This window comes from Kwoniella shivajii, chromosome 1 (genome assembly GCF_035658355.1).
Source record: "Kwoniella shivajii chromosome 1, complete sequence".
Classification (NCBI taxonomy): domain Eukaryota; kingdom Fungi; phylum Basidiomycota; class Tremellomycetes; order Tremellales; family Cryptococcaceae; genus Kwoniella; species Kwoniella shivajii.
The window spans coordinates 1,384,687-1,489,762 of NC_085908.1; the positions used below are offsets into that span (position 1 = coordinate 1,384,687).

Genomic DNA, 105,076 nt, shown 5'->3' on the forward strand with positions numbered 1-105,076 from the left:
TACAATTACTCTAGGGACAAAAAGGTGTTCTACAGCTCCAACTAGTGTCTCCACTACAATGCCCGTTTCCCTCGCCGCACTTAAGCTATTTCGATGACTATCATGCAAGGTCTAGATTCGATGGAGACCAGAAAAGTGGTCAGCGAGCCTAGATGTCTTGGCAGCGTTTTGGTTGTATTAAGCCAGTCACGAAGCCTGTGTGCAATCAGATTCAGACACAATTCGTAGAGGATTGATGTTGCGAAGCCACCTGTTGCCCCGTGTTGCAAGCCTGTCAAGCAACAAGCAAGTAGCGGAAGATCTCATGAGGCGAGAGATTGTTTGAGTCTCACTGGAAAAGTGAAGCACTTATCATAATCTTGCTAGGTAGTACACTGTGAATGGATGGGTATTCCTAGCATGAATCTCAGAGAGGTAGTACTGTAAATGTTTCCCATACAATATGTAGACTTATATTGGGCATTTCGTGATATCCTCGGGGTAATAATATGCCATCCGATGACGACTTGTGACAAGCCCTCTGATCTGGTGACGAGAAGCTATCATGCTTTCAGCGCTGCATTCGCTGCATTCCGATTGGTTTACTATATCAGAATTGCGTGTCTGCTTGTTTGCAGAATCAGTTGAACGAGACATGCGACAATTAGGTACGGGCAGGTGTTCTCACGAGGCAGAGAGGCAGACGGCCGATGAAGCTCATCGAATTATCTGATTCATCGTAGCTGTAATAATGATATCATTTGTTTGTACATCCTTGTCCGCCCGATCATCAATATATCAATGCTGGAGGGTTGTGCGCGAGAATTTGCCGCCGAGCCTTCCTACAGTAACTCTGGACTTTGTCTCGATATATAAAGGAAAAGTCCCTTTCACCTCTCGCTCTGCAAGTGATAAGAGGGCCTTCTGCAATCTTCTATGACAAGGGTGCTCTTCGCGTATCTCTTTTGTAATACAGAAGCCGTTCTTGGCCCCACCTGTCTTCTTACATTCTGGTAACATCTGCTCGAATGAGGTACAAATAGCGTAAATCAATTCAACTCGATTCAACCTTTTTATTCGCACCATTACACCCCACTTCGATTTTCACAACCACTACCACTACAACCTGAAATCACTAGCACAATCATAACAGTTGCACTTTCATTCCCGACACCACAAATAACAATTGTTAAGAGCTAAGTATGTCTGAACTATTACTAGACTCTCAAAAACGATTGGACGATGACGTCCTTCCTTCTTCCGTACCTGAATTACGCGTCTTTGGGAATGTATCAATTCAAATTAACCCTTCTGGTCGCAACAGAAACGTCAGCTATGACGGAAAAACCATTAGCTGGATTGATGACAATGATACACAGTGGGAAATGGAATCAGAAGCGCTCCCTGGTCTGATCGAAAGGCTCAATGCCAGATCCGCGAATCCGAACACTGGCGAAAGACCCGATACTCCCACTAGATCGTCTCATTCTGCAGCGCCTCCCTCATTCAATATAGATGAGGGTCCGAATTTAGCAAATTCATTTCTCGTTCGAGCCCCAGTTCGTTCAACGGTGGTGAGACTGCCATCATCGTGAGTCTACCCCGGGATGTATTGATCGTGAAGCTGTTATACTGACGACGATTACAGGACAATGGTGTCAACAGTGCAGATAAACCTGCCGGAAGTGGACTTGCCACGACTGGCATTATAGATTTCGCTGAGGCTCCTATTGAGAATCAGGAAAACGGCATAGGATCCGTAATCGAGGATAACGGTAGTCTCCAAACGGTCGGCGAAGAATTCGACTTGTCGCACTTTACATGTGGAAACGAAGAAGGGAATTCTATTGATACGACGGGATCGAGATGGATCACAATGACCGATAGTATGGGGAATACGCAGCGATATGAGTTATTCAAGTAATAGGATACATAGTTCACGAAATAGACAATTTTAGAGGGGAGATGTGTAATCTACACAAGGAATTCCGTAACTTCCAAAAAGCCGATTCATAGTAATTGTCTTTTGTCTCAATAGTCAGTAGGGAGTTGGGTATGAATTGGGTTACTGTAAACGATGTCTGCGCCACAGATTCTGAGGCTTTTGGTAGTGATTACTTTCCATTATCCTAGCATTTTCTGCCTGATGTTACACTGAGTAGCGCGAACCTTCTCTTTTGTAAAACTCCCAACAATGTGACTACACTAAGCGTATATTACACTCTCTTTGATGGATCGGAAGGCCAATGCTAGCGATTATAGCGGGGATGTTTACCCCTTGAAGTTCGTAGTATTTGCTCCGGCCGAAAAGCAGATCATCTGGACTCTGCCAATATTGTTCTGGATTTCAGCCTTGGACTTGTCTTCTAAATTACGATTCGTGAAAGGAAAGCTTTCCGATGTATCCTGTTCTAATAGGAGGGCGCCTTCCTAGACCTCTATGACGAGTGAGAATCCTTTGCGTGAAGCTTTCGAAAGGAGCCTTGCTCGCTTCACCTGTCTTCTCAATGGAAAACAGGAGCCTTGAGTTTTTGACAAGGTATAAATAGTCCCCTACTTCATCGTTCTGTTTCTGATCCATCTGCAATTCCACTCATTTTTCCCTATCCTCGCCTTATCACTCACCAATTCAAATACCCTTCCACCTTTCTTACTAAGTCCCCCAGTGAGAACAGGAAAAATGTCGAGAAGATTACAGCTCTCAGAACTTGATGACGCTGATTTACCTTCTACCGTACCGGCTGTGCATGTCGGTTCACGCGGGTCAGTTTCTATCGGGTCTTCCCAGCTCAGAACCGGGGGTATCCCGGAACAATGTAATGGGCTTTCCATCGATGACTTTACGGTCAGCTGGAAAGACGATACTGGCAAATCTTGGACAGCACAATTGACCGAAATCGAGGAATTGCGAAACAGGGTCGGAGCCAAAGCTGCAAAGTAAGCCGAGCGAGATTCTGACGTCGCCACTGGGTCTTCTAACACTGTGCCCTGCATTAGTGGCGACTCTGCTACCAGATCTACGCCTTTGGATTCCTCAATCCCAGCGGTTCCATCTTCACCATCACTGTCTCGCACATTGCAACCAAGTTCACCAAGGGAGTCAAGGGAGCCAATGGTATCAATGGAGTCGAGAGAATCACGAGTGCAGAGACCGCTAAGAGAGCAAATATCAGCAATTGAAACAAGTCGACCAGCCAGTCCAGCTCACTCGCAGCGAAGCAGTCGGCCGGCCCAGACATTTACGGAAGCTCAAGCTGCGATGTTTTTCAACCTTGGGCCCTGGCCTCCAACCTCTGTGAGTGATTTTGCTGGCTCCGATCGATGGTAACGCCCCTCGTACTGATGCCGAATCGCAGAGTCGAGCCGATATCGTTATTGAGGGCGCTGTCTCTAAGGGCAATGAACGGCAAATTAACGATGGTAGCACTGTAAATCAAACCAAGGATACGCTTTCAGAGATTGTACCCGGGAATAACAGTGTTGGACCTGATTCTCAAATGGATGGTTTCGTTTTCGTTAAGGGGCATAAGGAAGAATCAGAAGATGAAGCTTGGGACATAGTTTAGCAGCAGCAAGAACCTGCTTGAAAGTACGTAGACACTGTGAACTCGATAGTCTTTGGTCAGAGCGGCGATCTATCACTATTTCATAAGAAGTTTTTCACGCGGGAGAATTCCACGGCGAATGTAACGACGTCTTGAGCTTATCCAATGTTTGCATTTGCTCTTTCCTGAGATGTGATGTATAGTTTTGTTCAAATTGTTTGTCGTGCTCAGTGTCGCCGAGAATGGGTGGAATGGTAATCACAGCATCTACAGGGATGCATCTTCCATCGATTCTTGAATATATGTACAACTCTCTACTTCGTGATATCATCATATCTTGTTTGACACATCTTTCTATTACTTCTTCTGATCGTTCAATTTACTCCATCTGTTCACTTGGCTTACTTGGCTTCGGAAGCTCCTGCGGCAGCATTACCACCTTGGACGATGACACTGGTGGCTTTCATGCCTGATAAAGCTGTTGAACCGATATTGGCCCCTGTTTGACCAACATCTGGAATTTAAGCAACAATTAGCCAGTATTCGCGTTATTTTCGTGAGAAGTGGCCTGAGGTTTGGTAACTCACCTTGTGCAACGCCTTCTGCTTCTTTACCGAAGTTGTGTTCGACAGCTCGATGACTTGATTGACTAAGAGCTGTTCCAACTGTAGTAGCAGCACCTGCGATACCTTTTGCGGCGATGGTGATTTGTTCCCAACCATCTTCAGCCAATTTTCTGAACTCTGTCTTATCTTCCTCTTTTACAGGTTCAGACTTCTTAGCGATACTATCTGGTAAAGAAGCTCCGATTGATTTGGCCGTATCATGTACGTATGATCCGACTGTATTAGCTCCTGATTCGGCAGATTCGGAAAGTCGGTGTGTAGCATCTGTTAATGCACTAGCTCGCTCTTTGGTAAGGTCTGATGGGGGGGCAGGATGTTCAGGATCGGTTTTGGCGATATGTCTGTGTACAGTTTCATTAACCATAGTCAGCTAACATGCGCTTTCGGAACAATTGTAGCCAGATGCTTGTCCTTTCAATGTGATGCCAATTGCCAGATAAATATATGACTCACCGATCGGTGTAAGCTCCTAATCTCTCGGCTAGAGCTTGACCAGCGGAAGTGACTGCTCCAGCAATAGTTTCACCCCATCTTTGAGTGTGTTTGGCTACTCCTCCGGTCTCAAACTCGTCATCTACAAACAAGGTAGTTTCGTTCCACACTTTGTGTTCTTTGAGAGCCGCTTCGAATCTGTGGGTGAGAGCTTCAGAGGCATCCCATTCACCTTGATTGGCGCTAATGGAAGAATGATCAGCTGGCTGCGAGAACATGGCATTGGAGGTATGCGTTGAATTGAAATACCGTTTATATTGCGAAGATGACGCGATCACGATGTTATATGGTCTGATGTATACAGGATGATGCAGAGATGATGAATGAATATAATCACTCACCTATCCTTCAATCGAAGCTTCACCTGCCCAACAGGTTCACCTCCATCCGCAGCAACCGGAGAGAAGATATAACTTGGATGTTGCTCCTTCGCCTGAACTTTTTGCAAAGGGCTGTTTGGAAGTAAGGGGAATGATGATCCACCAACTGTCAATGTCAAAGTGGAAGATGGATGGGTAGGAGGATTGGCGGGGATGACAGTGAGGTTGAGTTCTCCGGTTGAAAGAGGTAAAGGATCGGAAGTTGGGGTAGGGAGATGATACGCAGTGACGTTGGGAATGGTTACTAGGGTGGTCATAATGGAAGGAGTATCGCGCAGTGAATCGTCAACTTGAATCTGTTGGTCTAGATCATGAAGAAGCAGAAGGATCTTGCTGGATTGATTCAACTGTATCCTCGATCCTCACGTTCACCTTAGTTAGTCACGACACGCGGTTTTTGTCCAATTAACCTTGGTGTGGAGGTGGAGTAGTGGGTGATGACGACGTCATTATAAATAAACAGGTCGTCCCCATTGCTAAATTTGGATTGTAATCAACCATTAGGAATAATTTGTAATCGCGCCCGTCCAGTTCACATCTAGGCACGGTTTATTCAGCATTCCCACTGATTGGCGATTCCCGGAAGATCCGGCGGTAGTTTGGGAAATGAAGTCATTCGAACATCTGAAAAGACGATTGACGACGAATAAAAGAGCCCAGCTCAAATCTCTGAACAGGACTTTATCCCTTTTCAATCCACCTTGATCACATGTCTATTCTCACAAGAACGATAAGAAGAACAACTGAACATATCCGTGCACCATCCTCATTTTATACAAACCGTCTTTTAGCATTAAACTCAACACTTCCCTCCATTCAAATTCGTAGTATGTCAGAGGAAAAGCAAGAAATCACTTCTTGGGCTAGCAAGAGTGGAGATTTCAAACGACAAGTCAGTTCTTTCAGAGATGTCATTGAACCCAATGGTAAATTCCCTCCTGAGAAAGGTAAGTAAACCTGATCAATCTCACAATAATCGATCGGTATGCTAAGTTCTTGTCTCGCAGGGAGATATCACCTCTACGTCAGTTTGGCGTGTCCTTGGGCACATCGAGCGCTGATCGTGAGGCAGCTGAAGGGGTTGGAGGAATTTATTGGTATGTTATTCATGACGGAGGTTGTTTTGATACAAGACATGATCCAATGCTGACCAAACCTTTATTGTCAATATTTCACAGACGTCTCAGTGGTACACCCTCATATGCTTGAAAAAGGTTGGCATTTCGCAACATCATCCGAAAATCCATCACCTCAATCTGAACATTCAGATGATACGTTCCCCAACGCCACGAAAGATAATGTGTTTGGATTCTCACATTTACGTGAACTGTATTTCAAAGTTAATCCGGAATACGATGCAAGATGTACAGTTCCAGTTATATGGGACAAGAAAACTAATTCATTAGTGAACAATGAATCTTCGGAGATCATCAGATTCCTCAACACGGCATTCAATAATGAGATTAAAGGAGAAAAGAAAGAATTAGATTTGTATCCTGAAAATCTGAGAAAAGAAATCGACGAATTGAATGAATGGGTTTACAACGATATTAATAATGGTGTATACAAATCTGGTTTCGCAACTACTCAAGAAGCTTATGAGAAAGCTGTCAAACCTCTATCGGAAGGTTTGACTAGAATCGAAAAGATTTTGAGCGATGGAAGGGAGTTCTTGATCGGAGGTCAATTGACCGAAGCTGATATAAGGCAAGTCTAGGGTTTATCGTCTATATCTCTTTGCATGATTGATGAGTCACTGATATTCGGTCTGAATAGACTTTACACCACTATCATTCGATATGATCCTGTCTATTATGTCCATTTCAAGTGTAACTTTGGCTTGAGTGAGTATTTTTTTCTTCCTGTCTTGCTGTACAGCTATCTCAGAAGCTGATGATGTATATATACGCAGTCCGACGCGATTTCCCTTACCTTCACAAATGGCTTCAAAGATTATACTGGAACAATCCATCGTTCAAAGACACGACCGACTTTGAGCGTAAGTCCAGCTTGATTGCACTAACGAACACAGTGGGTGTGAATTGGCTGACCATTTCTACACGTACGCAGACATCAAGGAACATTATTACTATTCCCACAAACACATCAATCCTTTCAGAATCGTCCCATACGGTCCCAACGTTGATATCGAGCCTCTCAAGTGATGGACGAATATGGTGTAGATTACGAAAGTAATTGAACTTATGCTTCGACGTGCAAACTGTAAATCGGGTGAAAGAAGGTGTTTTGAAGAAACCAGTCTCGTTCATTAAAGAAGAACTGATGTGACAATGTAATGCAAATATCCTCCTACCTTTGGCGTCGATGTACTAAATCTCCTCGGATGGCAATCACTCATCGTGACTAACCTTTGTTCCATATCCTTTGTGTTTGCAATAAAGGCGAAACAGTTGTATGCTCACTTGCCAAATTTACTGAACAACTTTGTTGTTATACAAATGTGTGACCGGTTTTCGACCTGTCTAAGTCATCGCAAGCGAGGTATAGTGGCCTGCTTAGCATTTTTCGGTGCTAGTGCATCTAAAATCAGATATGGTATCTTCACCTCGATCATCAGATTATTCATCTGAGAACCCATTTGAGTATTCAACAGCTAGACCACCAACCGGATTTTCAGCAATAATACCATCTCCTCATCCGAATCCACCTAGAGAACCCTTACCTACTATCCCTCCTACACCTTCGACGACAACGACTGACAACCAGACATCTTCCAAACATTACATTTATCATGACGAGCATGAGTCGAAATATGGACCGGATGAAGCTGAAGTGAAGGCTCTAGATGAATCCTATCATAGATCGGACTGGATGAGTACAGCCCAGACCACAAGTGATTGGTCAAGATCATCTTATATACCAACTTCACGTCCTCCTCAAACTGGAAAATCATTTTTGACCCCTGGATGGACATCAAAGACAACTCCTAAAGTCCAATTCGCAGAAGAACAGGAATTAGCATTTGATAGTCCAAGTGAATTTACACCTTTTCAAACTGCTAAGACTACTGCGTCACACGAGCACAACAGGCTCCCTAGAGGTAAACAAAGTAACAAGAATGAGTGGAATCACACAGAAGATACATTACCCTCTATAATTAGTTTCAGCAATTTGACTAATTCCAAACCAAAGATAAGTAATCCATCTCATTCAATGTCTCCATCGCAACGTTCTTCGCCGTCATCGGTACCAAAACCACCATCAAACCTTGTTCCACCAAGTGTTTCACCAAACATGGTAACTAGAGAAGATCATGATCCATTTTCCGATCCAATGTCATCGAAGAGCGAGATACATCAAAGAGTCGGTTATTCAATCTCCCGGTCTAATACACCTGAAAGCAATATCGATGCTCAACTTCGACTTCAAGACCGAGATGCGAAGAAAAGTCGAAATGAGACTCGCCCTAAAGCCAATACACAGCAGACTACTTTACTTGATCCGACAGACCAAAATAGACTAGGTCGGATGTCAGTTGCTCCTGCAAGATACACTCTACCGCATCCTAGAAGAGATAAACAACTGAAATACGATTCATCCCTTACTCAGCCTCCATCTGCTAATGCAAAGTCAAGTAAAAGAAGACATGCCCTGGATCAAGTTGATAAGAAAGCTCACAAACCCCAATCCAATCATAAAGTCGGCATGGCGGTCAGATCCAAGTTGTTATGGTACCGGATGAAGACATCGAAGGTAGGCAAATCCTACTTGACTTGGAGACCATTCATTTCACCTTGTTTAGCCTTGGTATGCGCTTTGATCTTAACCGTCTCCAACGGGATCAGTACCAACTCGCTTAGCGTTTTCATCAAAATACCGAAAGATGTGTTCAATACGCCACGAACAGGCGCAGGGGATGTACCGATCGGTTTAGGTGCTTGGGGATGGTGTCAATTGAACAACGATGATAACACTATCTGTCAGAGTTATACCAATTCTGATTTCATCAGCAAAAATGGGAATTTCACTATTCCTGCAGAGTAAGCCATTCATTCCTTCATTCGCACTCACTTTCTGGCATTTTTTACGATCTATCCAATCAGTCTCGGATTCGAATTATCCAATATCTAACACAAGCTGACATGTACAAAACGCATAGCTCATCGCTAGATACGTTATCTTCCCTTTTGACAGCTCTAACAAGTCTAACATGGCTTCTAGCCACTTTTCAAATCATGACTGCTTTTTTACATTTCTATTTATTTTTCGCATTATCCATACCATTTAATCATTTAGTAGAATCAACCTTGCCTCGCCTGTCAACCGGTACTACGCATGCCAACCAAAGCGAAAAGAAAGATGATGTAATGCCTTACCACGGTACATCAAGAGCCAAATCAAAGCTGTCCTCTCTTCAACCGAAGATTTCGGGAGAAGGAAAAGACCTCGTTGTAGCGGAAGTCGATTTAAGAGTCAAGTGTGAGAGGATACCTTATGAAGGTTATGAATGGGTTTGGTGGGCTTGGTGGGGTCACAGAAGGTCACCATTACAATCGATTTTTGCACATTTAGTAGGTATTCTGGGGTTAGCAACTGTAAGTGTGCCACTTTCTCAATTTCCAAGAAGCTGTGTTGACCAGGACGAGAGTGGGATCGAGAAATGGCTAGAGAACAAAAAGGAGCTAACGCGAGCCCGTTGTCAGTTCGCCGTCACATGTAAACTTAAGAACGAGATTACGCATTCGACCAATTCTGGTGACATTGAATTTGGGTAAGTAGTCAGAGCGTTTCCTCATTTCCACATCGGTCTACTCTTACTTGATGGGAATAATGTTTCTGACTTGATCACTGTGACAATGCTATAGGAACGGTGCATATATGTCGTTGATGACTGTTCTATTCACTCTGGATACATTCATTCTATCTTTCATATACTTGTTCAACTTTGTAAGTGTTGCAACGGTGATGCTGCTATGGTGTATAGTAATGTTCTAGCTAATGTAACTTTCAACATGTTCATAGAAGTCAAACTTCCATATTTTCCTGAACCCACCATCTCCGTCACCGAGGGTGTTGCTACTTCCACCATCTGAGAAACCAATGCAACATCATCGACGAACAGGCTTAGCATCATTCTTTGCTCCTCATTCCGCTCCATTAGGTGGCAGAAGTTCCAACGGCAAGGCAATTACGAACAGATCTAGCAAAAGTAATGCAGCTACCAGTACGGATGGAAATACAGATACATGGCTTGAAAATACTCTTCCTACCAAGCCTGAACTGGATGAAGAGACAGTCAGATGGTTATCACTATATCCACAAGACATGGAATTAGTTCCACTAATAAGCGGTTTAAGAATGGGTAAACGTACAAACAAATCTGATTTCTTACTGTCCGAAGTTGGTTTATTGTACTTACGACCTGATAATGGTATTCCCGAACAACAAGCGTTATTAGTCCCTCCAAAGGGTGTCATACGGATTGAATTGATTCAAGATGCTCATTTTGATGCACATCCAGACTATCCACCTAGTCTTGCATCTGAATTCCAAGAAGGTCAGATAGCGCATAATAGATTGGAGGTTATGGTCGATATTCTAAGTAGTACTTTCTGGTGGAATGGTATGGCTATAGATTGCAAAGAATTCGTGGAAAACTGTAATACTTGTGTTGAAAGATTGAAAGATAAAGAAGGTAGTATACTGTCTTTTCCTCAACTGAAAAAGAACAACAGACCCTCATACTAAGGGAGAGAATGCGCTTTGGAAGTGAATATCATAGAGAAAAGACACCTTGAACTGGCGTCGCGAGAAGAGTAATCTGCTGTTAATGTCATAATATCTGTACATGTAGTATCTATTTACATAATCATGAATAATCGTGTCAACATACAATGAAAATGCTAAAATGAGACAACTTGAGGAAATGCTTATTGAGGTATGTATCATTGTCAACATTGCCTTGTTGTACTTTGATTGGAAATTCTAAAGACGGCATCCCCAAAACCAATACACCTTCAAGACGTTAGATTATCTAGTTGAATTCTCCTAATACCCTCCTACGCCTTCAACAAGCTCCAAGTATACCATCTTTTTCTCATTCCCCATCAATATCCCTTTATGGTTTCACTAGACGATCCTGACATTCAAGATCTCAACCCCACCTACGTCGCCTCACAACCTCTAATTCACCTAGTAGCCTATTAGTTTCCTCATACCTTCTTTTGATCTCTTTATCCATTCCGCCGGGATCGTCATCTATAACTTCCATATCTTCATCCTCGACCATTCCATCCATGTAAGACGGTGAACGAAGTTGGACAGATGGATGATGGGAATTGAAGGGTGACGAATCAGGATTCGAAGGATGATTCCTATATGCTGGATGAGGTGAAACCAACGTCGAATCTGGAATTAAGGTAGAACCACTATCTGTCGATTGAGTGGACTGGATTTGACAGAAATCCATATGATCTGTAAGATGTTGCGGTTGCAGTTGCGTTTGTGTAGGAACAGGATGGGGCTGAGAATGTAGTTTTGCGACATGCTATGATCATATATCATATCGGTTAGTAATCTTAAAATGACTCAAGATCAAGAAGAATGCCAAGTCAAGAAAGGAAATTCACCAAGCTATGTAGTAACCAATTCTGTTTTTCGTACTCCTGACCCCATTCCTTTCTCATCTCTGCTTCATCCATATCTTCCTCGACTTCGCCTTGTGAATCATCCGCATTCCAATCACCATTTCTATGTTTTTCTTTTTCTTTTTCTTTTTCTTTGAAAGGCGAACTTGACGGTGGTATGTTTCTGATAGGTGAAGAAGACATGACATCGTTTTGTGAATAAGCATTTCTGAAATTTGGTGTGTTATTGGTCGATAATTGTGTATGGGGTGGCGTAGGTTGAGAGAACGAAGTTGACGTTGGATTTGAACAGGAATCCAAATGAGAATGAGAATGAAAAGGGGAATGAGGTGAAGGTAGAGAATGAGGAGCATTCAACTTCTCCCATTGTTTGGTTCTCCTCCTTTCTATCCCAGCCATCGATCTTCTAATCGCACTCGAGCTTGATTCAGCGTGGTTCCGCTCTTGTTGATTGACTTGGCCATTACCATGGCCAGAAGCAGGAATATCGAAGTAATCATGATGTTCTCCATCACCATGAGTTGATTCGAAATTTCCTGCCTCACCTGGAGATGAGAACGACAGATCTTGCCTTCGTCTTCGTTTCAATATCACATCCAATGGAGAAGCGAGATCTGGTTCTAGAGTTGGGGAAGGTGATCTGGGTCGTTTAGGTCTGTGAGGCGGTGCTAGCATTATGATTCGATCGCACCCCTGTTGTTATTCGGTCGATGGATAGAGAGGAAGAAACAAGGAAGATGATTGAGTGACACTGACTAAGCTCGCGCTTGCACTTGTACGGTCAATGTCGGAAATGACCGTGGCTGATGAAAGCGGTTGAGATTTGTTCGTGGATCTGTGATTAGGTCATTTCGCTGTTAATGTATATCTTCCAAATAGGAAGAAAATGATGTCGTAAGAAGGATTAGACAGTAAAGTATGTTTCTGACGATAGGATATGTTCAACGATGACCGTGTATCCCTATATGACTGAGCTGAATTCAGAGTAATAAGAAGAGGAAGGGGGAGGATGTTAGTTATATAGGTTATATCAGTCGCAACAACATCCCAAGCGTAAAAGGATGAAATCACCACGTGGCAGATATGACGTGTGTGAGAGAAGATGGTGTGTGTTACGTAAAATCAGTTTTCATGGAAAGTCGTAGTGGAATTCCTCCACCTGCGATCATCAACAAAAAAAATATAAAATCAGAAAGATAGATGTATATATTTGTTCTCAGAACAAAGCGATCTCCGTCCTATACCCCATCAAATCACAAGGGCTATCGAGCTCATTGGAGAAGATGGCTCAAGCGACAGATTTCTCTGAGGGAGCAGACTTCATTTCTTTTGGATTCTCTCCTCCTCTACCGGAAAACCAAGCTGCTGAAGCTGGACCATCGAGAATACATCCTTCTTTACCTTCGAAACCCAGTACAAGCACCACTTCAGATACGAATACGAACACCGATAGCAATCGAAAGGGTAAGAGAAAAGCATCAGATGCCGAACCATCGACATCGGTAAATTCAGAATCCTCAAAGGAGAAGAAATCAAAGAAACAAAAGAAAGGTAAACGCGATAGAGAGAAGGAGAAGGATAAAGAGAAAGAAAAGGAAAAGGAGAAAGAGAAGAAGAAGGCTAATGGAGTCAATGATACTGGACCTAAAAACCTAAAGGAAGAGAGACAAGCAGCTGAGAGACATGCTCCATGGGCTGATTTGGTAAATTGGGAAGAATGTAAAGATCCTGCTGAAATGTAAGTATACGAAATCAGCTAACTACCGCGCAAGGGAGTATCCTAGATGAGCTGATGTGATGTGATTTGTTGAAATGACTTAGGTTGAACGAAGAGATTAACGCTTTCTACAAATATGTTTCACCGACAAAAGAAGAATTTGAAGTTAGATTGTTCATGATTGAGCTTATCACAAGAAATATCATGCAATTGTGGCCAGATGCAGAGGTTACACCTTTTGGAAGTTGGCAAACTCAACTATATCTTCCTCAAGGGTGAGTCAGCCAAAATAAATCAGCCCAATGCGACTTCTTGTTCCCATTCCGCCAAATAATAAGGATAGTGAAACTGTTTTGCTAATGCTTTGCATTCACCACGATGACAGAGATATCGATTTAGTCGTATCAAATAAACAGTTCTCAGAATCAAACAAAGCTCGACTTTTATCCGATATGGCCAGAGCAATGCGTAAAGCAAGAATTACGGACGAAGTAGCTATCATATCGAGGGCGAGAGTACCAATCATCAAGTTCGTTACCAATGAAGGTAAGTCAAGCTATATGTCCCTGCGGAAAGGAAATCTTGTGGAGAAGGCTGATGTTATTATCTTTTAGGTAAACTCAATGTCGATATTTCCCTAAACCAGGTGAATGGTATTTCAGCTGGAAATATAATCAATCAATATCTTGATTCTCTACCTGGAGCGAGACAATTGATTTTAGTTGTAAAATCATTCCTAAGTCAAAGATCAATGAATGAAGTTTATACTGGAGGTTTAGGATCTTACGCTGTCATATGTCTAGTCATCAGCTTCCTGCAGGTATGTCAGCTACACAATCCCTTTCCAAGGCAAGCTGATCAAGTACTGTCGAATAGGTACATCCTAAATTGCGGCGATCGGAATTAGATCCAGAAGAAAATTTGGGTACTTTGTTAATCGAATTTTTCGAATTATATGGACGGAATTTCAATTATCAAGATGTTGGGTTATCAATTAGGAAAGGTGGATATTATTACCTGAAATCGTCGAGAGGCTGGCTGAGGCCCAACCAAAGTTTCTTACTGAGTATCGAAGATCCACAAGATAGAGGTTAGTTCTTCAAGTAGCTGAATTATACTCTCTGGTTTATAAGCTGATCATCTCTGTTGAACCGCGAAGATAATGATATTTCCAGTGGTTCATTTGGTATAAGACAAGTGAAAAATACCCTTGCCGGAGCGTACGAGTTGCTTCTGATGAGATTATTTGAACGAGCCGATATCTTGAGCGGGAGAAGATCTGGTAGAAACAAGCAGGAATTAGATACCGATCGGTTGAGCATTTTGACCGGTGTTATGGGAATCACGAAAGAAGTGGGTTAGCGATTCGCCCGATCGCCTGGCTATAGCTCACGATCATGTGTACTTTACAGACGCTCAAACAGCGTGAAGCACTTCAGCAATTACATGCTGCAGGAAAACTTCAACGCTTATTGTCTATCCCTCAAGGCGCGAACCCGAAAAGCTATGTCACGAATTATCGACCACCACCAACACTCTTCACTCCTCGATCGAGAGATAGGGCTTCTCGATCAAGCCGAGCTAATGTACCTGCACCTCAAGATCGTCGAGATGGGGGCGTAGGAGCCATCATTGTAGATGATGATGAAGTCTCAGATGAAGATGACGATTCGGACTACGAGTCAGACACATCCGATATCGGCCCAGATGATACCTTCGCCATCCTCAATCGAAATGGAACATCATCGTCATCCTCATCAACGTCTTCTTCTTCCGCTGAAGACGGAGAGGAAGAAGGTGAAATCTTAGAATTACCAGGTCTACGAAATAAAAGCAGAAGTCTAAAAAGTAGAGCAGCAGCTGTAGAAGCTAGCTATGGAGGATTCTCGGATAACATCTCAGAAGATGAGATTGAAGTCCTGAACTCACCACCTAATAAAGAAACTGATGAAAATGAGAATGATGAATCCAGATATGCAATATCTCGCAAGCCAAAACCACGTCAACCTAAACCGAAAACAAAAACTAAGTCATCGAAAAAAGAGGAAGACTTAATGAATGATCTGTATTCTGTTTCGGATTCGGATTCGGATTCGGACTCTGATGACAGCTCAATACAAGCAATTGATCCTCCCTCGAAGAACAAGAATGAACATAAAGATAGGAATGCGATCAAGAGTAAAAAAGAAGAAAGAAGGGCATTTTGGGCTTCGAAAGGCCTAGGTGGAAGTGGTGGAGGTGGAAAAGATGACGATGATTGGGATGGTGGAGCGGATTTTGTTGGTTTAGATTAAGTGTACTAGAAGAAAGGTCACTTGGATGTAAAAGAAGCATTCCTTGATCGCGGAGAGATCTCTGATGTCTTCGAGGGTAATATAATAGTGGTTTTGGTCAGGTCCAGATAGTTTTCATTATTGCATATCGTCATGTCATTGTAGTGCATGTACACATCTTATTTACAATTGCATTTGGACGCACTTACTTAATATTGTCCATGAACATACGGTCTAACGCATCGAGATGATGAAGTGTATCACCATGTCAGGTTGGTGTTGGTATATTACTACATGAAGTGGAGGTTAAAACCCTCTTACGTTTCAGCTTTAAGCGCTTTCAACGACTTTTAAGATCAAATCGTCTTTGGAACAATACATATTTGCTTGAAGATTCTCTACTCGTTGGCCTCAATACCGCACGTTTCGGCTTCAAGATGTTAGCCAGTACGCAATTTTCACCTTCTACGTGCTACTTGGAGAAAGGGGAGTTGATCAAACAAGGTGCAGAAGCTGTACGTTCATTGTATACCTTATACTGTTCGATCGAAGTAACTGAAGTTACCATTATTTTATCGCATGAATAGAAAGTATATGCCCTTGCATCACTTTTCCCCAACCCCACAATATACGACCCATCATTATCATCATCATCATCATCTTCTTCATCCTCCTCAATCTCTCATTCCATTTCTACACGTACTTCGTCCACCAGCCCGAACGATGCCCCAGGGGTAATACTGAAATACCGATTCCCAAAAACGTATCGACATCCAACACTTGACTCGGCATTGACTTCTTCAAGGCTCATATTCGAAGCTAGGGCTTTATCTCGAGCTTCAAGGGCAGGAGTAGTGGTTCCCAAGGTATTATGGGTAGACGAGAAAGGTGGTGTTATTGGATTAGAGAGGATCGAAGGTTGGAGTGTCAGAGAAGTGTTGGGTGGAGGTGCAGAGGGTGAAATGGAATTTCAAGATGATGAAGAAATCGAAATTGAATTCGATGATACTGATGCTGATGCTGATGCTGAATCAGGACAGGAGGGAGCGGATGAAAGGGATGTACAAGGTGAAGGTGAATATGAAGAAATCAACGAAGGTTGGCAGAAATTAAGTGCATTGGGTGTTACTAGAGGTGAGCTCATCACGTTCTCAATTGCTTGACAAAAGAGGATGGAATCAGATAACAGTCAAACTGCCAAGTGAAGGTCGGTTTTACATGGAAATTTCAGTTGCTGATGATTTGACACCTCGTATATAGAACACTTGATGAACTCAATAGGTACTGCATTAGCAAGATTACACTTGACAACTATAATCCATGGTGATCTAACCACGTCAAATATGATGATTAGATTGACACCCAATAGTATACAACCTTATGAGATTGTAAGTTGGCTTTTTTGTGCTTCAGATGAATCAAAACAATCCAACAACACCATGATCATTCACCATACATTATCAACCCAAACATTGTACCATCTCATATCTGATCCAGTTCTACCAATCGAGCAATATACTAATAGAGAGGTGTATAGGTGATGATAGATTTCGGTCTTTCTTCAACTGCTCAATTCCCTGAAAATTACGCTGTAGATTTATACGTATTAGAAAGAGCTTTCGCTTCTACTCATCCCAAATCAGAAAAGCTTTATGCTGGTGTAAGTTACCGTCCCAACGCTCAGCTAACGCATGCCGTACGTACATCGTAGACAGATGGCTGATACTTTGCTCTCTGGGTGGTACAGGTACTGGAAGCTTATGCTAAAGGATTAGGAGAAAAGAAATGGAGACCCATAGAACTCAAGCTGAAATCAGGTCAGTGCCGCAATAACCTTTCTCCAATTTTGCATCTCGAAGGTGGGTCGCTAACTGAATGACTGCCTAGTGCGAAGAAGAGGAAGAAAGAGAGATATGAGTGGCTAAGTCAAGTAATCATCTAATCATAACTATCTGTCAAGCCGAAGATGTATACTATCATGCCCTTCGGGGCACAATGTGATTGTGTTGACTGAGACCGTCAAAATCATGATTCATCAAGTATTTCAGAACAATATACTAACGAGACCTTCTCACAATCTTCTGCTTCAAGATCATACAACTCTGAGCGGGAAATCTATTTGAATGAGAGCAAATGGTGAAATTACCATATATACGAAATGGGTGATAAATTGGGATCGAAATACAACGCAAGATGGAGAAAGGTCAATAAAAGGCCACAGAAAAAAGTTGGAAAGATAAAGTTGAGGGAGCTTTTGGAAGAGATTTGAGTGAAGATATTTGGTCTGTTGAAATTACTTGATGGTCGGGGGAGTGGTGGATGTTGCTTTTAGCGACTCTTGAACAGCAGGTGGTGAGTTCAAGAGGTTGCGAAGAGCTGGAGTAACGATGCGAGTGGGAATGAAACCTCCTGGAGGGGGGATCGGGACGACTGGAGCTGGTTCCTTGTTGAACAGCCACGCTGGTCGACCGTACGAAGGGGAGATTACGAGGGCTCTCGGCGTTGGGGGTGTTACCGGAGATGGAGTTGATGTGGCCAAACTCGATGGTTCCTATATATTTTCAGTTGAGTATCAGTCATGTCTGTCGAGGATTGAGAATTCTGACTTACCCTTGATTCTCTGAATTCGAGCAAGGCAATGGCAGCATCTTTGACTCTACCTTCCTCAACATCATCCCCGCTGCATTCATCTCTTCGTCTGGAATTCTTGGAAGGCACCTTGACCGCTGGTGAAACAGCAGCTTTGGTTCTCCTCTTGGATTTCCTCTCAGATTTGACGGCGGCAGTGGGTCGTGGAGAAGCGGAAGAGGATGAGTGATCGGGCTGAGGAGAAGATGATCCTCGCTTGATCCACCATTCCCGGGGTCGCTGGTTCCCATGCTCGTTCCGCTGGATGAATATTTTAACAAGTCAGTATCATTTCAATGATGAGCGACAAAAAGTTCGACATACCCAGAGCCCACAGGCATTGCAGAGCATATTGTCTTCTGCTACAAGACGTGGAGGGTCTCGATTTGTCCTCCACATATTGGTCTCATCCTGATGAATAAGATGAACTCCAATCAGCGTCCGAGCTGATTCACATGGTATACCGACGATGAACTCACTCGACCACAACCACAATTCTGACACACGGTATCTCGCAGGATACGTTTTTTGGAGCTACGAGGAGAACCAGGAGTATCGTATGGGGAAAGAGGTTGTTCTTGATGACGTTGGGGACGAAAAGGAGAAGTGGAACATGCTCTTGGTTTTTTCTGGAATCGTGGCATTCTATTATGTGTCGTGAGCGTGACACTCTCGTGGCCCTCAGCGTTTGTGTTGATATATCTTACTCACTTCGCAATTGAGAAGCTGGATTATCAGCTATGGTGATGTAGCTCGTAAAGATGGATGACGGGCAGCGAATCAAGGCTGCGGCTTGTGGCTGAGAAAAGTCGACGGTAAGAAACTACTCGAGCTCGCTAATACGTTGGATCAACCTTATGTGGAATCGGCCAGTAGGATTGAGGATCGAAAGCTACGGGGGGGGAGCATTGAGTGGCAACCAATCAGCCATGTTATCTTTATATGACATTGCCATCTATGAAAGTTGACGAGAGGATCAATCATTTTTCTTTCAGGTTCAACCTCAGCTCGACATGGTCTGAGTTTGAAAAGATCGATGAAGAAGTAAAGCGATAGTGGAGCAATATGAGGTGTGTGAGTGCATCATGATCCGTCCGGAGACAGATACGATGAAAGTAAAAAGGTAAGGTCTAGCAGTCATGTTGAATGGGACAGATGAGGTTGAATATATCTAGAGGTGATATATGATACCGGAGTTGGAAATGTAAATGAGATGAGAATGACGTGATAGTGGAGAGATGCGATGGGGGATGAAAGGATAATGGTGATAAAGGATGGTCTTGATACGAAGTTGAATAAGAACTTACTGATTTGGGGGCTTTGAATGAGTGATGACGAAACAAAGACTGTTTTGGTGATGGTCTCACTGATTGTGTTCTGTTTTTGATGTGATATATTTGGTTTCGTGGATTTATAAGAGGAACCCGAAGTCAATACCAGATTAGGGTGTTCAATATGAGTATTATTATCAGAGATGACATATAATTGAAACTGGGGACATGGTCCATTTCATCCGAGAACAAGGGGGGGTTGGATATATATATATAATATATATGCACGAATTAGGTAGAACTGCTTCTCGTTGTTTGTGTATTAGAGTGAGATGAGATTCGCAACATCGGACTTGAGAGCTGCTATTCGGGTTTAGAGTATGTCTTCTGATGGTAAGATTGCATCGTGAAGAACGGCATGTTATGAACCAGCGGGGAGGGTGAGAGGAGAGTAAGACACTGCGAGTCAGAAAGCCACGAGTCGTTCCTCGAGATTGAAGATAGGTTAACAAGGAATGATCAGCGCTGATTTTTAGCTTGAAAAGTACGATAGATTCTAAGATGTAGTGCGGAAAAAGAAGGGGGAAAGGAGGGTGTCGTGTACGGTGATATCATTTTAATCCCCACAGTATTGTGAGTACAAGTCTAAGGCACACCATCAAGACATGTTTTGCTTCGTTTCAACCTTGTCTACCATCCATCAAAAGAGATTCGAGGAGTCTTTCGGATCTGTGGATGTTGGAAAGAAGTGAATTTTGAATTTTAGCTCACTTTCAAGGTTGGAGTAAAAAGAAAGATGTCACGACCCTTTCGGGCGCAAAAACGGCGTTCAAAGCGTTTATGATGAGATTACACGTCGTCCGTGTTTTCAGTTCTGATTTCAGTCGAATTCGTGAGATGTCAGATGGACGACTCTGAGGATACTGTAAGGACATTTATTTCATATCGATGAATTACGCTGTGTTCTCAATTTTTATATTCCTCTACTTACCAACATCGACTTGGCCAAAGTTTGGGTCATTGCTTGTGGTGTATTTGCAGATGCGATGCGATTTGAATCGTATGCACACATGTGAATCATATCATAACCATCCCCAATCAACCCCTCCATCAGTAACGGCTTCAAACGGTCAGTCTCCCACCAGAATATCCATCCCATCATAAGATGTATATCGGATTTAACCATTTTCGGAGATCATGGGGCGATGGAGCGAAAAAGAGAGAAGGGAGCTTGAAACAATCCTTTGAGCTAACGTTCCATCATCATCGTCATCATCACCATAAACTGCTATACAGAGATGGCGATGCGATGAAGTTACTTTAACCGAGAAAAGGAGAGGAGTATCGAATCGATCTATTGGGGAAAGGATACTGGTACACTGAGCGTGTCATCGACTTGATGCAACCGGTGATTTCCGATTTCCCGAATGAGTCTGATGGGAAGAAAAAGTGCCTTGTAACAATTGACATATAGCTAGCTTCCTTTGGACCTTTTTACGAATTCAGTCAGAGAACGATAAACAGTATTCATCGGTATATTCGCAGTCACTTTGTCTGATCGAGTCATGCTCGTCTCGCACGATGAGCTGTGCCAGATCTAGGTGATACTGTACTTTTCATTGAGACATCGCCGTTTGGACCGAAGGTGAAAGTGATGGTAACTATTTTTGCATTGATCGTTGCAGCTAATTTCTAGTATCTTTAGATGTTTAGAAAGATGTATGTCAATATCGTCATAGTGATCTGTGTATGAAATGACTAGATGAGGTCTGTATTTGCATGCTGTCCAGCTCAACGAAGATTGAACTCGCGAGAGTGGAGGTCCAAGCAAAGCTCGAATACCTGTTATGATCTGTGCCGAAAATATCGGCGATTATGCTCTTAAGACCGACAGCTGTTGATATCGCTTTCATGCTCGCGTGGCATATCGCCTCGTTCACCATTCTTTACCCTGATTGGGTATTTTTCATTTTACCTTTGGTTTTATACAGTACTGGCAATTCACTGTTACTGTTACTGCCCTTGGTCCCATCGCTACTGGCTGGTTGTGCACTGTACGTTCGTTTGCTAGGTAACTGTCAAATATCTTACAACACCTGCTTTTAAGTCTTTACAACCTTTCTTCATCCTTCAAGTCTTTTTTAACCCATTTAATAAAAAAAAAGTCGAGATGTCTCACCGAAAATACGAGGAGCCTCGTCACGGTTCGCTTGCTTTCCGTGAGTGAAATCTCATCAATCCCATCGTGAAGGTGATAGAACAAAGAATACTGATGGAAAATTTTTGACTTTGATGTAAATTAGTTCCCAGAAAGCGAGCCGCCCGACACAGAGGAAGATGTAAGGCTTTCCCCAAGGTTAGTTGATATTTCCATCAGAGGAAGGCTAGTCAGGAAGAGGATGTGTGTGGGAAACTCGAGGGAAAAGAATGAAGAAGAAGCACAAGGAATGCGTCTGTTAGATGACGAGTTGTTGTCGAGAAGAGAGGATGAAGATGAAAAGGAGTCAGTGTTAACATTTCATTGATATATAGGACGACGCCAAGAAACCCGTCCACCTTACTGCCACCATGGGTTACAAGGCCGGTATGACCCACATCGTTCGAGACCTTGACCGACCTGGATCTAGTGAGTTGTTGCATACAGTGTAAAGTTTCTCTTACAGTGAACGTAATGCCGATGTCTCTCCTCCTTGACTAGAAATGCACAAGAGAGAAGTTGTTGAGGCCGTCACCGTCCTCGAGACTCCTCCTATCGTCATTGTTGGTGTTGTCGGTTACGTAGAAACCCCTCGAGGTTTGAGATCATTGACCACCGTTTGGGCCGAGCACTTGTCTGATGAAGTCAAGAGACGATTCTACAAGTGAGTGAAGTTCTACTTCCGCTTTTAAGACCAGCAAGTGGCATCGGGATGAATGCTGACGAGTCTGCTTACAATAGGAACTGGTACCGATCAAAGAAGAAGGCTTTCACTCGATACACCAAGAAGCACACCGAGAACAACGGTCAATCCGTTACTCGAGAATTAGAGAGAATCAAGAAGTACTGTACCGTCGTTCGAGTTCTCGCCCACACTCAAATCTCCAAGACTGGTCTTTCCCAAAAGAAAGCTCACCTTATGGAAATTCAAGTCAACGGTGGTGCCGTCGCCGACAAAGTTGACTTTGCCAAATCTCACTTTGAGAAGACCGTTGATGTCACTTCCATCTTCGAGCAAGATGAACCCATTGATGTCATTGGTGTAACCAAGGGTCACGGTTACGAGGGTGTTACCGCTCGATGGGGTACTTCCAAACTTCCCCGAAAAACCCATCGAGGTCTCCGAAAAGTTGCTTGTATCGGTGCTTGGCATCCTTCCAAGGTCATGTTCTCAGTCGCCCGTGCTGGTCAACGAGGATACCACTCCAGAACTTCGATCAACCACAAGATTTACCGAATCGCCAACGGTTCATCAGGTTCATCAGGTTCAACCGATTTCGATCTTACTCAAAAAGATATCACTCCTATGGGTGGTTTCGTTCGATACGGTATCGTAAAGAACGATTTCGTTATGATCAAAGGTTCATGCGCCGGTCCCGTTAAACGAATTCTCACTTTACGAAAAGCCCTTCGAACTCACACTTCAAGAGCTCACACCGAAAAAGTTCAACTCAAATTCATCGACACCTCTTCCAACTTCGGTCACGGTAGATTCCAAGATGCTGCTGAGAAAAACGCTTTCCTCGGTCAACTCAAGATTAAATCTGATGCTTAAATATTGCATTAATCTGGGTTAGACAGTAGAAAACAGGGATGGGATAGAATTTGTTCTTTATAAAGACAAATTTTGTAATATCAGATCATTCAGCGGTATCTATGCATTGCTTGACCGTTTGACTGTTGTCCGTTTATCGATTGCACTCGTCACGCTGGTTCATTGGATTGATCTACTTGCGAAAACAAACCTGCGTTATCCGGTTTCATATCACTTGGTGTGCGCCCATCACGCCTTCGAGATATCGTAACTTCGTCTTTTTTGCAGTTTGAGCAAAATTATGCAGTACATTCGAGCGTATATATTATTCAGATTTGCAATTTATAGTCTACACTATTCGCCGCTTAATCACTTACTGCAATATCCTTTCAGGCTGTACATATTTCATCATCTTCTTTTGCAACATTAAGGTTTCCTGACACATCAGTTTTATCAAATAAATTTGGCAGTTCTAAATCACCTGGCTTTACCTCATCACCTTTCTTCACTTTAATTCCTGCCTTACCATCCGTAGTAATTCCAGAGTGTATTTCAGGCAAACTGGGTAATCTACTTGATGGTCTGTATTCATGGGTTCCACCATAATATGAAGGAATAAGAGTATCACGTGTAGGCATTGATCCTGATCGTTTAGGGAGGATTTGCTGTGACTTTGAGTCTGTTATCATTTGTTTAGTGTTGTGAGGTGAACTGGTAGGCAGATCAGTCTGGGATCTGATCTTACTTAATCTTTGAGAGAATGGTCGATTAGGTATAATATCATCAGGTAATGATGGAATGATTGATCTTCGCGTGTTAGAAGATGAAGAGATGGGCAGAGCGGATATAGTTTTTGCAACATCAGGTATAATCAGACTTTCTTTCCTCAATTGTTCCGCAGGCATAGAGGTATCATTCGGTTGTTTTGTATCAGGCAAAATCAAAGTCGTACGCCTGGACTGAGATGTATTAGGGCCGAACGTACCATTTCTTATTGAATGTGCGGGTCTAAGAGGTGCAGTATTTTCAGTTTTGGGTTTATTGTCTGTATAGGTCACAGCTCGACTTTCCTTGTCCGAGGGAGACGGAGATATTCCTTGATTAGCCTCATGTGATACAGACGGTCGTGATGCTTTGGGAGGAGTCGGTCCTGTCCTGGCAGGTGGAGGAGGTTGTGGTTTCATCGCGAAAGGAGGAGGTGGTGTAGGTGAATTGGAAGTTGATATTCGATTAATCGGTTTTGGCAGACTGGACATGGTGATTCTATTAGTCGATCCTTGTTGATGTATAGGAGCGGGATGAGAAATTGAGGTTCTCCCCTGTCCATGCTCATGTACTTGCTCTTGGGCGTGGGAATGCGAATGGGAGTATAAGAGGGTTTGTCGAGATAAAGGATTAAGATTTGTTATTTCTAATTCCCTGGGGTTTGTTAACGGAACTGGAGAACCTGATCTTGATGAAGCTGCTGACCCCGAATTGGAATCAGGCTGATATTGAGATTGAGGTATGTTTAGTTGATTAGGATTGGGTATATCCTTTGACTTAGGATCAGTGTGACCAGAGAGCCCAGTCTGAGTGTGCCCATGAGAACTTGAAGAAGGTCTTCTGGAATGTGGTTGTGCTTGAAGCTGTTTACCTTGAGCGGACGTGAGAGTGATCGGACGGTTTGTTTTGCCAGATTGAAGTATCGAAGTGGGTGCATGAGTGATTCGGTTGTAGATCTCATCTCTACTTCCTTTCCTAATCATCGTGTTCCTCTTCAAAGTGTCTTCTTGAATTGAGGAAGGATGATTTTCTTGTATAGCCCCCATCTTCGTCAACTCCCCATTGGGGTTTCCTCCTTGTCCAATAGGGATAGTAGGTGGATTCAACATAAATGATACTCTTGATTTATTCTTCTTATCATCCGATTGTTCAAATCCATTGTGCATCTTGCCTGGTGCGTTTGTATCCTTTTCACTGGAAGGAGGATGAACGATACTAAAAAGATTATTCTCCACATCTATATTCTTTTCATCATGGTTCACATTCATATTCATGTTCATGTTCTTACTCGTATTAGTATTAGTTTTGGTGACAAACTTGATTCCATATTTCTTAGCATCTTCTTCAGCTATAACTCTTCTTTTCTTCTTTGCGAACCAGACGCAGATAAATGCCAAGATGAAAATTAATATTGTGACACCTATACCTACTCCGATAAGCATCGGTGTCGATACTTTGTTTTTCGTACATGATAGGTAATCGCTGAATGGCCATTAATGTTAATTGAGCAGTTGAGTACAGCACATTGACAGACAGCATGAACGGAGAACGATCGACCGGATAAAAAGTATCAAAATGATGGACTTGAGAGGTACATATGATGAAGTTAAATCAACTCACGTTAAAGATCCACCATATTCACAATCTGTTTCTTTATCATCACCATCAATATCGTCAATATCATTGTCGTCGCCCGTATCACTCGAAGAGGTGACAGTCGAATTTAGATTAGAATTCGCCTCGGAAGGAGTAGCGGCGATGGTTTGGGCGAAAGCTTTGCGAGATGGAATTGAGAATATGATACTCAGGAGTGTCACGAAGTGAATTCTTTTTTGGATTTTTGGGAACATCTTTTCGTTAATAATCACTGTATATATCAGTATCACGGTTATAGCTTGACAGTTCGGCAGTAGAGAAAGTATTAGTATGCTGTAACTGTCACTTCAGCCTTTTACTCTTTATTTATGTATTTGGAATAGATCCAGCAAGATATGGGAGAGATATGATCATTTCTTGTGAAAGCCTAAATTGCATATTGCGGTGAATTGGACATGTAATGAATCTACATCGTAACTGAATCTAAAACAGTCATCCCAACCTCAAGTCCAAAGGATCTGCTTTATATCTCAAACTGGAATACAGAAAGGATCAGAAGCAACAATACCATCGTAAGATTAAAGGATCCATGAACAATCTAGATTCGTGTCACTCTTGATTGTTTCAACTCGCATCAGTAGTTTCAACTCATTTCGAGGTAAGGCAGAATTACCTCAGTATAGGGTGAGAATCTTTACGTTTCAAATCAGTTTTCAACATATTCTTCAATTCGCTCGAATCAAGCGAGAAGATATAACAGAAGAGAAACAGAAAAGGGTATTTGCATATATGCGGGGTATAGTATAATCGACTTGTTCGTTGTAATCTATCTTTGACTCCACTTTCGCAGATGAGATATTGGCATTTAATTCTTGGTTTTCCTGTATCATAAAACCCAGTCAGCAACATATAATGCAGAATCGTTTTTTCGCTTTTCGAGTTCTCGATGAGCGACTTGTCATGAGTGATGGGCTTCAGTCTTCCCCGTTGTCCATCAGAATCCTTCATCATCCATCCATCCGTCCTTCCTTCCTCCCTCTCCCCAGCTCGCTTCCCAGAGGAACCAGGCTAGACCCCAATACCACTATATGACTCACCTATAACTCCATGCCTTTCTCGTACTAGCAAATTCACCCAATTTATGTCCTACCATCTCCTCTGTAACAGTTATAGGCAAATAGTCTTTCCCATTATGGATCATGAATTTCAATCCAACGAAATTAGGTACTATTGTACATGCCCTTGATTTTGTGAATATAGGTGTGTTCGATTTGAGATGATGGGAAAGTGAAGGGAAAGCAGTAAAGAATGGCCCTATAAAAGATATACTCAATATTTCACCTTTGAGTAAAACCAATGCAGTAAATCGTATACATCTTTTAGGACTCACCTTTCCATGTCGATCGCCTCAATACCAGTGCTGTAGGGTGCATCTTGGGCTGATTCCTTGAGTGTTGAATGATTGTGATAATTAGAAAATCTAAGTGTAAAAGCACCTGATTCCCAGTGGATATCAACAGTCTTGAGTGATGCGAAGGATAATGTGAAAATCGCAATGATGTGGCATTTATTTTCCACTTGATTTCCCCAGTAACTACTAGTTGATTATCACTTTCCCAAACTAATCTTACCAAGTCGCGCTTTCGTGTCCGCTCGAACATTTCATTCACAGTTTCAATTCATTATCAACTTATCAGCATATCGACCATCTAAGCAGATAGTTCCTCACATATTTATCGAGTCTATCTTGCCTTACTAGAACCATAGTATTACTGCCCCTACGCATACATCACGAGCAAGCGACGAAGTTTCCTTCAGAAAAAAGAATAACAGAGGAGAAGATCAAAAGCCAAACCTCCACCCTTCTATATCCTTCTATCAAAGTTAATCAATCAGAAAAAGTAGGACAAAATGGCTGGAAATGTAGTAGTGATGAGTGAGTATCTCGGCTTAGAGTGGTATAACTGCTATATCTTGTACCACATATACATTTGAAATAGCAGATACCAGCATGCTGAAATGTTCCCTATCATAGATACCGGGCCTGAGCGTCAATCAGGTCGAAAAGCTCAGACTGCTAATATCATAGCTGCAAAGGTGAGCTACAGGATCCGTGTATATTTGATCAATCATATCTGACAAGTGGTATCCTTGCTACACCTTAGACTGTGGCCGATGTAATTAGAACGTGTCTTGGTCCCAAAGCCATGTTGAAGATGATTCTTGACCCTATGGGCGGTATTTTGTAAGCTAGCCAAAAAACTCTCTCCTGAGACGTCTAGCTGATACTTGAACGAATCGTTGTCATCGCTTGCAGGCTCACCAACGACGGTCATGCTATTCTCCGAGAGATTGATGTCGCTCATCCTGCTGCAAAATCAATGATTGAGCTTTCAAGAACGCAAGATGAGGAAGTCGGTGATGGTACCACTAGTGTCATCATTCTTGGTATGTACTGTTCCTCGTTCTCACTATAAATGACTAGCTGATTGCGATTGGTCACTCTGATGTTAGCCGGTGAAATCCTTGCATACTCCCTTCCTCTGCTTGAGCGACACATCCACCCTGTAGTCATCATCAGAGCATTCAAAGCAGCACTCAACGATGCCCTCGAAACCATCTCATCCATCTCTATCCCAGTTGATATCTCATCCGAGTCAGAAATGTTAGCATTAATCAAGACCTCCATCGGGACCAAATTCTCTTCAAGATGGTCAGACCTAATGTGTTCATTAGCATTACAAGCTGTAAAAACAGTTGCCGTAACAGCTGAAGCCGAAAATGGTTTGGTCGGATCATCAAACGCAACTTCCACTTCAGCCGAAGGACAAGAAGGCAAATCAGGTCTAAGTGCATTGAATATCAAGACAGTCGATATCAAGAGATATGCAAGAGTCGAAAAAGTTCCAGGAGGTGAAATTGAAGATTCAAGAGTATTAACAGGTGTAATGATAAATAAAGATGTGACTCATCCTAAAATGAGGAGAAAAATCGAAAATCCAAGAATCGTTTTATTGGATTGTCCATTGGAATACAAAAAAGGTGAAAGTCAAACTAATATCGAAATTCAAAAAGAAGAAGATTGGAACAGAATTTTACAGATTGAGGAAGAACAAATTAAATCAATGTGTGAAAAGATCATCGAATTCAAACCTGATTTAGTATTCACTGAAAAAGGTGTTTCAGGTGAGTTTAAACCCTCATTCCGACAGACTTGTCTTACGATCACAGATTGTATATGTGCTAAATCTCTCTTTCGCTTGTAGATCTCGCTCAGCACTACCTCCTCAAAGCAAACATTACTGCCATCCGAAGAGTTCGAAAATCAGATAATAACCGTATCGCTCGAGCTGTTGGAGCAACCATTGTCAACAGAGTAGAAGACTTGAGAGCTGGTGATGTTGGTACTGAATGTGGTTCATTCCATATCGAGAAACTAGGAGACGAGTAAGTCTGGTCAAATCATTCCCCTTGAATGACTCAAGCAGCTAATTATATGTTCAATAGATATTTCACATTCTTAGATAAATGTAAAAACCCTAAAGCTTGTACTATCCTTCTTCGTGGTCCATCAAAAGACATCTTGAACGAAATTGATCGAAACTTGGCGGACGCAATGTCAGTTGCTAGAAATGTCGTTTTCAACCCTATCTTAGCACCAGGTGGAGGAGCCACGGAAATGGCAATCTCAGTAGCTTTGGGTGAAAAAGCAAAATTACTTCCTGGTGTAGCTGGTGCTCCATACAAAGCTATCGCAGATGCTTTAGAAGTTATCCCAAGAACCTTGGTTCAAAATTGCGGTGGGAATGCCATTAGAACTTTGACTGAATTGAGGGTGAGTATGATATCCTCGAGTCTCAAACGGGACTAGATTCCTACTTGATCATCATAAGGAACGTCCTATCGACCAAAGAAAGAACAACTGCTAACACGCTGTTCTTATTCTCGCCTAGGCTAAACACGCTGAAGGTCTTCACATGTTTGGTGTCGATGGTGACACTGGTAAAGTAGTTGACATGAAAGATTATGGATTATTGGAATCTGCTTCAGTCAAGATTCAAACATTGAAGACTGCTATCGAGGTGAGCTTGAGCATCGAAGACGGTTCGGCCATGACGATCTCCACTCTGCTTTCGAGAGAACTCTAGCTGATGTACAAATGATCCTGTAGTCCGCTACCCTCCTTCTCCGAGTTGACGATATCGTTTCTGCACGAAGACCAGGAGAAGAATCTGGTGGTGGCGGTGGTGTACAGACTATGGGTGGAGAAGAAGGACCAGGCGGTGAGATGCCTGAGATGTAAGTTGCAGGAAGTTAAGAACGTGTTATAGCAGGATCCATGCATAGATATAAAATGTATCACTCTTATCGCGTCTATCTGATTTAGTCGATTCGCCAAATAAGCTATACTCTACCACTATTTGCTCCTGACTTGCAAACTAAAACTCGTGAAACACAAGACGAGAACCTTTATAGTGACTTTTCCAAGATTAAGTCTCTTCGTTTCGAATTACCAGCAAAGAAAGTTTTTTCACCGATGACTTGAAAACCTGATTTTTCGTAAAACCTTATTCCTCTTTGATTACCTTCCCAAGCACCCAACCAGATACTCTTCGCACCTAATTCTTTTGCTTTCTCTTGTGATCTCTGCATTAAAGTTTGGCTTAATCCTGATCCATGCATAGAGTGATGAGCGTATAACCTTTGAAGTTCGATTGGTTTGTGTTCGGGATCTGATTGGGGGATGGTAGATGCAGGTGTTTGTGATCCTATGACTAATTGAGATACTCCCACAACTGTCTCTGTAGACCCAAGATTCTCTGAGGCAGTTGAAGAAGAAGAAGTGGTGGTGGTGGTGGTGGTGGTGGTGGTGGTAGTAGCTAGAATGAATATATATTTCGAATCGTTTTCCAGTTCTGATTTGATCTGTTTGGACGATAATGAAGTCGTCAAATAAGTGTCCAAGTCTTCTGGTGTAACTGAATAAGCAAAGAATTTAGACCATGTTTCGCCAATGAGCTTTGAGACCTGATCTGCATCAGAGGGAGTTCCGATTCTTAGCGTATACTCCAATGACGGTGCTTGTGAGGTCGATGATGGCGCTGAGGTCGAAGATGGGGTGATGGCGGAAGAAGATGGATCAGCATGTGTTGGTTCTGTCGGCGGTAAAGATGTCATGTTTGGATTTGCGAAATTTCAAGATTAATATCAAGTTAGCTGTAACGACAGTGATTGTTCCTTTAAGTGATTCGTGATTGCGACTTTATACATGAATATTTCCATATTACGGGAGAGAAGTATATCAACTTTTCGAGTCGAGATATCGAGTACTCGAGTACGAGTAGCAATTCACGACGATTTAAAAAGGGGGCAATCTTATCGCTCAACGCGCTTAATCAACATAGCATAGCACACCCATGTGGGAAAAATATATCATGACATCTACACTTTTTCTGGGGTTTAGATTGATTCATTTTGTTATAACCCCCTTCCCCTAAAAAGGATGGTACAGAATGTATACATGGGCAGATTGTTCTTGACCCATTCTACTTTACTTCACCACACTCGACGCACTAGTTGACTTGGACAATGTCAGGATTCATATTGGGTACCGGATCAGGTATATTAGCTTCTGCAGCTGTGTATTATACACTTTCTACTTCTTTAAGGGAATCTACAGCCGGATTAAGGTCTGAGTGAGTCGTCATTTTATGTGATCAATTATCTTTCCTTTCAAATAGCCAAAAAAAAACAACAGATGGATGACTGGGGAATGGGAAAATCCATATACATCATAAACTATGGGAATTGTCGAAACATTTGCATACGATGTCGCTTCTATCCACATACTCGTTCTACGATATATATATCACAAAACGATTCAGGCCCAAGCTAACTTTATTTCGATCCCATTTTCATTTTATCGTCTTTTGATATAAGACTTGATAATTCATCTACATTACTTTCGAGTTCCTTTGATCCTGTCAAACCACCAGCACCTTCATCTTTGATTGGACCTTCAGCTTCAAACGCATACGATCAGTCTTTTGGTGAATTAGTCAAACAAAAATGGAATGAAACTTTTACTTCCATGGTTCATGGTGTACGTTCAACAGATTGGACTTTAGTCAGTAAAAATATATATGAAAGTGGTCAAGGTGTCATTCAAAGAATATCCGAATCAACTTCATCTCCAATCACGACTTCCCCATCGTCATCAACATCATCGCCAACATCATCGTCATCGTCAACATCAACATCAACATCATCTCCATTGATCCCTTCATTTTCGGGATCACCAATCACCAGTTCACCCGTACATGAACCGGTCAGGGCTCACGAAGAGATAGGTGTCGTCCCTGGAACAACAGGTGTTCTGGATACTGTTGATAAATTACCTGAAACGAAAATCAACACAGGTAAAACTTTAGGTGTAGATTTGAGAAAAGATACTTATGGTTTAGTAGGTGGTAATGAACTGAAAGTTGAACTGAAAAGGAATGCAGAGAAAGAAGGAAGGAGATTAGTCTAGGCTATAACAAGTCATATAGATATAGTATCCACAAGAACAGCCATGCGAAAAGTGGATTTATCACGAGGAAAACAGCTCTTAAAGTCAGATAGAAGTGATCATAACCTACGATGAAGGTGGAATGGTGAGATTGTCATGCATCAGCGGTGACCATCGCATGAACCATGGAAAGAGCCAAGTAACCTTCATTGATATACGGTAGCTAGCCTGAGCAGGATTTTACTGAGCCCGATTTACCTCATCAAGTATTGAGAAGCATCGAGGGAAAATTTGTTCTGATGAGAATCCCAAGATCACTGATCTTATTTCGTGAAAGAGAGAATATCACCGATATTGACATTCCGTTTTATATGGTATATGGTATGAAAGACACATTAATGGTATAAAAGTTGTTTGTTAAAAAGTCCATATTTTCTTATAGTCCGTTTTTTTTGGCGTGACACAACGCTGTGATTAGGATGGACAAGTCCAATCCCAACTATCACCATCTTCACATTCACCTAAACCCAATCCCCACCAATCATTAACTGCCCTAGCTACTGCTTCTCTTCCTGATACAGTCTGAGTTTCCATTCTACATGAGACCATGAGAACAAAGTACGTTATCAGCTTGACCCTTTTAACGTGTGCGTCGGGACGAAAAGGAGAATGTGACTTACGTTGATACCCAAGCTTCTTGACTTGCTAAATAATGTAATCCTTTTATAGGTTCGACAGGAGCGTACGATGATATAGGTGTTAATTTAGGATATGAATCCCATTCTTTCCTTAATAGCCATGAAGGATCTTCACCAATAACAGATTTCACGAACCGATCACTCAATCTAGTTAAAGAGAAGATCTTTACTGCATATTCACCTGATCCAGGTAAAACTTCACCATGCCAAGTGATAGATTGGAATTTAGGTGGTGGGGTGGATCCTTGACGAGAAGTGATGGAAGATGTGATGATGGTATTAGGAATATAAGCGTTCTCTTTCAATCCAAAAAAGGATGGAACTGGATGAGTTCGAGTGGTTGTGAAGTAAGTCACGTGAAGTCTGACATATTCTTGTTTGCTAAAGATGACGTGAGGTCAGCCGTGCATTCCTATTTTGGGCACCACACAAAGCGTATGATGGAGCACCTACGGAATAGATTTCCTGAACTGTTTTTGGATATCTTTGGAGATAGGAGATGAGTGCCAAGGAGCAGCGAAGAACACAGCGTCGAAAGGCTCGTCATGATTGAATTCAGTCTTATTAGATTTTACGACAAATTGTTGAACACCATTGGATTTGGTTGGAACAATGTCAGACACCTGTTGAAGAAGGGCGATTTTATGGAGTTTAGCCCACCATAAAAATTTGCTTAATGCAGAAAGATCTTAATCAGACTAGCTACGTACCTCTGTTCCAAGACGAACAGTAGCTTTACTATCATCCAACATCGCTTCAAAGATTCTCCAGTTTCCGCCATCGATTGCTGAAGCACCTCCGGTAGCCATTGACACTCCCGCTCCCAGAGCGTGTATGTCATGCATATCTGTTGCGTACTATGTAATACTCTCAGTCAGCCCTTATGTCTTTCCGACAGTTAAAAGAGTGAATGTGAAATAAACAGAGGAAAACTCACGTTTACTCTTGTTGAGCCTTCCCAAACTTCACCTAACCATTTAGTTCCAACTTTGACTACGTTCTTAGCCCAATTTTCTCCTGTTATGGTTGTATACTCATTACCCAATCCTACACTTTCAGCAAAAGATTCGACGCTATCTACTGATCCTCTCTGAGACAAGAAGACGGGATCATATAATTTCAAAAATCGATTAACTAGCTCGGTGATAGCAGTTTGAGTCCGAGTGGGTGATAAAGCGCCATATCGCCATAAGGCTTTTGCCGATGTTACCCATGAAGAAGAATCAGATGTAAATAGGAATTGAGATCCATCCTATAAGAGCAAACGAGGTTTAGCGACTCCGTCATTGGAAAAGAAAAGAAACGACGCGGATGTATTGTGACTTACCCAGATACCAATACCTGCCTCCCCACTATCAGGGTTGATAAGAGTCAAATTGAAGTACTATTGGATGTGACATCAGGGATACGGAATTTTGAGCTGTCTCGGAACAAAGGACTCACTGAAGCAGATTTCAGCATATTGAGATTGGCTCCAACGAAGATACTTGCACCTAGCTCTTGAGGCCGATACCTTGGATCACTATGAGGGTAAACTGTGGTACTTCCTATGATGAGTGCATTTCGGTATCAGTGACCTGATGTCTTCGGTAATGAGATGAATAGATAATTCAACTTACTTCCACCTACATATCCCTCTTTATCATACACTACTATCTCTCCTAATCTACTACCTTCATTCAATCCCAATCTCTTTTCAACTACTCTAGCAGCTCTTTTCAAGAAAAAGGCAGCTGCAGTTCCACTTGCTCCAGCACCAATGATGGCTACCCTCTTAGGCTTGTCTTGAGCTTTGCCCACATCTGAGATGTTGTACGTGACATTGTTAGATGAGGCAATACTAACTTCACCCGAAGATGTCAAAGGGAAGGCTGAAGTCAGATGTCCATGGAATGGATTGACAAGCAGAAGTGATAGGAGGAAGAAGATGGAGATGAACATGATTTTCGTTCTTGGAGGGGCATCCAATATCCTCCTGAAAATAGACCCCATTTTGGCCTCTATATATACCTTTCGAGAGGAAGGTCCGGGTCAAGTTGGGGGGAGGTTCTGGGAATTGAGCAGGAATCCAAATCGTTTTAGCTTTGAGTGTGATCTTGGCCTTCAGCTCCTATTTGTCAAGTCCCAAGCGTCGAGGTGTTCATAGCGGAGTTGTGGCTTGTTTAAAGTTGATTGTTATAGCGTGTGTGTTCAACTTGAGAAAACAAGAACAATAACAATTCGCGATGAAACAGCAAGTGCCTGAATCACGGTTTCCGATGATATCCACTCCGGAGACTCTTGTCGTCGCTTTCGGCGTCAGTGAGCTGAGCGAGTCGCGAATGACCGAAGCTATCCTCGGTGTGCTTGTCTGTGGATAGAAGTGATCGATTGAGGAAGAGAATGAAGAACAATAATTGTATCGTCACAAGATGATTTTGAGTCCATCTCGACTTTGTTCATACCTCCACCGTGTTATTCAAAGTACGTATGTATTGCGTAATATTCATTCAGGAGGTTGCCAGATAGAATCGCACGGGAATCCGGCTCTCTGCGGTGTACAGGAGTGGGAGATAGGTAGTGGGGGTTCTGACCCTTGACTCGTATAGGGACGGGTTCATGTTATCGGTCACATAATGCGGGTAACGCTTCTTAGGATGACAGGAAAAACAAGTCATACTCCTTATCATGAATTATATATTGCTTACTGAGTATGCTGTGCAGTGCGTGAGAAACAAGGACGAGAAATGTATACATGCAGTGTAACCAAAATATACACACAAATGTATATATATATATATGTATGTTTATGTCAATAAGATGAAATGATAATGAAAACTTATATTAATATACAAAAACGCTACAACAAGAGAAGAAGCAGCATAAGCATAACCAAACGGGGACTCGAAAGCATTCGACCATCCAATCCAATGTCCTTTGGGTATAAATTAGAAGAAATGCTGATGGTATATATGAGAGGAAGTCCGCGTGAAACCCAAATAGAAAGATAATTGTGGACACAAACCCAGAAGCAAATTGACGGACAAACAGCAAACACCAATATATGATTATGACAGGAAAAAAGTCTCGGCCATATCTTCTTCATCCTTACTCATCTTCATACCTGACATTTGACCTCTGGCAGCTGCAGCGATAGAAGCGGATGAGTGGAGAGTCGGAGCGCAAGATTGTCGATTTCGAGCCAGACGTTCTTGTTGCATTCGATATGCGTCATGTGATGTTGGAGGAGGTCGCGCGGATTGTCTTTTGGAAGGAAGGGTCTTCTAAGGTGATGTAAATGAAGGATCAGTTATTGTTGCGTGGGGATAACGTGTCAATGGGTTCATCAAATGGAAGGGGGTTCTATGAAAAGATTGAAAGGTATACTCACTTCTGATATATTCATCACCGATTTTCTCCATTTACTTTCCTTTCTACCCAGATCACCCATAGAGCCCGTTCCAACGGGAGCTTTACGAGGTGGACTGGACCCAGCCAGTTTGATGCCTTCAAACATCTTCTCGGGAGATAAACCAAGATGTGGTTGTTGTGGAGAAGGTTTATTTCGCATTTGGGGAATCACTGATGAAGGTGATGTAGCTGAGAGGGGAGTGTTGATTTTCGATTCCGCGGAAGAAGGACTGATTGTACCGTTCAAACTCAAACTGTTCGCTGATGCTGGACCAGCAGTGTTATTTCTCGATGGAATTCGGATTGGAGCTAGCGGTCTGACGACATCATGCGATTCTTCCATTTGCTCCGTCTCTTTCTGAGATGGAGTAGCCGTGATATCTACTACGGGTGCCAATACCGGTGCTTGAGGAACGGCAGGAGCGCTATGAGATGGTTCTTCTTCCTCCTCAAATTCGAAACCCTCAAGACTCAACATGCCTTCTGCTTTCTTCTTCGTCACAGTAGGTACTGATACTGAAGCTGGCGGGGTGGAAGCAGAAAAATCAACAGAAGGTGTTGGAATTGATGGTAATTCCATCGATTGTTCGAGGACTGGAGAAGGCGGTAAAGGGATTCGCAAAGGATCTGTTTCTTTCGGTAATTCTGGTCTTACTAATGCTGGAGTAACAGGTGTGATAGGCATGGGAGACTGCACCATCTGTTTTGCAGATGGTGTTTGGCTGATTTTTGATACAGCCGAAACGGGTCCTTTCTCGCTTTTCGAAGTATCGATTTTTGACAACGCAGGCTTTTCCGATCCTACAGCTAAGGTTTTCCGCTTGGCCAAAGTAGCATCTTTTGCTGCTTTGTCAGATGCGCTCGTTGAAGGTGCTGGTGATGTGTTGGATCTTCCAGTAATCTTACGAAGGAAAGATGAAAATCCAGAGGATTGTTTGGTGGGCATAGGTGGTCTGGTAGGGATAGGAGCTGATGATTTTGGTTGAGAAGTTGGCTTTTTCTCTGATATGGTGGGAAGAGCAGGTACTGGAGGTGCGTTTCTTTTGATTCCAATACCAAAGTCAGCTCACGATAGTATATAAAGAAGACGTAAGTGACTTACTTTTCACCAACACTTGAGGCTCTCTCTCTACCTTTTTCTATCCCTTTCTTCTTTCTTAAAGTCTGCATCGATTTACTTAAATTCAATCTACCTTTTTTAGTCTCTTTGATTGGATGTTTATGTTCGGACTCTTGCTCTAGTTCCTCATCAATGGTATTATCGATTTTGATATGTGAAGAACCGTTCTTGATCTGTACGTGAAATACTGGAGGGTCAATTGGAGTTATTAACGTTTCTGTTTCTTCTGTTGAGGAGGGAGTTTGATTAAGGTGTAACTGTGAGCTAGGTGAATCATCGATTGTTGAACTTGACGAGTGGGTTAAAGATGGTCTTGAGATCGATCTCTCCAATGATCGCTCGCGCGATTGAGGTTGCGAGGAGGCGACGACCGACATTGTGTAGGCCTAGTGCAAGAGGTAATAGTGTTCAAGTTGCGGAGGTGTGAAACGACTCTAATACAAATGGACTGAATAGAAGGGGCTGATTTGATTGACTCGTTATGTATATGTAAATTGTTTGTTTTGGACCACTTTTACGGAAAATGAAGAATGTCAGCTGATGTTTTTGTTGGGTTCCTTTGTTTGATACGCCACCAAAAAGGTTGAGCCCCAGATCAACTGTACAGTGATGTTCCAAAAGGACTCCTTCGTGATTTGGGAGATTGAAGATCAGAGGATAATTACCTTGGGATGTATACGCAATGAGATACGAACAGCAAATACCGGTCTATGAATCACAGATGGCACTGAGCAAGTCTCAGTCTTACAAGTTGATGAGTTGACGCTATTTCTTGTCCTCCTGTTTTTTCTTCTCGTTTTCCTCGTTGTGCTTTCCGCAATTGCCGGATAATCGGGATGGACTATACGGGTTTTATGGTGAGTAGTTTTGATGATCGACGCGCAGTTGAAGACGAATCAGTGAGAGCTTTCTTGTTATATATATTTTATTAATGTATAATTGAGAAAGCGTTCTAGCGAGAAGTATTGGATGCTTGTATCATCACTTTGTCTGCTGGCTACTTCACCCGACATCCATCATAGATGCATATCTTATTCCTCTGTATTCTTCCTCCCTCATAACGAACAAGAGTCATTCGAACGGACATGTCATAGTTGAGCAAGTTAATTTATGAATGTTGTTTTTTTCTCCAAAACTAAACTCTATAAATGTGCAAAAACTACCCAAAACGTCTCGTCAGTCAGTCTATCAATCCATCCTCAAATCCGTTCCTTAGTTCAAATTATTTTATTTCCCTTGATAATACGGGTTCGCCGGATGAGCCGGTGAATGTGGGGAAGGACGAGAAAAAGCAAGCAAACAATTCAAAGAAAATACAATCGATCGTGTGCACTAGTTTCACCATGAAAAGGCGCAGTTCTTCTTTATTCCTACTCAACCACTTGGGGAAGGAAAAGGTCTGGCCAATATCAAGGCACAATACCGATTCAAAAGGTATATCGCTATGTGTATACAGCATGGCCATCAACGACCAACACACCTGAAAGAATACTGCTTAGTGGACATTTAGGATTTTCCGATGATTTCAGGGTAAAGTCGGGACGGATCGATTTGGAAGAGTTAGGTCTTTTTTTTTTTCCTGAAGCCAAATAAAAGCCAAAGCAAAGATCAAACTTCCTCCGATGAAAACAAAATTCAGCCACAAAAGATCATTTACCCCGGTTACTTAACGACTGACATGCAGCTCACAGACTCATCGCAGGTACACTTTCGGAGATGATATATTATTGAAAATGGCCCATGCCCATTCTGTCCAAAGATACTACGCTTTTCATTTGAAGCGCTAAAAGATGCTGAACAAATTGAGACATCCGCAATTTCCATAGGCTGGATTATGGGGTAATTGAAGATCACTAGAACTGGATTAGACCAGGAACTGAAATTCCCTATACCATAACACAATATTACATATACAGGGTAAAGAAAGTAAGGGGAATCCCATTTATAGACTGCGGTGGAAAAATAAATTGACTCATGAACGACTTTGTATATCAACCATACTTTTTGTCGGGCCGAGGCAAGTTGACCATCTTTGACCATCACACATTGGCAGTAAGCAATGTATGTTCTGAAGGCGAGCATTAGAGTTGTCGAAACGAGGAGCCTTCATTTGCATTTTAGCTCAACACACTGTTACTCCTGTATGTGGGATTTTGCATACATACCCATAAGCAGCGTTTGGGCAGCCAGGTATGCGGCTTGTGATCGACATGAACTGTCAAGGGAGCGCGACTATTATTATTTCATGACCTACTCTTGAACACACTGAGTGATGATAGATGTATCACCTCCATAAGGGAAAGAGTGCCTTGGCCTACCTTGGCTTACACCGAGTTTTCTGATGGTTCTGTGCTATGAAAGTCGTATGGTTATGGTTTGGGCTGCTCGAAACGACGTTACTCCCCGCTCTGATTGAGCTTCCAGTGACCAAACCACAGTCTTCTGTTCAAGCAAACCATCCCTTCATTTACTTGATGCTTGGGTGCTTCGATACATGACCACGCGCGACTGCTTGCAGTATCAAGAAGATGAGCATGATCCGCCAGGGCGATCTCGGATTGGCCATCCGGCTACATGTTCCCTTAAGCTATACTGTTCCCAGGAGAGATCAACCCAAAACAGAAGGATTGTCGCTCGCAATGGAGATATTGGTGAATACGGAGGTGCGCAGACATCACATACACTCTTGGCATTGGGTCTGATGCTGCATTTCATGTGCATATGATCTCCTATCTGCAGTAGATCAGGACGTCTCAGAGGAGAATATCGTCCTATCGCTTTATGAACTTGCACATCAAAATTACAAAGTAATTACATCTTCGTGATGAGCTTTTCCTACCGCCTTATCAATGTTCTGCTCTGGTTTGCCAGTCTCTCGATCTGCAAACCTGTTGAACTGCAGGGCTCGGCAGTGCGACAAGCGGTCAAACGAAGTGCAGCATGTCCCCCATCCTCTCATATCAGAGCTCCAGCTGAGGGCCCACTCCCTACGGCTCTTCTTGCGGCGGAGGTACAAGAAGGGTCTTATGCAATCGCATTACCTTTCGCCGTCAAGATTTTCGGGCAGCATGCTAGTGCATTAGACGTCAATACGAATGCAGTGAGTTATCTTATCCCCTTGTATCAGACGGCAGTCGTATGAGCAAGTGATGGGATCATCAAATCAGTTTGTCTCGCTCTTCGAAGGGAAGACAAGCTTCTTAAATGAAGCGTTACCAAGCAACAAGGTTGTGTCATACTGTGTTCTTCCATGATATAAGTATACATCACTCGGTAAAGCAAGAAGCGGCTACAGGTGACGCTACGGGCGGATCAGCAGCTATAGGTGCTCAAGGTGCCAGTCAGTGAACATGCTTGATCATTGTGATAGACAGCTGATGCAATTGAAACAGGATCATATTTCCAGTATGAGCTTAATATCCCTGACGAAGTGTATGAAGGGACGCGTTTAGCCATTGATACCAACTGTCAAGGTAGCATTACGGTTGGATAGCCTTGAAATTAACGGGAGTTCCAACGACTAACGATAACTTAATGAAGATTGGAAAGACCTTGTGATATATGTATCTGTCAATAACAATCAGTGAGTGCTGGACTCTAATTATTTGCCGGGATGTCTTGTAATACCACCTACCGACGGCCATACTCGTAATACGCGTCGTTGAGTTGAAATTACGCGGCGATTGTCCCATCCCGTATTATTCGGATGCCCGAACAATCAAGAACATTTCAATACACATAACATTTATTGCACCAAGCCCACCGCAAGGGATTCATTTGAATTCACTTGAAAGCGTATTCTACAACCTTGTTACATTGTATGTATCGCACTCTGAAAAGTAACACATCTTCATCCATCCATCGTTTCATAACGTCTGTTCCAAGGGCTAAACATTCAACGAAATGTCTGTAATTACCCTTCCTCCTGCTTTCCCAGTCATCGGACTTCCCCTCGTAGCTGCCTTTGCTCTCAATGTGAGTACTCCATCAATACCCTCTGAGTCGGACTCTTGAGGTCCTATTCAGTCAATTGTATGATGCTTACGCGTCGTGCACATCATACCTAGGCGTACCAATCGACCAATGTTATGAAAGCCCGTAAAGCTGCCGGTGTAAAGTATCCTACTTTATACGTGACAGAAGCAGAGGCCAATGCTGATCCTAAGAAGATGGTAAATCTGTTTCACCTCACAAGTCACCTCTTTGCATCCACAAGCTAAGACGAGCGTCGATTGTATAGGCATTCAACTGTGCTCAGAGAGCTCACGGAAATACTCTTGAGAATATTCCATACATCTTAGGTGTATTCGCTTTCTTGAGTAAGTCAACAATTTTCACGTTCCTCATGTTTTGAGGTAACAATCCACGGAAAAAAAAACACACACATTTCAACAGACATCTGATACGTTTTTTGAATTCCATAATAGGTCTTTATCACCCTAAAATCGCTTCTGGTTTGTTTGCTCATTGGATTATAGGTAGATTCAGCTATACTGTAAGTGGGTCGAATACTTCGAGATGGCTTTTGGCTTTTGGCTTTTGGCTCTCCAATCTTCAATCCTTTCTTCGGATTTTACTAATACACAAACGATGATATTCTAGGCTGGATACTCAACTGGTAACCCGTCTGGTCGAGTAAGTTCTTTCTCCTTTCGCATGCCACTTGCAACCTTCTTTCTCTTTCAATACTTGGGCGCTATCGACTATCAAATCGACGTTAAAATCAAGACAACAACTCAACAACACTGAATCACTCATCCTTATTCTTATTCTTCCAAAAGTCATAGATAGCTAACTTCATTGTGTATATTATATCCTTGATCGTAGATGAGCTTCATTTACAAAACATCTTATATCGGTCTCATAGGTAAATTCTCATATCCCTTCATTCTTCCATTGTCCCATTGTCCCATTCTAGGTGCCACGGCCGTACCTGGTTAAAGAGCCAAGACTTGTGAATACTGATCAAAGTGAATTGGAAATAGGTCTCTTCTTCGGTTCTGCTTATGTCGCCATCACAGAATCCATCAAGGTCTTCACTTAAATGCGAAAGAACCTCTGAGCGCTTCAGCTCTTCCCAAGTCAAGTTGGAATCAAAAGGTGAAATGTTTAAGTATAGCTTGAATGGAATGAGGATATCTGGCTTAGGTCTTAAGTAATGGTGGGATCTCAGGGGGAAATAGATAAGGTAGAAGCGCATATAGGTAGATATGATTAATTTGATATACACAGCCTCGAGGTTACATTTCATGTACCGTCTCATGCAATTCGGATGTAACACGGTCTTGACACCTCAGACTGTGTCATCTCTCGATGGTCATGTGGAAGAGATCGGGCAGGTTTTCACGTTCACGAAGCGTTGTAGATGGACAAAATGAGGAGGCATAGCTAAAGAGTGTAAGTAGAGACAGATTGGGTGAATGACACCGAGATCAAGTTCAACGGCCGATGTCAATACACATTCTTTCTCGGATATCACAATTCGATAGAATGACTGACAGTTTACCCCAAAATGCAGGCTCTTATGAGTGATGACAAGGGTAAATATCATTTACTAGTCGAGCCAAAAACTATTGGCATTCGAGTTTGAAAGTTCATAACGTGACACCCAAATATTGGGATATATAAAGTATACAATGAAATAAATGACAATAACCATAGAGACTCCTCTAATTTATTCATATGAGCTCTAGGAGGTAATATGATACTCTGTTCTTCCGACCTACATCCCACTACGACTACTTGGATAGATCAATAATCATCATCATCATCCATATCATCATCTTCATCTTGATCCTCCTCTTCTTCATCATCTTGATTTTGGTCACCATCATCGTCATCATTATCTTCCTCTTCTTCTTCTTCTTCTTCAGGTTCAACTTGCGCTTCAATCTTCTTTTTACCCATTGAAATTCTAATCTTCGGCGCAGTTATCTTATCAGATGGATTAGGATGTGATTTGAACATTGGAGTTGAGGTTCCACTGTTTTCATTCGAATTTGAATTCGTCTCTTCCCCATGACCGTTACCATTGCCAGATGCAATTAATTTCGGATATTCTTGATTCCATAAATTATCGAAATACTCTTGGGAATCCAAAGCTGCGTCATATACCCATGATCCTTCCTGATTATACGTTTTCGCGTTATTCCATAATAGGTGCATGTCCGATTTGAGATTCAGTGGTGTATATCCAGGTTTACCGATTTTGGTTTTGATTTGGGATAGTGCAATTGGCTGAGCTATTACGACGTAGTAATCGGGATAGTCCTATTGCATAGGTGAATGACCCGTATCAGTATCGCCTTTCTCATGATCCCCGTCATATTTGAGACTCGAATGACTCACTCGTTTGCTGACAGGGGATAAGAAGAATTGATTTAGATCTTCTCCGGCATCTGATTTCAGTTTATTGGTCTCACTGAAAATTTTGTTCATGAAAGCAAGTTCAGGTCCAGATATAGCATTTTGAAGACCACTTGGAGCACCAATTTTACGTCGTTTCTATATCATTATCGCAATTACTGTTAGTTCATCTATTACCTGATGATGGTCACATTCTGTTGAACTCACCACTGAAGGAAGCAAATCATCACCTATCAAAGTTGGAGTAGCACTTTTACTTGGTCTTCCTCTTTTCTTCTTCAGGGTAGGTAAAGGTGTTGTAGGAGGTGGAGAAGCTGTATCTTCACTCTTTAAGGTTGCCACAGAAGGCGCTGTGGCCACAATGTTTGTAGTCACAGCAGTACTATCTAATGGTTTACCTTGAGCTTCAGCTTCGGCTAGAAGTTCATTCATCCTCTTCCTTTCTGCTTTATTGTTTGCTCTTTTACGTTTTCGATCAGCAGCTTCCTCTACATCATCATCTGAATCTTCTAATGCAGCAAGGAACTGATCATCTGTAAGTCCATCCGTATATCTGACTTCCATTTTAGTACGTCTTCCTCTACCTTGTTCTTCTTCATTGGCTATTTGAGCAGCCATTTCTTGCCCTATATCTCTCCTGTAGAATGGAGGTAATTCCGATTCCGCCATTAATACTGGTGGTAATTCACCTTTATTACCAGTAGCTTTCCAGCTTTCTATCTTGCCTGCTTTTCGATCGGCATCCATTTGAGTGAAGATTCCTAACTCATCATCACCTCGCGCCAAGAGTTCATTCAACTCGTCGTCGTCCAACTCGTTGGTCTCTTCGTTATCATCTTCAGGGTTGGTTTCAAAAGCTTTCGCGAGTAAAGCTTCGTATTCTGCACCGGTGGTTACATCATCGAATTTACCAGCTTGAATGACTTTACCATCAATAGCAAGTTTTTGTTGGGCTCTCGCTAAAACTAATTCTTCAACGGTTCCAGAAGAGATCAGTCGAAGTACTCTGACTTCTTTCTTTTGTCCAATACGATGCGCTCGATCTTGAGCTTGTAAATCGGCGTGAGGATTCCAATCGGTATCATAAATAATGACAGTGTCGGCAGATTGCAGATTTAGACCCAGTCCACCAGCTCGAGTAGACAAGATGAAGATTTGATAAGGTGAATTAGGATCGTTGAATGTTGATAACAAGGTTTGTCGATCATCGGCCTTGGTACTACCGTCTAATCGACAGTACTTCCATCCTCGGAATTCGAAGAAGTCGGAAACAATAGTCATGATTTCTGTCATTTGGAAGAACATGAGGACCTAAAAACAATCATCGAGTCAGCTGACGAGCGGGCGGCAATCCAGATGACTGAATGGCTCACCTTGTGTCCAGTACTGAACAGTTTGGGCAGAATCCTATCTAGAAGCTCGAATTTACCGGAAACTCTGATGATTTGTTCATCGGTGGTATTACCAACAGTGAAATCTTCGTCCACTTCTCGGAAGACATAAGGATGATTACAGATCTTCCTCAGTTGCATCAGCGCATTTTGAAGATTTTGCCTCTTTTGAGGTTTTCTATCGACAATTAAGCGAGTCAGCAAACATCGCCTTAACCAATCGAGTTGTGCTCTCGGAATAGGAAGTTGTACTCACGCGACAGACATATCCGTGGGTAATTGCTTATACTTTTGGACACTCTCATATAATTTCCATTGTAAAGCTGACATTTTCGTGTAGATGACTTTTTCAACTTTATCAGGTAATTCAGATTCTACATCCTTCTTCAATCTTCTCAATAAGAACGGTCGAAGCACTTTATGTAGACGTTTGATAACCAACAAAGCTTCTTCTTCGTTCATTTCCATTTTTTCTCCTCCTGTATTGGCAAATGGAGCATTGAACCACTCATCAAAAGATTTGACCGAATTGAAAATTTTAGGTAAAGCGAAATTGAGCAAAGCCCACAACTCGGGAAGGTTGTTCTAGAGTAACAAAGATGGTCAACCTTCTGAATAACAGATGAAATCGTGAAACTCACTTGTAAAGGTGTACCAGTTAAGATCAATCGATATCTACTTGAATAGTGTTCATTAAGCGTTTGACTTAATTTCGATTTAACGTTCTTCATTCGGTGACCTTCGTCAATAATCATATGTATCCATTTGATTTTAGATAATAGAGGTCTTTCTTTGATGATGTATTCATATGTCGTTAGACAAACTTGGAAATCTTGTGCACGTAATCTTGGATAAAATTCTTTTCTTGCTGCTGGTGAACCTTTTAAGATTAGGGTTTTGACTGCCGGTGCCCACTTTTGGAATTCCATTGTCCAATTGGTCAATGTAGATAATGGTACGATGACCAAGAAAGGTCCAGGTTGTCTCTTACTTTCTATCAAATAAGTGATCAGAGATATAGTTTGAATGGTTTTACCTAGACCCATCTCATCGGCCAAAATACCATTCAATCTATTGTTATACAAACTGATCATCCATTGTAGACCTTTAACTTGGTAATCTTTCAATGTACCACCAGTTAAGAGATCCGCTTGTTTGGTCACTTTTTCTGTGATTCTGTGGGCGATAGCGTAATAATCCACTTTACCAGCTTTCCTTTCCGCACCTGCTTCTTCACCATCTTGTCTTTTAGCACCAAACATTTCTTCTGATGCTCCTACACCTTGTTCGGTTTCGAAAGGCATTTCAAATTGTTGTTGATCTTTGTGGACATCATCATTTTGTTGTTCCACTACAGCAGCAGCTAATGTTTCCAAGTATGAATCTGTCTGTTTCAGTAAATGTCCAATACGTGAATCTTTTGCTTCTCCTAACAATGCTAAATAAGCATCTTCATCATCGTTCTTCAATGCTTTCAGACGCTCTTTCGCTAATCTTTCGATTCGTCGTTGTTCTTCTTTCTCCGTATCGGCATGTAATTTCATCATTGCTCGACCGAGTCTTTTCATCTTGTCTGCGCCTGATCCTCTAGAAGATCCAACTCCTGCTCCTATGAGATTTTGACCATGTTCACAGATGGAGTTGATGTAAGCCAAATGTCTTTGTTTACCTCGTTGTTCTCTTTCGGTCCTTTGTCTTCTTTCGGCAGTCTCTGTAGCTCTTGCATCTCTCAAAGCGTGAGTTCGGAATCGTCGGAATTGTGATCGATCCGCTGGAACTTGAGTGGCTCCATGCATGGATCGAACAACATCTTCTCGAAGCAATCGTTGTTTTCCGACCAATCTCAAACTAAGCAATTCAATCCTAGCTTGAATACCGAGATTCGTGTTAGGTTTTTGCTCTTCACCAATAACACCGGGTACATCTTTAGCACCTTGTTCTCCCAAGCCAGCAGTTGAAGGCATCTGTTCGAGCTCCTTCATTCTCCACGACATCCGAGTTTCGACATATCGATTTCTCTCTTCCATGAGAAGATAAGGGTCAAGTCCTTTAGGCATTAGCGAAGGGGCGACAAGCTTTTGCAATTTGTTGAGAGGATTTGTGACTTCATCATCGAATTTCCTGTTTGCGTAAATGGACGGATGGGTATAGGCGTTGTATGGATATATGAGGGACGATTGATCGAATTCCATGGCATAGGGAGGACCAGCAGGGACAGATTGAACAGCAGGTGCCTGAGGTTCTGTGGGTGCAGCTGGAGGAGTAACGACTTTCTCATTATCACTTGAAGCTCCAGAACCATTTGCTCCCCCGTTGGCCTTCTCAGCTTCGTTTGAAGGAGGTGTAACATTGTCGGACTTTTTCTGCTCCATTTGATCTTGTATAACAGCTTCCACAGTTTTATCGGCTATCTTGGCTTCAACCCCATTGAATGGTGATTCGGGAAGAGGTTGACCTGCTATTCCAGCTGGGGGTGTACCTTGAGCTGCACTAAGTAAATACGAAGGTACAGGTTGACCTTTGGAAAGCTGTTGATATGCTTGAGCTTGAGAACGGACTTGAGCGATCTGAGCTGGTGTCATCGATACGTGAGCTGGTGCGGTGGGAGGGGCACTGGGTGCAGCGGCAGCGACTGGTTGGAAAGATTCCATATAGTCAGCTAGAGTCCATACGTGCAAAAGCCTTTAGGATTACTGACCTCCATTACTTGGTCCAGCGGATGAGGTGCCATTTGTATCGTTCTGAGCTGCGGCAGCAGCGGCTTTGACTTGTTTCTCGTGTCTGAGGTTGCGATACAGATGTATCAGTCCGCTTGCCTTACTCACGATCATAGGAAAAGGGCAAAGCTTACTCAAGTTGTTTAGCTCTGGCATACATTTCTAGGACGATATACAATTTGCCTAGTTCAGATGATGTCTCTCTTGTATGTCCAGCAGCTTGAAGTTCTGCTGTTCTCTATTTAAACAGTAACCCGATGGGTTCAGTATCAGCTTTATTCAGCGATGTTCGCACACACCACAGGTCAGAGTGCAGCGACGAGAATGCATAGATTGTTGTAAATCTATTTCGAGATCTCAAGATAGATAAGCTTACCTTTCGTAACATTGCTAACCTAGGTCCGTCCATTCCCTTCACCAATTCCATCTTCTTTTCCTCGTCTAGTGCTGTCACCTGTCTTGGTACAGCGGGTGACTGGGCGGCATTTACAGGGGTTGGTGTAGCTATTGGTAGAGGTACAGGTGCCGCTGCCGCTGCCGCTGCAGGTGTAGAAGTAGGTAATGTCATTGTCGAAGGGATAGGAGTCGTGGATGTGGTAGGTGGTAATGAGGACGCCGTTGGCTGTAAGGGAGTGGACGATGTTACAGGCACGGGCGTTGCTGACGTGAGAGGTGCAAGAGGTGTCGAAGGTTTAGTGGGGGACAGAACATTCTGTTCGGGTGATATCATCTCCTCCTCAGCTGTAGGCACAGGCGCAGATGTTGTAGGTAAAGGGTTTTCCACTATTTTTGCACTCTGTTCTGGTAGTGATTCTGGTACTGATTCTGGTGCTGATGGTGGTATTGGTACTGATGCAGTGGGTATCTGATCAGAAGTAGGAGGAACAGAGATTGGGGTTGATATTGATATTGATTCTGGTTGAGACATGATCAACGACGATTCTCCTCGGATGGGATGATTGGAAGTCGGATCAAATCAAACGCGTCTTGAACGCGCAATTAATGTTTGAAGAGGAAATTGAATAATTCGAGATCCATCCGAGAGCGAGTTGCGCAAGTAACACTCCTCGATTGAGTTTCTTTGCTCTGAATCCAGTATGACACGTATCAATGTGGAGAAATGAGATGGACGTGTCAAGTGGAGGTGAGATGTTTTATATTTTGTGTCGTCTGTTCTTTTTCGGGAAGTCGAAAGAAACGATGATATCTGAGAATGAGTGAGTGGAAGTGAGGAAATGAGAATAAAATCAGTGTGACAACGTGATGAGGGACAGATGATGAGAGAGAGAGAAAGGGGGTTAACTAGATAAACAAATAATCAGAACAGTGGGCGGTGATTACCTATTCCCGCGGGGATATCGTCAAAGTGGCACATGAGTTCATCTTTCTCATACATAAAACGGTAGTACAAAAGCTTAACAACATGAATTTCGAAAATCATCTATCAACACATGTATTGTCGTGAAGGAAGAAGTCACTTGATCACACTGTCTTACCTCATTGCCTGCTTGGTTCTGATTCTACCCCCTTATTCTGGCAAATGTTCTGATCCCATTCCCAACCTGTTGAGATCCCTCAAGTTCCATTTACTACAGCTCTTTACCCCCTGAACCTCCTAAGCCCCTTACCAGGATCCAAGTCAAACCTGCTATTCCTACTCCCGACAACAATGCTCTCATGATTATAGTGACTACTAAAGCCTGCCTCACTGCCGAATAGAAAGTAGCAAGAGCTTGTCCTGACCAGTTGACCCTATAACAGTTTCACGTCAAGTTCCGCTTCCTCTTCGCAAATTGACTTACCTCCTGTCAGCTGCTCTATCAGGTCCTCGAACGGAATTTTCCCATCCTTGAATGACCTGTCTATATCTTCTTCCAAATACCCTAATTGTGTAAAACGCGTTTTAGCAGATTGCCCACAGATCACTGCCCGATGTACTCACCATATCCAGAAATTGACATCGGGATAGGAGAATCTAGGAAACACAGCACTTCACACATCTGAATCAGCACAACGTATAATTGGGTAGAAGCAATTCCCAGCTTTGGCAAGGAACATAGTCTCACGTCATTCCGGGACCAACACCTCTTCTCCTTTTCTTTGTTTTTCTCCTTCCATCGACTTTGACTGGATCCCCATTATTCTTCGCATTTGACGGTGTACCATTCTTCTTGGCTTCTTCTATAGCTTTCCTAGCCGCTTCCCATTGATCTTCGAAACTACTTTGAACTGTTACGGGTGTTTTTGGATCAGGTATGAAGTCTAATTCTCCTTCATGGTTGAATTCTGATGTCGTAGGTGAAGAAGGTTTTGAAGGCGTTGCAGAGGGAGGTAGGACTCGATGAGCAGGTGAAGCAGATGGATAATGGGCGATCAAATCCCTATCATTGCATAAATTGCCACATTTAGCTTTGATTTGATGTTGAGACAAGATCAAAGCGAGTCACTCACAGTGTCATTCCTAATGTCAATCCCCATAATCTAAGATGACGTTTCCCTTCGTTGAACCAGCTTCCTGACCCTTCTGCGAATTCGTCAAATTCATTGCTCGGATCAAATCCTTCTGCTACAATCTCAGGCTCGTCTGGTAAGAGAACACAACCAAATCTAACAGGAATGCAAATTGTAAGCAAGCGTTCATGAGCAAACGGAGAAACGATCACTCGCGATACGAATGTACTGGAAGGGGTCATAACACTCACTGCATCTTCCCTATCAGATTCCTCAAACACCATCTGACGAACTTATTCCTGGGACTAAGTCGGCTGCCTATATCTATCTCGATCTGAGACCATTGATCAGGGGATATGGGTGGTGATAGAAGCGAAAGTGGGATCCAGTGAATCGAAGAAACTTCAGACTTGATGAACGGTCAAATTAGCTGAAAAGGGTGATATCGATGATAGATTGGAAATCGACTCACTGCTTGTAATTCCGGTGTGGGACTGAATGGTGATGTCTGCAGGAAAACTATAATAACCAAGAAGGATTAGCTGAAAATCCGATACCCGTTATACGCCCGTCTTCCCCCTTGCTCTCTGTAGACTCCATTAATCATTAAGTACACTGTAAGCTATTCCTAAACATGCGCATCCTCAATTCTTGCCGTGTCTATCCCTTGGTATCCTTATCTCATTGATACCATTGCAATCGTGCTAGAACTCACCAAATGGACTTAAAATCATCAAAAGCCTTTTCCCCAAGCTAGTCGTGACCTCCCTTTCATCCAATCTTCCAACATGTAAGAACTCTTTTTCAGCTAGATCCACTCCCACTTCTTCCCAAGTCTCTCTTAAAGCTGTAAAATAGGCAGATTGATCATCTGGTTCGTGTCTTCCTCCTGGAAACGCGATATGACTTGACCATCTACCGTGGGATACACTTGTGGGGGAGGTCGAAGAAGAAGACGATGACGACGATGATGATGATGTGTGCGGTGCTCTACGTATGAATAATATTTCTGGGACCGTATTTGCATGATTGACCCATGCTATATCATTCGACCATTTACGTTAGCTAGCTCCTCTTCATCTTTTTGGTGATCGGGATAGGTATAGCAAGGATACAGGAAGGAAGGAGGGAAGGACGTACGAAGTTTGAAGAAATCATCTAAAGTATATCCTACACCAAAATCTGATTTCGATATTACCCTCCCGATATATCCCTCAGGTTCATTGCCTTCGAATACTAGTTCGGGTGCCGGTCTTAATCGTATAATTAAAGCTACACTTGCTCTTCTAGGTTGAGTAGGTGGTGATTGGATTACTCTAGGTACGGATAATCGTAAATCTTGAAGAAGAGACAATAGCTCTGAGGAAGGTGTATTAGGTACGTCTATGATATACGCAGATACAGGTCAGTTAGCCTTCTGCGAACGAGAGCAATGGGATAGGATATAGTGCCAAGTGCCATTCGGGAATATTGACTTACCTGACATGATGACTTTCGAATCAATGGAGTGAGAGATGAACGAATTCTGTATCCTGTATAGTCGGGCAGGAAGTAGGAAGTATGGGTCAACGGGAGCTGTATGCTTGAAGTCGGCTTGCAGATGGACTCGAGTCGTTGGATGATGTCACTTTCAGCTTTGATCAAAGGTAAGAATCTGTAACAGCAGTTGTGTGTGTTTCTATCAATGATGTGAATGAATCAGTGAGTGAGTGAGTGTGTGGGGCAACTTTTTGTCCCTTCTTTCGTTTCGTTTTTTGGTTTTATTTCTTGAAATTTCCTATTCGTTGACGATGTGTATATCGTGATCGTGACTGTATTTCCCTCTATCGCTGGCTTGTGGATTTTTGTTTATCGTCCTGTTGAATCTATACGACGAGTGACTCCTTCACAATTGCTTTGTCTGAATCCCTCTTTTTGGGGATATCTACAATTAATATATCTTTTACGAAAAGCATATAAACTTTAAATTTGGATGCGATGATGATGGTGGTGGTCGTGGTGGTTCATTACGACCGGGTTACTAATACATCGGGAATTACCGGGTTATACCAATGAACAACCATTGATAATCACTCACTGGGCCCCCCCAATGGAGAATAATGCCACGTCATGATTCGGATCTGACCGAGGAAGATAAGCTAAAATAGATCCCGAAACAGTGGTATCAAAACATATCACATCTCGCATGCTTTTTTTTTGGTTTTTTTTGGTGTTTTGGGTCGACATTGGGTACCTCGGAGGTGGTGAGGATGAATTTGTGGATGTACCAATGCTTGGAAAACAATATGATTCTTTCCCAAATCGCACTTGCGTCATATAGTAAGAAGGACAGCCGGTGGTGTTTTGATCGTAGTCCCTCACATTATTGATCACCTGACGACCCATCCATCCATCATTCGGATTCAAGCTGCAGGTCATCTGATTACAGCTGCTTGACTTCATCTGATACATAAACATCCGATAGACCACTTTGGTATCCTTTCAGATAATATAATCAACTGCGATGCCGACTGACAATACACGGTATTCACTGCAAGCACCTTGCGGATTACCATCACCACTTCGATCCACCACAACACGTACAAGTAACAGTACCGGTACTATCAGATCAATCTCTTCACCACCATCAACACGTATCAACACTCCTCAATCATCTGCAAACGGTAACGGACACAGTAATGGAATTGGGCATGATGAATATCGTGAATCAACATTATTAGATAATTCAGAAGAATCAGATACGTTAATATCATGTTTTGGTACACTATCAATACCATCCATTCCTTCAAATGGTAAAAGTGGTTTGATCATTAACAGGTTCCCTAAACCTCCTCCACCACAACCTTCTTCTGCGCTGGGAACTAGAGAAGAACAGAGAAAGATTTATTTAGGTCCGAAATTGAGTGATAGAGCTACTGGTGGTCCGGATGCTGGACCGTTGATTGATCGATTCAGTTGTTTGTTTCAGGATCGTAAGTTCCCTCCATCAATCCACCTTCCTATTGATCACCTTTTCATCTCTGTTGAGAATGGTGGGGAGGGGAGGGGAAAAACTGTCAGACACGTTTTCAACTACTGATATGCGAGTTTAGAATATAATTGTGTAACAAATCCTAAAGGTATCGTTTCTCTCGGAGTAGCAGAAAACTTTTTGATGCAAGAAGAATGCATGGAGGTAAGTTACACGGTGTTGTCACTTCTTTATTGAGTTAGTCAGTCACATTGCTGATGTCCTCTCCACATATTCAGCTGTTTTCGACTGCTCTAAGAGACAACTTTACTCCGCTGGATTTATCTTATGGGGATTCTTTATGGGGGTCCAGAAGGATCAACCGAGCATTGGCTGGTCTATATAATGAATATTTCAACCCTGCAGAGGCAGTTAGACCGGAACAGATAATCACTGGTGTGGGATGTTCAGCAGGTAAGTTTAGCACCCCACAGCGATGCCTAAGAAGTAGGAAAGCTGATTGGTATGCTTGAGTAGTCCTTGATCAGCTATTCTACACGTTGATGGACGAAGGAGAAGCTATCCTTTTAGCAGCACCTTAGTAAGCTATCAAAAACGGGCGCTCGTTCCGCGAGTTTGTAAGCTGACTCGCCATGTCTAGCTACACAGGATTTGATCGAGATCTCATAGGAAGGGGAAGGGTACGATTGATACCTGTTCATGTACCGGTTGGAGAAGCTGCTTTCGGACCTGAATGTCTCAAGATGTTTGAGGAGAAATTAGAAGAGGTTGAAAAGGAGGGAATCAGAGTGAGAGCTGTTGTCAGTATATCTCATTTCAAATTGAAGGTTTCATAAAAGTTATCTTCTGGGACTAATACGGGAGAGAGCAAACTCGGCTGATCGCTTTTGACAGATCCTCTGTAATCCTCAAAATCCTTTGGGTCGTACATATCCTCGTTCAACGTTACTGGCATATGCCAAATTCTGCGAAGAGAGGGATTTACATCTAGTTTCGGATGAGATCTACGCTCTGAGCATATACGATAATAAAGGTATGTAACCTTGCCAAGTAGTGCGTGAGGCTAGATCAGTTGACTGAGCTCTTTCGTAGATTTCCCCGAAGCGGAGCCTTTCACAAGTATGTTAAGCTTAGACGTGGAAAAGGAACTGGATATTGATTTTGACAAGGCCAGATTACACGGTGAGTTGCTCCGTACTCAGTCTAGTGCTTAGTCAGCTGACGCTTTTCGTTTCCCAGTCGTTTATGGGATGAGTAAAGAGTAAGTACAGTGACTGTATTCAAGCGAACACGAAAGGGCGAATCACAGCGTCGCTGATATGATCAACGTCGTATTGTGAATAGCTTCTGCTCGAATGGTCTCCGAATTGGCTCACTCATATCTCAGAATAATCCTTTGCTGTTAAGAGCAATGGCAAATACCTCAATGTTAATGAAGAGTAGGTGATGATCCCCTTTTCTTCTCCCTACCGTAATACTAACTGAAACACCCTATGACTCTGTGAATACAGTTTCTTCACCGGCAGATGTTATTTGGTCAACTCTACTTCTAGATCCAATCAGACTAAAATCGTTTATCACTACCAATAAATCAAAGTTAACTGAAGCACATGCTTTCGCAAGAGGTTGGTTCGTAGATAGAGGTGTTGAAGTTGCCAATTCAAATGCGTAGGTTTACGAAACTGAACTCACTTGTCATCAGGCATGCAACGAGAGCTAACATGAGTTGTTATGTCTGCAGAGGCAATTTCATCTGGGTGAACTTGGGGAAGACATTAGGTTTCGATGATGCTTTGACTGAGAAAAAGGTTTTTCAAAAACTACTGGATGGTGGTGTATATATCGTATGTTCAATCAATCTCTTTCGGAAATACGGATTTGTGCAATCTGCTAATTGACGATATTGTATCGAACACTTGTAGGCGCCAGGTTCGGCTTATCATTATCACATAGCCGGTTGGTATAGAGTGACATTCAGTGTACCTAGAGGAAATCTTATGGTGAGTCACCTCTGACCTATGAGACTTATCAGGAAACTGAATATCGCGAGCGCGAATTAGGTCGGTCTAGAGAAATTGGGACAGCTGCTAGAACTTGAATTGATCAAGTAGTAATATGAATGAGAATTTAAGCATTAGATCAACAAAACACTCTGCTTCACAACTTTAACATAGCCTTGTAAGGATAACCCGAAGCCGTCTTTGCTCCACCATGATGCATATTCCATCTCATTTTCCTCACAATTGAATACCTTTTTCACTCTGAAACTACTAGTTTTTCTACGGTATAGCATTTTGTTTCTAATCTTCTGCAATGTAAATGGAACAAGGACGCTGAAGGACACCGTAGAAGGGAATGGTAGTCTTTTTATGGATCTAATTTGATACAATGTTGAGAACTAAAACCAAGAGTCCAATCAATATTGCAAGGACCGAAGCTTTCCAGCTTATAGGTTTACTTGAGGATCCATCAGAATGAGCAGTGGGAGAAATACAATTGACTGTGCCAAGAGAACAAGGTTGTTGTTCCCCTATTTGAGGATTCCAAATTTGAACTAGGCAATCAAACTCAGGAGCTTTGCACGATAATCCATTTGAGGTGGGTACGATAGTTTCGTTTAGCGTTCCGCAGATGAATCGAGCACAAGCATCTTCGGAGAATACGCAGGTGGACATGGGCGTGGTGAGATCGCACAGCTTTGGAAGATCTGACATGATGATTGCGCTGCTTGTAGTGAGAGGTTAGTGATGGATATGCGATAGCTCCAAGAAGGTGGTCAACGGAATCTGGGTTTTTTATTGCCAAGTTATCAAGGTGAGGTCAGAGTAAATAAAATAAGAGGTGGGGGATATCACACTCTTCCATTATGCACACCATCCTGATGCTTCCATCCTGATAGATTCCTCAATAGACTGCAAGATGAATGAACAAGATTTTGATTGGTCCATGTATGTTCGTGAGAAAGAACTCTGTTTGGGTCATTTGATCGATATGAGTCAGCTACGAGAGTTTATACTATATATCTGGTCATTCTGTTTCCCCTTACTCTCCTCCCTCTCGAAGACGTCCATCACAGTCCAGAAAAAAAGGCATTTGTATGCATAGCATCATGCCTTATCATCTACTTACGTCATTCATATGTTTATACTCAGGATCATGTTTGGTGTATTCGTGCACACTTATTATAAGGTATCAAAGTCTTGTAAATACTAAAAGCTGACACAGGCATATCACAAGACACCGTCTGAACATTATCTTCTACAGCTCATATCATATCAGCATGATCACACAGAATCGCGGTTACTCCTTCCTACGATTCCACCAATGTTTATTCCTTCTACCAACGGTTTCATTTTCATCACTGTTCTCATGCTCTACAGATCCAGATCCTGCAGTTGAATTCGCGGTTGACGGATGTTTCTTAGCCAGTATTCTGCGGGTCGTCGGAACATTCTTTCTGATCGTGGCATCTTCATTGGTTTTTGAGTGCGAAGAAGAAGTCATCGTACTTCCCGAAGGTGTGAACCTATCTTCGCCATTTGAAACCGATGATGGTGCGGTACTGATGCCTAGATGTTCTAGTGTATATCCTTCATTCTCAATCGAGGGAGAAATCTGAGGTCCGAAAGATACATTATCTAGGAGATTAGGACGAGATTGAGGTATTTGAAGGGAATGAGGTCTTGCTCTAATCGTACTGCGATTATCAGACTCTGACATCCTTTTGAATGAAACTTCGTTGATTCTGACTTGAAATGGATGAGGTCGTGGCAAAGGGATGTGTGATTGAGATAATGTAATTGGCGTAGTCGACGAAACCATGTCAATCTCATTGGGTAAGAAAGACGCTGTTTGTTTGTGGGGGGTATCTGGGGATCCAAGTGAATAAGAGACAGTCGTATTCGGCGAGCTAGGCCGCAAGCTGGACTGTTTGGAATGAGGAGCACTTTGAGCGGGAGCGTACCACGGATATGAAGGATCATCCATTCGATGGGAAGAAGTTGAAGCCATCCCCATACCTCTTTTGGGTTCATCGACGGTCTGCTCCTCATGGTAGGAGTTTCTCTCTTCATCCTCCTCTCGCAGTGACTGAGCTTTGACGATCTCAGTCAATCCGTTCATCGCATCTCTCCAAGCTTCTTCGGCTCTATGGAGACTTGTCCAGCCTTCGGTACCCAGTCTCTGAGCTTCTTTTAGTAGGTCAGCAGGTAACGATTCTCCTTTTCTCCTCCTTATTTCTGCTTGAGAGGCTTGGCGTGCCACACTAGGTCGAATGGGAAGAGGCGAAAGATTGTCATTATCTTTGGTGAGGGTGTCATATGCTTGCTGTATGGGGTGATACTGGTTGCTACCATTATACTCCCTTTCATATGTACCCGGACCATAAGTCTCAAATCGAGGAGAAAGAGTATCTCGTCTTGGTAGAGGAATACCTTCGTACTGTCCATGTTTCGATGGGTCTCCTCGTAGTCTAGGTAGACCATCGATAGTCTCGCTTCTCTGAGCCATATCCATCATCACGCTACCCCGATCTAAACTCTCCTTAGCCATCTTACGCATGGTTTCGCTGACTTCGTTCATAGATGTGGAATGCTTCAGAAGTGCCGCTGCATGTGTTGAAAGCAAATGGCTAGCGATGAGAAGTGGCAGCTCAGTTGGATGTGATGTACCTGATGTGAGAGGTGGTATATACGTTTGTCTTGGAGTTGACAGTGGAGTTGTAGAGGAGGACGGTGGACGAGGTAATGGACGAGTTTTGGTTGATCTTGCTGTTGAAGACTTAGTAGATGTATGTACGGATCGGTCTATCATATCTTCGGGAATAACAATATGGGGAAGATGAGAGCTGGAAGAATATTGAACATCGGTAGAATTGGGAGTGGATAGAGCTCGAGGTCCATGGCCTGAGCTGCTGGAAGTATAATGATCATCCGCACTTGATGTATCTGGGGAAACACTCATACTGCTGAGTGAAAGAGGCGGGATATGAGGGAAGACCTGCCCATGCGAAGCCGGAACAGGACGATGAGTAGTGGGCGGATCGACTTGGGAATTTGTGTTTGTAGCTGTAGGCAACAGACCTACTAGAGGCACTGGAGCCACTTCCCAGTGAGGGAAGCTGCCCTTTTCGCCGTTGCTTGAGACTTGCCTAGCATTTCCGGTCTCAATGTGAGCTTCTATATCTATCGCTCCAGCTTCAGGTGTTTCTACTAAATTTTCCACATACAGTACTCTTCTTACTCCTTCGGATTGAGTAATGACAGACCCATTACCACTTCCTGTCCTGTCAAACCCATGTCTTGCGTTCATTATTGTGGAGGGAGATTGATCCTGACCTCGATCTTTAGATAATTCAGAGCCATCATCCCTGATTCCGAAAGTGCCCGAAGTTCGGATTGCAGTTTGTATGGAATCATCTTCCTCGTTTTGTACGGGTGATTCAGTGAGACGCATAGGAGATTTGGGTGAAGACTCCCTCGACGTAGTCATCCCAGATGCACTGGGTTTTCGGTTACTTTTAGACAATTTACGAGTAACGTGGTCTTTGTTAGCGTCGACCCCAAATATTGACGAGAATATTGATGATACTTTCCGACGACGAGGTGACTTGTCTGCTGGTGTATCCGATCGAGCCGATTTGGAGCGTTTGTGTAGTGATGATTCCGATTTGTGAGAAATGAGAGGAGGATGAACATTGTCTTGCGACATACACGATCCGCTAGACTAAAAGGATTTGTCAATGATACGGCTGGAATTAAGTATGTGACTAGCAGGATAGCTTACTTCGGTAGAAATCGTGATATGTGCCTGAGCCTGCATTGGGGTGGTGTGCGGATCCAGGCCCAAAGCAGGAGTGATTGCGTTCATTGGCCCACTAAAGGACTGATCGTCCTTGATACTGTCGGGTCTGCTTTGAGTACTACTAGGCTTCGAGCTATATGAGCTTCTGGGACGCTTTTTCAGACTGTTGGGTCTACTTCGGGGAAGTGGATGAGCACTGCTTGTATTGGAAGGAGGGATAAACAGGGGAACGTTGTGAAATGTTGACTCAGAGTATTCGGCTGGTAGACCCTGTTGAAATGTGTCAGTATTGTTATTGAGGCGAGCTTACCGCTCCATGAGAAGGGAAGTAACTCACTTGGAATGATCCCTTAAATGGCGATGCATTTCTCGAAGTGCCTTCCAAAGGTTGAGAATATATGCTAGATGGGAGAGAATGACTAATTTCTGAAGAAAGGGATTTACCGGCTCCTACACCCGTCATGTTCCTATCCACATGATCCAGTGACGATGTGACGGGAGGTGTAATTCTTCGGAGTAGTTTAGGTTTTGTGGGTAATTGGGATCTGGGAGGAGGTGGTAACCCACCAGGAGCATCGGTTGAGGTTTGAGGTGGGAAGGGAATTAGTTGATTTTCCGTGTATTCAATCTGTGGGGAAGATAAGGTATCGAATTTGGAAGAAGGTATAATCCTTCTCGGTGATCTTGGTGGAGGAGTAGGTGATGATACAGGTAATGATACACTCCTCTTTCTGATAGGAGTACCAGGCTCGTCAGCATCTCTCTGATTATCATTGGCATCTTTATGTTGTTCTTTTACAGTTTCAGCGGATAATTGAGAGTAAACACTATCGTCATCTGTCTCGTGATTCTGTTCTCGTTGTCCATCTTGATCGTAAGATGTTCTTCTCTCAGAAAGGTAATTAGCCTCTTCAAGTGGGAGTCGAAGTGTACGTAATGAAGTAGGTGTAGTGAGTTCCGTTATGGGAGATAAAGCTCTCATGGGATGATTACTCAGTATTGCCATAGCTGGAGAACTGGATATGAGGTCGAAGGATGTCGGGACATGGGAACCTGTGGTCAAGGTGTAAGCCAAAGAATGATTATACGATACTAGATATAGGGGAGCGATGTACAGTAGCACTAATACTAAATATACGATAGGACCAGAGCCAAAGAAGAGAATGAACATATAGTTACCAAATCATATATAGGGTGCTGTCATTGACGCTCGTTCACGTGAAGCTATGATTATACTTTCTGACTTTTTGCCGCCTATAACAACCCGAAACAATCACATTAGCTCGATGTTTCTCCTAGTAGTCCGAGCAAGTTGATGGGATGACTAACGCATATGTCGCAGTGGTGCTTTTGTCAGTTTCAGCCCAAGGAAGTCCTGCCGGAAGGCTTGTAATCCCGGACCTTTCGAAGTTGCTTCAGACTACAAAGGTGTGGAGGTCGGGTCAAAATCGAGCTGCGTCGGAATCGATGTGGCCACCAGGTGCAATTGGCTGGTGAGAGAGTGATCTGCTAGATCATCGATGAACATGAACATGTACACGAGGGATCAGCATGAGTGCTAACAAGGTGGGATCAGAGATTGGATGATGAAGCGAGGATTGATAGTAGGTTGTTGATCTGTGCCTGTAATATACACAATACACACAATGATCCGAGCGTGATAACATCGATCCAGACGAAACGGAATAAACTTTGCCACCGCATGGATTGCCACAAACACACACACATATCGTTTCAGGATTTCAGGGTGGAAAAACAGAGGAATGCCAAAGTGTCACGTTAGACATGAGATGCATTCACTATTGATTATAATGGTCTATAAAGACATGTGAAGGGGAGACATGCAGCATTATCCTATGACTTATGAAGCTCGTTACTATCCATGTCTCTGTTTACATCTATCGCCTCGAGAACATCTAATGAAAGACAGATGATCAGATCAGTGGCCTATTCGTCTATTAGGTGTCAGGGATGGAAAAACACTTACTCTCCCCTTGACCAGAACCTACAGACAGGAACGTTCATATCCCTATCTATAGGTCTCATTCCTCTATTGTCATAGTTGCTGGAAGACGCGTAATTGTTTTGTCCGCCCCAAGATGGTCTATCGCCATAAGATGCAGAAGGTTGTGATTGACCCCAAGATTGTTGAGGAGGTTGTTGATTCCCATAATAATTGTTATATGAATGTGCGTTACCTACTCCAGCATACGGATTATGTTGTGATTGCGTTGGAGTTAATGAAGTAGGTAAAACATTTTGTAATCCTTTAAGCAGATCGCTAACTGAGTTTCCTTGTGTCATTGTATGATGATTTGGGATTTGAGTTTGTCCATTTCCACTTCCACGATAAGCACCTCTTGATTGATATTCAAGTATCCTATGACTTTCATCCATCGCATCCATTATTCTAGTCTGCGAATTATGTTCTATGACTTGCACACCAGACTTAGAAGGATCAGGGACTGGTATACCGGGTGGATACGATATGGCTAGTATACCTCGTTCACGTTCATTTTGAATCTCAGTTTCTGCTGTTGTAGGTTGTACAGGTAAATCGTAATATGCTAAAGAAAGGGAACAACAAATTGTATCAGTGAATAACCCCGACTGCCTTAATGAGTGATGCAAAATTTTCGAGTGAACCAAGTAAAAAGCAATCTACTCACGAATGGGCTCATACCAGTCTATCGTACCATGACTTCTCGCCATCGCTGCACCTTCAGCTACATCTAATTGATGTGCACTTTGACCATGGACATCATCTTCGTTTATCCAAGGTGGTAATTCCGATTCATATGTTTCTTGTGTGAATTCTTTGATCTGTTCTAATGCGCCACCTCCATCTTCAGGTTTGATTGAATCTTTGAATCTTACATTTCTTATCAGTTTACCTTTTGATGTATATCTTGGTTTATCATCTTCTTTTTTTACATCATTAGAAGGTGCGGGAAGAGGTTGATTGACAATTGTCGAAAGGCCAGCTGTACTACCACTTGGAATGGAAGTTGTTGGTTGCGTTTTGGATACGGCTCCTAAAGCTTGAAGGGCATTTTGTAGTAAGCTCGACATAGCTGGCGGATTGACAGCACCCTGTGGTTGTGAGGTTCGATCGATTTTCTTGAATTCTGGTAATTTACCTTTACCTTTACCGGCTATACCAGAAGATGAGCTTGAGTTTGGGTTGGATCCAAAGAATGACATATCAGTAGCGCTTTTCGATCCTGCTTTCGGCGTAATCGAGCTAGCCGAAGAATGAAGGGGCTTCACTGTAGGCTTCGAGTTGAAAGAAGAGGGACCTGGTACTTTCGATGAAATAGATTTGGAAGAGTTGTCGATCTTAGGTTTGATATCTTCTCTAGAAGCTTGATCAATCTTTCTTTTCTTGTTGTCTGGTAATGTTTCATATTAGCATATAAACATATATATATATATACGCTGTTTTATTCTTGTCACATGAGAGACTGACTTACTAGAATCATCATCATCATCGTCTGGAGCACTTCTTTTATTTTTAGGTATAAGTACATTCACTACGTAATTATCGTATCTTTGAAAAGCGGACTGTATGGCATCTTTGTTCGCCACGTCTACGCACAATAAAAGGTTCCTGTAATCAGCCTTGATACTTTATCGTCCGTAAACGCAATTATTTGAACTCACTTTTGTCAACAGCAAGATCCGTAGCTTTCTTGGCTCTGATCCTGATCCTCGTATCTTCAACTAAATCCATTGGCATATCCGTTTTTCCCAAGACCTATAAATCCCGAATAAATGCAACGTAAGCCATTCTGCTGAAAAAGGTCATAATACATTGATAATAACATTGTACTACAACAATAAACATGAATTAGAACGAGAGAGTGGATTTACCTGAAAAATGGGTATAAGAGCTTCTTGCCATTTTGAGATATCTTTCAAAGATTTCGCTAACCAACTTGACCAAACTTCGCAATATCTATCATCACTTGCCATTGCAACTAGATAATCCAGAGAAGCGTTATCCCTTATTTTACTTGCAATTTCTTTCACTTCATTTGGTGTAGGTATAAATAAAGGAGGTAATATAATATCCGAGTTCTTCTTTTCCCTTTTACGTAGATTTTTGAACAACGGTACTGGTTTAGGTTGTGTCAATGATTCAGAAGTAAGTAATGGTCTTAAACTGTCCATTGTGACTGCATCGATACTCGTGGTTCCAGTGACGAAAGTGCTTGTGCCGATCTTAGGTTTTTCATCGATTGGTTCTGATTTGGGTGTTCGATCGATTGATGACGAATCTGATCTAACCTTCTTAGCTACTCTAGCTGGATCTTGAGGTCTCACAGGGACTAAAGATCGTTTCCTGCTTGGTCCAGGTTGAATTGATAATTCATATGTTGCAGAGGGAGAAGGGGTTCTTAGTGATCCAGGTGGAATCAACTTGATCGGTGATTCTGTTCGATTCGGGAGCTGGCCTATTTCATTCATAATAGCAGGAGGACTGTCCAATTGAGTCAAATCAATGGGTAGAGGTTGGTATTGTTGTGGCGATCTCGATTGTGCTTGTACTTGTTGTAAGTACTGTTGAGCGGCTTGTAGAGATGAGGTAGAAGGACCAGGACCAGCATTACCATTTAGCCGTTGTTGCTGTTGTTGCTGTTGTATCAGCATTTGCAATCGCTGTTGCTGCTGCAGCTGTTGATGTAGCTGCAGTTGCTGTTGTTGACTGGGAAGAAGAAATCAGCTTTCGACTTCTCATAGTTTTGATGGTACTTACTGAAAACCTGGCTGTTGATGTTGAGCTAGAATTTGAGTTGTGCCAGGATAGAAGTTGGGAACCGGATTGATATTTCGAGGTTGTAGAGTTTGAGCTTGAGCTTGTCCTTGAGGTCGAGGAGCAACATCTTGTAAGGATACAAAGCCGAATGGGTTTTGTGGTTGACTCGGTCCATCGAAATGATGATGCTGTTGCTGCTGAATTGAGTGATCTATAATTGCGATATTGCATCTGGTATCAGCAATTTGTAGTCATGCATGTTATAGGTCCCCTCATCTTTCCTCCAACATCTTTCAAACCCAATTCTCCCAGTCAAATGCCACACCCGCCACATATCAGAGTTGATAACCAGAAGAAAGGGATAGATCACGTGATTTGGGTTCATAAAGTGTCGGGTATGCAAAGTACGCCGTAACACTCTGTTAATTCAACCAATCAGATCTCGTCATTCCCCGTCCTCACCATGGAAATCCGCCCTGACCGCACCGAACCCCCTCTCTCCCCTCCATTGACATTGTACACACGACCTCTCTCTACTTTCCTTTGTGATCGAGGTTCACATACACGCAGTAGTATGACGATTTGAGTGGAACAGATGACGAGAAGCCATAAGAAAGACAAGGCAACGATCAAATGGATTCAGAAATGGATTTTTCAGTTGTACGTAGAACAGATGCTCATTGTAGAAAGGTATAGAGGTCAAAGACCAATTATACCCAGCGTGATAAGATGAATTGATTTCTTGCATTTTGGTTTTTCATGGAATTCCCGATGTGTAGCCCCAACGAGAAATTAGAAAGTATCACCTACCTTGATAGATCCCATTAGTCAATCCCGAGAATCCCAACATTGGGCCATGATCATGCGATAAAAACATGTTAGCATCGTCTTCAGCTTGTTGTTGTCGTTGTTGACTTTGACCTTGATTTTGATCTTGATTTTGGTTTTGGGTTCCACGAAGATCATGAACTTGTGCCCAAGCTTCAGCTTCTGTCATACCTTCAGCCACCATTGATCTCGACAATAACCAATCTTCAGGTGATTGTCCAGGTGGAATTGGTGATGATCGAAGTTGATTTGATACCCAAGCTCTTTGAGTGGGATCTTGACTATAAATTTCAACACAATACGTCAACAAATGAGCGACTACACAATGTAATGAGAGAACGCGATGGATATGATGAAATGGTGGAATGCGCACCAATATTGATTTAAGATATTCCAAGGCCAGGTGTCCATCTGAACTGAACCAGATGTACTCTACGTATAACTGAAACGACGTGTATCTGAACAACTACTATGATCCTGCTACTATAGATACCCATACGTTCCAAAAAGAATGCGAAAACACGAAACTCCGAGGAAGATGATAAAAACCAATCCTGATGGAGAGGATATCGTTAAATCGTTGCGCCGAAATCGAACAGTCTCACTTAACGTTATACGTTGAGCATTGACACCCTCATTGACGATACCCTCAATACCACATAGTACGAATGAGAACGCTATAGATAGTAGTTATATCTGTTTGAGTGAGAAGAAGAAGAGGATATCGTCAAGTCATTCAGTCAGCTGAAGTTTAAAACAACATAATGGGACAAAGGTCGCAATTCACCATAACGGGATAAACTAGCTTAAAATCGATCATTTATTTTTTGGAGTCAAGTTGTTCATCGACCACGTGGTCCTCACGAGTTACCTCTTCGCGTCTCTGGAGAAGTTGACCGGCGGGTTGTTGATGAGATGAATTGTTGAAAATCACATCTTATTTGACATTGGTTCACAGTTGTAAGTATACCAAAATCAGCACAAAATCACCTGATAAGTGAGAAAGATAACCAGGTGGAAAGGCAAACGAACACTTCAGGCCGAAATATGAAAGGAATATTTCGACGCTAAAATACCCGTCAAAACGATATGTCATATCCACCGAATTCGGGTGAACGAGATGAATTCGAGGAACACGAATTATTGTCTGCTGAAAATGGACTTAGAGAAGATCCAAGTGACGCGGAACTGAGGGCTGAAGAGGCTGAGAAAGATGACTTGATGAGGTATGCCAAACAATCTCATCTTTTTATCTAGCATAAGAACTGAATCGGGAGCTGATTATGCACTTTCGACATAGACGGTATGAAGATTTCAGTACCGTCGGTATGTCTCTTGTCCGAGCATAGGTGACGACACTAATCGGTGCACTTACTATTAGATTGGATTCAGGACTCCCTCTTGGAGAGAACAGTACTATCGAAAGGTCCAACAAATCCATTCATAGCTCGATTAGACCGTATAGAAGGTATATTCGGTTATGTATGGAGATTGATACGGAGAGCTTTAGAAGAAGGTGAAAGTTGGGTCGTGGTATCTCTAGTAGGTAAGTTATCCTCAAGACCCGTATTTCTCGTTTCAAGGTCACATTGAATGAGGCACTAATGTGAGGTATGACACAGGCGTTATCATTGGTATATCAGCCGCGATGATATCGATAATAACAAGTTGGCTATCAGATATAAAATTAGGATATTGCACAACTGGATGGTGGCTAACGCAGAAATACTGCTGTTTGGAAATAACGGAAGAGTTTGAAAGTTGTGCAGAATGGAGGAAATGGGGTGGGATTTGGCCGTTAGGCTGGATAGCATATATCGCGTGGGCTGTGCGTTTTGCTTCAATCTCCTTCACTTGTTCAATCCTCCTCCTTGGTTTACAAATGTCAAAACCAGATCAGGGCTGATCGAAAGGAAACTATCGTATAGGCCATTTTCTCCTTTTCAGCTGCTTTCTTAGTGAAGAACTTCGCTCCTTACGCTGCTGGATCAGGTATATCAGAAATCAAATGTATTTTAGGTGGATTCATTATTAAAGGATTTTTGAGTGTAGAAACGTTTTTCGTAAAAGGTTTGACTTTGGTAAGTGTTATCGAATTGAAAATTACTTTTAGATAGAGATAGATACTGACTTTTACGATGAAGCCCCTCGCTATTGCTTCTGGATTGTCGGTAGGCAAGGAAGGTCCTTCAGTTCACGTAGCATGTAGTATAGGGAATGTGGTAGCTAGGATGTTCAGCAGATATGATAGAAGTCATCGTGAGTCATACCTGATCTGGGTGCGCATCATTGTATTGGTCAGACTTATAATTCGAGCAGTAAAAATGCGTGAAATCGTGACTGCGTCCAGTGCAGCAGGTGTAGCTGTAGCTTTCGGTTCTCCAATAGGTGGAGTATTATTTTCCATTGAGGTGAGTATTGCTCGATGATTGTTTTTGGTAGCTGAACGGCACGGTTAGGAAATGAATCAAACATTTTCAAATAGGACCATGTGGAGAAGTTTTGTCTGTGCTTTAGTTGCTACTTTTACTCTGGCCGTAAGTGATATTTTCATTCCAGTCTCTGCTTAGACAGTAATACTAAACCGTTATACCCAGTCAATGGACCCTTTTCGAACTGGCAAACTAGTTTTGTTCCAGGTCTCTTACGATAGGGATTGGCACTATTTTGAGATTCCAGCATACATCCTCCTTGGCATATTCGGTGTAAGCTTTTCGATTCATGCCGTCCCGTAAAAATCCAGCTTATGCGCATTTTCTATCATCAGGGATTGTACGGTGCTTTTGTAATCAAGTTCAATCTGCAAGTTGCCGCATTCCGCAGAAAACATCTTGCCAATCATGGGATCTCAGAAGCTGTCACTCTGGCAGTCATAACAGCTTTTGTTGGATATCTAAACAGGTTTTTGAGAATAGATATGACCGAAAGTTTGTCATTACTATTTAGGGAATGTGAAGGTGGCGGAGATCACGAAGGATTATGCCAGTACGTTGCAACCTATGCCGACCTTCTGAATGTACTATACTGATGATATCAAATAGGACATCATCTCAATGGAGAATGGTCAATTCACTCCTGATCGCTACAGTCGTTCGTACAGCCTTAGTTGTCGTTTCCTATGGATGTAAAGTTCCAGCAGGTATTTTCGTCCCTTCAATGGCGGTAGGAGCTACCTTCGGTAGGATGGTAGGTATCTTGGTCAAAGCAATGCATACGTAAGTGATTCATTTTGCTAATCGCTGAGTTTTTTTTGGTCAAGTTGTGATCACTTACTATGATCTTCTTGCAGATCATATCCTCAAGCGCCATGGTTCGCCGCTTGTGCTCCAGATGCACCTTGTATAACTCCCGGAACTTACGCTTTTCTAGGAGCTGCAGCAGCTTTAGCGTGGGTTCCTGCTTTTCCATACATACTATCACAAACGAAGCTGACGACGTCGCTGTAGAGGTATCACACGAATCACTGTTACCGTTGTAGTAATCATGTTCGAACTTACAGGTGCTTTGACATATATCCTTCCTACTATGGTGAGTGAATTAGTATTATTTTTTATGCGAATTTAACTAATCTTGTCGGCATATTCCCTACCATAGATTGTTGCTCTAGTGACCAAAGCCGTAAGCGACCAATTCGGTGGAGGAGGCATTGCGGATCAGATGATCCGACTGAACGGATACCCATTCTTGGAAAAAGAAGATAAGGAGGATACAACCGATAAAGCTTTTATTGAGCCGAGTACGTGCAACCGCGTATCATGTCGCCAAAGATAACCAATTGCTGAATTGTTATCCCTCGATGCAGTTGCGAATGTCATGAAGAAAGATATAGTAGTAATGGTTGCTACTGGCGTGCCGCTTCAGCAAATCGGTGGGTTTGAGCTTCCCACAATATTGTGGGATCACCCGTTCCCCTTAGGTTCGAACTGATGGATCGTTACGATCATTAGGCGAGATGGTACAAAGTACTAGTTATCAAGGGTTTCCAGTTGTCAAAAGTGAAAGTGATCGCACTATCATCGGGTTTGTGAGAAAGAATGAACTGAGGTATGCTCTTGGTACGTTGATGCTTTGTTTATCAGTTTTCCTGTTCAGTTGCTGATGAGGCCTTGGATAGACAAAGCACGGCGAACACGAAATCTCTCACCAAATGCATTATGTGCTTTTCAACATACTCCACCTATAAGGCCATTAGATAAAAACATGTCAGGAGAACATCTTCAAAGACCTGAATCTGTGATTCCCGGTAGATCCGGAAGCGTCTTCAGAAGTCCATCGATGACTACTGGAATTGGGTCTGCAGCTTTCATGAGAAGGGAAAGTGGATTAGACGTTGAAGAGGTTGATTTTGGTGAATATGTCGATGAGATTCCATTGACTGTATCACCTAAAATGCCTTTGGAGATTGTACTTCAGCTTTTCAGGCGAATGGGGTGAGTTCATATTTGAAGTTTGAATCCCTTGATATATTTCATTACTTGTTTGGGTGGGCTGATGGACTGATCATCGATGTAACGAATATAGCCCACGAGTTATCTTAGTTTCCGATCAAGGGAAATTAGTCGGATTAGTAACTGTAAAAGACGTATTAAGACATGAAGTGACTGAGCATCATAAACATACAAGGTTAACATCATCAAATACAAATATACCTCTCACGAATAGAAATCCATATTCGCATAACAGAGATGAGTCTACTTCAACAACAGGTGGTGGGACCAGTGGATGGGATTTAGGTTTCGGTTCAAATATAAACTCTGACGACAATCAAGATCAAAACGGAAACGATAATCCAGGATTGGAAATCGCATTAGAAGAGGGTTTCGCTTGGTTAAGAGTTCAAGCTAGTAGGTTATATAATATAGCTCATGAATCATATAGAGGAATAACTGGAAATCAAAGAAATAGGAATGATGGAATGGAATTTGATCTGAATGATCCTGATATAAATCATCATTAAAAGGGGAATGGATTGTTTTTACACATAGCATATTAGATTTAGGTATCATCACCTCATTATACAGTAAATAAATAAGCTCTCTTGAGCGAAAGGGAAATGTCATTTCCATGTGTTTATAACGACATCCATCTTGTTCCACTTGCTCCGCGAATTCTTGAATGTGATCCACATGGCACAACTCGGTAATCTGTATTATATTCTTATTCATTCATAGAACATACTACATGATGTCTTTGCGTGTTTTGCTTATTTGGTCTATATACAAAAATTGTCTACAATGCTATTATCGGGTATACTATAGAAATAGGAGCGAAACTACTCTGGTTACCATACGATTATGCTATTAAAGTACCTCGTAACCTTCTTCGTTCACATTATCACCATCTTCCACTCTAGCTGATTTGTCAGATTTCCTATCTTCCTCGATGACCTTGGGACTTTCCTGTGCGGCTGCCTCAGCCTGCTGCTCTTGAGACGGCTCGGCGGGAGACTCGGACTCCGAAGGGAAAGTGACAGAGATAGTATATCCTTCTTGTTGTTCATCTCTAGATACCTGCGCTGATTCAGCAGGAGACTCATGGTTTTCAGGATGGGATTCGGTAGTAGAAGGAGCAGGAGTAATATCTTCTTCAGCTGAAGTCTCGGTCGACTTGGCGATATCAGCGTATGATTTAGGTTGTTCTCGTTGTTTCCCATCTCCCACTACTTTCTCTTCGGCGTGTTCGATATGTTCATCTTCCAAATGTTCATGATCCCCGACTGAAGAAGCAGAAGAGGAAGAAGATTCGGTCCATGATCGCGTATCGTCTTCAGGTTCACTTTCTTCACCTCTTTCTCTCTTTTCCTTGATCGACTCCCAGACGTTATCCCTCTTTTTCTCTAATTGTTCAATTTCCTCTTCAACAGCTCTGACAACTTCCTTTCTTCGTCTTCTGACATCTTTATCACCATTGGAGGAGATCCCATCTGCCTTCAAGAGAAGTTGAAGCAAAGCATGAGCTTGAGCGTGATAAGATGAATTGATCTTGTTGAATAGAAGTGGTGGCGAAAAGTCGTTGACAGTTGTTTGAGCGAAAGCGAGTCGATCAGGGAACGTGAATGACGATCGGAGTGAGGCAAGTTGAGACTCGATGGAACCAAGAGCATTGATAGAATCAGATGAATCGGTAGTCTCGGTAGGTTCAGTTGTAGCAGGAGCTGGAGTAGGAGTAGGTGCGGAGGTACTGTTTGATCGTGGTACTTCCTTTCTCTCGCCTTCAGCCCTGGCTTTTCCCTTATCCTTCCTAGCACACTGCTTTTCGCAAGATCTAGCACATTGTTGTTGACAATTCTTAGATTCGGGTTGGTCCTTCTTTCTCAACTCGTCGGAAAGAGCATGTTCAAAGTTGCCTAAAAGATCTCGAAGGAATGGGTTGACATCGGCAAATTGGCCAAGAAGAGAAGTGAAAGGTGGAACTTCCTTTGAAGACTCAGTGGTGGCGGGTGGAGCGGGGGTCGAGGAAGTAGTCGCTGGAGGAGCGGGTTGAGCTTCTTCTTTGTCGACAGCAGCTGAAGCAATAGATGGAGCAGTAGCAGCAGCAGGAGGAGCTTCTGCCTTTTGCTCCTCCGGTTCAAAGACCAATCCGAACTGATTAAGGAACTCGTTTAAGCCCTTGGGAATACCGTTGTCCTTGGCTCTATCGATAGAGGACGAGGAGTCGCCATCGGAGAGGGGGTCGACACGAAGACCAAGGAATCGAGAGAGCAGGTTGTTGATATCTTCAGGAAATTGTGCTTTCTCTTTCGTTTCAGCGGTAGAAGCAGGAGCAGCAGCAGCAGGTGCTAGAACTGGAGCTGGAGTTGAAGAAGCATGCCGTTCGGCTTCGGGTTGCTCGCAAGCAGATTGAGTGGGAGTGGATTTGGTTTGAGAAGTGGTTTCGGCATCGGCATTGTTGCATTCTAATTCGGGAACGAGTTGGAAACCGAAAAGAGGACCAAAGAGGTTGTTCAAATCTTGCCACTGGTTTTCTCGAGGTCGAGTAGGAGTTGAAGCCCTAGGAGTAGGAGCGCGACTATCGACATTACAGGCGTCAGTCATTGGATCCTGGTCGATGAGTCTTAATGACCGGTGGCAAGGACACGCAGGGGGAGGTGGGACTAACCTTCTTTGACATCTAGTTTGACAAGCTTGTCTTGCAACCTCAGCTTCCCTTTGAGCGGCAAGTTGAGCTCGAAGAATTTCAGCTCGGAGAATTTCAGCTCTTTTCCTTTCAATAGCTTCAGCGTAAGCTCTTTTTCTCCTTTCTTGTTCTACTTGTCTTTGGTGATGAGCGGCTTGAGCTTGAGCTTGCGCTTGCGCATGTTGTTGAAATTGGATAGCTTGAGCGATTTGGTTTTGTCTTTCGATTTGAGCAAGTTCGGCTCTGATAGCTTTCTCTCTTTCGATTCTAGCTCTGGCTTCAGCTTCAGCTTGAATAGCAGCTTCTCGAGCTGCAGTAACAGCCTGGGCTTCTTCTCGTCTTCGTTGAAGGGCTCGAAGATGAGCTAGAGCAGCTCGCTCTTCTTCCTCGATGGAAGAGTAGTCATAGCCATGGTGGACAGAAGGTGTGGGTATCACAGGAGAAGGAGAAGGAGCAGGGTGGAAGAAGTTGAATTGCTGAGCGGGGTGAGAAGAAGCTTGAGGGAAAGAAGAGGGGGTGGCAAATCCTCTTCGTTGTTGGTAAGAGGCGGCGGGGTGGTTGAAGTATGTGTGAGGATACATATTAGTTGATGTGATTTATTACTGATTTGAGCTTAAAGCTTTGTATCAATTATGAGTTTATCAGATGGGGGTTTGGTTGATTGATTGAGCGTTAAGATCAAAGTTAGTAAGATGAGTAAGAAAGAAAGAAAGTTAATGTGGACAAAGTGAGTGGTTCTTATACCTTTTTTTTCCTTTGGGAGATGATGCTTTGTCATGACGATGCGTCGTCTATGGACGCGCGTCCTTTGCGTTGAGTCATCGTTTCAAATGATAATACGTTTCATTGTCAATTTACCTTCGGGCAGAATGAGATGGAATGGATGAGAAAGGATGAGAATGATCAAGAAATGGATAGATGACTCATGTATGTACTGGAAAGACGTGGAACATTCCGTCATAACAATATTACATAATATATATAAATCTCGGAGGTTATTCACCGATCGCCGGGTGGCAATTGCTGTGGTACTCAGGCTTCCGCAATGGCAAAAAGTAGAGATAGACCATTCATTCATACGATACAATAGTCCATCCAGAGGAATTATAAACCCAAACAAAGATCCAACATATAACTACTGAAGAAGAAGAGAAAGAGCGAAGCAGACATACTACGATACAGGCCAGTGTCCGTTATTTGATCTGATTTACTTATTTATTGCTTTTTGACGATACAGATAGTTTACCCCATCAAGAACAAAATGTGGAAATGAAAGATGGCACGATCCAGGATCTCCTCGAGAGTAATGTTGCAATACTAACCCTTGTGTGGTATAAAACTTATTGATTATAGGTTCATGAGGCCTTTTGGATCTTTCCAGAACCGTTTGTATCGATAACAAGTTTCAATCCCGGAGTGATAGTCTTAGCGGTATCATAATCGTAAGAAACGTATTTACCTAAGAAGATGGAAAATCATCAGCGCTATGATTAAATATCGGACGGAGGTATCACTCACTGTTGCCATTTTTGACACTTCCACCTTGGGCACCTACAGTAGCACTGTCACCATCAAGTGTGGTATCAGAACCGTAGTAAAGATAGAATACACCCGGTTTGGAGGTTATGTAGTAGATCTAGATAAAAAGAGCATTGGAACGATCGATCAGTCATTGTATGAGTGGTGTGGTATCAAAGATGTGACTAACATGGACATCAATGTATCCTGATTCGGAGTGACTACGAGCTTGATATTTCACTTGGAAACTGTGTGCATCAGTTTGGAAAGTCACATGGTCTTGGTATCCCGAGTAGTACCTGTACATGCAGTCGTTGCTGATCAGTGCCACCCTCGACCCACGGAAAATGTAGGCAATGGTACTCACAGGTCATCCCCTATGTTCAACATAGACAAGAGAATACAAGATTTAGCAAAGTCACAGACTTTCTATATTGCGTCTACACTCCAACTCACAGAATGGCATAACACTGTAAGATGGGAAATCATTTGCGTGTGTAGGTAAAGCCGTATTGTATCCATCGGAAGTACCTTTTTTAAAAGAGAGAACCTTTGGATTTAACGGAGATCAGTAAGTTGCTAGAAAATTAGATGTGTTGATACCTACACCATTACTGCTGATGTAAAGAGTAGATGACATCTTATCAAATATCTTGATATCGAAAGATACTTCTTTCTTAACAGAAGCATCATCGGTATCACTAAAGATGATAGTTGGATGATCCATCTTAGGTTCTTCGGGAATCCAAACTGTTCCTGGGGAAGGAGTCGATCCTCCTTCATTGCCTCTTTCTATTTTACAGTAAATTGAAAAAAGGTGATCGTCAACAACCCTTTTCTCCTCTTACCATGTCCACACAGGGTAACCGCATTGTGAAGCACTCATACTCACTAGATTGTTTCCTTGCTCGAGGGGGAACTAGACCCTCCAAGACTCTGGGGAAAGCAGGTAGCATTCCAGCTGCCATTCGCTGAGCGTTGGTCAAAGGGCTCTCGGATTCACTTGCCTTGACCTTGGTGGGCTGTTGTTGAACATTGTAGACTGCCAATGGTTTGATCAAATGAGATCTTTTGGTAAGGCCGCCATTATTGTCAGGGACATTTCGAGGTATCGTTAAACCGTTGACCAGGAATGTGGTCATAAGTAAGACAAGTATGTTGGAGCAGATCATCCTGCACACGTTATGAAAGGATAAGCAGTAGCAGAAAGAAGGTCAAGAAAAGGGACCGGAAGATGACAATGATGGTCTCAATGTGTGAAGATACAAAACGAACTCAGAGGTGGGAAGAAAAGTCAATGGTTTATAAAACTGCAGCTATCTAATACCTCTATTTCTGTGGGGAGACGTTGTCAGTATAGCAAACGGAGACAACTTTTTCTTCACTTGTATTCTGGGGTCCTCATGATCATGATTCAGATACAAGGGCTGTGCTGCCTTTTCATCGATAAGTCTGGGCTCTCATTTCCTCTCAAGCTATACATAGCAACAACAACATTTACTCGCTCAAGAAACCTATTAGCGCTGAGCGGTGAATCAAGTGATTCTCTTTTTAATGTTCTTGACGGGTTCCTGTGGACGAGGAGATCTCCAATCCCGTTCAAAATGAGGTCCCCCGGCCTTCATACATGGGGGATATTATCTTCTGGAGCTTGGAATGTAAGCGGGGCTGAGGCAGGATGAAGCGGGGCATGAGGGTATAGATATAGTGAGTAGAGAGGAAAGATACCGGAGAAATTCGATACTGAAAAAAGGAGCGATAAAGTGAGGACGATTTGGTACAAGGAAGAGAGTCGTACGTACAAACCCCCGTATGTTAAAGTTCATATGATCCTTTCATTCAAAGTTATATGACCCAAGCAAAGAAGAGAGGGAGAAATGGGGTCTGTCGATACCGGTATAACGTTAAGCTCAGCTTTATAGAGCTCCCTGCATGGAATCAGTACAGATCACACTCGCAATTGAAATGTGAGTTTATATTCCGGGCGAAACGTCAAAGCGGAACGCGTGAACGGGGTTGAGCAATGCTATACAAACGTAAACAACGTCGGAAGATACGAGTGAGGGAAACAAGCTGAGAGATAGAAGGACAGTAGAAAGCAAGACCCGAAGAGAGGACTTCGACTACTATGAGTAAAATGCATTGTTATAAAATCAATTATGCCTTTGTCAAGCTTCTATTTAGCAAGTGAGAGTGATCAACTGATTTCAATTCTTTTATCGGGAAGATCAATGTTTACCAGGCACCGAAATAATAATCCTCGTATCGTATCTCTTCGTCATTTCTCATCGGCTCTTTCGCAACCTAATGATACATGTATACTCGTATATCTCGTATTCAAATTTCATTCGTGCTGTTATGCAAAAGGCAGAGTGGATTTTATCTTTTTTTTTGGGCAAGTACGAGAAGACGGGAGAGTGCCTAGTCCAATTCCCATTTGATCACACACTACTGAATTTATTTTGTTTATTGTGATTTATTGGGGTCCCCCCAAAAGACACTTAGTTATGACATGAAATACTTACCCGCAGATATTTCCGAGTAGCATACGTTGCACTCCTGTAACTCGTCGAGATCCTCAGATCAGGACGAATACCCAAGGTCTACATTTCGATCCGGCTTCTTGACATCTCCTGTACCGTGCCATGCAGATACATGCTGATGATTCGTAAAAGAAACCTATGAGACAACGCTACACATACGACTATCGTGAAACAGGTCGTCATGATTCTTTGACCTTTTCTTCTATAAGACACTTAAAGAAAAAGAATATAAGAAACAAATGATTCGGACATGTCATAAAACCCTAGATAATGAGAAAAAACGAGATGAATGATAGTAACAACTCTGTATACCCACAGCTTTTCTATTCCTATGTCTTGAAAAGCCCTTCCTTTTTTAGCACGATTACTCCTCTTCTTTCTCCTCCGTCAACCCAGCACCCATAGGCACACCGGTTCTCGAACTATTTCTAATACTACTCAATTTGTTTCCACTCAGATTCCTCTTTTGTCCAAAAGGTGATGGTGATAAGTTATGAGCGCCTAGTAATCCCACTGGCCATCTTGGTGAAACGGGTGGCACATTCTCATCCCTCACGAATCCACCTGGACCCGTTCCCGGCGTTGAAGCTGATTTATTCAATTCTCTGAAGAAATCCGCCTTTGATGGAACTGACATTGATAAAGGTTCCAATGAACCACCGATATTGGGACCACCTGAAAACGATATATTTCTGGCCATCCCCCTGATAGGCGTGTTGTCCATCAACATGTTAGAAGGTATCCTTGGTCTACCACCACCTCCTAATGGCGTTAAAGAGAACAAAGAAGGTTGGCCGAAATTGAAATCCAAATGTCTTGATGGTGTTGAAGTCACATCGAATGGTGCATCATCGATTCTTGGTGTTGAATATTTATCACCAACGACTGGGGCAGGCGTTGAAGGTGGTCCACCATCTTCTGTGAAAGCCCACATGTCCGTACTTCCATAGGATAACATTCTTGCTCTTTCGGGCCGTTTGGGCGAGCTGACAACTCGATTCTGAGGTGTTCGGGTGGACATTCCTGCACTGAGAGTTGCGGAAGAGGCAAACATAGGTGAAGGTGCTAAAGCTATATGTCCAATATCGCTCTTAACAGCTGATGATCTTGGGTCGGACAGCTGAGGGTATCTACCTCGAGGCGTAGAATGCGATCCAGCTGGTGTGTGTATGATGGATCTTGAGGAATTGTGACAACTGGGACACCACCAATTTGGTCCAATCTTCGACTCATCTTCGATTCCGCAGCATATGATATGATGCCATGTCTTGCAGGCGGCACAGGAGATCATCGATCCCATGCCGTTGATCGAACTCGTGCCACATACACAAGCTACCACTCCTGCGGGTAGCATCGGTACTGATCGGTTTCGCAGACTGACCAACAAAGCTGATCTGGCATTGGCATCGATATCATCTGGTGAGACGTCTCGATTGTTTCGACGTTTTGATGTTCGATCAGAAGATCCAGCAGAACTTGAAGCCGAGGACACAAGCCGAGATACACTCTTGCCCTTGCCTTTTCCATGAGTGGTGTACATCGTCATCAATCCCTCTTCATCAGAGGAACTATCTTCACTGGCAGTTTCAAGGTATCTTCTTAGCAATGTCGCTTTCTCCGACTCTTCCCTTCTCAACCTTTCCTTCCTACTTCCACCTGCCAAAGCCCAAGGTGCTTCTTCATCCGGCCACAAAGGTTTCATGATTATCTTTGAGCTACTGGCTATCGATCTCTCAGTCCAATCCCCATCGTCTTCAGCTTTTGTCTCTTCTACCAATTGAGCGGACCTATCCAGACCGAGAAACTTGATAGCAGTATCTTTGCGTACAGCAACTCGACCAAAAGTATCGATTCGGGTGGATATCAAAGGTTGGTCATCCTTGATTGTGTGATCGAAAAATGCTTGAAGTCTGCGACTTATCTTCTGCGCTTGAATTTCAGGCGAGTCATCATCGTCATCGGGCGGGATGGGATCATGACTCATTGTCGGTGTACGTAGAATGACCAGATCAGGGGATGAAGGCGGTGATTGTGCACCTTTTGATCTGTTCTCAAACCAGGCGACTTCGCTTTCGAGCACTTCGTTTGTAGCGAGAGACGCTAAGCCTGATTCGTTGGTCATAAGAGCTGGCATGGTGGTTGTTCGAGGCGAGAGGTGGTTTACTTCAGGTGTATTAGATGGTTCGGGTTCACCTTGACTTATACCTAATAGGCCAAGTTTCCTACCTTCCTCCTGATGACGTGTGATCACTAGCCCTCTCCGAGCAAGGTCTATTAACTCAGGTGATTCATCGATGGGCGTCATGGTTTCCTCATAAGGCACTGGCAGGCGAAGATGAGGGGGGAGATTGTTAGCTGAAATCTCTTTTCCAGTTGACGGAGGAGTAGGGAGTTGAAGAGTTGTCGTTGCTTGAGCACTGTCAACTCTGGATCGCTTGGAAGCTCGACCACCACTTGACTCATCATGTTGTTGCTGTTGTTTTCCTCGTTTGGGTGTCTTCAATGCTTTGCCAGAAGGTGGAGTTTCTTTGGTAGCCTGTCTTTCTCTCTTCCTCTTCGTTGCAGGTACTGGTTTATCAGGAGTTGATTGACTCCATGCTCTCCTTCCATCTGTTGCTGTTTGATAGTATGATGGTATGGTTGAGTCGTATGATCTCGTCAGTGTGGTTGTGGTAAGAAGAGGTGTTGCGCCGTCATAACCGGCGGGTTGTTGGGAAGAAGTATTAAATGGATCTTGATATGAGTCGGGAGAGATTCGACCTGCTGAGGGTGTATGCATTATCTCATACTCCGCTTCACCTTGAGATGTGGGATAATATATGGATGATTGACCCAAAGGTGAGAGGCGAGACGTTGGTTGGACAGACATGGGTTGAAGATGAGATCCGGAAAGGGTAGGATATTGAGAATGATATGATGGCGCCGGTCCATTTAGAATTAACGTTTGACCATGAGTATAGGGTGAAGAAGTACCGGCAGGAGAATGGGATTGCGATTCTGCTACGGATAAATGAGAGTACGTAGGGGAAGCGACAGGTCTGTTTTCATTGGATAAACTTTTTTTCCCACCGGGTCAGCTATAAAGTCTTATCGTATCTTATAGGCAATGGGGGTATGATACACACCTCTCCTTTTCTCTTCTCAAACCACTGCCAAAACTGCTCAGTGTCGGTGTCCAGTCTGTCATTAATTCTTGACCGTGAGAATGGGCAGAATGCATTGTTGTATGGTGATGACTAGTCTCGTATAGAACTGGTCCTGTCATCGGAGATGGCGTAGGATGGCTGAATGGGAGTAGTGAATAAGGGTATAGTAAGTCTAAATAGGACGGGTATTGATAGACTGTGGAGATCATAGTAGGAAAATACAGTCAGCATGGGTAATATCAATTGATGGAAGCAAATAAGTAACAATGAACTATGTGAAAGAATGGGAACTAGGGGAAAGTTAAAGCGTGAAAGTAATCATCAAGGAATCGTGGGGTGCGAGAGTTGCAGTGCAGATGAGAAGGATGAGAGGAATGAATCGAGTGAAGGTTTTTCTCATCCAGGAATACCAATCATGCCATAAATCCGGCAAAAGGGCAGGGGAACGAAGAGGGATCGAGGTGAGACAAGACATGACGCACACATGGGAGAAAGGCGATTCAATAGAATAGTTGTGATTGAAATATATATCGTATGACAAATGATGATGTGTGCAGACAAGAGGTGAGGTGAAGTGAGCAGATGTCAACTCACAATCGCAATGGTCTTTTTCTATCTTTCCTCCTTCAGATATTACCTTTTTCCTTCTTCAAAGGATGATACAGCTCCAAAGAAATGTGCTCCTAGCTTGGCCAACAATCTGATCGGCAAACGTGATGAAGCTTGTCTATCGATAAGGTGATGTAACGTTGAAGGATAAGGCAGGGGTTAGTTGCTTCGGAAGGAAGGTTGATTGCGGATTGAAGGAGGATCTAAAGCGATGGGGGACAATCGAATGGGTATATAGAGGAGCCACCAGTGGCGAGTATTGTTCAGGTGTAGAGGCGAGAGACTCTAAAAGACGATAATTGGGATAAATGGAAGGAATGAAACGTTTGATAGTGAGCGAAATGAGAAGGGTATGGTGTGGTTGTGATTCCTGATTGGTTTAGGTGGATAGTAAATGCCGTCAATTATCGGAACCTTTTGTGGTATAACCTTTTTGCCGACAGTCTGGAAGCAAAGTATCACTACTATGACGAACGAAAGTAGAATCAGAATCTATTGAGCGGAAGATGAATGGTGAAAGAGAGTGGGTGTGAGATGAAAGTGATATGAGAGAAAGTTTGATGATGATGTTCGATGAACGTATGAGAAAGGCGCTAGTGTATTGTCTATCAAGGGTCAAGAACTTTGATTGATATAATATCATTCATTGTTTTTTTTCTGATGATGAGACGGAGAGCATTGTGAATAATGGTAGAACAAAGCATTGGGTCTAGGCAGCGGAAAAGAGAGGGAGGCAAAGAGAGATAGAAAGAGAGTAGATATTCCAGGTCCAAATCCAAAGCTTTTCCACTCACAAAGATAGTGTATTGTCCTTTTCCCTTCTATGGTACGCTTGGACCTTTTTTTCCTTGTCTTCCTTCCCGTCGATCTCGATTAAACGATATTCGATATGAAATTGAGTGAGAAGAAGGATAAATGGGATAAGGGGATAAGGGGATAAGTGGGAGTTGGTATCGGATCGGAAGAACGGGTTGGATTGGGAATCGCACTTCTTTGGGAGTAAGGTTGTAGGGATTTTTGAGATCACTCAATCTCTCTACGAGATTGCAGCATATGATCAATTCTAAATGATGATGATAGATTGAGTGCCGGATAAGCCGACGGAACACTTATGTATTATTGAGTTCAGCCCAAAACTGTATGATCGACTTTTGGATAGATCAGAGAACGGCAATCACAGAGGCAAGGAGAGGGCAGAGCAGTGCAAAGTACCAAAAGAAACAAGCTCTCAGCTCTGAATTTTTGGAGCAAAAGAATGATGGATATGTGTTCGGGAAGAAGGGGAAGATTGAAAATCTAGGGTACTGGAATATCTTTCGTTAATATTGAGAAAAGAAGGTTGAACCCATAAGATGATTCCGTTTGTCCGTAGATGAAGGAGCTTTTCCACAGAAGCTAAGCTAAATTGCACTGTATCGCATGAAATATTACGAATTACAATTACAGAGTGTCCCAAGGGATCCCAAGGATTCAAAGGATCCGAGAGGACTTCAGAGCAAAGCTTATAAGTTCCTGATCAATTATCCTGGTTTTTTTGCTTTACGATGCAATGCTTAAGAGGAGGGGGATGAGTGATATCCTCACCAAAGATCATGATGATGTAGGATTAATCCGATCGACAAGAGAGGTAGAGGCTGGAACTAGACCTTTTTTTTCTTTTTTGATGTGACATGTTCCATTACATGGTAAATTCTCAACTTTAGAGCTTAACATTACGTTGTGGTTCCAACTTCCGATAAGGAAAATTAATGGATTAAATGAAATCATATGTATTCTTCTGATATGATGCAGTGTGACGATTATCAAAGAAAGCAAGGTTTTGAGTAAAATAGGTGAATTATTAGGGATGAAAAGGGTTCAAATAACGCCTTTTTCCTTTGTTATTCCAGATACAGTTACATTTCGAGATGTCCGTAACTACAAAACAGGTCTCTTCATGTGCAGACCTCCCCTGCACTAAGTGGATCCCGGATAGAGAGGTTCTTCCAGACTTTTCGGCTTGAGGTTGTTACGGATCATGATGAGATCATGCAAGAATGGGTGATTTTCACTTACATGTGAATTGCTCCACTGCACAAGGTGAAGGTGAAGTAAAGAAGTAGCGTTACTATTAGGAAAATCCCCTTTTGTTACTCATTTTCCTTTTCAATCAATTTCCCCGAAATCTCATGGGCTGTTTTAGTCCCCGGCGATTCGGTGTTACTGCATGAGCATAAACTGAGAGTCCAGATGTGAGCACATGCTGAGGACATGCTAGGGGAGAGAGCATGCTGGACTGCGAAGAAGAACGCAATCCATACAGGATAGAGGACAAGCAGTGTGCATGAAAGACACGATTCAGACAAGTTTCGAGGCATTTCAGAGTGGAAAATCACACACGCACAGATCCTGGTCGTCCTTTCTTATTCTGGACATACTCACCAGATGAATCATCGTGTCTTCCGCTCTCAATCGCAGCATCTCTTCCCGACTGATCCAAAGATACCTTCTCTGGGCGATTTTAGTAAGAACCCATTACTAATGCAAGAGTGCAAAAGAGCAGATATACTGGCACAGCTAAATCGGCTCCTTGATTTTCGCAGAAATTTCCTTCCTAAGTGGGATTTTTTTCACGCGTTTCACGCGTCCCGTAGTTGATTGTATAGAAGTAGAGTGAATAACGAGTAGTAAAGGGGAAAATCAGAAATCTAAAACTTTAAATAGCAGATTTCTGGACGTTACGCGTCACGCTATTCTTTCCGTATTATTCCTTTATCGGGTAATAAATATTTTGATGGCAGAGATCAGGTACAAATGTAACTGGTATCGTGAGGTGTGGCGTTTCGATTGGATTTTTATTTTTATTTTTATATCAGATTTCGAGAAACAGAAACAGAAACGAACATAAAAGTAACATAAAATTTAATGTTCGAAGGCGATTGAACAGGTTTTCCAGCGCAGTCAGCGTTCTGAAAGCTCATATCACGGAAGAGTTACTGTCCGACATCAGTTACCGGATCCACATTCATAGATCCGGGTTTTGCGGAAGTCGAAAAGACAAGATGGGTTACGAGCGACTTGCTTCATCAGGCTCTTTGGCCATTGCGAGGGAAGGGGATAAGGAAGCGTCCACGGCTGAGAGAGATCTGTATAAGTTGAGCAGTCACAGAAGGAGATGACCGGGATAGATACAGAGACAAGAGCGAAGAGAAGGGCGAAGTGAGAGCAAATCCAATTGGAACCGTAGAGGTCCGAGTAGTGTTTCAGGCATAGGTGCCCGGGGATCCCAAATAGGCGATAGCGAAACGAGACAGAGGACGAAGTGAGATGAAGACATCCGATGGGAATTCCTTGCTGAAGCTGATCCTCTTATCTTCCTCGTGATGGTGGATATGCGACACGAAGAAAGGGCTGAAAGCGAGCTCGAGTAGGTGGTCAATGAACATGTAATACAATAATGATGATATCAAACGATGATAGAGATAGCAAGTGTAATGTGATCGTAAATGTGATTGTCATAGAAAAAGAGGCGAAATGATAGATGTAAGAAGAAGAGAAAAATCCCACGAGCAGAGCGAAGAGTATTTATTCTATTTTCGACCGAGTCGACGTGACTGTGTACTTTTACACGATACAGATTGATATAGACGTGAAGTTGGAAGCGAAGGGAATGTGCATTTGGATGGGGTTCACGCGACGTGTCTTCGACGAGACGTGTTCGTGAATTCGTGGATGCGCGAAACTGAATCCGAAGGTGAGTGAATGACTTATTGCGAGACAGGGTTAGTGAGTCGCGTCTTCGTACTTTTCTTATTCTTGATTTTCAGGAAGCTAGCAATAATACCTTGCATCTCAAATAATCAAGCATATCATCCATTTAAAAATTGTCTCAAATCAAACCCGATCTACTTATAACGAACGACCTTGATCTACCTTAGTTCGAAATGTCGCCATGAAATTTAGACCAAATATTCCATTTCGGCGCTTACGATCTCGATTCGTTATAAGAGGGATTGCGATAAGAGAAATACTTCTCGAGTGAGGTGATAGTCGGCCGGCCGGCAATCCCGAGATTTGGACATGATCCGAAAAGGGAATAGCAATGATATAAAATGTCAGAGAGGATGACATTTGTACGAAGATCATCTATCTCGCTTTCAAAGCTGCGATCAACAATAACTCATAAGATATATATTAGTATTTTCCATACTCCTTCATTGAGAAAGGATTGTTCGCCATTATCCTTACTACCACATCATCAATATCATCAATATCATCAATATCATCAATATCATCAATATCATCAATATCATCAATATCATCAATATCATCATCATCAATAATATTGTCAGCAACAATGTCTTCCATCCGAATATTGACTTCATCTCATGTCGATGAGATCTTATCGAATTTATCACCTTCGCTAGCGTTGGAATCCCAATCACATGTGTTCAAGTCGTTCTCCACACCTTCACCCTCATCATCATCCACAGAAGGATCTCAAAAACGATTGCAACCTGTGATTCAAACTCCACATAGAATAACAGTAACTTCAGATGAAACGACAATGTTATTTATGCCTTCTAGAGCTCCAACCATATCTGAAGGTAAAAGTACAACTACGACTGCAATTAAGATCGTATCTGTTCCTCAGAATAATGATGGCGGATTACCCGGAACTACATTAGTGATGGATGAAAATAGTGGAAAAGTAAAAGCTATTGTTAATGCAAGGAAATTAACTGCTTTAAGGAATGCATGCGGTGAGTATATTCATGACTTGAATATAATTGAATTGAAATACATATTATTGTACACAACTTGATATTGATATATCATACATATGATCAGGCTCGGCATTATTCCTTCAGCAATTTCCAACACCTTCACCACCCTTACACTTGATTTTGTTTGGTTCGGGCGCACAATGTCGTTCACATGCTACATTGATACTCAAATTACATCCATCCATTGAGAAAGTCACATTTGTCGTTCGTTCACCTACTTCAAGATCTGAATCACTCGTCAAAGAATTATCAAATTCATTTCCATCCGTATCGATCGATTCAGCAGTTCATCCTTCATCGTCTTCAGAAGGGTTGGATGAATTAGTAGGTGGTGGAGATATAATCGTGACAGCAACGTCTTCAACAAACCCTTTATTCAATTCGAATAATCTAAATTCTGCCAAATCAATACCCAAGAAAGGATCGAGATTGATCTTGATAGGTTCATACAAACCTATCATGCATGAAATCGACAGAAACTTGATTGAACATTCAGGTATAGTGGTAGATTCACAGGAAGCTTGTGCGAGGGAATCAGGTGAATTGATCGATTCATCTTTGGAAACAAACGATTTGATTGAATTAGGAAATATCTTGTCCGGACAAAATGAAAATGAAAACCAAAACGAGAATGAAAATGCAGATGGGTCCTATAAAGGAAAAGTTTACGATAGAGCAGGTGGAAAAAATGGTATAATAATCTTCAAATCTGTGAGTTTCAGGCGACTTTTCCGCTTCACAGCAAGACAAGTGACTGTCATGTTAATTCTCAACTGACGGCCCTACAAAATTATTTGACCCTTTATAGGTTGGTTTGGGTATTCAAGATGTAGCTATAACAAAATTGGTTTTGGAAGAAGCCGAAAGATTGAATCTGGGAAATGTAGTTGAGAACTACGATTAGTTGATTACTACGTATGAACTTTCGTCTAATTGAACATTGCATAAATAATGATATCGGACAATGTTAATAAATAACATGATATACTTTTACAGTCTCTCGGATCATTGGCAGACTGTTCTTTGTTCAAGAGCTGTTCATGAGGAACTCAATGGTCCAAGACCTGCTGACGAAATGACTTTGACAAGAGATACTTCTGATATCCATTGCGGATGTTATTCATTGATTCATTACAGTGTTCTTCTTTTCACAGAAGAGAAATGTCTAATGCACATTTTGATTTCTATAATATGTTGACAGCCGCTACCGAAAGAACGGGTCGGGCTTGATATATATGCAATGTTATCTTGACAACCAAGTTCAAGGATGATTGTCCGAAACAATTGGACGATTGAAGATTTAGAAGCAGTGCACCGACGAGATGATAAGGGAAAATCCCCAAAAGTGCACGAGGGTACACAGTGTGCGATATTGGCTTTTGACGGAATATGTTGATTGTCGAGATCAGTCCGAGCGTTTCTGCTATAATCAGTCCAGCAGGGAGCTTAGATTTGAGGACATTGGTTTTTTACCTTCCCTTTTTTCGGACATATGAGACCTATCATCTTCATTCCTTCTATTTTCTCCGACTTGTGTTGGACTGGATGATGAGGTTAATTGACTTTGACGTGGAATGACATCGTCCATTGGGATTCCTTTTGGCTTGGGTGATGAAGAAGACGATCTTTGAACGATACCAGGTAAATTGAAACCATACTCTTGCCGTTCTCCCTGTATATTGTTGCTTGTATGCTTTGTCAGTGGTCCACTAAGAGCTATTCTAGCTAATTCAGGAGGTAGATGTGTTGATTTTGTTCTCTTGAGATTGGGATACTGCTTTTCATACTCATATCGATGGTGTTCTTCTTCTTCAGGTAGTTCATATGAACGTGATCTTGAATACCTCATTCTCCTAACGATGCTAGCAGACTTGTTCACTGGGATATCCTTTGGAGCTGAAGGATCCACATTTCCCGGATAAACAGATTTTATTGATTCTGGTATTATAGAAGGTGAGGATTTCCTTCTCCTTACAGGCGACCAAAAATTTTCCTCTTGCTCATGCTGCTGATGCAGCTGTGGTTGTGTATTGGGTCTGGAGGAACTACCGGTCGATGTGGTGGGAGGTGAAAAGGGTGTAGGGTTATCAAGAGAATGAGGTGATCGCGAACTTCCCGCTGGTTCAAGTACAGACGGGACAGTCCTTTGCCATGTTGGCGAAGTCGATATCCATCTTGGATTTGCGCTTGCGAGGGCAGTACTAGTACTATGTGATCCTGAATGATGACTATGTTGTCGAGGTGGATGAACGATCCTTTGTGGTTGGTGTTTCTGAGGAAGATGGTATGAGTTTGATCTCTTCCTATGATGATGATATTGCTGATGCTGATGTTGTATGCGACTCCTGGTATCTGAATCACTGCGCTCAGATCCCCATTTATCGTAGGGAGACTGACTTCTAGGCCCAATCGCATTTCGAGACGACGATTCATCTTGATATCCATGACTAGAGGCTCCTCGATGAGCGACTAGGAAATGAAGGCAAGACGGTGCGATATGATTAGCTCTAGACCTTAGGTGGGCTTGGGCGATGTTCTATGTAGACATCGTCTACTTACTCAAGGGTTCAAAAGAGCCAGATCCAGCCGTAGAAGGAAGATCAAGAAGAAGCCTTGTAGAGTTGGAAGACGCAGAGCTACCAGCCCAAGCTGAGATCCTCTCGTCCCCTTCAAGGGATAATCTCCGTGATCTAGGTGATTTTTGTAACTCTTCGTAGTCCGCTGGATCTTCACCTTCTGGAATGCCTCCGTTCACTGCAAGAGCCTTCCGACCTTTCTGTCGTTGATTCTGAGTTCGCCACATAATTGTCAGTGGGAAATCACGCTAAATCCTGGATTGGCATTTGAGGACTTACCTGAAACCAGACCTGGACTTGTCTGGGTGTCAACCCGATGGTTTGACCTAATGTCTCTCTCTCTGCTCCAGTCGGGAATTTAGTCTGAACCACCAAACAGGAAAAGAAGTTTTGTCAGTCAATACTACCATGTCACCATGATCGACCGCGAATTGTGACTTACCTTTTTCCACAAACTCATCAAGCCTGATTGTTGCATATGAGTCATCAACGCCCTTGTTCTCTTTCTCTTATAACCACCCATTGAGGCATATTGTCCAGATTGAATGGATGATGAACCACCCGTCTGACTTGAGCCGCTTATACTGGACCCACCTGAGAACTCCCTCTGCATGGCGAGGGATTGAGTGGAATGTTGCGATTCATGAGAATGTACGCGAGCCAACGGCTCGCTGTAATATGTGGGTGCGATGGAAGCTGCTGATGATGGCTGGGATTGCGGAGGTGGTGGTAAGAATTGTTGTTCACTTCTCGGTACAACATATTGCCGATATGAAACAGACGTAGGGTACGATCGTGAATGGTGAGACATCGATCTTTGATTGGAAGATTGTGGGAGTGATAAAGCAAGTTCAGGTGATTGCGAGTGTCCATATTGATACTGGCTTCTGGAGGCAGGTGTGTCATGCCGCGAAGGGTTATGCGACGATGATCCAGTCACCATGCGAGGCGGTGGTGGTCTGGGAGGCGGAGGGAAAATTGGTGTATTAGGAGAAGTGAGATATCCTCTATCTTGCTCAAGCCATTGCTGTTGAGTCCTTTGGAGCTGACGAGTCTCTTCACGTGGACTGTCGTAAGGTGGAAGGGGTAGTTTGTTGGCATTATGCAGAGGAAATTGTGCGAATTCTGATCGCGAAGGTCTGAATCTCGATCCGCTTGAGCTCGATTCAGGTTCGTTGGGCTGCGACAAAAACGGTAACGATGACCGCGAATGGTGATCAAATGGAGCGAGAGCCGGAGGTCTTACAGAAGTCTCGTATACCGGTTGAGAATGAGGCGACTCTCTTGGTCGATTCATGTAGTCTTGGGAAGCGTATGAGGATGATCCGGAAGATGAAGAAGTAACGATCGGCGGTAATATCCTCCTAGACCTGGTCGTTTCATCCATTTTTCAATGCCTACCACGTTTTCAGTCAATATCAGCCAAACAACTTCGCAAAGAGGAACAAGTGAAAGGTCAAGTTTGTGACGTACCTATGAGATCCTACTTCGGAGGGAAACACCGGATGAGGATGGAGGTTCCGAAGTCAGAAACCCTTCGCTGTTTGAACAGATACACGTTTGTGACAAGTCAGCTTAGAGAGGTTTGCTTTGCACTTTCGAGACAAGATGACTCACGACAGTTCAGATACCTCTTGATAAGCTTGGACGACAATTTAATCAAAGTTCCGCCAAGATGGTATTTGGTCAATGTTCCTCCTCAAGACTCGCTTCGAAATGCTGATCAAATCGAAAATCATTAGTGAGCCACTACGAGCGAGAATCGAGATTTTATAACAATGAGAGCGACATGAAGATTTGTTGAAGGGCCAGTGGATCAAGCTTCTATCTTGGCATCTATCATTATCAATTTCCTTCTCGTGAGCCCATGTGCTCAAAGTCTCTATCACTCCAAGATCACAACATGACCATTTACAATTTGGACATGAAAAGGAAATACAAATAAAAAAAAAAGGTTTTTGAAAAAATGGGACTTGACCGAGGGCGGAGAAATAACTAGGACAGGGTTCAGACGATCCAGGGTAAAAGAAGGAAAAGAACCTTGAGATGCTTTTGTCTTTTCGCCTAAAAATCGAGAGAAGCATAACAACGTAATCTAACAATCTAAGGTATGGGATGGGGATGGGGGTTTATTAAATCAATAAAAAACAAAGAGAATGAAAGCTTTCGATAGGCGCCGCCGGGACAAAAATCGTTCCTTGACAATTTAGCAAATCAAGGGAGACACTTCCGTATACGCTTAAATTCGCCCCTTCTTCGAGATAGTGTGAATGACAAAGTAAGGTCTCAGGAGGAAAGAGGATGAGATAGTTCCGCTTTGGAAGCGAAATATCGCCTTTTGGAACCCGTCTCATCACATCGGAAATTTTTGAGAGAATCGATTAATTCAGCGGCCCCACTCTCTCTATCTCCGTGCATCGCCAGGAAGATCTCGAGCTCTTCTTCGCAGGAGACACCCAAATTTGGACTACTATGACGCCACAGCGCCTCGTCCAGGGCCTCTTCCTTCCGTTTCATTCGATAACCATCAGGAAGTGCGTTTCATGTTGAGTCAAAGAACAATAAGAAAACGAGCACTTTGATATGTGGCAAAGCTTACACGAACACAAACAACCTAAAGAGATAGATTGCTCACCTTGGATACGGTTGGAAAATTAATTTTGCAATACTACAACCTGAATCAACGATTCATCCACGTTGTAGACCCGATCGTCGCACGCCGGGAAGAACCCAAAATCGGTCGCCGTGCTAACACGTTGACTGCGTTGGCGTCAGAACAGCGCTCGATCAAAGTGCCGTCAATTAGAACCAGGCGGTGTTTGAGATTAAGGGGAGAAAGGTTTCTTTGAGTCGGAATCTAAATAGACATTGTATCATACCCGTTAGCATGACTTCTTGCAAAAGGGATTTGAGGATCAATCAGCGCGAGATCGGCCGCGGAAGACCACACACATTCTTGGCTCAAGCATATGACTGGCTGAAGTAACTTGTGTTCTCGAAGATGAGCGCAGGTAAAGTGACCTGCCGGACGTGAATAGCGGGTATCGGTATTTCCAGCTTTCAGTCGATCAGTCAGCGGCGTAATAGAGAGTTCGTTGGGCAAGCAGCAATGCCAGGAAGAGAGTCCGCAAGGGGCTAGACTAGATCCCCAAATGCACAACGAAATAAAGTTGCAGAGACTTTTAAGTTCACTACTGGAAGGGAAATAGAGGAAAGGAAAAGGGTGACCTGCAGGGAATCAACATGATCAGCTTGACCAGAAGTTTATTCAGAGATAGTCGAAGATCCCGGTCCTGTAAGCCCGGGTCCAGTAGAGATGATCGAGTTAGACAAAGAGTGAGGTAGATTGAGTAATCTTTCACTGCCAGAACTCTACTATCCTTCAGTACTCCTTGCCCCACATCTTCCCAGAACCCAGCCTATGTCTATAGCATTTCGGTACAACATCGAGAACAAACCAAATACCTGTTATCCCTCCTATCTTCACTATTATAGATCGAAAGTACAGTCCAACAAGCGGATCCTTACTTGATCTTTCAACGAAGGAAAGTTTTTAGGGATCAAAAGAGACGTCCCATAATGCGTCTGAAAAGGTACTTTGACTCACGTAAACACTACTCTCACTTCCTTCCACTTTCTCTTCCACTGACGACTTATTCCTGACCCAAACTGAATATCCTAGCTCCCTGCTTTCCACAGCTGAAACGGGTCTTGGAGGATGATACCGCTTGATCTGGGATTAGCCGACGGAGCTTGCGATATGACATAGAATAGTTTGGGCTGATAGATCGTGCGTAACCAGAACTAAAGGATTCGTGGACTTCTTTCGTACACAGATAACACGATGATTTAGGATAGGATGATTTTGGTTTTGGCGAAAAGGATGATGATGGATAGAAACCGAATCTAAACGATGAAATGTCGAAATGTCAAAGTGTTATTTGTGTCAATGAAAGGAGGACAAGGGACTCGATCCAATCTTGGGCGTCGTATGTTATCTTGTCCTGTTTTTGGCAAAGCATGAGAAAATCTGATATAGACCCAAAGCGGGCATCAATGTCCTTTCCACACACCCTATCTCATCCGCCCTTTCCTTGGATCTGGATGGGGACAGCACCAAATCGTTACTAGTAATCAACTGATCCGAGCGTCCCTTGGGGTGTCAATGGGCTCATTAGGTGATGAATTGTAAGTAAATGAACGTTGAATGACAGTGCGCTGCCTTGTCGTCAGGTGATGAACGGACCATGTAAGCAGCTAACACATTCCTCCGATCAAGATGTATCAAGGGATTTCCCAAATAAGGGGGCACAATGCAGAATGGGCCCTCACCCATAATCCCTGTTCAAGTGGAACTTCGAATTCACAACGTGTATCCATGTGCTGTACCTGAAGCTGATTGTATACAACACTCCCACAAAATACTGCGTTAAATCAGATCCAATACGACCCGAGCTGATGTATAACAGTATGCACTTCCATTGAAGATATGCATTGTCAATTATTGTATATCTTAGGAATGCCAAGGATTTATTTCCGAGAATAAGTGATTTTAAAGTTCTATTACTGTGAATTTTACTCCCCGATTGAGAACGGTATTACGAGATAAAAAGGAAACAAGCTTAAATTATATTAACAATCCATTAAAAAACAACAAAAAGCTTCAAGATGATAACCTTAGTCGATTCAAGTGGGGGAGAGACAAATCCAAGTACATCACATCATGACGAATGCTTTTGTTACTTCATCAGATCCCTAAATGCATGCCGATATATTCAATCGTCTGCCGATTAGCATGAACATCGCTGCAATGATATCCAATCATCTAAAACGGCATGCGGGATATAAGGAGGAACAGTAATACTCACACCCCTTAAACCAATAATAACGATCGAAGTATGCATTTCTCCAGTACATAGTGCTAGTTCCCTTTTCAAATGTGTCAAAAGGCATTGGACAGCGTTCACTCCGGTCAGATCTTTTGCTATTTCGGTCTCATCATTCCTCTACGATTGAATGAAATAAACCGTTCAACCGGAAATTTAAAAGCTTATACCCTCACTTACTCCGCTTTTCATTATCAACTTCCGATTCATCTCGTAAAGATCTCATTTATGCTCTCGATCACAGCTCATATCTTTGACGACGATGACCATCTCGGAATGACTCATATTCTGGACTATACAACCGTACCTACTCGCTTTGATATCTGCTTCATCTGAATATACCTGGATCCATGGAAAGGCCATGGCCATCGTTACCCTTTTTCAAGCAACTAAAGAGCGTCGTATGTCATCATACGGGCATCCCCTAGCAGCCAGCATGCATGGATGGTCCGGCAGATACAGTCGATTCCGCAAGATAAAAATAGATACCCCTACAACAAATACTCATTACTCCAAGTGATGACAGATTTATCTAACTCCTACACCTAGCAACGGATCGACGGTAGCAGACGCTACAGAAGAACGTTTATCCTTTTTCCATCCTTCATTATTTCCTCTCTGAGTGACTCCCAATCCAGCTAGTGGATCACCGTCCACCCCTTCTTTGATCTCAGCTGGCATCTCCTCTCGCTCCTGTCTTCTACTTTGACTCGTGGTGGATTCGAGTCTTGAAGACGTAGCAGGTAAAGGAGCAGTCATGGGTACTCTTGGTAACCCGGTCGACGGGGTGTTGGATCTCGATGACAAGTTCAACGTGGGTTTGATAGTTTGGGAAACATCGTTTCTACGAGGATTGGAAGGAAAAGGAGCAGAGATTGATGGTGACGGGAAGGACGCCGGAAGAGGCATGGTAGAGAAATTAGGTAAGGTAGGGGTCGTGTCTTCGATCTCAAGGGTACCTTCTCCCACTTGTACCTCTTTCTGAGGTGCAAGGCATTGTATGTTATCCGACATCGCTAGAGGTACATTCTCCGTATGTGGTGATTGATCTGAAATATCCAAAGGGGCTGGTGTGGTAGATCTAGATTGAGGGGTTTCAAGACCTTCATGCCATGCCCATTCTCTGACAATTTGCTCAGTTTCCTTTCCTGCCGCGTCCAATAGACTGTTCTTGATCTTTTCCAAGCCACGCCAAGCATTCTCATCTTCCGCAGTTTCTTCCTCTCCTTTACGGTCAGATCCATCAAGCTCAGTTGAAGATGGTCGTAAGAGTGATAACCATTCTGACATCGCTTTACCCATTCCTACCATAGCTAATCTCAATTCAGCCATTTCCAACTCCGCATCTTTCGACGATTGTTCGGTAGCTACGCTTTCTACCGATGATTGGGCTGGTATAGCCGGTCGGGGGATGACTTGTTGGTTGGGGATGGAAGTAGGAGAAGGGGTGAAAGATCGCGGTAAAGCAGACGCTGTTGAAGGGATAGTTGAGAATGAACCTATTTCTCGGGATGGTGTACCTGAGGGTGAAAATGGAAGATTGGGAAGATACGAATATGCGGTGGCTGAATCAGGGAGGTTCTTCTACGAAGCGTTCTAGCGTCAGTGAGAACAAGTAATAGAGGTTCACTTGACTCTGTCTCCAGTTTTTCGTAAAAGGTACTCGTGAATGCCACTCAATTCCTCTCTCTCATCAACCAACTCAGTGAGCTACGCCCACTGAGTATAAGTCCTAGCACGTTTGACGTCGACCTACGGCCGCCGCCAAACGAACCAGTAATAGATGATGTGAAGTGCGAAGAAAAGCAATGACGTACCCTCAAATCAGATACGGTAGCAAGAAAAGCTTTGTCCAAACCTGCTGCTTGCGCTCTCTCGAATATACCTTGAGCTAATCCACCCATTCCTGCTCTACCCCGACTGCCCCTACCCGACCCCCTACTGATCATACCTCCTCTGTTCCTACTATTAAGTATCACTCTTTCTTCTTCTGAGCGCTCAGGTGGAGAAGCTTTGACCCCCAGAATATCCTGATTCTGAATGACGATTTCTACGCCGGCCGCTGGTGAGATATTGTTTCTCAGAAAAAGGGCTTGAGACAGTACGAGGAAAGGTTCAAACGGGTAAGACGTGGAAGGAGAAGGATAATGAAGTAATTGAGTCAAAAGAGTAGGATAGTCGGCTTCAATGACTACGAGTTAACTTGCGGGTAAGCAATGACGACGAGGAAATATATACCAGTAATATGAAAGCTTACGCTCGTTCCGTATGAGTAATAACATTGCTACACAGATAAAATCCAACAAACCCAGTCCTGGATCTTCAGCAAAAACGCCGTCCCATATCCGCATAGCTAGTGAAAAAGGTAATTCTCGGGTGAAGATCAGACGTATCCAACGACTGCCAAGAATGCAGTCAGTCTTTCTTGCACTCATCTCGTCAGACAGACACAAGATTGGAAAGACTCTTACATTGCCCATATTTGAGCTTCTACACCTTCCGTTTCTAGTCGTTCCCACAATTGAGGATCGATCCTCCTTATCAGACTTGTGTGTATATAGTTGCAACGCGTTATGATAGGTGCTTGAGGTGCAGTAGCTGATTTGTTCCTCTATTCAAATCAAAACATCAATCGGATTCTACTTAGGAAGTATCGGTACAATACTGTCGAAGGAAAGCTCACTATTGGACCTTCTTCAGCTCTCCATTCATAAAATTCCTTGGCGCCTTTCATGATAGCTTGAAAAAGTTGAAAAGCATCATGTTCGACGTAGTTGTTATCTAATGTACACCACATAGCTTCATCTTTTCCATCTTCTCCATTCTTCGTTCTTTCCTTGTGATCTAAACTGTCCCTATCGATAGCCAAGAAGCAGCAAGCTAGGAGCTCGTGCATACCTTGTCGATATCCCACATCGGGATTTAGAACCGAGAAGAGAAATAATGAAGTGGTAAGACATCGTCTTACTTTAGGTGATTGGAAATATGGTATATCAGGAAAAGTCCTTTCTACATCTTGAGATATTGTCGACCTGAGATCAACGTGTGCAAACCATGTCTTCCAAGGCGATGAGCTATCCAGAGATAATGGATCCCATCCTTCCCTTTTTGATGAGCTTGGTTGTGATGAGCTGGAACCAGCTGAAGGACCAGGTGATGGCTGGTCTCCGGATCCAGTACAGTCCGATGCCCACCTTCCATCTGGGGCGATAAGATACCTTCTACGGAGCGAGTTGTATGCTTCTCGCGAAGATTGAAGTGAAGCAGGAAATAGAGATGGAGAAGTCGGTGGTGGTAATAAATTATGATAGAACTGATCGGCCACAAATCGATAGCAGCTCAGTCATAAGCAAAACGCTTACTTGACATTAACTTGGGAAAAAGATGTGTACAAAAGTACGATGGATGGGTCAACTCACGCGCCAATAGACAGACCGCAGTATCACACCCCCATCAGCAGCTGATTCACCTAATCCACCTTTCGTCAAGGCAGTTGCTTTCAGTCGACTAGGCGATATCAGAGGATCAGAGAAAAGGGATTTCCAAGTTGATCTACAGGATAATCTTTGTTAATTTGCAGATGTGTCGGATGACATTAGAACCGGTCAACACCAAACTCACTGAATCTCATGACTTGATGGTCGTGGGAAGACAGCTTCTTCCCTTATTGAAGAAGTCATGACCTGTTGTTCATAGACTTCTGGGTCCAGTTGCTATGGCGTTTATCTTGAAGCTTGGTGACCAGGTGGCTAGGACGCAATTCACTGTCCTCGGAATTGACAAACGAAGCAGATGACCACGTCCTTCGACGGTGAACATTCAATGTTGCCCAAATATCAAATCAACAAATCAATCTAAAAATACGTCAGACATCGAGCAGGATTAGATAACACGCGTTTACAGCTCCTTAGCGTTTGTAATACTTCATTAGCGGGATCAAAGTTTGATTAGCAGGACGATCAGACAAATTTGTAATACCGGTCTTAGCATCGCCGGTTATAACAGATCACTCACATCATCTCACCTCTCGTCATAATATCGCAAAGTAATCCTCTACTTTCAATCATACCTGTTGATCTAGCTTCACACTCGCATAGTATAGTTGTTGGAATCAAAGTGAATTGTCTTTACGAGCCGTCCGGATATGCCTCTTCGACTTCGACAGGCAATAGCTGGACGTCCAAATCTTCTATCATCCAGTAATGTTGGTGTAATATCAATTGGGAATAATAGTTATGTGGTATGTTGCATCGTTATTGATGTATAACGATCAGTACACGCTTGTGCTAAATTAGATCTCACAGGTACATCCTTCAGGCTCAAACGTGACTGTCCTCAGTCCTGAGCTGAACTTGATAGATACGCTACCGTTCTGGGCAGCTTTACCTCATCGAGCATCCACTTCCAATCCAGGACAAGTAGAAGGAGTATGCTGTAGCAATGTGGACAATCTGGTAGGCCTACTTCGGACCTTTACTGATCATGGGCCTTTTTACTGCACTAATACTGCGAATCTAGATCGTATCTTGGAGTGAAATACATGTGGTCATATGGCAGCACCTCTTCACAAAGGGAATTGGGGAATGGACAGTTCATTCGACTGTAGTGGCTTCAAACTCGATAAAGAGCCTTGACTTCCGTTCAGGTGGGTCTCTTCTGTCTACAAGTTTGAATGTAACGTTTGACGAGAAGCTGGTTGGAAAGGTATCCTGCTGCTTGGCACTCAAGATGGAATTGAATTTTGGCGTATGGATCCTCAAGCTGAAGTGGTAGTTTGGGATAGGATCTGGCAAAGGTAAAGTCTGCTTACATAGCGGTCGTAAAAATTTAGCTGAATCAGACTAGACCATATCCTGCACCAACGAGTATTCACATATCACCGTCTTCAGGTCATATCGCTTGGTTCACAAAAGTCAGTCATTCCGAGATCTACTTAAGCAAGTTCTAGCTGACACAGACAATCATAGAACCAAAGATCAGCTTATATACTAGCCACCGATAGAAAAGGTCAAGCCATTGGAATGGCTCAGGAGCTCAGACATCCCAGAGAGATATCTTGGATAGGATGGAGGAAACCCATTTCTGCAAGGTACGTATTATTTTGATCTACGTTATGGAAAACTTAAGTGATTTACCTTGCATCGGTAGTTCGGATTCCCACTTGTACACTATCACTACCAACTCGGTATTCAGGATCTATTCCCCTGTATTGGATGACCCGACGTGGTTTCAATTACTTTCCTCACTTGATCATCGATCTTTCTCACCTAGCGGCCAACATGGTGGAAAAGGAAAAGAACCAGAGATCAACAGCTTTGGAGCTATCTGGGCATGGGATGCAGAGGTTCTCCGAGTTGTCGTCAAGGCTGAACTTATCAGCATTAAAGAAAAGGAGAGTGAGATACCAACTCAGACGACCAAGATCCTCGAAGGTTTGGAGAATGAGGAGAGCGATGTCATCATTTGGATGGGGCCAAACCGCGAAATTGTTTTGCGATCAATTTTAGTGAGTCCTAGTCATGTTTGGGTGCTATCAAGGAAGGCAAAACCTGACACGTTGATGTAGAACATGGAGAGAAAACCACCTACTCTACTAAAAACACTCCCTCTCGCAAATTACAAGGTACCGGCATCTTCCTCCTCTCCCTCTTGGTCTCCCCAGGCACAGATTCTTCATGTGCCAGGTTCAACTCCTGGCCTTCTGGCCATTACAGCACCAACAGTCCATCACCCTCAAATAACGGCACATCGACTATCGCTTATTGGATTATTGGGTTCTCGCTCGAATGGCATCGTCCCACCTTCCGTTCCAGGTCTGAGTGAAGACACGACACTTGTTCAATTGAAAAATTCGATCGATAAGTTCGTTCGAACACCGAACGGGCGAGGACTACTGGTTCTAGCCGAGGATGGGGAAGTAGCGACCTGGTACAAACAACAATTGAGTCTTCGACCGAAGAAATGGCATCTAGGTCCTAAAACATTAGTAGGCAGGGGTCACTGGACGGTACCTACCTCACCAAGCCAAGCAGCAATATTTGCTAAAGGACGTGCTATCGTCTTCTACACAAAAACTCCGAAAGGTGATCCGATCATTACCCTTCAACATCTGGACTCTCATGCGACAAAACCTAGAGAACCAGTCATCTTACCTCATTTCAACCCTACACCTGATGACGACGTGGAGATGTTGTTAGCTGTCTCAGATATAGACGATGGATATAGCGGAGGAAGTAGACGGACACAAAGAGCCATCATCACTGCTGCAACTAAAAGCGGAGAAGCATGGGTCTGGCGTGTCGTGTCTCGCATAACCCCCAAAGAAGGCGACTTGGAGAATCAACCGGACATACATCTCATTTCACATTATCGATTGCCCCTTGATTCGGAACACGAAGAAGGGATACCAAAATTTATACTACCTGTTGATCCGATGGGTTGGCATCAATCTGTCATTGATTGGACGACAGATACTCCGCTCCAAGATATGATTCTGACCATTTCAAGCGACGGAGACCTAGAGTTCTGGACACCAAAGATTGGAGTACATCTGGCTGGACAAGATAACCGGCAAAAGGCCATCCAAGTCGATACCCCTTGCGACCATTGCGGCTCTAACGGAGTGTCAAAAGGCGATGAGCCATGGACAAGAACTGGAATTGTCAAAACAGACAGAAGTAATGTTATAATGGCTAGATGTAGCTCAAGGAAGAAGACCGTCATTGGTGAGTTGCTTGAATTCACACGATTTCACATGCAGCGATGACACTGACCATCAAAGTCAACAGTGTGCGAGCTGGATGATGGCAGACATGAAATGACTATTTGGGATTCCAAAGTCAGCGAGTTCTCTACCGGTCTTGAGCTTACCCATATATTTGAGTAAGTCAACTGTAGACGAACAGTATCATGTGGTGTCTAATATATCATTTCCACAGGCGCGGTGACAAGATCCGTGATTTAGATTGGACGACCACTTCTGACCTCCAATCAGTACTAGCAGTTGGGTTTGATCATAAGGTGGTATTAGTTTGCGAACAACGCATGTCTTACGTCGAAACCACTCCTGGTTGGGCACCGTTCCTCACCATCGACATGGAGCGTCATACCCCTGTTCCCATTAGGGATTCTATCTGGCTCGCTGGGGGTTCTTTGGCTGTAGGAACTGGTAATCAGATATACCTCTTCAGTCGATTTTTGGGTAGAGATAGTCCTACACCCTCTCCTGCTGGGTCCGTTAAAAGTATGGCTTTAGACGAGGAAGAGCCAGAAGATATTTTCCAGCTTATCGCGCATAGGAATGGTCCGCTAGTGGATTATCACCCCACACAGTTGGGTCAATGTCTCCTTTGGGGTAAGTCTGAGAGCGGATCAAAGTAAGAGATCTATGACTTACACTATCCGTTGTTTACTCACAGATAAATCGGATTTGGTGAAAAGCATACTTTTACAGCTTGTGAAGAGTCTCAAGCAAAGTGAAGAGGATGGAAAGAAGAGAATACGATTTCAGAGGTTGGATCCTTCAGAATTCTATTCGCGGAAAAAGCGATCTAGAACTGTGAAAGCAGTAAGTAAGCAGTGGCTATGCATATGCAGACCTAATTCTCGTGTAGTCAATCAACAAGTACGATGGCTTATTCGACTCCTTCCAACCTCCTCCGGTGTGAGTAAAACGTTCTTTCCCTTGAAGAGTTGCTCATTCATATCAACTGTCATAGAGACGATGATGATGAATTCACTGATCGAGTTGTCGATGAATTGGTCGATCGTCTGAACGGGAAAGTCGCCGTTCCTTTGACAGCGTATGAAAAGTCTTTCTTGGCAACAGTCGCCCAGGCGACATTGGAGGTGAGTTAGTCTACTGGATCAGGCCAAAGACTTCAATAACTGAGATCACTTATCAAGGCGGAACAACAACGTCGCTCGCTCGATATCTGCGGTATGCGATATCTCATATCCTTACGGATGTACGTGAATTGGGATCGACTTTCTTCGTCCTCTCAAACGCCCGTATCAGCTATCACATCAACTTACCCCAATTCGCCGTCTGATTCATTAGAAGAGAAAAGGAGCAACCACTTTTCGTTCCGAAATATAGTTTGGGCAAGTCATAGTGAAAGTCAAGAGTTATTGCTTTCTGCATCTAAAGAAACGTGTAAAGATGGTAAGATGTTATGGGAAGATGCTAGGAGAATGGGAATTTTCCTGTGGTTGAAAGCAGGCGAAACTTTCGTAAGTCTCTTGGGAATCATTCAACGTGTTCTCAATGGGACCAAAGTTGATCACTGATGTATTATCACAATGTAGAAATCGCAACTCGAAGTTATCGCCAGAAATAGGTTTATGCAAGATGAAGATCGGGATCCAACCTGCTGTTCACTTATCTTCTTTGCCCTAGGAAAGAAAAAGGTGGTTCATGGATTATGGAGACAAGCTCCTGGACACAAAGAACAAGCTTTAATGTCAAAGTTCCTAGCCAACGATTTCGAATTGGAAAGGTGGAAAACGGCTGCTTTGAAGAACGCTTATGCTCTTCTGGGTAAACAACGATATGGTGAGTTGGGCGTCTCGTCAACCACCGAGTCCCTTTTGGAGGATACAGGAGCCGTTTGATAGCTTGATAGCTGACAGCGGTTCTCTCCCGTAGAGTACGCTGCAGCGTTCTTCATGCTTGCTGGCTGTGCAAAGGACTCCATCAATGTTTGTCTACGACATTTGAATGATTGGCAGCTTGGTGTAGCCCTCGCAAGAGTAGTCGAATCAAACGAAATGGAAGGCAAAGGGGTTGGACCGATATTGAGGTGGATCTTGGAGGACACCGTTCTACCTGTAGCTTTCAAAGGCGGACATAGATGGTTAGCAAGCTGGGCATTTTGGACGTTGGGAAGAAGAGATTTGGCTGTTCGAATACTGATTGTGAGTTAACTAGAACAGTATTGTGACAGAGGGGATTGGAATAACTGATTCTGGGTAATTAGTCACCGATGAATGATATCGCAATCGATTTCAGATCTGATAAAATCTTGGAAGTCGGTAATCCAGATAATGACGACCCTTCATTATTGCTGATGTTCCAACATCTCAAATCAAAATCTCTTCAAACTGCAAAAGGGACTAACGAAGTTTCGACAAAATTGGAATACGATTTCGTGCTACATAATGCTAGGGTTTTCTTCAGGATGGGTAAGTGATAAACAGAATGCGATTGACTGTAAGACGAGATCGTACAAGACTAATGCCATGCTAATGCATTATAGGATGTCATAATCTCGCTCTTGATTTACTTCGATCGTGGTCATTCGAACGGCCTTTCTTCCCATCTCGCACGACCAGAACGACAAAGACAACTTCAACCCCAATATCTTCAGGCCCACTAAAACGTCCATCATTAAACGGACTGAATACGATATCGTCTTCTTATATAGCAGGAAGTCATAGAAGGAGACCCTCTTTCATGCTTACAAATGAGAAGAGAACAGAATCACTATTCATGGATATGGACGTTCTAGTTGAATCTAATGGCACAAACACATCAACTTTACCTACGCCAAATAATGAAAAATCAAATCCTATCAACGGAGATGAACAGATCGACCCAACGCAAGTAAGAGCGCAAAAAGAAGAACCTGTAGAAGAAGAAGAAGAAGAAAAAGTGAAAGAAGAATTAGTACAATCACCACCTAAGAAAATAGGTAATTTAATGAAAGAATTGAAACAGGATGTTCAACAAGGTGGAATGGAATTCGACATGGACAATTTCTTCTGAGATTTCAACGAGTCTAGGTTTAACGATGAACAACGCACTCAATATTGATGAATGGAATGATACAGAATTCAGTAGAGGTAAAAAGGCATTATATGTCGCAATAACCAAGGAGGAATTAAATACGTGTCTATCGTGTTTAGTGTATCAGGCATCCATATACCATATGCATTGACTTGACTTTGGACTGGCAATCTACTGTAGCTAGAGTACTCTAACATCCAGCTTGCATAACATTTCGTAATATAGAGAAAACAACGAGTGACTGTCTTTTTCCTATCTCGAATACATAGTCACTTACTGAAGTCCGAGTGATTTCACCTCCACCGCGAACATCACAAAAGATCAACAATCCCGACATGAACGCTGACGTACACTTACTTCTATTCATCCACGATTTGCTGTCTTTCATTTTAGTCCATATCACATATCTGCATAAGAGCGCGAGATAACTGGACAGACAAAGAGATACTAGAAGGTCAACGATCGAGTTTTAGTAATGTCATCATTCAGTATACATAAAGCGGCATTAGAAGGTCAACCAGGATTAATAAAGACGATATTGAACGATGATCCCAAATTGGTAAACTCGAAAGACGAGGTGAGTGCAAGATCGATCCATCTGGTTCTCCTAACATCAAGCATCCCGAACTCAGAGGGGGATTAAACACATCAGATCAAGGTTATTGTACATTTGACCAAAGCTGACTCCGAAAGTTTGCGGTGAACAGGATGGAAGGACACCGTTACATTGGGCATCGACAACAGGAAACTTAAATGTATTGCAATTGTTACTTGGTTATCATCCAGATGTAGAGGTGAAAGATACGATGGGCTGGACACCCTTAATCATTGCCTGTAAGTGATTACCAAATCCTCAAACCGTAATCTTAGCAAGACACTTGACGGATGATATATATATACAATGTAGCTGCCGCAAATCAAGTTGAAGCAGTTAGAGAATTGATAGAAGCCGGAGCGGACGTCAACGCCGTCAATGAGAAAGGACAAACTGCTCTGTAAGTCATTCTACCGAGTCGATTGTACCACGAATTCGGAAATTTGGAGAGCTGACGCTGCACGATCACGCAGACATTATGCAGCTTCAAAAGGGAACGTACCGGTATATTATGTTTTCATACTTGAGTAAATCCTAGGGTGAAAAGCTAACTATTATCCTGTCAACAGATTGGGAGATTACTAATAACTAGAGGAGCCGATGTGAGTTCAAACTTATAATCTTTCCTCGTTGTTAGAGGCCATTCATAGCTGATATTGAAAATCACAGATTAACGCCAAAGATAGAGCATCACAATTTCCCTTACATCGAGCAGCTACTACTGGTAATCATGCATTCTTAAATATACTGCTGAATACACCAGAAGGAAGACCTAAAACTAGGCTCAATGGATCTGATAGAGCTGGTGAGTTTCCATGCGATTAAGCCAACGAAAGTGAGCCAAGGAAGTTAATGAAAGCACTGGATCATACTAGGCAATACACCTCTGCATCTAGCTTTTGAAAGTGGACACGGAGATGCAGCTGTAACATTGATAGAGGCTGGAGCTGATCGTGAGAGGGTAAGTCTTCATCCACCATCCCGCTCAGAATTCATCGTTCAATTAACATTTTCTAAGCTGACGAAACGATGTGCGATTTGATCGGTCATAGTCAAATTCAGAAGGTCAAGTACCTGAAGAAATCGATGGCGTAGGTGGACAAGAACAGAAAAATGTAAGGAATTATGTGATATCAAAAGTAGGACCTCGAAGAGAGTAGACAAGGTATGCAATGCATTTATATGATTATAGCTATCCGTCAAGTGAATCATTCTCTCCACCGATTCAACTGTTTTCAAGCCTGATTGTCCGTTCAGCAGGAACCAGATTTTGGGTGATATCTCAATCTGAGCGTATGGTCGTGTCCAACAAATCTTCATCGTTACAGTTCAGATCTAAGATACATTTTCCACCGCAAATCATGATTCTTCCCTGTTTCGTCTAGAAAATGGCAACAGCATTGGGAGGACTAGCTACACCATGTTCGACCATCAAAGGCGTACTACTGAAGAAGAATTCCCACCGATTCAAGCGTTTACATTCAACGGCAATCTCGTTTAAGCGAAGTAATTCGCCTATCATTATTCCCATTCCAGAGAGGAGGATAGGGTGAAGATGAAGCTCTTCTGGTGTAACAGCTATTTGGGCAAGTTACTGTGAATCAGCACAGATTCTCAAGCTTGTATATGAGAGCTTGATCGAAGGTTTTGTAAACGATATGACTTACGCCAGTTCTCAAATGTTGGGTTATCACTCCCAATAGCTACGAAACCGGTTTTCCAAATCCATTCAACAACCTCTTCACTCTGTTCTACACCCCACCAATTACTTTCGAATTGTTTCTCCTCTTCGCCTCTTGCTGTAGCTGCATTTCTCTCCTCTATGACATCTTGAAATCCTGTTCGTACAATCAACATATCACCTACTCTGGGTGTAAGGTTGAAGTGCTTTAAAGCGTCTTGAAGTACAGTCAGAGTGATTTGAGTAGTAGGTGGATTTGATAAAGGTGGATTCGGTGGAAGTCCTTTTGCCGAAAGATATAACGGTATGTCCACAAGTAAAGCTCGAGTTTGTACTCCTCCAGCTCTGGCGATAGCTACGATAGAAACATATCTATATCAGCTTTATCCCTTCTGAATGGGAGTTGACAACAACGAATGAATGATTAAGCACAAGCTCGATCCGGCTCAGATATCACTCAAATCCGTTTTCATCATGTCATTATGTTGAAAATACAAATACCACCCACCTGCAATTCCTATCTCACCAGTTTGTTCACTCTTGATTTCATCTACTGTTAGGCCATTGTAGAAGAAGCCACTTTTAGGATATGAATAATGTAAGAAATAATCCCACTGAGTTGAACTTTGGGTATTTATTTCGATGAAATCATCGAAACAAGGTTGGAAAGTTTTACCTTCTTTTTCAGCAATTTCTTTGGTTAATGGTCTGTTATCCACTCTTGCTATACGATGTGTACTGCATGCTCTAGAATACATTCTTGCTCCAGAAGGGTAAACTGACCAATCTAATGAAAATCTTTTTCCGCTTGCAATGAGTGATGCAGCTTCTTTCGTCACCTTCGGGGTGAGAAGTACAAGTCTTCCAATGGGATTGGCTGGAAGAGATGGCCATGATGAATATGGATGATCTGGATGATCGGATGGCGTAAGATGATCCAGTGACAGGAGGGAAGAATCAGTACTGCGAGTGACAGAAGCCATTCTTGAAGCGTTTAGAGCTAGTCTTCGTTTTTATGAGGTGCGAATTTGACGCTTGAGGAAGAACACTCTCTGTATTATGGAGGACCTACCCTAATGTTGATCTCGACCTTTACACAAAGGCTTGTTGCACTACATACATATCATCGATCGAGACGTCGCAAGTAAGCTTACAGGTTCACTCTGTATGCCTGATTTCGTCATATGGCAATACTTACACCCGTCTCATCTGCGTCTTCGGCAAAAGGCTCCGACGTC

At 42.8% G+C, this 105,076-nt stretch overlaps 35 protein-coding genes across 35 annotated transcripts; 16 read left to right on the top strand and 19 right to left on the bottom strand.

The window, feature by feature from the left end:
• Nucleotides 1-1,364: 1,364 nt before the first annotated feature.
• Nucleotides 1,365-1,903, top strand: IL334_000540 (uncharacterized protein; the record flags this gene model as incomplete). The annotated part of the gene is made up of 2 exons (XM_062932306.1): nucleotides 1,365-1,538; nucleotides 1,628-1,903. 2 exons carry the CDS (start codon nucleotides 1,365-1,367, stop codon nucleotides 1,901-1,903), a joined length of 450 nt encoding a protein of 149 aa, XP_062788357.1.
• Nucleotides 1,904-2,659: 756 nt separating this feature from the next.
• IL334_000541 (uncharacterized protein) lies at nucleotides 2,660-3,545 on the top strand (the record flags this gene model as incomplete). The annotated part of the gene is made up of 3 exons (XM_062932307.1): nucleotides 2,660-2,916; nucleotides 2,977-3,274; nucleotides 3,336-3,545. The coding sequence occupies 3 exons, from the start codon at nucleotides 2,660-2,662 to the stop codon at nucleotides 3,543-3,545; spliced, it is 765 nt and encodes a 254-aa protein (XP_062788358.1).
• Nucleotides 3,546-3,925: 380 nt separating this feature from the next.
• Nucleotides 3,926-5,279, bottom strand: IL334_000542 (uncharacterized protein; the record flags this gene model as incomplete). The annotated part of the gene is made up of 4 exons (XM_062932308.1): nucleotides 3,926-4,038; nucleotides 4,112-4,491; nucleotides 4,604-4,825; nucleotides 4,984-5,279. 4 exons carry the CDS (start codon nucleotides 5,277-5,279, stop codon nucleotides 3,926-3,928), a joined length of 1,011 nt encoding a protein of 336 aa, XP_062788359.1.
• Nucleotides 5,280-5,851: 572 nt separating this feature from the next.
• IL334_000543 (uncharacterized protein) lies at nucleotides 5,852-7,187 on the top strand (the record flags this gene model as incomplete). Its single annotated transcript, XM_062932309.1, has 6 exons — nucleotides 5,852-5,969; nucleotides 6,030-6,119; nucleotides 6,201-6,729; nucleotides 6,799-6,866; nucleotides 6,935-7,021; nucleotides 7,093-7,187. The coding sequence occupies 6 exons, from the start codon at nucleotides 5,852-5,854 to the stop codon at nucleotides 7,185-7,187; spliced, it is 987 nt and encodes a 328-aa protein (XP_062788360.1).
• Nucleotides 7,188-7,575: 388 nt separating this feature from the next.
• IL334_000544 (uncharacterized protein) lies at nucleotides 7,576-10,731 on the top strand (the record flags this gene model as incomplete). The annotated part of the gene is made up of 5 exons (XM_062932310.1): nucleotides 7,576-9,023; nucleotides 9,143-9,578; nucleotides 9,687-9,754; nucleotides 9,849-9,930; nucleotides 10,006-10,731. 5 exons carry the CDS (start codon nucleotides 7,576-7,578, stop codon nucleotides 10,729-10,731), a joined length of 2,760 nt encoding a protein of 919 aa, XP_062788361.1.
• Nucleotides 10,732-11,137: 406 nt separating this feature from the next.
• Nucleotides 11,138-12,305, bottom strand: IL334_000545 (uncharacterized protein; the record flags this gene model as incomplete). Its single annotated transcript, XM_062932311.1, has 2 exons — nucleotides 11,138-11,530; nucleotides 11,613-12,305. The coding sequence occupies 2 exons, from the start codon at nucleotides 12,303-12,305 to the stop codon at nucleotides 11,138-11,140; spliced, it is 1,086 nt and encodes a 361-aa protein (XP_062788362.1).
• Nucleotides 12,306-12,913: 608 nt separating this feature from the next.
• IL334_000546 (uncharacterized protein) lies at nucleotides 12,914-15,641 on the top strand (the record flags this gene model as incomplete). Its single annotated transcript, XM_062932312.1, has 7 exons — nucleotides 12,914-13,368; nucleotides 13,452-13,622; nucleotides 13,733-13,893; nucleotides 13,962-14,167; nucleotides 14,224-14,437; nucleotides 14,507-14,700; nucleotides 14,760-15,641. The coding sequence occupies 7 exons, from the start codon at nucleotides 12,914-12,916 to the stop codon at nucleotides 15,639-15,641; spliced, it is 2,283 nt and encodes a 760-aa protein (XP_062788363.1).
• Nucleotides 15,642-16,057: 416 nt separating this feature from the next.
• Nucleotides 16,058-17,545, top strand: IL334_000547 (Kae1-associated kinase Bud32; the record flags this gene model as incomplete). The annotated part of the gene is made up of 6 exons (XM_062932313.1): nucleotides 16,058-16,135; nucleotides 16,208-16,754; nucleotides 16,881-17,008; nucleotides 17,158-17,280; nucleotides 17,368-17,437; nucleotides 17,508-17,545. The coding sequence occupies 6 exons, from the start codon at nucleotides 16,058-16,060 to the stop codon at nucleotides 17,543-17,545; spliced, it is 984 nt and encodes a 327-aa protein (XP_062788364.1).
• A 368-nt stretch (nucleotides 17,546-17,913) lies between these two features.
• On the bottom strand, nucleotides 17,914-18,892 carry IL334_000548 (uncharacterized protein; the record flags this gene model as incomplete). Its single annotated transcript, XM_062932314.1, has 4 exons — nucleotides 17,914-18,171; nucleotides 18,231-18,509; nucleotides 18,573-18,659; nucleotides 18,728-18,892. The coding sequence occupies 4 exons, from the start codon at nucleotides 18,890-18,892 to the stop codon at nucleotides 17,914-17,916; spliced, it is 789 nt and encodes a 262-aa protein (XP_062788365.1).
• Nucleotides 18,893-21,689: 2,797 nt separating this feature from the next.
• IL334_000549 (60S ribosomal protein L3) lies at nucleotides 21,690-23,271 on the top strand (the record flags this gene model as incomplete). The annotated part of the gene is made up of 5 exons (XM_062932315.1): nucleotides 21,690-21,738; nucleotides 21,823-21,875; nucleotides 22,052-22,145; nucleotides 22,218-22,380; nucleotides 22,458-23,271. The coding sequence occupies 5 exons, from the start codon at nucleotides 21,690-21,692 to the stop codon at nucleotides 23,269-23,271; spliced, it is 1,173 nt and encodes a 390-aa protein (XP_062788366.1).
• A 368-nt stretch (nucleotides 23,272-23,639) lies between these two features.
• IL334_000550 (uncharacterized protein) lies at nucleotides 23,640-25,865 on the bottom strand (the record flags this gene model as incomplete). The annotated part of the gene is made up of 2 exons (XM_062932316.1): nucleotides 23,640-25,497; nucleotides 25,636-25,865. 2 exons carry the CDS (start codon nucleotides 25,863-25,865, stop codon nucleotides 23,640-23,642), a joined length of 2,088 nt encoding a protein of 695 aa, XP_062788367.1.
• An 839-nt stretch (nucleotides 25,866-26,704) lies between these two features.
• IL334_000551 (uncharacterized protein) lies at nucleotides 26,705-27,044 on the bottom strand (the record flags this gene model as incomplete). Its single annotated transcript, XM_062932317.1, has 2 exons — nucleotides 26,705-26,925; nucleotides 27,002-27,044. 2 exons carry the CDS (start codon nucleotides 27,042-27,044, stop codon nucleotides 26,705-26,707), a joined length of 264 nt encoding a protein of 87 aa, XP_062788368.1.
• A 478-nt stretch (nucleotides 27,045-27,522) lies between these two features.
• On the top strand, nucleotides 27,523-29,914 carry IL334_000552 (T-complex protein 1 subunit gamma; the record flags this gene model as incomplete). Its single annotated transcript, XM_062932318.1, has 9 exons — nucleotides 27,523-27,547; nucleotides 27,647-27,708; nucleotides 27,777-27,856; nucleotides 27,929-28,059; nucleotides 28,126-28,797; nucleotides 28,878-29,058; nucleotides 29,119-29,446; nucleotides 29,565-29,693; nucleotides 29,783-29,914. The coding sequence occupies 9 exons, from the start codon at nucleotides 27,523-27,525 to the stop codon at nucleotides 29,912-29,914; spliced, it is 1,740 nt and encodes a 579-aa protein (XP_062788369.1).
• A 167-nt stretch (nucleotides 29,915-30,081) lies between these two features.
• Nucleotides 30,082-30,789, bottom strand: IL334_000553 (uncharacterized protein; the record flags this gene model as incomplete). Its single annotated transcript, XM_062932319.1, has 1 exon — nucleotides 30,082-30,789. One exon carries the CDS (start codon nucleotides 30,787-30,789, stop codon nucleotides 30,082-30,084), a length of 708 nt encoding a protein of 235 aa, XP_062788370.1.
• A 411-nt stretch (nucleotides 30,790-31,200) lies between these two features.
• IL334_000554 (uncharacterized protein) lies at nucleotides 31,201-32,143 on the top strand (the record flags this gene model as incomplete). The annotated part of the gene is made up of 2 exons (XM_062932320.1): nucleotides 31,201-31,307; nucleotides 31,552-32,143. The coding sequence occupies 2 exons, from the start codon at nucleotides 31,201-31,203 to the stop codon at nucleotides 32,141-32,143; spliced, it is 699 nt and encodes a 232-aa protein (XP_062788371.1).
• Nucleotides 32,144-32,596: 453 nt separating this feature from the next.
• IL334_000555 (uncharacterized protein) lies at nucleotides 32,597-34,761 on the bottom strand (the record flags this gene model as incomplete). The annotated part of the gene is made up of 8 exons (XM_062932321.1): nucleotides 32,597-32,717; nucleotides 32,803-33,201; nucleotides 33,274-33,443; nucleotides 33,531-33,677; nucleotides 33,758-34,072; nucleotides 34,148-34,204; nucleotides 34,264-34,367; nucleotides 34,440-34,761. 8 exons carry the CDS (start codon nucleotides 34,759-34,761, stop codon nucleotides 32,597-32,599), a joined length of 1,635 nt encoding a protein of 544 aa, XP_062788372.1.
• A 1,106-nt stretch (nucleotides 34,762-35,867) lies between these two features.
• Nucleotides 35,868-37,707, bottom strand: IL334_000556 (uncharacterized protein; the record flags this gene model as incomplete). Its single annotated transcript, XM_062932322.1, has 3 exons — nucleotides 35,868-36,083; nucleotides 36,191-37,250; nucleotides 37,313-37,707. The coding sequence occupies 3 exons, from the start codon at nucleotides 37,705-37,707 to the stop codon at nucleotides 35,868-35,870; spliced, it is 1,671 nt and encodes a 556-aa protein (XP_062788373.1).
• A 2,827-nt stretch (nucleotides 37,708-40,534) lies between these two features.
• IL334_000557 (uncharacterized protein) lies at nucleotides 40,535-40,823 on the top strand (the record flags this gene model as incomplete). Its single annotated transcript, XM_062932323.1, has 2 exons — nucleotides 40,535-40,670; nucleotides 40,723-40,823. The coding sequence occupies 2 exons, from the start codon at nucleotides 40,535-40,537 to the stop codon at nucleotides 40,821-40,823; spliced, it is 237 nt and encodes a 78-aa protein (XP_062788374.1).
• A 410-nt stretch (nucleotides 40,824-41,233) lies between these two features.
• IL334_000558 (uncharacterized protein) lies at nucleotides 41,234-42,374 on the top strand (the record flags this gene model as incomplete). The annotated part of the gene is made up of 7 exons (XM_062932324.1): nucleotides 41,234-41,305; nucleotides 41,398-41,502; nucleotides 41,571-41,649; nucleotides 41,758-41,825; nucleotides 41,933-41,965; nucleotides 42,158-42,197; nucleotides 42,316-42,374. 7 exons carry the CDS (start codon nucleotides 41,234-41,236, stop codon nucleotides 42,372-42,374), a joined length of 456 nt encoding a protein of 151 aa, XP_062788375.1.
• Nucleotides 42,375-43,081: 707 nt separating this feature from the next.
• IL334_000559 (uncharacterized protein) lies at nucleotides 43,082-48,732 on the bottom strand (the record flags this gene model as incomplete). The annotated part of the gene is made up of 9 exons (XM_062932325.1): nucleotides 43,082-43,600; nucleotides 43,679-43,834; nucleotides 43,904-45,007; nucleotides 45,070-45,265; nucleotides 45,344-45,672; nucleotides 45,729-47,719; nucleotides 47,786-47,868; nucleotides 47,939-48,042; nucleotides 48,181-48,732. 9 exons carry the CDS (start codon nucleotides 48,730-48,732, stop codon nucleotides 43,082-43,084), a joined length of 5,034 nt encoding a protein of 1,677 aa, XP_062788376.1.
• Nucleotides 48,733-49,393: 661 nt separating this feature from the next.
• Nucleotides 49,394-51,741, bottom strand: IL334_000560 (uncharacterized protein; the record flags this gene model as incomplete). Its single annotated transcript, XM_062932326.1, has 10 exons — nucleotides 49,394-49,556; nucleotides 49,607-49,687; nucleotides 49,747-49,794; nucleotides 49,871-50,185; nucleotides 50,256-50,411; nucleotides 50,507-50,664; nucleotides 50,728-50,774; nucleotides 50,971-51,294; nucleotides 51,396-51,638; nucleotides 51,735-51,741. 10 exons carry the CDS (start codon nucleotides 51,739-51,741, stop codon nucleotides 49,394-49,396), a joined length of 1,542 nt encoding a protein of 513 aa, XP_062788377.1.
• Nucleotides 51,742-52,758: 1,017 nt separating this feature from the next.
• Nucleotides 52,759-55,337, top strand: IL334_000561 (uncharacterized protein; the record flags this gene model as incomplete). Its single annotated transcript, XM_062932327.1, has 13 exons — nucleotides 52,759-53,227; nucleotides 53,348-53,430; nucleotides 53,505-53,679; nucleotides 53,743-53,806; nucleotides 53,867-54,026; nucleotides 54,121-54,259; nucleotides 54,319-54,408; nucleotides 54,466-54,487; nucleotides 54,571-54,665; nucleotides 54,738-54,894; nucleotides 54,968-55,070; nucleotides 55,149-55,226; nucleotides 55,287-55,337. The coding sequence occupies 13 exons, from the start codon at nucleotides 52,759-52,761 to the stop codon at nucleotides 55,335-55,337; spliced, it is 1,686 nt and encodes a 561-aa protein (XP_062788378.1).
• A 264-nt stretch (nucleotides 55,338-55,601) lies between these two features.
• Nucleotides 55,602-55,940, bottom strand: IL334_000562 (uncharacterized protein; the record flags this gene model as incomplete). The annotated part of the gene is made up of 1 exon (XM_062932328.1): nucleotides 55,602-55,940. One exon carries the CDS (start codon nucleotides 55,938-55,940, stop codon nucleotides 55,602-55,604), a length of 339 nt encoding a protein of 112 aa, XP_062788379.1.
• A 586-nt stretch (nucleotides 55,941-56,526) lies between these two features.
• Nucleotides 56,527-60,034, bottom strand: IL334_000563 (uncharacterized protein; the record flags this gene model as incomplete). The annotated part of the gene is made up of 3 exons (XM_062932329.1): nucleotides 56,527-58,950; nucleotides 59,011-59,298; nucleotides 59,366-60,034. 3 exons carry the CDS (start codon nucleotides 60,032-60,034, stop codon nucleotides 56,527-56,529), a joined length of 3,381 nt encoding a protein of 1,126 aa, XP_062788380.1.
• Nucleotides 60,035-61,011: 977 nt separating this feature from the next.
• Nucleotides 61,012-65,026, bottom strand: IL334_000564 (uncharacterized protein; the record flags this gene model as incomplete). The annotated part of the gene is made up of 8 exons (XM_062932330.1): nucleotides 61,012-61,595; nucleotides 61,698-62,420; nucleotides 62,502-62,618; nucleotides 62,692-62,785; nucleotides 62,902-63,736; nucleotides 63,788-63,998; nucleotides 64,598-64,896; nucleotides 64,989-65,026. The coding sequence occupies 8 exons, from the start codon at nucleotides 65,024-65,026 to the stop codon at nucleotides 61,012-61,014; spliced, it is 2,901 nt and encodes a 966-aa protein (XP_062788381.1).
• A 678-nt stretch (nucleotides 65,027-65,704) lies between these two features.
• Nucleotides 65,705-69,572, top strand: IL334_000565 (uncharacterized protein; the record flags this gene model as incomplete). The annotated part of the gene is made up of 18 exons (XM_062932331.1): nucleotides 65,705-65,841; nucleotides 65,916-65,941; nucleotides 65,997-66,161; nucleotides 66,238-66,443; nucleotides 66,544-66,696; nucleotides 66,760-66,874; nucleotides 66,935-67,026; nucleotides 67,075-67,152; nucleotides 67,213-67,320; nucleotides 67,383-67,600; nucleotides 67,657-67,830; nucleotides 67,905-68,003; nucleotides 68,062-68,143; nucleotides 68,210-68,351; nucleotides 68,418-68,483; nucleotides 68,563-68,670; nucleotides 68,730-69,045; nucleotides 69,137-69,572. 18 exons carry the CDS (start codon nucleotides 65,705-65,707, stop codon nucleotides 69,570-69,572), a joined length of 2,721 nt encoding a protein of 906 aa, XP_062788382.1.
• Nucleotides 69,573-69,915: 343 nt separating this feature from the next.
• On the bottom strand, nucleotides 69,916-72,312 carry IL334_000566 (uncharacterized protein; the record flags this gene model as incomplete). The annotated part of the gene is made up of 1 exon (XM_062932332.1): nucleotides 69,916-72,312. The coding sequence occupies one exon, from the start codon at nucleotides 72,310-72,312 to the stop codon at nucleotides 69,916-69,918; it is 2,397 nt and encodes a 798-aa protein (XP_062788383.1).
• A 774-nt stretch (nucleotides 72,313-73,086) lies between these two features.
• IL334_000567 (uncharacterized protein) lies at nucleotides 73,087-74,421 on the bottom strand (the record flags this gene model as incomplete). Its single annotated transcript, XM_062932333.1, has 7 exons — nucleotides 73,087-73,190; nucleotides 73,250-73,367; nucleotides 73,440-73,548; nucleotides 73,617-73,626; nucleotides 73,706-73,799; nucleotides 73,857-74,041; nucleotides 74,142-74,421. The coding sequence occupies 7 exons, from the start codon at nucleotides 74,419-74,421 to the stop codon at nucleotides 73,087-73,089; spliced, it is 900 nt and encodes a 299-aa protein (XP_062788384.1).
• A 1,735-nt stretch (nucleotides 74,422-76,156) lies between these two features.
• On the bottom strand, nucleotides 76,157-79,057 carry IL334_000568 (uncharacterized protein; the record flags this gene model as incomplete). Its single annotated transcript, XM_062932334.1, has 2 exons — nucleotides 76,157-78,848; nucleotides 78,918-79,057. The coding sequence occupies 2 exons, from the start codon at nucleotides 79,055-79,057 to the stop codon at nucleotides 76,157-76,159; spliced, it is 2,832 nt and encodes a 943-aa protein (XP_062788385.1).
• Nucleotides 79,058-83,883: 4,826 nt separating this feature from the next.
• IL334_000569 (uncharacterized protein) lies at nucleotides 83,884-85,217 on the top strand (the record flags this gene model as incomplete). Its single annotated transcript, XM_062932335.1, has 3 exons — nucleotides 83,884-84,289; nucleotides 84,378-85,024; nucleotides 85,122-85,217. The coding sequence occupies 3 exons, from the start codon at nucleotides 83,884-83,886 to the stop codon at nucleotides 85,215-85,217; spliced, it is 1,149 nt and encodes a 382-aa protein (XP_062788386.1).
• A 525-nt stretch (nucleotides 85,218-85,742) lies between these two features.
• Nucleotides 85,743-88,276, bottom strand: IL334_000570 (uncharacterized protein; the record flags this gene model as incomplete). The annotated part of the gene is made up of 4 exons (XM_062932336.1): nucleotides 85,743-86,782; nucleotides 86,873-87,101; nucleotides 87,169-87,252; nucleotides 87,332-88,276. 4 exons carry the CDS (start codon nucleotides 88,274-88,276, stop codon nucleotides 85,743-85,745), a joined length of 2,298 nt encoding a protein of 765 aa, XP_062788387.1.
• A 4,027-nt stretch (nucleotides 88,277-92,303) lies between these two features.
• IL334_000571 (uncharacterized protein) lies at nucleotides 92,304-95,455 on the bottom strand (the record flags this gene model as incomplete). The annotated part of the gene is made up of 7 exons (XM_062932337.1): nucleotides 92,304-93,359; nucleotides 93,593-93,966; nucleotides 94,033-94,175; nucleotides 94,247-94,386; nucleotides 94,459-95,088; nucleotides 95,195-95,327; nucleotides 95,397-95,455. The coding sequence occupies 7 exons, from the start codon at nucleotides 95,453-95,455 to the stop codon at nucleotides 92,304-92,306; spliced, it is 2,535 nt and encodes an 844-aa protein (XP_062788388.1).
• Nucleotides 95,456-95,919: 464 nt separating this feature from the next.
• On the top strand, nucleotides 95,920-101,541 carry IL334_000572 (uncharacterized protein; the record flags this gene model as incomplete). The annotated part of the gene is made up of 18 exons (XM_062932338.1): nucleotides 95,920-96,015; nucleotides 96,080-96,229; nucleotides 96,294-96,420; nucleotides 96,480-96,570; nucleotides 96,621-96,687; nucleotides 96,743-96,864; nucleotides 96,924-97,281; nucleotides 97,342-98,500; nucleotides 98,564-98,657; nucleotides 98,714-99,129; nucleotides 99,194-99,342; nucleotides 99,389-99,438; nucleotides 99,494-99,623; nucleotides 99,681-100,007; nucleotides 100,083-100,329; nucleotides 100,423-100,691; nucleotides 100,754-100,958; nucleotides 101,033-101,541. 18 exons carry the CDS (start codon nucleotides 95,920-95,922, stop codon nucleotides 101,539-101,541), a joined length of 4,566 nt encoding a protein of 1,521 aa, XP_062788389.1.
• Nucleotides 101,542-102,037: 496 nt separating this feature from the next.
• IL334_000573 (uncharacterized protein) lies at nucleotides 102,038-103,317 on the top strand (the record flags this gene model as incomplete). Its single annotated transcript, XM_062932339.1, has 8 exons — nucleotides 102,038-102,139; nucleotides 102,270-102,396; nucleotides 102,470-102,557; nucleotides 102,631-102,661; nucleotides 102,727-102,759; nucleotides 102,827-102,962; nucleotides 103,033-103,118; nucleotides 103,210-103,317. 8 exons carry the CDS (start codon nucleotides 102,038-102,040, stop codon nucleotides 103,315-103,317), a joined length of 711 nt encoding a protein of 236 aa, XP_062788390.1.
• A 221-nt stretch (nucleotides 103,318-103,538) lies between these two features.
• Nucleotides 103,539-104,821, bottom strand: IL334_000574 (uncharacterized protein; the record flags this gene model as incomplete). The annotated part of the gene is made up of 3 exons (XM_062932340.1): nucleotides 103,539-103,735; nucleotides 103,825-104,193; nucleotides 104,347-104,821. The coding sequence occupies 3 exons, from the start codon at nucleotides 104,819-104,821 to the stop codon at nucleotides 103,539-103,541; spliced, it is 1,041 nt and encodes a 346-aa protein (XP_062788391.1).
• Between the last annotated feature and the right edge of the window lie 255 nt (nucleotides 104,822-105,076).